This window comes from Apodemus sylvaticus, chromosome 6 (genome assembly GCF_947179515.1).
Source record: "Apodemus sylvaticus chromosome 6, mApoSyl1.1, whole genome shotgun sequence".
Classification (NCBI taxonomy): Eukaryota; Metazoa; Chordata; class Mammalia; order Rodentia; family Muridae; genus Apodemus; species Apodemus sylvaticus.
In genome coordinates this window covers 128,752,231-128,874,857 of record NC_067477.1, presented here as the reverse complement: position 1 = coordinate 128,874,857, position 122,627 = coordinate 128,752,231, and the positions used below count along the sequence as shown (strand labels likewise).

The following is a 122,627-nucleotide window of genomic DNA, read 5'->3' as shown; positions in this document are numbered from 1 at the left end:
TTAATTTCACTTCAAAAAACATAAAGATATATTTACAGGGTACTTAGGGTTTTTGCTGGATCTTTGTCCCTCTTCCCAGTGTGGCCACATTAAATAAATCTGTTTCTGCTTTCCAATACTAATTTGACTCATGTGCCTTATTGTGGAATGGTGGCTAAAACTGGCTTGGGCACCCCAAGTTCAACAACAAAGTGGTTGTGGAATAGGAAACTAGATTTTACTTTTTCTTCTCTCTCTCTCTCTTTTTGTTTTGTTTTGTTTTGTTTTGTTTTGTTTTGTTTTGTTTTGTTTTGTTTTGTTTTGTTGAGACAGGGTTTCTCTGTGTAGCCCTAGCTGTCCTAGAACTCACTCTGTAGACCAGGCTGGCCTCGAACGCAGAAATCTGCCTCCCAAGTGCTGGGATTAAAGGTGTGTGCCACCACCGCCGGCTTACTTTTTTTCTCATGCATAGTGTGTATGATGTGTGTGTATGTATGTATGTAGTGTATATATGTATGCGTGCATGTATGTATGTGTGTGTATGTGGGGGACTCATATGCCCATGTATGTAAAGGCCTAAGGTTGATATCCTAAATCACTCTCCATCTTTATTCTTTTTGAAGCAAGTTCTCTTGATCCACCCCAGATCTGAAGTTAAGGCTAGTCCACTGTTACCCCACTGGTCTAGAATAAGACCACTTCCACTATTTTGAAGCAAGCTGTGATGAAACACTGGCCAGGAGGATGGATCTTCGGCCAAGTCCACTCTGGATTTCCAGAAAATGGCCACAAGTCATGTTTTGCAAGAGCTTAAGAAGGTAACACAGGCAGTGCACCACATTTCCCTCCAGCTCCAATTAGGGGCAGGCATCCATCCTGAAACATTTCCCACCCATGCACCTCCTGCCCATGTGTGATTAAGACCACCTGGTGCAGATGGGTCAAACATAAGACAAACAGAAATGTATCCTTTTTTACATATTATTTTATTATTTGTGAATTTCACAGCATGAACCCCAATCATACTCACTTCCCAGTCTTCCCAGATCTGTTCCCCACCCACCCTTGAGAAGAAGGCGAGGAGCAGGAAGAGAAGAGAGGAGGAGGAAACGAAGGAAGAGGAAGAGGAGGAGGAGAGGAAGAAGAAAGAAGCAGCCCCCATTTATTCACTGGAGCAGTCAAACTCCCAATAGCCAGCCCTTCCGGGAGAACTGAGCAGGAACAGAGCTCTTAACCTACAAGGTGTATTGTTTTACAGTTTTGGCCAGCTTGCTCTGGGAATCCAGATCTGTGGTCTCTAGCTTCTGAAACTGGAATTATCTGCTGCCATTCCCACCCACCCAGCAGGGTGCTAGGGATCCAAACACCAGCCTTTTTGCTGTTGCTCTAAAGCAGCACCCCTAAATGGCCGTGCTGGTGACATAGTTCTAAACAGAAGGATTTGCAATGGGTTAACAGAAGGGTTGTTATCGGGTATATAAGCCTGAAGGTTTCCATTACTAGAAAAGCAGTCTTAAGGCAGCTTCTTTTGTCAGGAGCCTCCCTTAACCTTACCCCCAAAGGTCAGCCACCTCCAGAAAGGGCTCCTAATTCCCATTAATCCAACAACCAGTATCAGCTCACAGACTGATCAACCCTGTTGGCTCATAGAATCTGCTTGCTTTTTGGTCCGCAGTAAACCTTTCTACCATGGAGTAAGTAAGTGAGCACCCTTGCTTACACTTGCCTGTATGTCAAGTGCTTTAAGCACTGACCCTTCTCCCCAAGCCCTGTTCACATTTACATTTTAATTAGATCAGGTCTCACTAAGACTGTGAGATTTAAACAAATATGTAAAAGTGGCAGAGGAATGATCCAGGCAGAAGAAATAGGCACGGTCTCTGCAGGAGGCAGGAGAAGGACTGCGGAAGGAAGCAAGGATGCCTAGAACAGGGTGGAGACCGACAGATCGGGAAGCTTCAGGGATGTCATGCAGGCAGGCGAGCTCAGACAAGGACTGGAGACAGATCATAAAGGCTGCCTTTAACCCAAAAGCTAACAGAACAGCTGAATCTTGCATACCTGCATGGCAAGCTATACAAAGGAAGTGACAGAAGCAGGAAGTTGGCTGGGTCCTTGATTGTTTGTTTGCCCCTTGCCTCTGCCCCCAGAACATCGAGCTTCTTCACAAGCAGCATCATACCTGGCTAGCGAGGACCTGTTGCTGTTGTTGTGTTGTTGTTGTTGTTGTTGTTTGAGGGGGGGTTGGTTTGTTCCGCAGTAATACAGGCAAAAGAAAACTATGACATATTCCAAGATGGGAACAGCAGAGGAGGAGGTAATTTGGCCATATTCTAAAAGTAGAAGGAGCAGGTTCTGAGGCCTGTTTAATAGCAGTGTGATGGATGATAAGGTGACAAATGACTGTGCAACCTTTGGGCATGCTCCTAGAGCAAGGGAGTTTCTGTCAACAGTGATGGGAAAAGGCTGCAGAGACGGTAGGGCAGGGATAGGTTTGGGGGTATCAGAAGTTCAGATTTTAGACTTGCTAAGTCTAGACAGCCTAATCTTAACTTGTCTAGCCGAGACCGTCTTAAACTAACAAATCTAGTTTAGACTTGCTCGCCAGTTTTAGACTTTCTAATTTTGAAACATGCATTAAGCAAAGTGGAGATGTCAAATAGGCAACTGAATATTTGAACCTGCAGCCTAAGAAAAATAGAGCTGCATATTAGGAGAGCATGGGTCTGTGTTCACAGTGGCCTGAAGTTGGCGTCCTCTATGAACTAAGCATAAAAGGAAAGAGCTGTGAATTCCTGGATGGAAGCTCTGTCCACAGAGACTGATGGACTGATTAAACTTCAGGACTGTGGAGAGACTGGGATGTTGCAGGTCCAGAGGCCAATTACCTTATCTTAGGCTAATTTTAGACCTGGGGCATCCATCCCTTACCCACCTCTGTGTCAGAACTAACACCTATGATTAAGAAATAAAAACCTTTGGAATCTGTTACCTTAGCACTAGATTCTTACACCCACAAAACTAAGACGGTCATTGGTTAGCACTTTGGGCTTAGAGAAAAGTGTCCTCTGTCTTGCTGTTCCCGTCTCTGATGTACTTATCATTGTCCTTTAAACTTTGCTTAATTTATGAATTTCTTTGTTCTGTAAAAATATAAAACTTAGTGGAATTGCTCCCATGTTAGAGCATAGAATTTAAAGTAACTGGGGTAAGTCTGTGTTCCAGAGCCATGGTCACTCAAAATGGCTCCAAGATAAACTCTTTTGTTTCTTTTAAGATGAAGCGGAGAGTTTGGCATAAGCAGGGGCCATGGCTGGGCCCTGCACTCCTTTGGCACTAACAGAAGAGACAAAGATGGAGCTACCAAGCGGGAAACACCAGAGCATGGCTGGCTGGACACCGGCTGTGGAGAAGTCGGGAGCTACTCTGCCTGTGCAGCTCACTGGCCACATGGGAAAAGGGTGCAAATCAATTGCTCGATTTGCCAGCAAGGTCACTGGTAGCTTTAGCACCAGAAGTTTTGATGAGAGGAGGGAAATGGGGGCTCGAGAGAGGGCACGGTGCTGGTTACGAGCACCGACTGCTATGGTAGAACCTGGGTTCAGTTCCCAGTACCTACACAGTGGCTCATAACATCTAAAACTCCAGTTTCAGGGGATCTGACACCTTCTCCTGACCTTCCAGGTCACTGCGTATCTACAATGCACATACAAACATGGAGGTGACACATGCCACCCGTATACAAAAAAACAAATCTTTAAAAAATATTTTTAAAAGACGAGGGAACAAAACCAGACTGCTGTGGGATCAAGAGAAGACAAGAAAGGAGATGGAGTTGGTGAATACAGACAACAAAAGCAGCTAGGTTTTAATAATGGAAGCAAAGAAACGGCTTATAATGACTGCAGAATCAGAAAATACTTGTTTTAGCTGGGGAAAGTGGGAAGTGTATCTACACATATATGTGTACCTACATACATAGGTATATATTAAAACCTATATAACATTCTATATTTTATTACATATGTTTATAAGATGTTAGAGCATCCTAGGAGAGTTGAGAAATTAATGAGTGGGGAAATGCTGGAGCAGCATCTCTGAATAAGGGATGGAATGTTGACCGCAAGCAGTGGACTTAGTTTTGGGGAGCAGCATAAACAACTCACCCGCGGTTATGTGTGGAAAGGAAGGAGCACTTCACAGGTAGGTCTGCTATTACACAATAAATCCACTCTCGACAGTTTTTTAACTCTCCAAGTCAAGCCCTAAAAACAACAGAATTTCTTTTTAAAAATAATAAATTGGTTGGGCAGGCCATCCCAACCTTTATAGCCTTGCAACCTGGGTGCTAACAGAAACACCAGTCTTAGAAAACCTGCTAGTGCAAAACCAGGAGGAGGGGCAAGCTCACGTGGATTGTTTGAGCCTCATAGCTCAAAACCAGACTGGACAGCATAACAAGGCATTTTCCCCTAGACTTCCCTTTAAGACCTTGTACAATCAAAAGGGCCATTTGGCCAGAGAGATGACTCTGGGCAAAGCGCTACTGTAAGGACCAAACTTCAGATCTCACATAAGAACTGGGTGACTGTTGTGAGGGGCAGAGATAGAGACACCAGGGCAAGCTGGCTAGCCCAATTAGGAAGCTGAGAATAAATCTCTGCCTCAGGACACAGAGATTTCAGGAAGACACAATGTTGACCTCAGGCATCCACACGTGTGCATTCATGTATGTGCGCGCGCGCGCGCACACACACACACACGCGCACAAACACACATACATACATGAATATATGCATACATGCCCATACCATACATATTCAAGTAAAGATATTCACACTCTTAGTAAATAAAGGGCTTTCGTTTTCCAGGAAGGACAAAGTCACCATGACACATTGAGCCTGGGAGCCACTGAGCGGCACAGAGGAATGATGGCCAAGGCGATACTCTATTCTCCTGGAGCTTGCTGGGTCTCCTCATTGTGTTCTTGAGTTTGATATTCTGCTGTTCATAATTGATAACACAATGTTAATACACCCTAGGGGGAGATAACTTACTAGAAAGCACTGTAATGGCACCACTCCCTCCTTGGTAGTAAGCGAGTGCCCATTACAGAGGCATGCGACTGAGTCCATTGCAGTGTGGGGCAGACGCTCGCCGGTGAGTGGGCACAGCAACTGCGCGTGTGGAAATCCTCTCTGTCCGCTTCACTTTTCTCAGTGAATATAAAATGACAACTTACAAGAGGCATTCTCGGGACCCTTTCTCTGACCCGTGAAGGGAGGCTGCCGACTGATTAGAGGGCCAGGGTCGATTGCCTTCTGCTCTCGTTCCTACCAAAACGGCTAACCAGAAGTGAGGCCATTTCAGTGCAGAAACTGGAGGCATCTGTACACCAGAAAGGGAGGCACAGACGCTTGGCGCAGCTCTCTGGCATCTGAGACACCCCATGTCACCCCGGGGTTGCCGCTCTCATTTCCTGGAAACCTGGTAAGAGTCTCCAGCTGGTTCTGGCCTCAGTGTCAGCAGCTCCACATTAATGTCCTTATGACCCGAGCCATCTAACATGCCCAGGACGTCTGTGGCAGGTCCCAGTGGGAGAGAGCACAGCTGCAGCCTCTTAACTTCTGGATCAATGCCAAGCTCCCGTCTACGAGTAATCATCCTGCTTTTGGGAACAACTCCTTGTTTGCTGCTGGGTCTTGACTTCGGACATCATGTAACCATGTTACCTGCAATGCATGTCTTGAACTGGGAGTGATTTGTCTTAGCAAGTTCAGAGTCCTGAAGACCCAGCAAAGCGGCAGTACCTCATCAGGTAGAGGTGACATTTCTCGATGCAGAGCTCCAAGGGGCTGCAGGGGAAGAAAGTCTGCATCATGTCCTAGCTAGATGCCTCCCGCCACCTGCCATTCGCCAACTGATGCCCGCCACCCACCACCCACCACCCACCACCCTTTCGCTCATAGTATCCCAAGGAATTAGCAGCAGGAAGCTTATTATAAAACATCAGCAAGAGAAATCTGGTTTAAAGGTGACTCTGCAGGCTTCTCTGGTACCCGTGGAGGCATTTCAACCCCACTCCCAGTGAGGGGATGTGGGAAAAAAGTCTTTGTAGGGATCTGAACTTGGAGCTGGGAACTATGCGCTATCAGGTAGAGGTGACATTTCTCGGTATAGAGCTCCATGGGGCTGCAGGGGAAGAAAGTCTGCATCATGTCCTAGCTACCAAGGCAATCTTTGCTCAAAGTAGAGGTGTCCTGAAAGGCATGTTCTTGCCGTGTCACGGTGGAGACTACCTCTATAGACAGACACTCGGAGAAGAGGAATGTGGGTGAGCCTCTCACAACGCCACAGCAGGAGAACATCAGTACACCAGTGGAATGACCACAGAGGCCCCAACGTGGAGAGGGTTGGGTCAAGTAGGAGCTCTTCTTCCCTGTGCCCCCGAGATATCAGTCTGTTCCTTCCCTGTTGGGCCTTATTCAGCCAGATTCTGAGGCCTACTAAAGGAGTCTGAGCCTTTGCTCAAGTTTAGAGACCTGTCTCGGTCACTTCCATACTGAAGTGACTCAGCACGACCCGCTTAAGCCTGCATTTGCCTAGCTACCACTGATGTCGAATAACTTTATTGGCCCTGTTAGTTACCACATACCCCTCCCTTCCCAGCCTCCCACATCATCTCACCCCACCAGAAATCACCACCTCCTCCCTCAACCCTATATAAACAAGAAACTGATACAATAAAACCAGTTCCTGTTTTGACAGACTCCCACTTGGGTGGTTATTCTCCCTAACAGACAGCAGGAGATCTGCAGGAGATCTGATCTGAGACACTCACCATCCAGCTCAGCCCCTGAGAGACTCTCAGGGCTCTCTCCTCTCAGCCTGGACCTGCCTGCCAGCAGAGAGCCAGCTCTTCCCAGTCCACCTTGGACCTCATGGACAAATGGCAGGGATGGAGGCAATTCATTAGAGCAACGGTGACTTCTCACCAGACTGAAGTGGCTACTGCCAGTCCCAACTAAATTTTAGTAGTGGTGGCCATCTGTGAGACTTGTAACACAGTGAATGGGAAGTGGCTTCCATGAGGAACCCTGGGGCAATGCTTTGCTGGAAAAACCATTTCTTCTGCTTATAGATGCTCCATAGATTAACGACACATTCTGTGCACGCGTAGAATGACCTTACTCACAGTTGTGTGTTTCCATACACTATTGTGCTTCTCACCAGTCAGTTCAGGGCTGCAGCAGATGGTGATGAAATGACGGACACCCATACCATTCCTTGTTTGTGTCCTGTCACCTGAAGCAGATGTTGTCCCTTCACGAATCCTTTCAGAAGCTCTGCCAGGCAGAGACTATTCCAGGGCAGCTGAGAAGCAACCAGGGAGCATTGGCTTTGTTGTCTTCTGCTTTTCCTCTTGAAGCTCCCCCACACTGTACGTTCTCATCTTCTGGTGGAGCCGTGGGTGCTCACACCCAAGCCTTTCCTTTGTTTTTTCTCTTAGCTAAAACCAGCCCCTATCTTACATACATGTCATGTATGATAACATTCTACAAATAAAAGGAAGACCTCGTATCTTGAATAAAAGACTGTTTCCGATTTTAATTTCACCAGAGGTACTTTCCTTTCCTTAAAAAGGCCATTCATCAGCTGAAGAGAGCATTTGCCTAGCATGGTATATAATACCAGGCACATGGTAAAGTGATAGGGGGTTCGCTACTACTACACTGAAACCTTCTGTGGGAGGAGAGGCAAAGTTCAAGACAGGGTTTCTCCGTGTAGCCTTAGCTGTCCTAAAACTTAGTATGTAGACCAGGCTAGCTTTGAACTCACAGAGATCCGCCAGCCTTCGAGTGCTGGGATCAAAGGTGTGTGAAATCCTTGCCTAGCTACTCCAGTGAAACTTAAAAAGTAACTTGAAATGACATCTTCTGTCAAAAGAAAGCATGTAATTGCTACACAGATAAATATAGAAGCAAAAGAATGGGTCTCATTATGACACTTTCATACAAACTTATCATTGTACTTTATTCATACGCGTTCCTCCCTCCCCATCTCCAATCTTCCCTCCCCTCCTTCACCCATCTCCTCAGGAAGCACACACACATACACACACACACACACACACACACACACACCTTCCCTTGTGCTTTCAAGGCTTGGTCTGTTAAAACTCACGTTGTTCCCTCTGAAAAGCTGTGTAGTGAAGGGCTGTGGGACGCTGTGTGTGCAACCAATGACCAATAGAAGGCACTGCTTCTCCCACGGTCAGCATAAGGAGTCCAGAGCTGAAAGAGAGAAGTCTCCACCACAGCACTGCCAGTCACCCTACTGAAACATCTGTATCTCAACACTGGAGTGTCTGGTCTTCCTGGCTTTGTGGTCTGAAGACCTCTTCTTCCAGGACTGTCACCCATTCCATGAAGACTCAGGGCATATGCCATACAGTCTCTTGATCTCATCCTCTCATAGAAAGATCCATTACATCACAGCAAAAAACCGTCACCATCATCCCCACCCGGGGCCACCCCTGTCTGGGTCCTGCTTTCTTATCTGAAAACTATGATAAAGGAGGCTTTCCTGGGAAAATACACAAACTTCTCTGTGCCAGACATCTAAATTTAGTCTTCTATATTGTTTCAGAAATTGCCTGGAAAGCCAGTTTTTCTGTGTCTACAAATCTAGATCTACTGACCCTGAGGTCACATGGTATGTCACAGTCCCTTCCCAGGTAGGGATAAGAAGCAGAAAGAAAGCATTGGTTCTGTGGGAATCTGGGCTTAAATGAAGTGGTACCCTTCCTCAACTTCCCAGATACTCATAGTTCACTGTAAGCAGCCAGAGCCATTCACAGAATAGCCCTGTTCTTTACATGACTGTTCTGCAAGAGGGTTTCCCTGGCAGGAGACACAGCAGTGAAGCCACTGGCTAAGGAGGTATTGATTGTTTTGGATTCATCATTCCGATGGATAGAGAAACACAAAGGATGTTAGCTGTGTGGGCTGCAACGCTATCTCAGTGCTCAGTGACAGGTATGTCTGTCTAGAATGCAAGTGTCAGCCTCCGTTCCCAGCAAGAGCAGAGCTGAGATCGGAGACTGCCTTGAGGGTGATTTATTTGGGGGAATGGAAACCTAGAAGGAATGGAATGGGGGAAGGAAGTTGATCCAGTGGTACACTGTGGTACAGAAGCAACTATGATGAGTTCTTCCACACAACAGACAAAAGGAGAGGGCGCTTACCCACCAGCTCATACTGACCACTAGTTCAACAACACAACCATTCACTCCTTCCGCTGTTTTAAGATTTAAACGTCACAGTCTAATCCACTATCCCCAGGATGACATGTAGAGGGAAAACTGAAATCATGTTCTTGAAATGTGAGTGTCTGACCCTTGTCATAGGATGGAGGGTGGGGTGGGCACCAGTGTGGAGAAAGAGTAACTACATCGCATTATGTGGGAACAGTGGGTATTTGGGGAAATCTTAAGTATAAAGTAAGAATGGACGTCGATTCCAAAGAATGCACTGAATTAGTAAATCATCAAGTTTTCAGGTTACCAGGGCATTTTCCAGTACTGCGGGTATTTCCCACCCACAGAGGCAAAATGCTAGCTTTTCCAAGCTCTGTTCTAAAGAAGAGCCTTAGCAGTACAGATGTAGAAGCTTGGAGCCAACAGTCACTAAGCATGGGGTCCCCAGTGGAGGAGTTAGGGAAAGGACTGAAGAAGCTGAAGGGGTTTGCAACCCCATAGGAAGAACAACAGTATCAACCAACCAGATGCCCCAGAGCTCCCAGGGACTGAACACCAACCAAAGAGTTCACATGGCAGGACCCATGGCTCCAGGTGCACAGGTAGCAGAGGACGGCCTTATCTGGCATCAATGGGAGGGAGGCTCTTAGTCCTGTGAAGGTTCGATGCTCCAGCATGGGGGAATGCCAGGACAGGGAGGCAGGAGTGGATGTGGGGGGAGCACCCTCATAGAAGCCCAGGGAGGGGCATGGGATAGGGGATTTTTGGAGGGGAAACCGGGAAGGGAATAACATTTGAAATGTAAATACATAAAATAACCAATAAAAGATTTTTTAAAAAAGAAAAGAAAAAGAAAACACACACAACTCTGAAGTTTTCTGAAATTTTCCCCTCAAACCAATGAAGTCCTGTAGGTGTGATATTTTCTAGAGTTTTTTCCCCTTCTCCAGCACATGGCTCAGGGTTAGACCCACAGACACAAGAGCACCTACTGTTTCACATGCTAGATTCAGCTAGCTCTCATTGGAAGTAAACAAATGAATGCTTGTGGGTCTGAGAATGGAAAGAGATACTCAGAAAGTCACGCTGGAAACAGACAGCTGTCAGGGGAAACACGGACTTCCTGTGTAACCCAAAGCTCATTAAGGATTCCAAATACACTCTACTTCAAGAGCAACTCTTCGCCTCAGTATTAGATAAATATGACAGTTCAGGGAGCTATGCATGAACGGCTTTGGACTAATGTGTAAGATGCAGAGTCTTGACAGAGAGACCCTGCTAATTAAGACATATCAAGTGGGTGTTTTCATGCGTCCGAACATTTTGCTTTGTGAATGTGTATTGCTCTTTCAAATTTCTTATTTCTTTCTTCATTCATGAGCCAGCCACGAGGCGTTTATTGAGCACCAGCTTGGCCTCAGACCCTGGGTAAACTGGCCTTTCCTGAGTTGCTGCCATGATTGTTCAAAAGATAGCCAGGCTGATGGCTGGCTTAGGATGAAGAGGAATATTCATAACCAAGGGAGATGAAGGGCTGAAGCCTGTCCGTTAAACCTTGACACAGAGAGAAGGATGAACAGAGTCCAGGAAAACACAGAGGAAGCGATAGAGGCACAACCAGAAAGACTCCTGCATGCACGAAGAGCTCGGCCTCATCTTTTGGTTAAATCCCACACATTTATTGCGTTAAACAGAACAAAGCGATCTGAAGTATAATCTGCCCTCCGACTGCCACACTGATTTCAGTCAGTCTCCATCAGTTCACCTCAGTCACTCCCTTCTGCAGAATGAAGGGTGGAATACATGCAAAGGGCCTCTCCAGGCCACTCCCCCTGCCCCCACTTACCCTTCTACACCCTCCTAGTTGCCGTTTCAGGATTCCTTGCCCTCTGTTCTTCTCCACTGTCTGAGATGGATTTCTGCCTTGGAAGTGTTTGCCTATTCACCATGGATTCAGCCCAGTACTGGCTTACCTGGAGCAAGCGTGGAAACAAGAACTTAACTCCTGAGCCAGAGGCTCTGTCTTTGTTTTGCTGTAAGTCGGATTATATTACTTTTCTGCCCAACATCTTCCAGTGACTGTATTTCACTAAGAATGAAGCCCAGAGTCTTGAACTGGGCCTCCTGCACTTTTCTCGCTCCAAATAGCCTTCTGTTTATTCTGCCTCTGCCGGCCCTGGGTTCTCTGTCCTTACTTCTCCAGCTCCCTGCCTCGCTTGGACTCTCTCCCTAAGTGTCTCCTTCTAAGAGGAGCCATCTATAGCTTCCCTGTCCAAGTAGGCAGCCTTCCATCATTGATTCTCCTGGCCACCCTGAGCTCACAGCACACATCTCCGCTACGTAAGATGTGTGCTGGTCTGACTGCTGTCTGCCTTTACACTGTCACAGACTGAGCCCTGGCATGAGAACAGCAGCTTCGTTTGTTTGCCATTTGCACTGAAGTCAGTCTCTGGCACACACTGTGCACTTAAAATAGATTCGACGTGTGGATGACCCCACGAATTAAAGAGCATGTGCACAGCACCAGTCTTTCGTTCTAGGACCACTTGCATCTTTGTTCTATAACATGGAAGCAGCTTCCTCTAGACTCAGGCCCAGAGCCATTTTGTTGCTGTCTTCTCGCCCTTAAAGCAACCAGAGAAGTCGAGATTTCTGTGAGAAGTGGGCTTCTGAATAACTCAGGAGTGTAGGCTTGTGAAGCAAAGGCTATGCCCGGCACAGCATCTTCCTGGACCGTCTCCACAGTATTCTGCTCACACATTCCCTCGTGCTTTCTCCACACCCCACTGGCCCCTACCCACCCGATGGTGTCAAAGCAGACCTGGCCTCCAGACTCTGCAGCATCTTCCAGTCCCTACCTGTTACAGGGTGCAGCTGCCACACCCTGCCCTCCACCTTCAACCTTTCCAGCTCGGGGCTGGACTGCCCTTCCCCACAGAGGCTCTGTGTACATGGATTACTATGTAATCCAGACTTTAGTTAGCTCCTTTTGCTATATTGGCCTCCTGGCTGCTATATTTGGTTGCCCTCTATCCCTTTCCCTCCCCCATCTCCTCACATGACTCAGGGTCATGACCCCTCTGGACTCTCCCAGATGTGTCTGCCTCTGGCTGTGTTCTCCCACACTTCTCTAAGAAACTTCCTTCTCCGGCATACCTAGGATCAGTCAGGTCCTTTCCTTTCCTTTTTTATTTCTTTTTAAAATTCACCACCCACCACCTAGTTACTTCTCCTGCTCAGCTGCCAGAAAGACCCAAGGTTCTCAACCACGCCCCTCCCCCTTCGCTTTGAGCAAGTCCCTGAAAGTCACCAAGGGGAAACGAAAATCTTTCCCCGGGGGAAGCCCTCTAGTTTTCCTTTGTGACACTGAAGTGCATTGGAGCCATGCAGCAGAGAGCTCTTGAGGCAACACTGCTCCAGGCAGGCTTGCTGCCTCCCCGAGACACCCTTCTGGATGATGTATGTAAATCGCACATTCACAAGCTGATTAAATACAATGCTCCTGTCCTTCCTCTTAGCCTATCACATTCCTACTGGCTCCCCAAGGTAACTCATTTGTGTCTTATCTGCTTTGCTTTGTTGTTGCATTTTGGACAGGCTTGTGAGAAGAGGCGTTCACCCATCCCCTCTGTGGGCCCCATGTGGTCCTCCCTCTGGCTCTCCCTCCCCCACTGCTACAAACATTGTTTCAACCACTGCTTTATTTGGAGGATTCCTTATTTAAGAACTGGCTCATCCTCCCAGTGGATGCTACATTAATCACTGCATTATCTCCTCAGGTTACCTTTCTCAGCTGGTTTCATTTCAACTCCCAAGTCTGTTTTATCTGAGAACCATGTTGGTAGGACAGAGATTCACTGTAACCACAGCGAGACTCATAAAGCAGGGTGATACTTCACTGATGCATTTGCAGAAAGACAGACACTTCCTCAGACATGTCTACCTCACAGGCCAGCTCCTTCCTTTGTGGGTGTTTGGCTAATGCTTCTAGGTCTCTCTCTCTCTCTCTCTCTCTCTCTCTCTCTCTCTCTCTCTCTCTCTCTCTCTCTCTCTTCCTTCTAAGAACAAGAACAACAGTCAGTGCCTCTGTTTACCTCCAAGGCTGCTTCAGGGTTTGATTCGTGTTTGAGGTAGATTCTGTGCCACCACCACCACCAAATCACCGTGGCACAGTGCACCAATCCCAGAAAGGGACAATATAAAATGGACTGCTCTCCTTAAAATGTAATGAAAATTGCTGGATGGTATCCTCGTACTGACAAAATCAGATAGATTTATTTTATTGCTAATGTAGCTTAATATGTGATGTCTTGTTAATTAGTTCACATTCAACATGAATAAAGAAAATAACAGTTTATACTGTCTTCCCAGTGCTGGCAGGGAGGTGGGTGTGAGAGGTTCTTTCATGTGTGGCCGTTGCCGACATTCTGGAAAGCGCATCAGCTTGTGGACATCTCCTGAGAGGATCAACAGAGATGATTGACTTTCAAAGCCATGCAGCTGGGCAGCCATGAAGCAAGGACTGACGGCAACTCCTGAGCCTCTGAGTGACCAGTCTGCCTCTTACCACAGGGCTCTGTAGCCTCCTTTTTTCAAATAATTGCTTTCACTAAATAAAATTTTTAAAAAGCCATCAGGGATGCTTTCACAGGACAAAATAGGGAGGGTCCACCCACTTAGATATTAATCTTCAGTCAGTCCTGGTGACGTGAGAATTTCTCATAATGTGCTCTGGGGGGAGGGAGGGCGTGCCAAGAAGGTAATTAAAATTGTTGTCATACCTTTAGGCTTCTGCAGACTATGGGGTCCCTTGAAGGTCAGTCATGTAAAAAGAAGTCTGTGCTTATGAAAAATAAGCCTGGCATTCTTTGCAGAGTCACAAAGGGCAGTGTGTGTTCTGGTTTAGAAATACAGTCCCTTGATTAAAAACTATGGAGCAATTACTTCTGAGGGGAACCGTCGAAATCGTGAGGTGAGGAGAATCTACCTGGACGCATAAAATACTGAGGATGCCTCACAGCCTGACTAGGAATAGATGACTGGAGGTCTGCAGGGTCTGGGGGTGTTCACATGGAGGCCGCATCATGAGGAAGTCTGCGGGAGTGCACTGGAGAGCAAATCACAACCGGCTTTGCTACTTTTTTAGGACGTTGTGAGGCAAGTCTTCTCTCAAAGGCTCGCTCTTACTAATGCCCAGAGCCTGCGGCGGAGAGGACCCAGAGGACCTGTGCTTGCTCTACCTCTCGTATATGTCTAACCAGAATGAAGAAACACTAACAGTTAAAATGAATGTGACTCTAGGATGGGTCTCTTAAATGAAAGTGCTTTACAAAAGCAAAGCTTAATGCTGATTGTTTGTGCTTTTTGTTTGTTGTATTTCCTCAGCACCCCATGGAGTGTAGAACTAAGAAGTGGAAGACCAGGCTCAGGAGAGAAGTGACAGGACCTCAGCATGTCTTTGGGTGCATTTTAAATACCTGGGTTTAACGGACTGCAGCAAGACAAGCTGAGGTGTCTTGTGTTTGACTTGTAGGGAATGTGTTTGAAGCCCACTAAAGCCGTGTCTGACTAAAGCTCAGTTCAGGCATGGCCGAGCTTTTACAGCAGGTGTTTATGTGCTCATTGCAGTCAGCCAGACAGGCAGACAACGCCATAAAGTTCAGATAGCAGATATTCGGTGATTTAAGAGTGAACTCTCCTGAGCCAGGTGGTGGCAGCGCATGCCTTTAATCCCAGCATCCGGGAGGCAGACTCAGGCGGATTTCCAGTTCCAGGCCAAACCTGGTCTACAGAGCAAGGTCCAGAAAAACCCTCAAAAATAAATAAAGAAAGAAATAAGAAGGAAGGGAAGAAAGAAAGAAAGAAAGAAAGAAAGAAAGAAAGAAAGAGAGAGAGAGAGAGAGAGAGAGAGAGAGAGAGAGGGAGGGACGGAGGGAGGGAGAGAGAGAGAGAGAGAGAGAGAGAGAGAGAGAGAGAAAGAAAGAAAGAAAGAAAGAAAGAAAGAAAGAAAGAAAGAAAGAAAGAAAGAAAGGAAGAAAGAAAGAAAGAAAGAACTGTCCTGTGCTCACATCTGGCTATGATGATGTGGTACCTACTGTGTTTTAGGGACACAGTCAACAGAAAGAGCCCAGGCTCTCCTTGTCAGAGTCTAATGATGCTTCTAGGAATCTTGCAAGGTTCTGTGTACTTTCTAGAATCCCCAGAGGGTGTCACTCCACACATACACATGAACAGAGTACACAGAGGTCCTGTGTGGACCTAAAGATCCCTTTTGGAGAAACCTGAGCCTATAGGTTTCTCCCAACACACATGGAGGTCAGAGTCTTGGCTGTTTTAGGTAAAGGAATTATTTTCACAGTGACCTGAGCATTCGGAAATGTCAGTCCTAAGTCTCTCGGGAGCACATTCTCAGAATTTTAGTAAGCTTTGGAGGAAGGAAACACTTGGCCAAAGACTTAGAGCCTAGTAGGTGTAGCTGAGTGCAGAAGTCACCACTAAGGGACGCTTGCCTCTCCCAGTCATGAGCACTTACCCACAATCATTAGAAGTACTTCCCTTAAGCCTGGACTGTAAACTTGCCAGGCTCACGAGTTGAGTGGTGATTTGCAGCCCTGTAGTGCCAGCTTCCAGGAGCATCTAGTCATGAGAGCGGATGGGCTAGTACTTGGGGGTGTTGAATGAAGGAAGAGTGCTGGAACCAAGGCTCAGTCCCGATGCTCAGTTCCACCATTTATCAAGTTCAGGATGTATTCCATCCTTTGTAACTGTGATGGTGTATATATGCTCAGCCCAGGGAGTGGCCACTATTAGAAGGTGTGGTCCTGTCACAGTCAGTGTGTCACTTGGGCATAGGTTTTAAGTCGCTCATCCTAGCTGCCTGGAAGCCAGTATTCTGCCAGCAGCCTCTCAGCTCCTCCTGCACCATGCCTGCCTGGATGCTGCCATGCTCCTGCCTTGATGATAATAAACCAAGGAACCTCTGAACTTGTAAGCCAGCCCCAGCTAAATGTCCTTACAAGAGCAGCCTTGGTCATGGTGTCTGTTCACAGCGGTAAAACCCCAACTAAGGCAGTACCACAGACTTCACAATGAAACTGAGTATGTTTTCTTCTTTGCCTGTTCCCTTATTTTATCCTTTTCTTTTTTGGTATAAGAACCACAATATTCAGGCTAGGAACGTCGCTCAGTGGGTAGAGTGCTTGTTTAACACACAGAAAACCCTAGGTTCGATCACCAGTGTGTCACAAACCAGAGGTGGTGGCACGTGCCAGTCACCCTATCACTTAGGAGGTTGAAGTAGGAGGGTCAGATCTACAACAAAAGGGGGAAAATCAGTTAGTATTTTTTTGTTTGTTTAATTTATTTTTTGGAAACTGGGTCTCAGTCACCCAAGTTAATATCTCCAATATGCTATGTAGTCAAGGATGACTTTGATCTTCCCTCCTAATCGCTGGGGTTAGAGGTGTGTGCTTCCACAGCCAAGCGAAGAGGCTAGGTACCTAAGTAAACTATCTAGTTCTAAAAGCTTCCAAAGGCACCCTCCGTGATTATCCTTCTGTTACACTGAGTCCACTGTGCGCCAGGAGGACGGGGACTGTGGGCTCGTGAAACAGCAAACTCTTATTATTCCCACCACATAAGCAGAGTCGCTGATTGATCCAGGCAGCCAGACAGGGGCTTAGAAGCCTTGTTTCCTCTGGCAGCCCTGAGTGGGGGCTGAAAGAGGGTTTATAGGCGTAAAACCTACAAGCATCTGAGTCAAGCTACAGTTATAATTTTTACCAATCAGAACTCGTGGGATTAGGAACTTTCCCCAGAATTCTACCATTGTCAACTAGCATTGCAGTGCATTTACCCAAGCAACCAAATTCATTTTTTCTTTCTGTTGTTAGGAACAGGCATTATATCTTGGGTAACTATTGTTGAACAGGTATATTTTGGGTAACTATTGCTGCTTAGAGAGAGGGTTGGTCAGGTTAGGTAAAATGGAAGTCAAAATGGCGGTACTTGAGACATTTATCTGCCTCCAACACTTCCCATCCTTCCTCCTACATCCAGTTTACTAGCCAGTCTTGTTAATGCCGTCTCTGAAATATATCTTCCCACTCCTCTCCCAGTCCAGGCCATTATCAGCTCCTGTGAGGCCGGGGCTAGTCACTGTCTTTTCTGATTTCTTTTCTACCCGGCTGCAGTTCTAATATTCCTAAGTTGGAAATGAAAGCAAATAATTCTCTCTCTCTCTATTTAATGCCTCCCACTGCCAGAATAAAGTGCAACACCCTACTAAGGACAGCCAGGAAGGCTTTGCTGGTCTTGGGGCCTTGCCTCTACCACTGACCTTTTGTTCTCTCTACACCAGACCCTTGACCTTCGCAGTTTCCTACCAACAGCAAGTTCACTTAGAGATCCAAAGAGACCAATGGCAGTCCAAGCACGCAGGTGCTCTTTTAAAGATGAATGCTGAAGGAGAGAAGGACAAACACACGCACAGAGAGAGAGAGAGAGAGAGAGAGAGAGAGAGAGAGAGAGAGAGAGAAAGAAGAGGGGGAGAGAAATCTTAATTTATACCTAACCAATCAATTCATTTTCCTCTTATGTCTCTCCAGGCAGACAACCTCAAATATCAGAGTTTAGAACAATTAAAAAAGCTTGCTTTGAAGGTTTGCAAAACTATAGGTTGCAGACAAAGAGAAAATGTATTTTGTAGCCACATTCCCAGTGTGCAGCTGGGTGCCTTAGGCATCTTCAGCCATTTGTGGTTGTTTTGCAGAACAGAGAACTTCCACTCCTTCTGGTCAAAGGACAAAGCCCTGGAGAAATACAAATGCAATTTAAAAGAGTTCTTGGTCAGTGTAGCCATTTGCATTCAAAAGAAATTATTTCTGAAGCCTCCTTCTCAGAATTCCAATTAGAGAGGTAAAATTCCCACACATAAAGGAGAAGGCTTAAATTGAGGTGTAGAGTTATATTGAGGTTACTAACTTAATAATGTTTGAGCCATCAAATAAATGTCCCATAGTGCTTTGTTCATAACACATGCAAGTTCTATCTCGGTTAGTTTGGGTTGATAGTCCCTTTAATTATCCTAATGAGGCTTACCTGCTCATCAAGCTATATTCTCATACCACTTGGCTTCATCCTACTACTGTCTATTTTTAACAGCTTTCCTAAAATGGGTGTCAAGGGAGTCAGTGATGTCTGGGGGAGAAGAATTTATATCTGTGGCACTGAATTCATTCATTGATTCCACAGAGATTTAAGAGCACCTACTGCGAACCAGACATTGGGCACAGCAGTAGAGACATAGTAGGAACACAGCGGTTTGTGTCTTGAGAGAGTTGTGAGTCTGGTTAACGCTAGTTAGCATGTAATCTACACGGGAATAATAATTGGCGAGGACAGGGTTTTTGGCAGTGAAGCCTGTTCAAGGACAGTGTCTAGAAGGCTTGTGATTTGGTGGGTGTAAATTCAAACATATCAAGGCCAGAGCAAACCAGCCCGACTGGACCTAGAGGCGGCATTCAGGCACTGAGTACCCCAGATACTCAGCCCTTAACAGACAGTTTCCCTGAGACACACAGGCTTCCACTTTTTTATCCTAGGGACACCCCCCCCCCACAGGTGCCTCTCCATACCCCTAAATAGGAACCAGCACTTATCTCTGTTCCCAATGGGAACTCTTCAGAAAGCACCGTCCAGTCTTTGAAACAATTCATGTAAGCTGTATGAACAATGTGCAGGGAAAGGCACACAGCCCAAGGTTTGATCGTCACTCCAAAGCACCCTGTGGAAACCACTGTCGGATTTACTTCAGTTTTCTACTTATGAAATTTAGGACCAGAAATCATAGATTTACCTATCTGTGAGTCACTTCATTTTACTACAGCATGAGCCTCATGCCGGCAAGAGCCTTGCTTCAGCTGCAGTGTTTTCCAGGAGTCCAGCAGAGCACTTAGCTCACGATAGGCGTTCCGGAAATATTTGTTGAAATATATAATTAATTTTATGGGGGATATTATGATATGACAATCTCGACTCTGAAGAGCTCCTGGTGATCCAAAGAACAAGGCAGGGTTTCCTCAGAGTGGGTGGTCGAGGTTCTAACACTGCAGGGGAACTGCAGACAAGGTAGTTCAGGCGAGGGGCAGTGCGGACCCCGTGGCCTCTCATGGGGCTTCGGCTAAAGCCTTCTTTCCTAAATGGTATCTCTATGTGGCAGGTAGGTGTGATTCTTTTTTCTAGCCTGCAATCTCAGATGCTCTGTAAATCCACTCACGCATCATTCAGAACCTTACCTTGTAGGACTGAAACAACAACATTCTAAAGAGACATATGCACAGATGGGTCAATGTCCCTAGGCTTTTTCAAGGCCACTACTGCCACTTCTGAGAAGTCTTTGACCAAGGCTTGGTTCTTTACAACTTTTGAATCTGGTCTTTGGATATGGGTGGTTTTGGTTTTGTTTGTTTTGTTCTGCATGTGGTTTTTGAGACAGGGTTTCTCTGTGTAGCCCTAGCTGTACTGGAACTTACTCTGGCCAGGCTGGCCTTGAACTCAGAAATCAATCTGCCTCTGCCTCCCAAGTGCTGGGATTAAAGGGTGTGGCTGGCCATCAGCAGTTGTTAATGGACGCCCATGTATGGAAGTCAGAGGACTACAGTGCTTTGTAGTTTTCTGCCTACAAATCTTATACTGCTTAGATATGAGAGTTTTTATACCCAAAGCCCCAGCATCCCTGCAGGGAGGGGACAGCTAAGTCACCTCCCTCTTCCCTCTGCTGTCTCTGGGGTGCCCTTGGGCGATTCCAGCATAAGGAGTGCCTCCTGTGACTCTTCCACTCTGTCCCCACTTCAAAGGAGCTCAGCTACCTCTACTTACTGTCCATCAAAATCCTCTGAGGCAAAGAAATAGTCTTCCCACACACATGCGGTGAAAACCAGGGCAGCGAGCGAACAGAGAATAGCAAGAATGTTCCATCCCACACAGAGTCCCGCTCAGCCATGTCAACCAGTCTCACTCACCAGCTAACGAAAACACCCCTAGGGGGGCCCAAGATGGAGGCTAAATGCCCAATATTGACACCATTCCCTCATTGCCCGGACAATAAACAGAAATGGGGGGGGGCTCTTGGCCAGGCTCCTTCTGCATATTCCCAGCTCTTAGAGCCTGCAGGCTCTTGCCAGCCCCTGTTTGGATTCTCCGAACTCCCCAAGCTTCCCAGGCACCTGTCTGGTGTGTGACCCTTTCCACCTCCCGCCACAGCGAAGCTTTCTTCCATTCTCACCTCATACCACTAGGAAGAGTCTCGGAGACTTCAAAAGTAGCTTGCTCAGACACTGCTGTTGGTGGCTGGAATATAAATGTTCAAGAGTCCTGACATCTTCTATGGGGATCTTTCAAACAGACTTCAAAGAAAGCACTCTCCTGCTTTGAGAAATTTCCACATAAGTAATAAATGAAAATAATTGCCCCTTTCTAGATGCATTGATCTCATCTGGAGAGACCAGCTGGTTAAACAGGCTGGAGAGACCGTGAACGGGAAAGGGAACATCGCCTGGGGCCTCAACAATGAGTGGAATCCAGTGGGGAGCACTTGGTGAGGGCCTCTTGTTATCCCTACCTCTTCCCAGCAGCCCCCAGGATGAGGTGCGGGCACTGGGATATGGAAATAAACTTCATTCTCTCTTGGAGAAATTAATTATTTTTCTTTTTCTAAATACCGAACTTGTCAGGTGTGGTTGTTTGAGATGGTGTCAATGTAGCCCAGGCTGGCCTCAAATTCACTGTGTAGTAGTCAAATCCAACCCTGAACTTCTGATCCTCTGGCCTCTCCTCAAGTTCTGTGATTACAGGCATGTGTCACCATGCCCAGTCTATGAAGTGAAAGGGATTGAACCTCGGGCTTTGACATGCTAGGCAAAGGCTCTAGCAACTGAGGTACATCTTCAGCCACTAAGATGGGCTTTCAAAGAATGAAGTTTCTTCGGTGAAATTAAACTCTGAAACCGTCTTATTGAGGACGCGACATTTCCCCCTATTTGTAGAACCTTATCACACAGTGTCACATGAAAAGGAGCTGGTCTTGAACAGGAAGGAATAGCTTGGCGTCCAGCCCTCCACTGGAATATGAGAAAATACAGTGGGAAGATATTAAGTGGGAGATAAATGAAGCAAATGTTCTCATTCTTGGTCCTGAGCTTCCCTGAAATAGTCCCTGTCTGGCAGAGCTTTTGAAGGTAATGGATAAAGTAACATCTGGAAAAACTCCAAGCACGGAGCAGCTCAGGGGCTCAGGGTCAGTGCTTAGGAAATTAGCTAGCATAGTTGGTAGCTTTGGAAGTAAGTCACATTCTGACGCAAATGGTGGTTTTTCTCAGATGCACGCCAGGATTTCTGGGTGTTGGTTTGGTTTGGTTTGGTTTCGTTATTTCAAGCTAATGCTCACCTTTGAGTTTAGTGTCCTGCTGGAGAACTTTCCAGGTGATTCTGTTGTGCAGCTATGTGAAGTTGAAAAGCCCATAAGGCCAAATGAACACCAAATGAACACCAGACAGGCCGAAATGGGCGGCGACTTAAATATGATAATGAAATTTAAAGCCTGATATTTGAAATTTTTGAAAACAACATTTTCTATCAATAACAAACATACAATTGCTACAAAAAGATAAATACTAATGACCAGCTTAATCACATAAAGCAACTAGGCTTAGTATAATTTGGGCACGGTGGCTCATGCCTGTAATCCCAGCACTCAGAAAGTCCAGGCAGGAGGATCACCCCAAGTTCAAGGCCAGCCTGGGTTAGACAGTGAGTTGGAGGTCATACTACATACTTAGAAAGACCTGGCCTTGAAAAACCAAACCAACCAAGCAAACAAAAATAATAACTTAAAACAAAACATAGCTCCCAGAACAGTTCTCAGCTGGCCTATATCTAGGAAAGACTTGCTGACCCAGCCAAAAGACAGAAAGAAGGCACAGCTAAATTAACAAGGGGGCAGTCATTTAATGCAGAAATCCAGTGAACACAAAGAGACACAAGCCAAACAACAGAGAAGACTTCAGACAATGCTGCATAGTGGTACAGATCGGCTCTTACACGGTTGCTCTGCTATTCGTATGCGTTTGAACTCCAGTACAAAGACAGAGAGTGGACGTCAATTCATTAAAAGTAATAATAAGGCAACAGAAGGAGAATCCTCTTGTGACAAGGGACATTCACAAATAATGCACAAATATCAGGTGCTGACACAACAAGACACCGCCAGGACGAGTTCTGAAGACGCTGCATTAAAATCCAACAAGCCGGGCACAGTGACAAGAAAATTATACTCGTTTTGTTATGAATCCTCTCGCAAATAGAAACGACTCTCTGGTAACCGCTATATACAATCTTTCTGAAATAAATGGAAATCATACAAATTTTTCCATCGCCGTTCCTCTTTTCTGATGCCCACAAATGTCCTGCAGTGCACTTCCTGCCTTCGCACAATCAAAGCATAGTCATTAAAGCACTTGAACCCACAGTTGTCCTTAGAAAGGTTGGAAGTTCTGCACGATTTTCTGTCAGTCATCTGGAAAGGGCTGCAGGCAACAGGTTGGAATGTAAAAGACCTCTTTGTGCTTGGAACCCTGATGTGAACTCAGTTCTGCTCCTAATGGAACTCAGACTCATCTCCGCTCCGTGGCTGGGCGTTCTTCGGTGCAGTCAGTCATACTGTGGAGTCCCTGCCAGACTTTAGATGTGCAATCTTGGTCCGGCTAATAAACGGATAAGCAATGCACAAACCTCCAGCTGCCACAATAAAACCTAAACTGCACCAGGCACAAAAGATAGACCAGCTGTAGCCATGTTCCACATCATGAGGCAGGCTGTAAATTAGCTTCGGGACCCGGTTCAAGTCATAGGAGACACTGGCGGCGTACGTGCCGAGAGAGATGGTGCAAAATATCCCTGCACATAGAGAGAACAGAATGGTCAGTTGGGCTTTGCTGACCAGGCAAATGCCAGACAAGCCTTTATTCAACTCAGATCACTTCAAATCCAGGGACACCTGGAGTTCCTTTACTTGAAAGGATTCATTCTAGACGCTGCGGCAAAGACCTGATAACTTGAATCATTCAGACTTGTTTTGCCTAGTTTAAGTAACTATGCATGTTTCAATTTAGTTTTTAGTTTTTAAAAATAATTTAATAATGGGGGCTGGAGAGATGGCTCAGCAGTTAACAGCACTGACTGCTCTTCTAGAAGTCCTGAGTTCAATTCCCAGCAACCACGTGGTGGGTCACAACCATCTGTAATGGGATCTGATGCCCTCTTCTGGTGTATCTGAAAGCAACCTGTACTTGTATACATGAAATAATTAAAAATAATAAAAATAATAATTTAATAAGAAATCTGGTCTTTAGATTTCTCTCTCTCTCTCTCTCTCTCTCTCTCTCTCTCTCTCTCTCTCTCTCTGTGTGTGTGTGTGTGTGTGTGTGTGTACATGTATGAGTGCCTAGGTGCTAGGCACTTGTACATGGGCAGGGATGCATGAAGGGTAGAAGATGATCTCGCGTGACATCCTGAGATGCTCTCCCCTTTTCTTTTTGAGACAGGGTCTTTCACAGTCTGGTGTTTAGCCAAGTAGAGCAACCTGGTTGGGTAGTGAGCTCCAGACATCCATTTCTCTGCTTCCTGAGCACTGGGGATCAAACTCTGGTTCTCAAGAAAACCAGCATGCTACCAATGGTGCAGTCTCCCGGGCCACCGTTTTTGTTGTTGTTTGTTTGTTTTTCTGTGAAACCGTTTCTTTTAGCCCAAGCTGGCCTGGAACTCACACGTCGGGAGGATGACTTTGCATGTCTGACTGCTGGAGTGCTGGGACTAAAGGCCTGAGCCTCCACGCCTGGTTTCAGGTAATGCTGGGGACTGAACCCAGGGCTTCCGGCACACTAGGCAAGCACCTGACTTTTGGAGTTGTATTCCAGCCCTTAGCAATTCTGTTTTTAGTGAGAAAAAAAAATCTTACATCTCTCAGATCTAACATAAAGCTGCTATCATTTCCTTTGCTCTATACCAGACCTATGTTTTCATATCGTTGCAATCATTATACAAATATATCATCTTTTCTTTTTTAATGATGATTATTATATTCATCAGATTGCCTGTAAAGTTATTAAATGAATTATTAGAAGCGACCACTTTTTGGAGGATAGACCTTCAGCAATTTTTTTAAAAAATAAAATAATGAATATTTCCAAATACTATAAATTAAGTCTAGGAATTTGGGATTGATGTAAATATCTTCAAAAAGATACTGCTCACTTCAATCATGCAAATTGCAATTAATTTGAGTGGCAAGAAAAAATATATATACCACATATACATATAATGTGCATATATGCATTTATAATAATTTATAGTACATATGTGATATATATATATACACCAAAATTTACCTTATTATATCAATATTGTATAAACAATTGTTCTTCGAGAACATTAAATCAAGATTGGACAGACAAAACAAAGGTCATTTGGTAAAGTTCTTGCTTTGCAAGCATGAAGATCTTGGATTAATACCAACATAAAAAGCCAATTCTGTAGTACCTACTGATAATGACAGCCCTAAAAAGATAAACATAGGCAGAGAGATATCCTTCCAGATTGCTAGACAGCTAGCTTAGCTCACAGGGCCAGTAAGGAACACTGTCAAAATACAAAACACAAAGGTTTTGTATTTGTGTTACCTGAGGTTACCATCTGACTTCCAACATGTAAGTGTGCACATGTACAAGCACACTCATGTACATACACACACACACACACACACACATACCAGACATACACACACCACATAAATACTACACACATACACCACACCACACACATACACACACACACCACAAACCAGAACCTTGATAGAAGAGCTTCTTAGTACTAAAGGGATGATCTAAGGACACCCTTAGGGGCAATTTATTGGGGTGGGCATAGGATGAGAACAGGGTGTTTGTTGAGTTCCTGAAATAAAACAAATGAAAACAGAAACTGGCATTCAATCAGGTGTCAGGATGTCTAAACCCCATTGAGTGCCTCATCACACCCTGGATTATCCCTGTGGACAAAGGAAGTAGCATCTGTTTGCTGAAAAATGGCTTTCATGTCCTTGGGGATACACGAAACACAGATTTTAGAACTGAAAAGGCAGAGGCATAAAGAAGCAAGAGGCCAACCCGTTTTAATCTGCGGCTTTGAGATCAAAGCCAATAGTGAAGAAACAAACTGAGCACAGCAGCTGGGAGGATGAAGATCACTGGTGCCACTCTACAGGCTCTAGGCTCTGGCTTCATCCACATCACGCGAGGGAATATTACTTAAATCCTTTTCCAGATGTGCACTTGGAAAATAGTCCCTAGCCTTACAAATACGGAGGCTGATGCTCACAGCCAACCATTGGGCTGAACGTGGGGTCCCCAGTGGAGGAGTTAGAGGAATGACTGAAGGAGCTGAAGGGGTTTGCAACCTCATAGAAAGAACAACAATACCAATCAACCAGACCCCCCAGAGCTGCCATGGACTAAGCCATCAACCAAAGGGTACACATGGCTCCAGCTGCATATGTAGCAGAGGATGGCCTTGTCAGGCATCAATGGGAGGAGAGGTCCTTGGTCCTATGAAGGCTGGATAGATGCCCCAGTGTGAGGGAATTGAGGGCAGGGAGGTGGGAGTGGGTGGGTGGAGGAATACTCTCATAGAAGGAGGGGCAGGAAGGATTGGATAGGGGCTATCTGAGAGGGGGGAAAGGGGATAACTGGGAAAGGGAATAACATTTGAAATGGAAATAAAGGATATATCCAATAAAAAAAAGTGCTCTATCTGAGATAACTTGCTATTGCCTACTCTTCGTCTGGCTTTTTTTCTAATCTCTAAAATAAATGATTTTGTTTTTCTGAACTGGATAAAGTAATATCTATTGACTTCTTTCTGCTGTTTCTTTTTTTTTTTTCCTTAAACAGCAGATGTAGCACTCAAGTTATCCACAAGGGAAACTAGGATGGAAATCATTCTTTTATCAGGGACTAGAGCATTTAAAAGAATATGTCCCTGCTTTTAGCGAGCCTTGTGAAGAGCAAATGTCCTTACATCTGTGCACATGATTGCGCTGACAACGAAAGCCACGTTTGTGCACAGCAAGACCCTAAAGGAATGCTAGAACAATAAGGCTGTTGGGGCGGGAGGATTGATCTCTGGAGAATCAACAGGTAGACCATCAGGGTGCAACAATGACCCAGGAAAAACAGCTTCATCTCACTCTCCGATGTCTGTACACAGCTGACTGACTAAAAGCAAGCATTTTTGCACGCAGCGCAGTTTTCATGACCTCTGAAAGCTTCAGTTCAAACTTAGACTTCCCAAGCATGCTTTGATGTAAAACTCACGGGGCTGGGCTGCAAGAAACATCCGTTCCAGTCTCTCAGCTCTGTGTGACCCTGATATTGCCTAGCCTTCCCTAGAGTCTTAGTGTAGCACTGGACTTGGCAACACACAAGCCTCTTATGGTGTCAAACGCTCATAATTCTGCTAATCCAAAACAAGACCCAGAATAAGTTTATTTTCTAAGACATCTTTGTGACCACAGTACTGTTAGGAAACTAAGCTCCAAGAAAGAAAGAAAAAAAGCAACAGCTTGCATCTGTTGCTTTCTGAATAAATGTTGATTTTTATGAACACCCACTCCTTCCACCAACTCTATGAAACTGTTTTTGGTGTGATGGATTTTATTATTCCACCCCATGTTCACGCTGGATAGGAAAAGGCGGTGAGGACCCACTTGATCTAAAAGCATGACCAGAGCAAAGGTTTCTCTTTGCCTTGTGCCCTGAATGAGTGTGTCCTGGGCCCTTGGTGAGTGCAGACCTCAAGGGCACTGTATGAAGTGTCTCTAACTGGATTTCTTTCTTTCTCCACGATGTCAGGGTCTGAAGCTCCTTAAAGCTAAAATCTGTCCCCCACTCCCCCGGTCCAGTTTCCACCCGCACTGTTAGATCCAACTTGTACTGTTACAGTTTGTCCGTCAAAGGCCATGTTTGTAAAAGGCTTTGTTTACCTGCATGTGAGTGTTAAATATAATAATGATAACCGGATGTCAGTGGTGGGCCCAAGAAAGGAAGCTGACACATAATTATTCCATGAGCCAAAAAGTCAGGAGAAAAGGAAAGACAGTGGTGGGGGAGGGGAAGGGGAGGGGAGAGGGGAATTAACGTTAGCTTCCTTTTCCCGATCTCGAATCGCAGCACCAAATGTTAACTATAACAATAAAATGGAATAGTTGGCTGGAGAAAGGCAGTGGCTATGCACCAGCCTCCTTTCTGAGGCTGACCACTCTGTATGATATGTAACAATGAGCATGACTGGGAGACAGAGGAACCTTTGGCAGATGGGGACTGGTAGGAGAAAATTAGGTCACCAACGTGTACTCTTGAGGGGGTCATTGGAACTCCATGTGATCATTCTGTCTATGGGCCCAAAACAACGGGGCCAAGAAGTCATGAACTTAAAACTCTGAAACCATGAACCCAAGGGCAAAACAAAACTGTCATGGTTTGAATACGCTTGGCCCAGGGAGTGACCCTATTAGAAGGTGTGGCCCTGTTGGAGTATGTGTGTCACTGTGGACATGAGCTTTAAGACCCTCGTTCTAGCTGCCTGGAAGCCAGTCTTCTCCTAGCTGCCTTCAGGTGAAGATGGAAAACTCTCAGCTCCTCCTACCTCATGTCTATATGGATGCTGCCATGCTCCCACCTTGATGATAATGGACTGAACCTCTGAACCTGTAAGCCAGACTTGGTTAAATGTGTCCTTATAAGAGTTGTCTTGGTCATGGTGTCTGAAACAAAAACAAAACTTTTCTTCTTTTTCAAGTATTTTGTCATACTTACAGAAGAACACTAATACATTTTGCAAATCGAATTGTCTCTTTCTCTTGTTTTCTCTTTCTTACTTGTATTTATCATATCATAAAATATTATGTGCATGTTCCAGTCACTCGGGTCCTTTTATGAAGAGGTACACCTCAAACGGAGGCCTCTGGTGATGTGGTGTAAGGGAGAGCAGGCCAACTGGTCCATCCGTATGCCCCTGTCTGCCCTTCCTTCTTCTCACAAGCCCTCCAATCTTGTCCAAGGCAAGGTGGGTTCAGAGGCAAGCCATCGTGATGTTGCTACCCTCCAGCTGTGCCTTCCCTACTTCTAAAAGCTCCTCTGAGTTGTTCTGGGTACGAGGAAAACAAAAGAGAGATGAACAGGAAGAGCTGGTCCATCCATCCAGACCCTCACATCCTTGAGGACAGCTGCAAATGCCCAGTGGCTACGGCTGTTCTTGGTGTTATGAAAATGTACTAAGAAAGCACAAACTTTTACTACAAAATTGTAAAAAGAAGTTTGTACTAAAAGAAAAATCCCCCTGGAGATAGCGGCACATGCTTTTAATCCTAGCACATGGGAGGCAATGGAATGTCCCATGCCTCTGTGAGTTTAAGGCCAGCTTCGTGTATATACATATACGAGTTCCAGGACACACAAAGCTACCTAGTGAGACCTTGTCTGGAAACAACCAACCAACCAAACAAACAAACAAACAAATAAACAAACAAACAAATCCTAAATTTGATCACTCTAGGAAAAAATTTAAATAATAGAGACATGTCTACTGCAGCCAGATCCACAGTTTAGGTCAACTTTGATATAATGATATCTCTTTTAGGTCCCACACACATCTTAACGTGTTCATGTGCATGAGCTAGGTAAAGGTACTGTAATGTACTACAGACAGGGAGATTTAAAAAAAAAAAGAAAGAAAGAAAGAAAAGAAAAGAAAAGCTATTTTCTTAGAATCCCAGAGGCTGTGAATCGAAATTCAAGGCAACAACATGATGCTTTGCCTCTGAACCCACGGAGCCTTGGACGTGGCTGCCTTCACCTCCTGTCTGCACATGTAACTCTCCAAACCCCCTCCTCTGCCACCAACACTATCCATCCTGCCTTAAGACACAACATGTTGCCTCAGTGTACTGTGAGTTTTTCTTTACAAACCCCGTTTCCCAGTTAAGCCACGCTCTGAGATCCTGGGGACTGATAATTCAACACACAAGTTGTGAGAAACAAGACTTATCTCTTAGCATCTTCTGAGTCTGAGTCTGCTAACTGAATGGAGTACACTTCTATTATTTTATAGGCCTTAGCAAGTCTATACTATCGTAATAGAGTACATCACCAATTACTTATTGTCTTTTATGTCCTGGACCTAGTTTTGGTGAGATGAGAGATAGTCTCACATGATCTTGATCAGGAACCCAGTGTTCTGTCCACTCCCCAACATGAATTGCAAGCAGACATACTATATACTTTCTGGATTATCTGTAATTTCGACATATCGTCTAACAGACATAAGTTCATAGAGTCAAGAAAGCCTGCTAAACAAAACTGAAGACTACAATAAATTGATTAATAACCTCTTAAGAAGTAACTTGTAGGAGCTGGAGTGATGGCTCAGTAGTTAGGAGCTTTTGTTGCTTTTAGAGAACTGGGGTTTGATTCCCGGTTCCCATACAGTGGCTCTGTACCTCCAGTTCCAGGGGATCCAATGCCCCCTTCTGGTCTTCATGGGCACTGCATGCACATACTATGCAAATATACAGGCAGGCAAAACCACTCAGACACACAAAATAAAAACAAATCTTTAAAAATTCTTTTCTGTAAATAGTAGTTCATACCAAACTGTCCCATGAAGGACTCAACCTACTCAACATGTTACTTCCGGCAATATTGGATTTTTATCTGTAGCAACCTACTTCACACAAGGTACAAAGGAGGCATACAGTTATTCTTGCATTCAGGAAGTTCAAAAGCTACAGGCTATCTTGAGGCTCCATAGGGGGAGAGGTTAGTTTTCCAGTTTTTCCCGCTTTCTTCCCCTCCCATCTTCTCCCCAACAAGCTTATCCTTCTAGCCTAGCTGGTGGCCCCAGGAGAGAGAGGTTCCCCTGACCTGAGCTTGCTCCTGACAACCATTAGGAATCTCTTCAAAGAATGAATAATTACTGGTTTCCTGATAACCCCTGCATGTAGCTACTTCCCTTATAAAATATTAAAGGGTTTTTTGCCAATATTCTTAATTAGAGCACACCATGACATCACAGAAGAACAGGACTGGAGGGGATATTTTTAGTTCGGGACAGCAAATAAATTCATGCCACCATTCCAGATCATCAGTCTGATTTCCTGCCCTAAAACCTCTGAGGTGCCCATGGCCATCTAGGAAGATATAATTAGGGTAACCGAGGACCATTCTTTCTTGACCGCCTTCCTTTGATGTGCTTAAAAGGCTGAAGCGCATAAGTTGCTTCATTCTGCTTAGCTGGCTTGCTAAATAAGCAACTACAACACCCAAAGGCATAAAGATCGATTTTCTTTTCCCTGTGCCTTTAACAGATAGCTTGCCCATCATTCTGGTCTTCTTGCAGTTTCAGCAAAACAGACTTGCTCCTTTTCACACAGATTACTCAAAAAGCCTCCGTTGTCTTAACTTAATGGTGTGGCAGGCCTACTAGAGGCAGAGAAACCATATAAAAATAAGTAAACAAACAAGATGAAAAGATACACAATCTACAATTCCTTAACAAAAAAAAAATCTAATCTTTTTCTGCAATATTGCATCCATTTCCTTGAGAGGCAAAGTGTTCCCCTCCCAGAGGTAAGGTTATTACAGTCCCCACTGATTCAGCTTAGTGTGGGTATTCATGCATTTTGTTGCGGAAATGTTAATGCATTTGATTTTGCAACAATGCCCCAAACCTTGCCAACATCCTAGATAAAACAGAATACTTATGCCACATTCTCTTTCTAAAGTAAAATATTTAGGTCTTGAATTCCAAAACACATTTAGTCCCCAGGGTTTTAGATAATGTATTAAAGGCCCGTGGTTTAGGATTGTGGTTGATGGATAGCCTAGATCATTCCAGGATAAGAACTACTTCAGCAGGCTCCTGTTATTTAGATGCATTGAAGCAAAGGAAGGGTCGGGCCAGGTTGGATGCCAATGCTCCTGATGCTTTGACTGATGCCTGGACGCATGTCTGGCAGCATGGGGGTGCCACACGCTATCTGGGCTCTCCCAGAAGACTTCAGCCCGTGAAGAACAATGGATACAGTTGGTAGTGAGATTCTGCACCAACGGAGGAGAATTGAATACAAGCTTTATTCTATTTTTTTTTTTGAGATTTCTGGTGTATTAAAAAGCAGTTAAGTGCCAGAGAAAGGTTTCAGCAGATAAAGGCTCTTACGAAGCTTGAGTTTAATCCTGGGAAACCACAGGGTGGAAGGGAAAAACTGAATCGCACAACTTGTCCTCTGACCAACACACACACACACACACACACACACACACTGTAATAAAAGATAGATTAAAATTCTATAACAAATAAGATTATATTAAGACTGATAACGTTGCATAAATTAACCCTTTAATGATAACAACTGCAGCTATGTTACCATGGCCATCTAATAGAGTGTTTCACTTATGTGCTTTTGCATGTGTCTATGTGTATGTGCATGAACGTATGAATGTGCACATGTATGTGGAGGCTTCAGGACAACCCCAGTATCATCCTCAGGAACTTTGCTAGCCTTTTTTTGAGACCAGAGTTCTTATTGGCCTGGCACTCACCAAATAGGTATGGCTGGCTGGCCAGGAATCCCTAGAAAGCCTCTCTCCCCATCACTGAGATTATAAATACACAGCACTACACCCAGAATTCTATTATTATTATGTGAGTTCTGAGAATTAAACTGAGGCCCTTATGCTTTGGGGCAATCACCTTACTGAGTCACTGATCTCCCCAGTCCAAATGCTGTGAATACAATATTCACACTGCAGCGGAAATGGCACACTCTAGCAATGGATAGGAGCTTCAAGCTGGGAAGAGGAGACCTCACAGACTCAGTCTTTCCTGTGTGTCACTGTGCTTGCCTGTGTAGTCTCAGAGCATGTGACATCATGGGTCTAAGCCCCTGGGGGAGGCCTACCCTAGGTCCCTTTCCAGGAACCCTCGCAAGGCTGCAGAGTTGGGTCTTGGCACGTGGTGCTGTAGCCAAGCTGTCAGCTACACACTGACAGTCCAGAAGTGGTTGTCATCAATGCTGGCCCGTGTGCCACATGGCAGAAGGAAGAAGACTGTGTTCTACACTCTCCACTTTAACATCTCAACTGTCACATCGCTGGGGTTCTCCATTGAAGGGCTGGCTAATCAGTCCAGGCAGAGAATGAAGACACCAGGATATTAGAAAGGGCTACGCTTAGCTTCAAAAATCTGTGGGAGGGCTGCCGTCTGGAACTGGTGAAGGCAGCCTGCTTAATTAAAATCAATGCTTTTAACCCTCCAGCACTCTCGCTGTCTGCTGTCTGCTGTCACTGAGAAGGTGCTCCAGCTAACTCTCTCCTCCTGACCCTGTGGAATCTACAGGGTTAACCACTGTCTCAGGGTTCTGGAAGGAGTCTAAAGACATTGTTTGTAGTAACAAAACCAAAAGGTACCTCCCTATGCCCCACTTCAAGTAACAGATGAGTAGACCACCCTGAAAACTGTCAGCCCTTCTGTGTGACTAACAGACGCTGCACTGCCGCCTTCCTTTCTGCAAAACTCATCTCCTTGGCCTGTGCAGGCGAACTGGTAGAGCTCGAGTTTGTGTGACCTTGTGATTTATTTCAATAATAACGATGGTATCATATTCTCAACATCCTTAAGTACTCAAAAGGTGGCCTTCAAAAAAACCTTTCTGTGGTTTGGGGCCTCTCCAGAGTTTGGGGGGAGCAGCCAGGCATGATAGTGTACACATGGAGACCCCAGGACTCAGGACGCAGGGGCAGGAAACCTGCAAGTTCGAAGCCAGACTAGATTACATAGAAGTTCCAGGCTGTCCAGAGCTACACAGCAGGATTGCATCTAAAAAAGCAAACGGCAGCAAAACTAAAGCTGTGTGTGTGTGGTGGGGGGTACATTGGGCTAGAACTCAGAACTTGCGGTATAACTAACGAAGGGGAGAGAAAAGGAAGAAATTTTTACTGTGAGGCCCCAGGAGTCTTTGGGCTGGAATGGCCATCTGGGGTAGTGTTGGCTCTTCTCCTGGGACGACTACGACTCTGGGAAACTTAATTTGGCATTCTCTCATCAGTCACACTTTGACTTCTTGTGAAGGCTGAAATGGAAGCCATCTCTTCTCTGCAGCTGCCTTCAGCTAGCCATTGACCCAACTCCCAACTCTTTTACAGACAAAAAGGCCCTTTACTTGTTAACCAACCAAGCAAACTAAGCAACAACCAACCAAATGCAGCCACGTGTCCACACCCTGTGCTTTAAGTAACATCATCCTTCCACTAAACCTTCTAGCAGTTTCCAAGCACTTCCACTTTAACTTCTCTACATTCAGAGATCTCTGCAGATTTGGCCCTGACCATGGCTCCCGCTTTGTGTGGAGCCTTTCTGTCTCCTACCTCTCTTCCTTCTCAGAACGCACTCATCCAACTCCAGCTCAGGATTCAGGGCTGGTGGCATGTTCAGCCCACGGTTCTCTTCCAACTTCTGGCCGCTTCTCATGACTTAACTCAGAAATTGCTGCCTCAGCATCTCCCGACCCGACTGTGCCCTGATCTTCTTCAGTTTTTATTGCTATCACAAATCATTTCTTATGTCTCTCCACAACAAAAATGGACAGGGATGCAGCGTGCTCTCTTCTCTAGGTCTCCGAGACCAAGAGCAGCCCCCGACACAGGCCATTCTCCAACGATAAAGCCAAGGACACCATTCCCCGGTACATAGACTATGAGGGGACTTTCGGCTACTGACCTTTCTCTCTAAGACATAGAATTAAGCAATAAGGCAGAAAATGCCAGCATTGACTCCAATTGAGAATGAATACAGGACACTTTCCTCTGACCTACTGATGCTACTGTGGGAAAATTGGGCAATGCACTTTGTACACGGTTGCCTTTAAATTCTTTATTTTCTACCAAAGATGAATGAGTTTCTGCTTGTTCGCTTCTTACCACTGAAACCAAAATTAATAGTGATGACAATGCCGAATACTGTGCCACAGAGAGGAAGCTGATGGCGTGCAGTCTACCTGTCATGAGGAACAGGAGTCCAGCCACGTGCTGGGTCAGGCTCTCCTCCCAGAAGAAACTGACGGTGGCCACGATGCAGCCACACAGCAGGACAGCCACCGCCATGCCCAGGAAACCAGCTGTTATTCTTCTTAGATCTAATCTCAAAACAGAAACAGATTGTCAGAACCAGACGTAGGGTCAGGAAAGCGATTGAAAACTGCAGGACAATGAATACCATGTGCATTGTGTGAAGAGGCTACCCGGGCAGGCATGGGGCCTTCAGGGTGAAGGATTTAGGGACCTCTGCTCCCACGTATCTGTGAGTACATTAGCTACGGGTATCTGGGGTGAGTAACCTTTGCCAGGGTACCCCCCTGTGCCTGTGGAGTTGTTTAGACCTACAGAATAGATGAGGGGGCAACCCCAGCGTAAGCGTGAGTGGTCAACAGCACACACAGTGAATTAGGTGAGGAAGATTCGAGAAGCACATCCTCAGCTGTCCACGAGCAGCCCAGATGGAGGTCGGCACCACAGCGGCTGGTATTACCATGGCTTCTCCCCTTTGGAGGAAAGAGCCGGAAGGCAAGCTTGCTCGCAAGGCGGGGTTTGTCTGAGCATCGCGGATGCCAATTAGGTTTGTTCATGTCTAGCTATTCCTATGTTCAAGAAGTATTTAAGAAAAATGTGAGAAAGTGCAGCCACTACGGGGAAGGAAGCAGCCGGAAGTGCTCGAACCAGCACAGCTAGCTGCTCATAAACACCCTCTCCCCCCTCAAGTACAACTTTCACAGTGGAGTGCCGATTTACCCAGGCGACAGACAGACAGACAGACGAGGACTACTGCCATGGTGCATGTCCCTATCACAGGCCGAACCAGAACCGACAGTGTCTGTCTCGGCTGGTCCTGAATTGTGAGACAAGAACCCTTTGGGGGTCAAACGACGCTGTCCCAGGGGCTCGCATATCAGATACCCTGCATAGCATACAGTTACATTATGATTCATAACAGTGGCAAAATTACCACTGTGAAGCATCAGTGGGAATAATTTTATGGTTGGGAGGCGCCTTATGTCGCAACATTAAGACTGCTGAGAACCGCTGATATATACAGAAAGGTATCTCCACCTTAGCACACTTTGGCAATATCCAGGTTGCCTGTCTTCCGGTTATTTTACTTTTCATTGTCCTTCGTGCTTTTGCCTGTGGTTTTATTTGGAAACAACACATTCTTCTTCTTAAAGCCAGACACGCCCCACCCCACCCCCACCTGCACCGTCTAAGGCCAGGCAACAAGTCTGAGCAAAATACACACGTAAGCAGTGCTCAGCAGACCTCGGCCTTGGGAGATGGGCTCCTCCACTGCTGTACTTAGGGGGCCCTGGCGGGAAGATGGGCTTCAGTAGCTTCCAATATTGGCCATAGCAGCTTAGCCACAGGCGGCTTCTCCGAGTTCCTGATTTTTTTTTCATTAATTATAGGTTTTTATTCATGTTCTCCTATCTCTTTTTTTCTTTTAGTTTTTATTAGATATTTGCTTTATTTACATTTCAAATGTTATCCCCTTTCCTCTTTACCCCTCCCAAAACCTCCTATCCCATCCCCCCTGCTGCTTACCAACCTCCCCTTTCTGACAGGTTTTTTGTTGTTGTTTTGTGTGTGTGTGTGTGTGTGTGTGTGTGTGTGTGTGTGTGTGTGTGTGGCCTTGGCTGTCCAGAAACTCTGTACAAACAGGCTGGCCTGAGACTCACAGAATTCTGCCTGGCTCTGCCTCCTGTGTTCCGGGATTAAAGGCAGATGCTACCACCCAGCTTCGTTTCCCTCCTCCCTATAAGTAAATTCTCATTTCTAGCTCGGAGCTTTTAAATTCTTTTAATCTGAATTAAAATAGGGTTTTCCTTCCCTCTCAGAAGAGAAAATATACATCGCAAAATAAGAAGTTAGGGATAGTAACCATTTAAATATGTTGAATTAGTATTGGTACATGTTATAAATAATTTGGCATGGCCACATATGAGGAGTCATTTACTTCGACATCCCAATGCACTGTGATTCAGAAGTTCTATCGCCTGTTTGTACAGACATAACCCACAGGAGCTTGGCATCAGCTCCAGACATGTCTGACTGGCAAACGTGGTATAGACCATCAAGGGTGGCTCTCTTAGAAACAGGCATGCAAGTGTCAAAACCATGTTTCTATTAGAAACGCCCCACCCCAAGTTTAATGCTCAAATCATTGCCTAGCCAGGTAAAGAGTCTCAAACTTGTAGAGTTAAAGAGATGAGGTTCTTTGAATAACCCTGTGATTTTCTATCTGACCAAAGACAATAGTAATGAGACTGGTCTTCACAGACACTCAAGACAAAGAACTCCAAACACCCTCATTAGAAGAAGGAATGCCACTCAGATAAGACGCAGTGGATACTACTAAGAAGTGCTTGTTCAAATTTGTCATCAAGAAAGAACTTGGAAGAAGTTTATCATGTTTTCAGAAAATGAAGCACATTTTATCCATTCAATGACTTTTCTTTTTCTTTCGTTCTTTTGAAACAGAGTTTCTCTGTAGCTTTGCTGTCCAGGAGCTTGCTCTGCAGACCAGGCTGCCCTCCGACTTAAACAGAGATCCTTCTGCCTCCACTGGATTTAAAGGTGTGCACCATTACCATCCGGCACTTATCCAATGGCTTTCTATGTCCTAAAGTAGTCATTGAGATGCCATCTTGACGACGTATGAGCCTCCATGTTTGTGGGGAGACAGCCCTTTACTCTATGTGGCGGTTTACTCAAAGACCACGATGGCACCCACAGTGGCTTTCTCACCAAAAACCACGACCACAGCACTCTTTGCTACTTGCTCACTGGAACAGATGGCAATGCTGACTTCTGATTCTGGGACATACTGCAGAGAACTCGGTGTCTTGTTTCGCTATCACCTGCCACTTGCCACGAGACAGCTCGAATCAAGGGTGTCCAGGTAAAATACCTACCCTTTTTAGTTTTGAACTATGCAATTTTATCTAGACTCTCACGTTTCCTCGACAGAGAAAAGGAGCAGTTCTTTCCACGAAGATGCAGAGGTAAGAGACACTCTGAGCTAAACACGGTAGCTAAAATAAATGTTATATAAGCAAAGCAAAAATGAAGGCAACTAAGGGATAGTGTTCATGTCAAGTTCGTACACCTGCTAACTTTTGTTTTTACAAAGAAATTGAGAAAGGTTGAGAAGAGGAAAGTGGCTGGGTGGTTAAGGTGAAAATACTGCTCCTGATGATCTGAACTTGGTACCCAGGACCCAGGTTGGACGGCTCACAACCACCTGTAACTCCAGCTTCAGGGACATCTAGTGGCACCTCTGGCCTCCAGTGCATAGATTTCCCCCTCACAATACACATAATTAAAAATAAAACTTAAAAAAAAAAAAAACAACAACAACAAAGTCCAGTTACCTGAAGTTAGTTAGCGTTGCTACTTGGGTAGACAGCCACACAGCCAGGTCATGACCTTTACACCTGCCTTTTCTCACACTTGGATTATAAACACACGCTGCTTACAGAATAGCAAACGGATGTTTGGGGGTCTGACCCAGTGCAGTGAGCTCAGACAGTGCATAAGATAAACAGTTTTCTATCCAAACGTGAGAGAGTGGTGGGGAATCTTTGGGTTTTTTCTCCCCTTGTCTAATTCTTTCTCAGGAATACTTACGAAGCAGGTGCCATTCATCTTGCTGGATTGTCTTGGTTAAATTGAAAGGAATGTTTCTTAAGCGGATTGGCTGAGAAAAGTGGTACTTGATCGCTGTGCATCGCTGTGCAATACCTGGAAAGAAAGAAGAAATGCGATTTACTAGCCTTTTCATTTGTAATAGAATTCTGGAGCCCAGGGCAGAATAATTTATCCTAAAGCAGGCTGAATGGGAAAGGGGCAGGGAATCGCTTGATTACTGCCATTAACAGAGGCAACTCACAGCAGCGAAAACCAAAAGCTCGAAATAGAGTTTTAAAATCACATTCTATTTTAAATGCATTTTTATGAGTATACACACACACACACACACACACATACACATATACATTACCACTAAATGCTTTTCAACACTGAGTCCATATGACTTAAGCACAAAACTATTAGAGGGAAAAAAGTGTGCTCAAATGTACAAATGATTGAAGAAAACCAGACAAGAATAACCCTTGGAAGCCCTGTTTGAATTTAATCTAGTCTCAAACTCTCAATTAAGTTTTTCCCAAAAATTCATTGGTATATGTGTTATTTGGAAGCTAGAAGACATTTTTCCTTAGTCAACTTCTACATGGCAGTTTACGAAGTAATAATAACTGACAAACATAAGTTTACTTAGTCTTCCAGAGGCTGTGTCATCCCTTAAAATTACTGTCCTGAACTAGGAATCTCGAGAAAGCCATTAGTGGTGATGGAAAAGGAATTCTTTTCTTCCCCTCAGCTGGTGGCAGAGCTGGTCCCATATTTGATATCGACATGTGTAGCAGCCATGGGGTCGTGTCTGCCCCTCATCCTCATCCATATGCAGTGCTTGCACTGATTGGCTTTAGGTGTCTATTCTTCCCTTCCAGCCTTCTGAATTCTATGAACAGCATCCATCTTCTCTTAAAACTCAGTCACAAACAAAGCGTACTTCTCTCTGTCAGTCATCTTGGCCAGTTGTCTGGATAAATGTCATTAAACTAACCTTAAAAGCAGTCTCTCTCTCTCTCTCTCTCTCTCTCTCTCTCTCTCTCTCTCTCTCTCTCTCTCTGTGTGTGTGTGTGTGTGTGTGTGTGTCTCTGTGTGTGTCTCTGTGTCTGTCTGTGTGTCTGTGTGTGTGTGTGTGTGTGTGTGAGAGAGAGAGAGAGAGAGAGAGAGCTCTTTAACTGCAGCAGCTGTTAACTAGAGAATCCTCACAGATGACAATTAATTTCTAGTGAGTAGACAGACTCCCAAGAAGTAAAAAGACAAGTGAATTTTTAAAAAAAATCATAAAGTGAAGGGATATTAATCTTATAGAAAAAATACTGGGCAAAACCTGCCAAACACTAATATTTAATTGGACAGAAAAAAAATCATAGGAAGACACAAACTCAAAGGGTAAGTCAAGGCAAGAGGTGAGCTATTCTGACTATATCTATAACAAGAAAAGGGATGGAGTTAGCCGTTAGCTTAGTGAGACCAGCCCTGAGAGGTAAAGCCCAAGACTTGGCTGGTGAGTTTTACCAAATGTTTAAAAAGAATCAGCATTCCCTCAGATTCTACATAAACCAAACAGAAGTGGAGGAAACGCCTCCCAACTGGATCTGAAATCAAGACATCACAAGAAAGAAAATGATGTAACATCCTGTGTTTGTGTGTTTGCATACATGTGAGTGTACATGTGTGTATACGTATGTAAGACCAGGAAAGCCTTGGGTATCATTCCTCAGGTGCTCTCTGACATTTCTACCAGCCCAACTTCTTTCCTTCCTCCTACCCTTTTCCCTTCCTTCCTTCTTTCCTTCCTTCCTTCCTTCCTTCCTTCCTTCCATCCTTCCTTCCTTCCTTCCTTCTTTTCTTTCTTTCTCTGAAACAGGAGCTCCCACTGGCCTGGAACTCACTAACATTAGCTAGTCTGACCGGCTAGTAAGTCTTCAGGGGTGAACCTGTTTCCAGTTTCTAAGGCTAGGAGCACAGCCCTCACCATCCCACCCGGCCTGCCTTTCACTCTCTCTCCCCCACTTTTAAAAAACAAAAACCAAAAAAAAAAAAAAATATCACGGGTTCTGCAGATCAAAATGTGTCCTCTTACACAACTCCAGGAAAATGTGCCACATTCTTTGATATTTTCTATGCAAAAATCCTTCCCATACTAGCAATCTGAACTCAGCAACATTTTAAAAAGCCGTGCATCATGACCAGATGAGATGCATCTCAGGAATACAAATGGGCCCTCTACACAAAGTTCAGTTTATGCAGCATACCATATTTGGACCAGAAGACAGAGATGATCTGATCATCCCGGCCACACAAAGTATCTAACAAAATCTCCTTGAGGGTTGGGGAAATGGCTCAGCAGGCCCAGGGCTTGCCCCATCAGCATGAAGACTGGAGTTCAGATCCTCAACACCTACATAAATACTGGTTGGGCGTGGCAGCCCACCTTTAATCCCAGGGGAGGCAGAGAGAGAGGGGGGGTCCCCAGAGCAAGCTGACTAGCTGATCTGTTGCAATAGGCATGCTCTGGGTTCAGGTAAAGCACTCTGCCTCAGTGTCTCAGATGTGGAGTAATTTATGTAGGCCAACATCAAGCATCAAGCTTTGGTGTCTACACACATCCACATATACTTACACCTCCATAAGGTGTATATATATGCCACACACCACACACACACATATATATATGCCACACACCACACACATACACATACAAAAAGAATTGACACTCACCAATGACCCCAGGTATAATTATTTCCACTAAACAGAAAAGGTCTGCAATTAAGTAATTAGCCTAGGCCACAGTACAATGAAGTAAGCAAATCTTAATGTGCATGCGGTTAGACAAACTGAATTCTTTAACTTTTGGAAACTCAGTTGTTGCTATTCTAAAATAAAATGGTCAATTCAATATGAAAAATTGATTTTTCCAATTTAGCACCAACATGAGCGTTTTTAAAGACAAAGCTGCTTCCTGGCGGATGGCTTGTGTCTGTGTATTTTCCACACATGTTACTTGGAGATTAGACCAGCTACATGGCTGACTCCACGGCTTCCCCACCTGCATCTCTTAGAAGCTGCTTCGTGCTGCTGAAGAGGTGCGGAAGTGGGAAAACAAAACAAAAACCACTGCGCTTACAGAACCCTGTGCTCCCTTAACACCCCACCCCCCCCCCACACACACACACACAAACCTTCTCAGTACTGATTCTCTCCTCTGTGCCTTGACAGTACCACGAAGGATCCCAGGACGCAGGAAGAGGACAAGCCCCCGGCCCGCGCTCTGCTGGTGGGAGAACTGAGGCACATGCATCACGGAGCACGCTTCCTTCCCTGGGATCTTAGTCTATACTTAATTGCCAAGGATGCTGCCGTGAGCATCCGAAGGCGGAAAGAGGAGGGACCAGATCTAACAAGACCTCTAACACTCAGAGGTCTCAAAGACTAGAGGTTTGGTGGTGAAGCCCTAACATCCTAAGCTCAGTGTACAAGAAAATGTCCTATGTTCCCAGTGTTCTGCTCCTGGGAAAAAAATGATCAGAGAGACTCCGGACTTTGGCAGAATTAGAAGAGAAAGAGTATGTGAATAGTGGATCCTAGGCCAGCCACAAGACAAGAGTGGGTTTCCTACTCTTAAATACGTGTTCCACTGTCACAGCACAAAGGAGAAAGACAAGGGCGGTCTACGTGGATGAGAGTAAATGCCCGGTGGTGATGGTAAGGAGCGATACCGGCAAGATCCACTAGGGGGCGTTGGATCCCAGTGCTCTCAAAGCCACGCAAGCAAACTGAAATCAACCTTGCTTTCTGGGCTTAGAAAGGACGAATCTGGCGCTCTGCAAAGGAACACAGAAAGCATGAGCTCATAGCACCAGATGGCATCGCACAATGAGGGGAAGAAGCATGCAGGGGGCTGAAAAGAACAAGCCGTGGTCTATATTTGGTGAATAATTAACTTCTTACCGGGCCAAGTGAAGCCACTTTAAGGATGCTAAAAAACCACAGAAGAAGATATATAAATAAATACGTTCTACTGGCCGAGGAATGGAGCCTTTGGTCTGGTGAATTGTTGCTGCTTCTACTGCTGACAACAGTGAACCAGCCCCAAGCTCGTGAGTTGCAGAGACACACGCTGAGGTTAAGTAAGGGAGAAACACAGCACGTACAAGATGCTACAACACTCAGTGATTCAACACTGAGACGTTCTTCAGGCTTCGAACCTGGACAGACAGGACAGGGGTCTGAATTACCCATGAATTAGCTGTGTGAATGCGGCAAATCATTTAACCTGTGCCTGAGTTCCCTCTCTTGTAAAAGCAGAGGCCTGATGGCCTATACTCTGTAGGGTTATTGTGAGGCCTGGGCCTTCATAAACCTCAACGCCGGACCATGAGTCATCTCTTGGCATGTGATCACATTCATTAGACAGAACCGCTGCCCCATACCAGGAGGCTGCACCCTAAACGGCCATCGCAGATTAGCTCATGTGTGCAAAGGGATAGGCAGAGCCATGCAACAGTTGCCTGGGAAGAGATCCAACCACTGGCTCCCACTCTCCTGTCCACTCTTGCCTTCTGTGCAAGATTCCCAGCACAGAGCTCCCACAGAGATCGCCAGCTAACGTCAACATCACACTTCTCTCAGATATCAGGACACATATGTGCCACTGCTGCTCTAATCTGCTAGGTGAACACATATGGTGTCTGGGGCCTCAGTAGTCTATGAGAGGCCTGGAGAGAGAGGCTCAGAGAGAGGTTCACTGGCTAAAGACATGGGCTGCTTTTATGGACGACCTGGGTTTGATTCCAAGCACCCACATGGTACAGTAAACCCATCTGTAAACCCAGTTCCAAAAGATCTAGTACCCTGTTTTGGCCTCTGAGAGTAACAGGCACACACATGGTATACAGGGAGACATATAGGCAAAACATACACATACAAATGTTCCTTTAATAAAATAAGTTAACTGTGATTTGAAGGCATCTGAGATTTTTCTGCATCTTCCTGTATTTTACAGTATCATGTTATATTGCTTTTTAATTATTTTTAAAGGTTTGTGTGCATGTATGTATTGTGTATGATTGTTTTGCCTGCACAAATGTATGTGCACTGTATATCTATTGCCCATGAAGGCCAGAAGGGGGCACCAGATACCCTGGAACTTGAGTTACTGATGGTGGTGAGCCACAGCCTGGGTTCTGGGAATGGAACCGGATCCTCTGGAAGAGCCTTAAGGGACACGTCTCCTGCCCCTGCACTACATTTTTACAAGTCCCTTTTTGAGAGAGGGTCTCTTTACGTAGGCCTGGTTGGCCTGAAGCTTGCTATTAGACCAGGCTGGCCTCTGCCTTCCAAGTGCTAGGATTAGAGATATGTCACTACTCCCAGATTAGGTTGCTTTAAATTAGTGGCTGTGAGTGTTTTACTTGCTGTAATAGATGTATTTATTTACAAATAAAGTGCTTGGCACATATGGTGTTATATACTTATTTATTACATACCTTTAGTGTTCTGCCAATATGCCAACTTTCAAATTTTGACAACCCAGAGAGAGAGAGAGAGAGAGAGAGAGAGAGAGAGAGAGAGAGAGAGAGAGAGAGAGACACACACACACAGAGAGAGAGAGAGAGAGAGAGAGAGAGAGAGAGAGAGAGAGAGATCTCATACTCCCTCAGTGCATGATATTAGGGTTTCTGTGTATCACATCACACCCTGAGAATGTGTGAACGGCTTCCCACTGACTGAAATCTCTGCATCCCTACCTTACGCACACTGGGAATGATTCCCAGAGGCCACTTCTGTCCTTCTTAAAAGTATTCCATGGCAGTGCTGTGCCTGTTTCCGTGACCCTCCTATTCCTGCTCACCTGAAATTCTTCCTGAACACAGCTCTCTCTTCATGGGCTCGTGCCTTGTCTCTTGCCTTTGTTCTTTCCCAGTGGGTCACAAAGTCACTCTCTCTGCTCATGACTCAACTCTCTTATGAGCAGAAGCTGTGGCTTCCTTGTCAGAACGCGACATCTCTCGAATAAGTCTGAAAAGGGTATAATAATAGCGATCCCTCCAATCCTTGAGAGGCTCTAGATGACAGGTCACGACAGCGTCCACTGTTCCTAAAACACTTGAGGGCCACTCGGAACTCCATAAGTGGTCCATGGGCAGAAAGTCAAGAACTCTGTTTCTCGACAGCTCTGCCGACACACACCCCAGTTTAAAGGGGAGATCAATCCTAGGGTCACAGGCCCTATGTGACAGGGTAGCAGCTATGTTCTTGTCAGAGAGACTTCAACCCAGAGTGTTAACAGATGAAAGAAATGTCCTCCTCGCCACTCTCTTTATCAAGTACTGACTTGAATGGATAAGCCAATTGCAGTGAGTTCTGCACCGTCTGCTGACCAGAGAGCCTCAGCCGGCCGAAAGCACCGTCTGGAGGGCAAGTCCAGTCTATGTACTGAAAGATGTCAGGCAGAAGGGGTAAATATGAGTAGGATTGCCCAGAGGAACGAGAATCCACATGCTGGACAAGTCCAAATTTCCTAGTCGTCATATTAAAAAGTAAACAGACGAATTAACTTTATTATTATATATAAACATATAAATATACAATTTTGATTTGTGTATGTGTGTGTATGTGTAATTTATTTATTTTTATTTTATGTGAATTGGTGTTTTACCTGCATGTATGTCTGTCTGTGAGAGGGCATCAGATCCCCTGGAACTGGAGTTGCAGACAGCTCTGTGCTGCCACGTGGGTGCTGGGAACTGAGCAGGCAATGGTCTTAACTGCCAATCCATCTCTTCAGCTGCAATTTTGCCCTTTTGACTTTTAATACAGAGTCTCATATAGCCCAAGGTTGGACAGAACTTCTTATGTCTGAGGATGACTTTGAACTTCTGACCCTCCAGTTTCCTGGAGGATGACAGCCATACAAGACCATGCCTAGCTCTACCTCCTGGGGATTAAGCCCAGAGCATTGTGAATGTTAAGTAGATAACTATCAACTGAAGTGTATTCCCAGCCACACTTAATATGTTAAACATATAATCGATACTTTGAAACTGTTTCTTTGAGAATTCTAAAGGCTAATTTGACACATTCTTCCTAAAAGGCTAATTTGACACATTTTTCATCTCTCCCTCTATGTTTCCTTCTCCCGAGGCACAGCTCCTTTTTGAGGAGTTTCCTTTCAGGTGCTCAACGTCCTGGGTGACTGACAGTCATAGCTGTGGTGAAAGAAGAGAGGTACACAGTGCCAGACAATGTAGAAACTAATTAGGCAGGTCAAGTGCCCACACAAGAATAACCTTGTGCAAAATGGAGGGTGTCTTTCAGTTTTGGGAGGCAGTGGGTCATTGGCGTGGGGCATTCAGGTCTAATGCTTCTTTAGTGTTGCCATTGCATTGTGTCTACAGTAAACATAACAGAAGAGAGCTGGGTGTGGTGGCCTAGGCCTTTAATTCTAGAAGCTGAGTCTGGTCTACAGTTTATAGATTAGCCAGGGATGCATAGTGCGACCCTACCAAAACCAAACAAACAACAGCAATAAAAATACACCAGCAAGAAAAGAAAAAAAGGCAACGAAATGCCAGAAACTCCCAGTTTCTCAGAAGCATCACAGCATATAGTGAAAGGCTTGGTTGGCATATAGGATTTGAGGGTAAAGAGTCTGATTATGGAGATTTCAGTCCTAGCTAATATTCTCCCCAACCCTGGCTTCTCCTTATCCTCCTCTAGCAGGAGACAGGAGAACACAAACCAAGCCAGTTCTTTCCCTTCCCCCAAGCTCAGAGAAAGCAATGTGCGAAGGCAGAGCTGACCAGAACCCCCACCCCCACCCCCACCCTCCAGCTCCTCCCCGAGTCTCAGGAAGAACTGAATACAGCCATCAGCTCAGGAGATGGGCATCTTGCTTCCCTAGCGAACACCTCCCGTGCTAAGGACAGGCCAGGGGTCACTACTGGCTACTCTTGTTATGGTCATAACACACAGACCTCAGAGAGGTCACTAACATCAGAACAGAACCATCTGCACCGTGCTTGGGTTTAGCGGTGGTTCTGATGCCCACCTGAATGTACAACCTCCTGAACCAGCGGTTCTTAACCTGTAGGCTGCCACCCCGTTCGGGATTGTATATCAGATATTGACATAACAGTTCCTCACAGTAGCAAAATTACAGTTATGAAGTAGCTATGAAATGATTTTATGGTCACCACACCATGAGGGTCACAGCATTAGGAAGGTTGAAAACCGCTGTCCTGAACGGAGGAAGGCATCATGGTTTGAGCAAATCTGTGCTTTCTTTCCTATCCAGCATGGTTCTTTCACGTACTGTGAATATCATTGATTAAAAAAAACCCAAAACCTGCAAGGTTGTAACTTTATGCTCAAAAATACTGGAAAGAGCCTGTGAATGCATTCAATATGTGTGTGTAAGCCAAACATTAGCTTTGAACAACAAACCCAAACACTCAAGCATGTATTTCCCCATTAGTGAAACAGGTAATGTGTAAACAGTCCCAGGATTATCATTAGGACAGAATGAGCCAATAGCACATGTCTGGTAAAGGACCCACACCTATGGACTCTCTTTAGAAGTACCAGCAGGGTGTGAGCCAGAGACTGCAATAGTTCTAAAGATTTCATTCTCACCTCAGTGTTTAAGAGAAAGTAAGTGGCCAAGTAGTAATCGCTGGGTTCCCCCAACAGCTTTCTTATTTTCGTAAAATACTGTAGCATAAAATTCACTATCTTCATTGCTTCGCTGAACATATTTAAGATATATAACTTGATGTTTTGACATGCAAACACAATTGGGAAATTACCACAACCAAGCCATTTAACATATTCAGAAAACCCCACTGCTACCTGGAATAAGTAGGTGTGTTTGTGTACTTGTGTGTGTGTTGAAACATGTAGGATCCACCACCACACCAATGTACAACACAGTACTGTTTCCCAGTGCCCTGGGCTGTACACATCACAGAAACCTATTCACCGCACGTGGTGAGTAACTTATTCTTTTTTGATACAACTGTAAATAGGATTGCTTCCTGCCCTAGATGGTTTGTTGTTAGTATAGAGAAATGCAATTGATTTTTATATGTGGATTTTCTAGCTAAAACATTTTTGGCAAGTTTTCCATTTTCCTCCTGCTATTGATTTCTAACTTCATGTCATTGTAGTTATGAAAGACAATGAAATTTCATTTCCGCACTTTCTCCTGTCTATAGGTTACCCTGTGTTGCCTATTTTCCTTTGTCAATACAAGGTGTTTACTTTGCTTAGCTCCACTGGTTTTCATTTCTGCCCATGTGGCCTGTGGTTTTGGTCTTCCAAGCTAAGTCTTAATTTCGTTGAGACTCATTTTATGGCTGAACATGTCATCTATCCGATTTACACCACAACATTATGCCCTTCATCCCTTCCGTGTCATTTCGCCTGCTCCCAGCTCCCAGAGCCACGGTCTACTTTCTGTTTCCTCAAGTTTGATCATTTTGGGTCCCACTTAGAAGTGGGATCACGTGCCACACCGTTTGTCCTGTCCTGGCTTAGCATGTGACACAGATCCTTGGCATCCTTGAAAAACGGCAGGATTTCCTTCTCTTTTCAGGTTAAGTAAGGATACGTTCCTCATTCAGTCACTCGTCGGCAGATATTCACACTGCCTCTCTACCACTGCTATCCTGAGCGGCACTGTGATGACTGTGAGCAAGCGGTAATCACTTTGAAATCTCAAGGTCTTTTCGAGATCATAAAGCCGAGTGGCTTTCAATCTGTAGGAACCTCTGTTATTTCCCTCTGAGGGGTATCCACGTCCTTTCCCACTGAGTGTGCCCCAGTGTTCCCTTCCCAACAGATGTCTCCTGGTTTTAAATGCCACTCTAAGCAGCCCGTCTTGCTGCAACCTCTTGGTTTCGACTCCACCATTTGATTTCCCAGTGGTTGGTCAGCCATGTTAATCACATTGTTATACACACACTTACCTTTTATATACCATTGTCTGTCTGCTACTGAATCTCACACTTCCTTATACAGTTCCCATATTAACCTCTTCAGGCATCTTATCACCTGTAATTTCTGGCTTCATATCTGAAAAGATCATTGCACAGACTAACACTAAGAAGATTTTAATCCTTCCAGCATTGTGCAGTTCGAGATCTTTTCTTATTCTGTTTTAATTGTACGATTGTCTATCTGAATGTACGTATGTGCAAAATGTGCATGCAGTACCCACAGAGGCCTGAAGATGGTGACAGATCCCTTTGAACTGGAGTTAGAGAAGGTTGTTAGTTAGCATGTGTGTGCTGGGAACCAATCCCAGGTCCTCTGTAAGAACAATAAATGTGTTTAACCCCCAAAGCCAACTGTCCAGTCCCACAGTTTTGAGGTCCTAACTCTTTAAGCCACTTTGGGTTGATTATTTTAATACAGTAAAGGTATTTTTCTACTTTATTCTTTCATATACAGACATCCAGGTTTTCCACATTATTTATCCAAAAAAAGGGGGGCATCTTCCCCCCATTGACATTCTTGTCAGCCTGTGTAAGAGCAGTTGTAATACTATGTATATTTACATGTGGGCTCTTTATTCCGCTCCACTGATCTGTCAGCCTGTTTTTATTCTAGGACCACATTGTCTGTTTAATACAGCTTTATATAATTTGAAATCAAGAAGTGTAATGCAGTCCATCTTTGTCTTTCAGAGTCTTTTGTGGTTCCAAGTGATCGTAAGCTTTTTTCTAGTTCTGTAGGAACTGCTGGACTGTCAGCAGAATCTGATCAGGCCTCTCAAGGTCACTTATGGAGAATTTGTCAAACCTAATCTCCTAATCCACGAGTGTGGGACATGCTTCCATTTTATTGGTGTTTTCCAATTTTGTTGATGTTTTACAATTTTTAGTGTACAGATGTTTTAGTTCTCTGATGAAATTTATTATTTTATTCCTTTTAATGCAATTGTAAATTAGATAATTTCCCTTTGTTTTCTGTTGTACATGGTTGCATTGTAGTGTAAAGAAATGCAATTTGTTTTTCTATATTGATTTTCTACCCTAAACCATTTTGGGGGAATTTTTTTCTGCTTTTCCCCTACTATAAATGTCTCATTTCATAGTATTGTAGTTACAGAAGATGCTATCATCACAACCTTTTCTTAAGACGTGTTTTGTAGCTGATCATGTCATCTGGTTTGAAGCACGTCTCCCGGGGGATGGGAAGAATGCCTATTCTGCTACCCTAGGATTACAAGGTCCATATCTGTCTGTTAGGTCCATTTGGTCTATAGTGTTGTTCAAATCTGCTGCTTCTTCATTGATTTTCTGTCTGAATGATCTGCTCACTGTTGAAAGGGCTGTATGCAAGTCGCCTACTATTACTGAGTGGCTACCTATTTCTTCCTTCAGTGCTATTGACATTTGCTTTATATAGTCAGACACTCCAATATTAGGCACGTGTGTATGTGTGTATGTATGCATGTGTGCCTGTGTGTGTGTGTGTGTGTGTGTGTGTGTGTGTGAGAGAGAGAGAGAGAGAGAGAGAGAGAGAGAATATTTTTAATTGTTAGATCCTCTTGCTAAACTGAATCTTCTATCATCATACAGTAACCTTCTTATTTCTTATGATTCTTTTCAATAAAGATTATTTTATCTGATAGAAGTACAGCATGCACATTTGAATGTGAAATGAAGGTGCCCCTGTCTTGAATGCTGGGTATGGGTATACAACTTGGTCCTCTGTGCTCCTAACTACTCATCAATCCCCTGAGTCCCAATTTTGGGGAATCTCCCATCATTAATTCTTTTTAAACATTTTATTATTGTTACTTTATGTGGATGGCTGGCTTGCCTGCATGTGTGCCTGTATACCACTTGTGTGCCTGCTGCCTGCATAGGGGCCAGAAGAGGGCATCAGATCCCCTAGAACTAGAGTTACAGATAATTGTGAACCACCATATGGGTGCTGGGAATTGAACCTGGGTCCTCAGGAAGAGCAGCCAGTACTCTTAACTGCTGACCCTGCTCTCTAGACCCTCTCATAGTTTCTTGATGTCTCTTCCTTTCTGTTTGTTTGCTGTCCTGGGGTTTTGTGTTGCAAATATTGTTCTGTTTGGTGGAACCCCTTACACCACAATCATGCCCTTTACTTTCTGCCCTTCCCTTTTTCTTTACCCACGACTTCAAATGACATGAATTGGCCACATTCTTGTGAATGACCTGACTACAGTGGGTGCTGTCTATGGAACTTCCCTGTTGCTTTTAAACATTGTGTTGCTATTGTTATTTTTTTTGTGTGTGGCTGTCTTGCTTGCATGTACGCCTCTGTTGTGTTGTTGTGTTGTTCAGCTCCAGAGTCTGGCTCTTTTTTGTGCTCTGTGACCTTGTTAAGCTCATTTCTGGCCAGCCTTTGTCTTGTTGTGATTCATAGCGATGCTTTTGTGAATTCTCTGTCAGGTAACTCAGCAATCTCCATCCAACTGGGAGTAGCCTCTGAGTATTTATCTGTTTCCTTTTACAGCATTGCATTTACATTTTTTCATGTATATCTAGTGCCACCCCCTCCTCACCTTTACCTTCAGAGAATGGCTGTCACCACCAACAGACTCCAAAATCCTCCAGACCTTCCTGTGGAATCCTCTGAGCCTTCTGCCAATTTCCCCCTTAAAGATAAAGTCCAAGGACTGTTGACCATTTTCAAAGTCCACAAAATGGATTTTGCTAACAAACTCCAATTTATTTTCCCTAGAGACATGCCTTTTTCCTCCACACAAGATGCTGATCTTCTGGTTTACCACAAAGGTATTTGTGACCATGATTTCTGTGAGGCATGGGACTCTCTGACCCGGCCATCTCACTGACACAACTCTGCCGTGATGACTTTTGCATATACACTGCTCACTGGTGCTGAGAACATTCGCATTGCCCTGCAGCAGCCGTTCCCATAATAGCCTTCTCAGCTTGCAAACTGAAGTTCTCCTTATTCAACAAAACTTTCCTCCCCTCCCCTCTCGTATCCCCATGAGAATCGTCATCCTCCTTCCTGCTCCTACGTCAATCACAACCACTGGTATTCAGAAGTTAATCATTACACCGCTTTTTCTTCACTCTGTCACGTACTCATTAAGTCAACAAATATTTATTTTGCCAGTGCCCTTTACTTCCTGACTCTAGAATATGCTACCACAAAGACTAAAAGTTAATGAAGTGAAACTAAGCTAGAAGTGGGAAACAGGGATGGAGAGAAGGAGGCAATAGGAGAACAAGAATTCCTACCTCCCTCGTGGTGAGTGATAAACCTCATGACTTTAGTCATTTCCCACATATGCAAACAAGAACCATTTAGTAGAAAAGGCTACCTGTTTTAGACCTGTCGGCAGTGTTCTTCAGAAAGGTGTCCTGAGGCAGTGTGCTTCTGTTCTTCTGTGTCTAGATGGTATCTTTCTAATTGAGCAATATTTTTTGAAGTTTGCTTGCATTATAGAATAAACCCCTGGATCAAGATGAATTGACTAGTTAGTACTGTTTACGGAGGTCAGGAAAAGACATTCAGTATGGCTGACTTATGAAAATGCAGTCAAGGCAATTATAAATAGGACTGCTATGAACACAGTATAGCATGTATCCTTATTACATGGTGGGGAATCCTCTGGGTATATGCCCAGGAGTGGTATAGCAGGATCTTCTGGAAGTGAGGTGCCCAGTTTTCGGAGGAACCGCCAGACTGATTTCCAGAGTGGTTGTACCAATTTGCAACCCCACCAGCAGTGGAGGAGTGTTCCTCTTTCTCCACACCTTCTCCAACACCTGCTGTCTCCTGAATTTTTAATCTTAGCCATTCTGACTGGTGTAAGATGAAATCTTAAGGTTGTTTTGATTTGCATTTCCCTAATGACTAATGAAGTTGAGCATTTTTTAAGATGCTTCTCCGCCATCTGAAGTTCTTCAGGTGAGAATTCTTTGTTTAACTCTGTACCCCATTTTTAATAGGGTTGTTCGGTTTTCTGGAGTCTAACTTCTTGAGTTCTTTATATATATTGGATATTAGCCCTCTATCTGATGTAGGATTGGTGAAGATCTTTTCCCAATTTGTTGGTTGCCGATCTGTCCTCTTGATGGTGTCCTTTGCCTTACAGAAACTCTGTAACCTTATGAGGTCCCATTTGTCAATTCTTGCTCTTAGAGCATACGCTATTGGTGTTCTGTTCATAAACTTTCTCCCTGTACCGATGTCCTCAAGGGTCTTCCCCAGTTTCTTTTCTATTAGCTTCAGAGTGTCTGGCTTTATGTGGAGGTCCTTGATCCATTTGGAGTTGAGCTTAGTATAAGGAGACAAGGATGGATCAATTCCCATTCTTCTGCATGCTGACCTCCAGTTGAACTAGCACCATTTGTTGAAAAGGCTATCTTTTTTCCATTGGATGTTTTCAGCCTCTTTGTCAAGGATCAAGTGGCCATAGGTGTGTGGGTTCATTTCTGGATCTTCAATCCTGTTCCATTGATCCTCCTGCCTGTCACTGTACCAATACCATGCAGTTTTTAACACTATTGCTCTGTAGTATTGCTTGAGGTCAGGGATACTGATTCCCCCAGATTTTCTTTTGTTGCTGAGAATAGTTTTAGCTATCCTGGGTTTTTTGTTGTTCCAGATGAATTTGATAATTGCTCTTTCTAACTCTGTGAAGAATTGAGTTGGGATTTTGATGGGTATTGCATTGAATCTGTATAGTGCTTTAGGCAAAATGGCCATTTTAACTATATTGATTCTACCGATCCATGAGCATGGGAAGTTTTCCCATTTTTTGAGGTCTTCTTCCATTTCCTTCTTCAGAGTCTTGAAGTTCTTGTCATACAGATCTTTCACATGTTTGGTAAGAGTCACCCCAAGATACTTTATACTGTTTGTGGCTATTGTGAAGGGGGTCATTTCCCTAATTTCTTGGATGCAAAAAATGTGGTATATCTACACAATGGAGTACTATTCAGCCATTAGAAACAACGAATTCATGAAATTCTTAGGCAAATGGATGGAGCTAGAGAACATCATACTAAGTGAGGTAACCCAGGCTCAAAAGGTGAATCATGGTATGCACTCACTAATAAGTGGTTATTAACCTAGAAAACTGGAATACTCAAAACATAATCCACACATCAAATGAGATACAAGAAGAAAGGAGGAGTGGCCCCTGGTTCTGGAAAGACTCAGTGAAACAGTATTCGGCAAAACCAGAACGGGGAAGTGGGAAGGGGTGGGAGGGAGGACAGGGGAAGAGAAGGGGGCTTACGGGACTTTCGGGGAGTGGGGGGGGCTAGAAAAGGGGAAATCATTTGAAATGTAAATAAATTATATCGAATAAAAAAAATTAAAAAAAAAAGAAAATGCAGTCAAGGGCAATCACTCTTCTCACATAATAAAAATAATTTATGAAAATTTGCTACAGTGGACAATGTTCTCTTGTCCCTTTCACTACCACACTGACTACTAGATTTATGATGCTTGTGTCACAGACTCACCAAGATACACGGAATCTAGGAGTCCACTTGAAGCTGGCCTTTAAGATTTAAAGAAAGTCTATCAAACAGGGATAGGAGAGAGCTCAGTAGGTAAAGTACTGGCCAAGAAAGCATGAGGACCTGGGTCCAGTCCCCAGAACTCACATAAAACAAGCAGACAAACAAACAACAACAAAGGCAGCCTTGGCCATGCACACTGTCATCCCACAGCTGGGAGGCAGAGATGGGAGGCTCCCAGGGTCTGATGAGCTAGCCAGTCTAGCCAAACAGTATGCTCCAGGCGCAGTGAGAAACCCTATCACAAGGAACAAGAGCCCTGACATTGACCTCTGGTCTTCACATGTGCATGCATGTACTTGTGCACATGCACACAGTTATCTAAGGATGTGCAAGAGAATAAGGAGGAGCAAGCACAGCCCACAGTGCGGGGAGAAAGAATACCTTCAAATATTCTAGCTCGCAGTGGGATAACAATGGCTAACAACAATTAATTATTTTAAGGTAGCTAATGAAGAAGACGGCGAACATCCCCTAACACGAGGAAGTGATTGCTCAGAATTGATTACCACACATTGTATGCCTGTGCTGAAATGTCACACTGTGCCCTATAAATATGTATTAGGAGTCCATTAAACTATTTTTAAAAAGAGAGCTTATTGTATAGCTGGTTTTATAATCGACAGAAGTGTACTCTTGGGTTTTTATGGATTGTTGAAATCAATTTTTAAAAATCACATATAAATTGATTTTAAACAATATTTTCAGCTTTTTTCTAAGCAATAGTTAAGTATAAAACTAAGACCTGAATTTTTTTTTTATCTCTTCAGCCAACTCTCTAATAGGTAGATTGCTTTACAGATACCAGAGGAACAGAAGCAAAGAAATACTAATATCTTCCCAGGGGTCCTTCAGCATGAGGGAGGGAAGGAAGGCAGGATCCCTTACCTTAATGGCAAGAGCCTGGTGGACAGGAAGAAGCCAAACCCTGAAGCCATCAGTGGCAGCAGCAGGTAGTGACAATCAGAGCAGGACCCTCTGGCTTTGGTTGTCCTTGTCACTACTTCTTATGTGCTGTGTTTTTTCCAAACAGCTCCGCACACGTCTGGAAGCCACTACATCAGCCTGCAGCCAGAAAAGCACACTACTGTGCCCATCAGCACGCCGGTTGCAAGAGCATAGGGAAATGGCCACCTCGCTTTCACTAATTATAGAGCTGATATGCTCTGCTCAAAGCTCCTTCTCACCAGTCCTGTTACTTACCTGTAGCAGGCAGTCTCCCCCTCTCACAAATAAAGAGATAAAGTACGGGTCACTAAGGAAGGCTGCTCATGGCAGCAAAAGCAGTGATGGGTAACATTTTCTGGGGCTTCCTTTATGGTGAGCTGCATGCATAGAACTTGACTGCAATTTCTCTGTGGCTGGCTCTGTCATTACCTCTGCTTAAAGGAAGGCACAGAGGCTTGGAGAACTTAAACAACGACTCCCTAAAGTTAGCCTGGATCAAGTGAAGACAAGCGATCTCTCTCATCAGCTTCCTCTTAGCTATCCGAGCAGACCTGACCAGAAGGAATCACTGTGATCACACCTCATCTTGCCCAGCTAATTCTTCTAAGTGGACAAGGACAGAGCCAGCCAGCCCACACCGAGCTCGGCTTGGCTTTTATCGTGTCTGTCTACATTCCTGTCCCATTTTGCTCGCACACTGATGCGCTGGGCTGTCCTCTTCCATACTGAAGCAGGAAGGAAAAAGAGTTCATTGACACCACTGTGCAAAGACATCTTTCCCTGAAGGCAGAGCACATTTTCAAGTAGCAGGGCACCTGACTGGGCCTGAGACAAATGAAAAAATGAGAGATGCAGAAATGACCAGGAAGGGAAGAGATGTGGGAAGTGGATGGGGGGAAGGACTTCTAGGGAGGGAACTCCAGAGAGCCAGACACACACACACACACACACACACACACACACACACACACACACACACACGAACTCCTCATCGTAGTGAGGGCACAGGGTGGGAGAGCTATTGCAGTGTCAGTATGACAATAGCAAGGTGAAAGCTCTCAGTTTGACCAAGTGAAGCTGAAATTTCCCTATGGGAATCTCTATTTGCATGGGGACAGAAAACCTATCAGACAGCTTGCATACTCGCAAACTGGATCATTCTATAATCTCCTCACCTATCGACACAGTTCAAACAACCCAAATAGCCAAACGCTTGAGCCTAAACGGACTTTTGGCTCAGGTTCAATGCCAGCATGAAGGGGAACTGTAATTTCTTTGTGTTTACCACCTGTCCCTATCACATCTAGTTCTAACAAAGACATACACAAAGAGAGGACACAGGACAAGATTGCTGGGAAATAATGTGGACCGATACCTCACCCTACATCATCACATCTCATAGTCACATGCACACACACACACACACACACACACACACCACATCTCATCATAGCATGCCCACACAATGTTTCCAGCATTAATCTTCCGCCAAGCAGCATGATGTAGCCAATTAAGCAAGGGGAGAAAAAAATATACCAATAAGCAGATTTGCTTAGCATCCTTATATTAACCATTTGAAGGAAAGGGAATTAAGAACCTGCCAGGAAACACAGCTCATCAGGATCACAAAAGTCAAGAGGTTAGCGCCCAGACCCCATCTTCCCTGTCATCAACAGCGCTGCCCCCCCCAAAACACACACACACACACACACTCACACACATACTCACACACACACACACACACCCTCCACACAAACACACATTCACACACACACTCACACACACACACACACACACACACTCACACACTCCCCAGCCTGGGCACCAGCCCCATTAGCCCGACTCCCTGCCCCCAGGCGCCCTGCTCCTTGGCTCTCCACAGCAGCCAGTCTGCTCAGCACATCAGCATTCCTCTCAGCCCCTCAACCCAGGGGGAAACATTTCCAGCTGCCTCGGCTTCAGCATCACCCTCGGCACCATAAGCCTGAGCCTGTGCATAATTGACAAGGAATATGTTGATAAGGAATGGGAGCGATCCAAGTTTCTGAAGGATAAGTAGGTAATTAAAAGAAAAACCTAATTTAAGAAAATTCTAAGGACTTTTTTTCCCTTCAAATCTCTCTGGCAACATTCTTCATGGATTATTCTGTTACCAGATGATTTCTGATTTGAATCTGTTTGTTTTTCAAAGCCCGGGGCTAGATAGCCAATGTTCTAGGCTATCCCACAGGCCTCATGCCTCCTGTCGGAGAAGCGCAGGAGCCCAGGGCTGGGAGTGAAGCCCTTGCCTCTGTTTCTCCCTCAGGGCTCAGAAATAACTGAGTTTCCCAGTCTGAGTGTCAGGTGACTTCCTGCTGAGATTCAACACAGCACTCAGAGGCACTCTGGGAAGTGGCTGTGCATCTGTGTGGTATCCGCCCTGTTGTGCACAGAACTTTAGTTGATGCTATAGGTTTCTGAGAGCACAACCCATTGTCAAGATGCAAGGTGCAGAAGTGAAATTGTTTTCTGTGGGTCCTTCAAGCCCCTGGCTGCCGCTCTTGGTACCTAGCTCATTTAAGACCCACAGTGGGTCTGGCGATATAGCTCAAGTTGGTAGACTGCTTGTCTACCTTGCACAAGGCCCTGGGTTCAATCCCCAGCACTGCATAAATAGAATGAGGTAGTACTCATCTGTAATCCTAGCAGTTGGAGGTGGAGACTGGAGGATCAGAAGTTCAAGGTCTTCCTTGTTTACATAGAAAGTACAAGGCCAGCCTAGGCCACAAGCATTCTCAACTCAAAAAACAAAACAAAACAAAACAAAACAAAAACAACAAAAAAAACCAGGGAGCGGTGCAAAACTCAGTGAACTGGTCAGCTGCCAGGGTTTGCTCTAGGCAGACAAACCGACTTTGGCTTTACTGAGTGCATATCAGGAAGTCTGTCATTTCTCAAAGCAGAACCTGGACTTGTGTGCTCCATCCCACATTGTCCTGTTCTGGATGTCCCATGACATACAGCCTGAATGTGAGCAATCACGGGCTCTCCCTGAAGAGTTAGGGGCCCAATGAAAGGCGCTGGCAACCTTGAATGACAGGATGACGAGATGTAAAAGGGTGCCTCCAGCACAGTGGCATTTCAGATACTTACATTACAATCTATAACAGTAGCAATGTTGCAGTTATGACGTAGCAGTTCCTCAGCATAGCACAAGGAACTGTGGTAAAGGGTCACAGCGTTAGGAAGGCTGAGAACCACAGCTCTGGCAGAAAGGAGAAGTATGCAGAGCTCTGGGATCGGAGAACAGGGGACCTGAGTGGGGAGGGAACTGGAGAGGCAGTAGAGGAAGAGGAGGCTCCCAGGATGGTAGAGTTAACCTTGAAAAGCGGGAGCTCAAGGGCTGTGGGGCTTGGGACAGGAAGGCCTGCAGGCCTGGGGTGAAGAGAAAAAGGGGCATTGAGGTGGATGGAAGCAGGACTGAGCTGGGGAGAGCCTGATGTCCAGCCTGAGACTTTGTGACCTCAGACGGGAAGACATGATCAGAATTGATCTTTTTTTCACAAACCAGCCAAAGCCATTTCACTCTATCCTGGCATGGAAAATGGATTGGGGAAGGTCAGCAGTGACTTAAGTGATAGAGATACAAACAGGCCACCAGAGAACTGCCAGCAGAGGTTTCCAAGATGTGTGGGGGTGGAGTGGGGGTGCTGGATGTCACCGGGAGTCAGGCAGGTGGCAGAAGGAAGGGACATTCCAGACAGAGGAAAAACCACAAAGGTCAGAGGGAGGATGTGTTTATAGGGACCGCAGACGAGGCTCAGAACTGCCGGAGTGTGAGGGGGCAGTGACTGAAATAAAAAAGTAGGAGAGAATGTCAGTGGAGCCAGACTGAAGATTTTCCCCCACCACAGCCGGACCTCATCCAGGCTTAGCAGGAGCCACAAAGGAGTCAAGATCCAGAGTGATAGAAACATCGAATATATTTAAGAGAGCTGATTCTGTCAGTCGTGGAAAAGATACCAGGAGGAGATAGGGAGTCAGAAAGATGAGCTAACGGACTAGCTCTGCATCCACACACTAAAATACTACACAGATATAAAAAATGATTAAAACCATACAATCCTTGTGACTCACCGGTTGTGAGACAGTATATTTCCTATTATCTCAAATATGTGTCTATATCTTGCTCAAGAAGACTGGATTAAAACAAATCCTTTAACAGATTTGTATAACTAAGTTAGGGATTATAGATGATTTTTGTCTCCTTCTTTATAGTTTTTTTTTGCAATTTCTATGCTGAATATATATTTATGAATTTAAATAAGAAGAAAAACTCAAAGTACATGAAATCAGCCCAGATGATCCTATCAAACTGATAGCAACAGCTTGTTCTGCTAGCACCTGATATTTAATTACCCTAAATTGTAAGCTACAAGGTAAATACTACCCTCTTTCTTGCTCATAGAGAGAAAAATGAAAAGAAGGGAGCAAATGATTCATTGAACATGACACGAGGCTGGAGGCGAAGGCGGACAGGCACTAGGTAGACTCCCGAGCTCTGCAGCTGCTGCTTCAGGGTTTTTTTTTTTTTTTGGCTGAGAAATTATTTGAACAAAACAGATCATGCACAATCCAATAATTAAGACAGCCAAAATAATTAGAAGCAGCCCAATAGACTGCATGATTATCAGGCAAAATCAATACAGAAGGAGTCAATCCCGAGCCTCAGAATAAACAAGGCAGGCTACACTGCTACATGTACTACAATTCCAGAGTTTCCTGCTTAATTAAGGAGGTATTTATGCTTCCTTTTCTTTTCTTGTGTGTGTGTGTGTGTGTGTGTATGTGTGTGTGTGTGTATGTGTGTATGTGTGTATGTGTGTGTGTATGTGTGTGTGTATGTGTGTGTATGTATGTGTGTGTGTGTGTATGTGTGTGTGTGTATATGTGTGTGTGTATGTGTATATGTGTATGTGTGTGTGTATGTGTGTGAGTATGTGTGTGTGTATGTGTGTGTGTGTATATATGTGTGTGTATGTGTGTGTGTGTGTGTGTGTGTATGTGTGTGTGTGTGTGTGTGTGTGTATGCATGAGTCTGTGATGACCGGGAATATTTTCCTCAGCTACTCTTTTTGAGACAGTTTCTTTATTTTTTTTTAATTTTCTAATTTCTTTGTTCACATTCCAAATGCTTTCCCCTTTCCCGGTTCCCACTCCCCACATGTCCCATAAGCCCTCTTCTCTCCACCCATTCTCCAATCCCCCTCCTCCCTTTTCTCTGTCCTGGTACTCCCCTACAATGCTGGATCAAGCCTTTTGAGACAGTTTCTAACTGAGCCTGGAAATCACCAAGTTCTTGGCACGATCCTCCTGCCTCTGCCTCTCTGGCACTAGGAACACAAATGCATACTAACCAATGCAAGCTCCTTACCTACTGAGGCATTTCTCCAACCCAACACTATTATTTTTCCATTGGGAGGAGGTCAGCTTTAGAAGTTGCCTGTACCCTATGTTCACAATCATCCACATTGTCTGTCTTGAGAGAGAGGATGCCTGGCTCTAACATGCTTAGCTACAACACCAGCACCGGCAGCATGGAGGGTTCTAGCTCTCCAAAGGCTGGTCTCTTCACAGCTCTCCCAGACACTTCTCCATCACCCTCATGAGCTACAAAGAACACATGGTAGATGAAGCTACATCCACAGATACGCCTACAGCAGGGGCTCTTAACCTCCTAATGCTGTGACTCTTTATTACAGCTCCTTGTGTTGTGGTGGCCCCCACAACAGTAATATTATTTTCGTTGATACTTCATAACTCTAATTTTGCTATTGTTATGAATCATTATGTAAACATCTGCGTCTTCCAATGGTCTTAGATGACCCCTGTAAAAGGATCTTTTGACCCAAAACAGTCACAACCCACAGGTTAAGAACCACTGGCCTAGATGTCCCAGGATCCAATGCTCAACTCTTTTTTTTTTCCCAAGACAGGGTTTCTCTGTGTAGTCCTGGCTGTCTTGGAACTCACTCTGTAGACCAGGCTGGCCTCAAACTCAGAAATCTGCTGTTTCTGCCTCCCACATGCTGGGATTAAAGGCGTGTACCACTACTGCCCAGCCAATGCTCAGCTCTTAATGAGCTCTCTTCTCCTGGGAAAGTGTGTGGTCCCAGAAAGCATGATGTCTAAGTGAAAGGTATGTTTTTCCTCAAGCATGGACACCTATCAAATAGAAAGAAAACTCTACAGAAGTGTGAACCATTTTTTAAAAACTTTTAGAAAAGCTTACAGAAGCCCAATGATATGTTTAATGTGGCTTGCATATCCCCAAAATAATACTCTCGCCTTTGTTGTTGGATGGGTGAGATGAGACCATGAGAGAAAGAGAGAAGATGGAGGAGGTAGGAGGATTCCAAAAATTCCCAGCTCTGCAGATTAAACAACTGTAGATTAGTCAGCAACAAACTTTATTCTAAAATGGACAGACTGTAGTTTGCAGGCAAATAAAGAAGCTTTTATTTGTACATCCACAAAAAAGTGAATAACCAATTCAAATGTCCTTAATCGATTACGTGGCGCCCCGAAGATCAACAAAACAAGGATCTGGAAGAGCCACACCCTTGCAGGTTCCTCATCTAACCTCCGCAGCTACCCAGCCCCCTCTTCTATTTTACCTTAGCAATGTGGGGATGAAGAAGCACGGCTGTAACCATGGTGATTGCGTGGGAGGGCCCACAGATGAGATCCGGTCGTGCCTGTCAATCATCTGGACACTCTAACAGACCCTCTGGGTGTGCCCTTTGTATCCCTCAGCCCTCCCACAATCCCTCGGACTTGGCTTGCTCTCATCTTCACATTCTTGGAAGGAAAGCCACAAAGCTCACATCATTCTTAAACAGAAAGTAACATACACCTTGACACTGTACTTAATACTTGTTGTGACATATTAAAAATACCCCCAAAGCTTCAGGCAACGGTAAGGAGCTCTGTGAATCTTCACTCAAAGAAGTAGCTTCTGAACTGTCACCTGGGATCACATGGCCTAACCTCAGACCTAATGTCAACTGCTACTTCTATGGCTACTATTTCTTGACATTAGAAACAGTCATCTGGAGTATAAAGATGGATAGCCGGAAACAGACGATAGAAATCAGATTATATCGATCTAAGCAGCAAACAAAAAACATTAAAAAAATTCTGGAATAAGCACAATCTTTTTTTTTTTTTAAGCAGACTGTGGCACCAAGTCTGAAGGCGCATCCCTAAGTCTTAAGGCACATCACTCTTACACAGCCCCACATTCCTTTGGGGACACTTAGATTTAGTGCTCTCTGTTTCAGAAGGCAGGAACACGCACAACATCCTGAGTAGATTCATCCTTTCCGGTTAGATAAGATAAAACAAAACCTTGACTCACACAGAATGTACGGTTGAGGGACTTGGGAAACTCACCCTTGACTTCCTGGTGTCGTGAATAAATCATAGAATGTAAGAGTTTGAAAATGCTTGGAAAGTATGACGCCTGAGCCTTCAGTGTAAGGAGGAGGGACACTTTGAATTAGTCAATGTCCCAGGACCAGGGTGCAGTGCCTAGTCTCAGGGTCCCTGACTTACTAGAGATGAGCTCTCCATGGTACAGCAACAGGAACTGCCAGCAGCTCCCCAGGATTCTCCCAAGCACACATGCATAGTCCGAGAAAGTGTTCTTTTCCTCTCTTCATAAAACCCCTTGGAGTTATGTGGCAAGTAGGTGCTGTGTGGATCAGGGCAGCAATGTGCTCTGCATCTCCTGATCATTACAGGACTAAGTTACCTGCTTCATCATCTTTCATGGATTTTATAAGCTTCCTGCTTTCAAGAAAGCAAACCTCCCAGCAGAGTGAAAAAATCCTAAGGAACCTATTGAGAAATTTAGAACCAAAGTGAAAACCAAGATGCACGGCTCAAACCTTCATCCTTCCGTATGATCTCTGGATCTCCCCACCTTTTCTCCCCACCACCTTTTCTCCCCACCACCTTTTCTCCCCACCACCTTTTCTCCCCACCACCTTTTCTCCCCACCACCTTTTCTCCCCACCACCTTTTCTCCCCACCACCTTTTCTCCCCACCACCTTTTCTCCCCACCACCTTTTCTCCCCACCACCTTTACGTGCAGTTTGGTTAGCTTGTTTTGGAAAGATGAATCTGTCTTGACTTAAAGAATCCTGTGAGATTTTCAAATGAGCACAAACAAAGATGGCCCCAGGACAAAGGTAAGGCAGTATGCTGGCCACACACAGTGTGACTACTGGGGGTGGCCCTTACACAGTGTGTCTACTGGAAGTCTCACAGTGCCTCTCTCAATGGCAACCAGCCAGACCCCAATGCAGCTACTCTAAGATATTGATTTGTCCATCTTTTATCTGCTTGGTATGGAAAGATTTAAGAACAAACACAGACCATTCCTGACAAGGGTCAGAGTATTAACTGCAGCCCAGCAGTTTTACGGGCTGCCTATGCTAACTGAACTAGGCTGCTAGTGCTCAGTGTGCCTTCCCTCAGCACAGAGGAAGAAGCTCGACTCTGAGAAAAGGGATGTCTGTCCAAGTTCTCTAGGTAGGGCTTCCGGTGAGGTTAATGACTATGCCAATGCCAATAGTCAGCAAACTACCTAGAAATATCATTCAAAGGAGAAAGGAAGAGATTGAAATGAATAATCAAGATTCATAAATTAAAGTCTATCAAATATAACTTCCAGGTATTTAACATATTAACTATTAGATTCAGAAACTGTGTCAATAAAACTTTTGGGTGAAATGAGACATAATTATGGATTATGCAAATAAAATACCCTCACGAAGCACAGAAGGAAAGCAACCTAGAATCTTCCCTATAGTAATAATAATGATGATGATGATGATGATATAATAATAATAATAGTAATAAGAGACAGTAGATTTCTTTCTTTCATCAAAATCTTTTCAAAAATTTTTCAGAGACATTTAAAACAAACTGGCAAGGCAAAATTTAAATTGGACACACTATGAAAATTTCTAAAGTATATTCTCCATCAAATATGCACTCAAACTCCATCTCCTAAGAGGAGATCCATTTTACCGATACCATCCCCCGTGAACTCATCTATAGAGAAGAAAAGCAGATGACTGAATTCTTCCAATCCAGTGGCAAACACTATGTTCACAAAATACAAATGCTGAAACAGGACAGGGAAATCCTTATTTCTCTTTCAGTTCCATTGCAAAATGGAAAAGAAAATTAGCGAAAAGAAAGCATGTCACACTCAAAAGAGCAAAGCAAAGTGGTGTGGGTGAACGATTTGAGAAGCGGGAAAGGTCTTTCCACTGGCTGGTCCTAACCCCGCTCCAGGAGAGAACCGACCTTTCAAGGCCCAGCGCTTTGCTGAGGTAATTAAGCTGCTGGCATCTGGGCATCCTAGCAGGAAGTGGTAAACCCTGAAAGAGACCTGAAAGGGCTCTACTCACACCCAAGCTCTCTGTCTACAAATGAGCTGAGATCTGGAGGTGCGACGACTTGCTCAAGGTCACACAGCCAGTTAAGAACACAGCGAAATAAGACCCCAACTCTCCTGCCGCCTGTCACTTCAGTAACCTGTGAAGTAAGCTTACTGAAAGAAGGCCACCTCAGAATCCCAGCAAAGCCCCCTCGTCTCCTGAAGGGGCAGGAAAGAAGCCGTCCATCTCACGTGATTCTCCCTAGAAGCTTCCCTAGGAACAAGCCTAACAGCAGCAGACAGTCTGATGAAAGAGCTGTGAAGGACACCAACCAGGAGGCCTCCAGCAACGCTCTCCTTCCGTTCTGCTTTCTGGTGATGGGAAGCACATAATTGGACTTGCAATAGTTTTATTGAAAAGGGAACATTTAATAAGACCAATGTATGAGGACATGCACGGGATGAACTTGGTGAAACAATAGCACTATATTATATTCCTGTGATTCAAAATCCACCTGGTTTATCCTTTGAAAAGGACAAAGGACCAATTCCTGGAGGTAGGAACTTCCTGTGCAGATGTACAGCCAGACAGGAGAACCCAAAGAGTCTCACAGTCCTTCACCTAAGGATTGGGGGCATTTGGGGTAAGAGTCCATTAAGAAGCTCTCTGTTAATGGTAGGCCTATATTTTGAATGACGTAAGAAGGAAATAGTACCATGAATACTAGCTTTAGTGGTTTCTCTGTTTTCTACTATGAGGAATACTTTTAAAATGCCAAGTACTGCTTATTTATTAGTGTCTTAGTCTAATTAATCCCCAGTCTCTGAAAACAGAACAATTATTCCCTTTCTGTGCTTGAAATAAAACCGTAGGGAGCTGATGAGAGAACGGTCTGGCTGTGGTTTGAATCCACCCGACATGGTTGTTTTGAGCAGTCAATCAATGGAAAGACCTGATGGTCCAAATAATAGGCTAGTTGTCATCTCTCTTCATTTCAAAATATAGAGAAAGAATGGGCAAGGAAAGTCTATATAGTAGACATCACTATCATGAGGCATAAATAGCACAGGAGGGTCTTAGTAAATAGCTGTTCCTTTTTATTCAAGAATAGTATAGGCCCAAATCTCCAGTGGATACCAGACAATTGGAGTTAGAACCAAATTTCCTATATACATTATGAATTTTCTATACATAACTATGATAAGGTTTGATTTATGCATGGGATATAGTTAAAATTTATAATAACTCAAAAATAACCATTATATACCATAATAAAAGTACCAGTATCACCACTTCTGCTCTTTGGGGTATTATTGCATGAAATAAGGATCACCTGAATACAAGTACTGAGATATTATGACAGGCTTGATAACACAGTGGTTAGTTACTAGGTCACTGGCAGGCCAGGAGCAGATACTAACTAGGTGGTTACACTGATCAAGAGAAGATTTTCAATTCCTGGGCTTATTGAGCAGAAGGGTACAAGATTTCATCAGATCACTCAGAACACTGTATAATCTAAATTTATGAGCCATTTATTTCCAGGACTTTCCATTTAATAATTTTGGACCACAATTGACATTGGATAGCAAAATTGTGAATAAATGTGAAATACTTATTTTTTTAAAAAGTCATCCTGGTGTAAAAGTTCAAACAAGGAGAGGAATGTCAGGACAGGAAGATGGTGTGGTGGTGGTGGTGATCAAAATAAAGTGAGTATATAATAAATCACTCAGAAACCTACTGTATGGTAACCTATAGATACCCACAAGGCTAGACACTACTCGTCCTAGAAATAATGGGTAGCTAAATAAAGCCCCAGTGCCTGATATCAAGTAGCTCTATAGGAACTGTTTGTCAAGAAGAATTCAGAAGCCCCCAAACAGGTTAGATTCAAGGTATAGAAAAACCAAGCTGAAACTCAGTTGGAAGATTCCTCCCTAATAGCTAGTGTCCAGTGGTATTATGTAAGCTGCTGGGGGTTTAAGGCATCAACTATCTTATCCAGTTGTGAATTCTATGAACTACAGTTCCAACCTGCTAGTCAAATGTACCCATTAGTGCTATAATGGCACATCTGTTATGGAGGTAACCAAGTGTTCCTCGATTCAATTTTGTTGCCTGCTTCACAAAAGGACATCTTTAGCTACTATTGAAAATCCATGACTGAAAAGGCCCCTGAGAGGGGGGAACCTAATACGGCTGAATTTACATAGCATCAAACTACTTTCTACAGATGAAGTCTACTCTAAGCCATTCAGAGAAGCCTGTCATTGCAGTGAACAGAGTGCAAGTAGAGACCCCTGGATACAGAAGATTCTAAGAATAAAGGATGACTGAGGACATTTAATGACCCTCATAAGGCACATAAGGATCAACTGGGAGAAGTCTTGGAGAATGACCAACACAGCTATGGTACTCATAAACTCAGGGCAGCTGCTCCAGCGTCACTGGGCTCACACAAATCCTAACAGTCAGCGACAGACTGGGGAGAGGCTCATGGGTCCCTCCCACTTATTGCTGACCTACTGGGGAAGCATAGTATTCCGTGTGAGCCCACCAGACTGTAATAGATACTTACAAGCCCCTGGTCACATAGATGGCCCTAGTTAAACTCTGTGGGACACAAGGAGAAACAAAAAGTAGTGAACGAGGAAAACAAATTTGGAGGACAGTAACTAGCATTATCATATGCATGTAGGAAACTGTCAAAGAACAAAATTTATTAATAAAAGCTCAAACTTATTCCAACGGGAATGAAATTAGAGCTAAGGATAGAGCTGAAAAAAACAGAGAGAAAATATAATGACACTTGAATTTCAAGAAAAAGGCGGCCATGATCTAGATGCGAGAGAAAAAGTGGGGAACGGTCCTAAAGAGTGTGTGTGAGAGGGGTGAAGTGTAGCCCTGCCTGACCCCGGTTTTCACGGAGAAGTGCAGGGACTAAAGTCAGAAATGTGCCTGGAGCTTCATTGTTGAGAGCTTGTGAATGCCTGCTAGGTAGTTCAAACCTGAAGCTCTGGGCAACAGGAAATCACCAGTTTAGGAGCTCCTGATGCTGCTGTTCACCATTTAAAAAAATCGTGCACTTTACTGACAATATATCATGCAGTCTCCCGCTATTTCTAGGACATTTTCATAAACCCCAAAGAAGATCCCACACCTAGTAAGCAATCACTTTCCCACCCTGTTTTCTGTCTCTGTGGGTTTTCCTTCTTCGGTTATTTCATAAGGAACTGTGCAGTGCATGGCCCTGTGTGCTTGGCTTCGTCGTTCACTGAGCATAAAGTTGACAAAGTCCATCAGGTTGCAGCATGCGCCAGTATTTCATCCTCTTCCCTACTTTTAAGCTCTGAATAATGGTCCGATATATGGGCATATCACATTTCTTTATCTGCTGATGGGCATTTGAGTTGTTCTGACTCTTGGCTATAATGAAGAATGCTGCTCTAGATAGATACAAGTTATTGTTTGGGTATGTATCTATGATGGAATGGTGGGTTTCTTTGGAAATAATATGTTGAAACTTAGGGAGAACTAACTCATCAGAATCTTTTAGTGAAAAGATAAGACACAATGAGATTGCCTTTGAAAATGCTGACTGTTCTTAATGCATTGCTTGGGAAGGAAGATCCTAGAGATGGCTTCCCAGGGGTTCAGCAAACACTTGTTCCTCCTGGCTGCTCTCCTGATCTTCCCACAGCCTTCCATTTCTTTTCCCCTGTATGCATTCCCTCTCCTTCTCCGTCTCCCTCTCCGTCTCCCTCCCCCTCCCCCTGTCCCTCCCCCTGCCCCTCCCCCTTTTCTTCCCCCTCCCCCTCCCTCTCCCTCTCCCTCTCTCCCTCTCTCTGACCTACAAGTTGGCATGCATTCCAGTGGTCCAAATATGTGCCCACCCACACACCTTGTGGTTTTACAGCATCTCCTTGGGCTTCAGTGCTAAAAAATCCTGCTAGCTCAGCCCATCTGCAAGAGTTCATTTTTGCTTGTAATTCCTGCTCTGTGCTTAAATAAACAGACCTCTCAGAGCCCGGGGAGTGGCACAGAGGAGCGTGGCTATTCCATCAGGAGACACACGGTGTAGTGCAGTGATGTGTCTTGTCCTGCCCGTTCCTGCTGAGATGACAGGGGCCATCGTCCTATGCCTTCCCTCCATTCCCCTCCTCCAAACACAGCACCGCTAAGCAGTGGCTCCCTGGCTGCCCTCTAGATATGCTGCCTCAAAGGCAGCTAGCATTCCTTTGACTTGGAAGAGGTTAGCTCTTCAGATTTTGAGCGTGTGCCTCTTTGAACATGCAAGGATCCAAGCAATAGCAGAGAAGGCCTTGCTGATTCCCTCCTCGAGCCTACCATAGGCCTGTTTGAACGTTCACATGATGGTCACTCAGAACCAGTCCAGAGCCGGGAATGAAATACATTGGTGCATCACTGTGCTCAGAAGCGAGAAATTAAACTAAGCCATGGTGCGGTGTGAACAGGTCTGATAGAGGACCCGGCCTGTGGGAAAGCGCTTGTTCTAAGTAATGATGGCCACAACTCTCCCAGCAGCTGCTGAATATCCACTTACTGGGAAAGGTAGAGAGACAATGGCTACATATCTGAGGAGTGTTTTCATGTGGGCCACACCAATCTAACGTATATCGGATTTTAACAACTGCATCGCCTCATGCTGGAGCAATTTACATCTCCAAAAATGCATGATTTTGGACATTTTGTGTTGCATTTTTAAAGTGCAATTATAAACAAGCCTGTAAGAAACAACAGTGCAACCTGTGGGTCATTCTAGATTAAGGAAAATAATGGGGTTTCCAGAAAGAAAAATGCAGAGCCTTCCCAGGGGCAGGGTATGGAGGAAGCAATAAACTGAAGAGCTAGCAACAAAAATCCGAGTTCTAGGCTGGGGCTACCATCTCAATGCCCCGCTATGGCAGACTCCACATATGTGTACCTGTCCTAAGCTAATCGAAGCTAGATTCTGGGATAACCAGTTAGCCACCCCTCAACCCAAGTCATAGAGCTTGGTTACTCTACAAGAATTATCATTTGCCAGGAGTTAGCTTAAAAATGATCACAGGGCATAATTCTGACCAATGAGACTTGGGGAAAGCCTACTGATCATTTCGTAAGATGTGAGCCAAGCAGAGGGTTCTAAACCATCTAAAACCTGGCTTTTAAACCATCACAGTGTGAGGCGGTGACTGAGAGCAGCCTTGTCCAGGAAGAAAGCAGGCTTCAGGCAAAGCCGCCAGTGTTGGACCCGTGAAGCCTTCCTTCCGGCACCCAACCTCTGTGATTAACTAGCCAGGATGCAGACTTCCTCCAGACTGCTTATTATGCACAGTAATGCCTTTTCCTCCTGGGTTAAGCCATTTTTACTTGGATATTCTGTTATTTGACACTAAAAGATTCGTAACCAATAAACCTACCCAGAGGAGTGCATAAATGTTTATCAAGTACTTTATTAACTTCCTTTAAAAAAAATTACACCCACAATCCAAATTATGATGTGTCATACCCCATCAGAAATGCTGCTGTACCTGACCCTTTGGGAAATAAAAACAACTTTAGAAAGAAAAAAAAAACCACCTGAATATACTGAAGAATTCTGAGGGATGGGGGGGGGGCTGCCATTTTAACTTGCATATGAGAGAAGATGGGTGCTAACAGCAGAATCTTGTGATAATTTAGGAAGAAACACACCCTTGATAATGTACACCTGCCACAAACTTCCGAAATGAAACTCTGGTGCCTGTTGGTACAGAGCAGTCCATTTCCACCGCAGCATAATTAACATGCCATTGCACAAGCATCTGTCTGTGGGCATGCGGAAGAGGGTAGGGGAGGACTCCGCTCAGAACCCGGCAGACACGTTCATTTCAGTAACTGTCACATTTGGGGGACATGCACAGTTATTCCCTTCTAGGGCCCCTCCTGTCATTCCCTTTTGAAGTTCTCCAAATCAGGTGCTCTGGGACCTGTCCAGGGACCAACAGGTAATGAGTTATTTATACAGCTGCCACTTTCCTAAATCAGTGGTGGCACCAAAGGCTGACTTTTAAGGACTGAAACGCCCAGGCCACTGTACCCGTCAACTGCCCCCCCCTACAACCTCCACCCCAGAAAATAGAGTGCATTAAGTCTTCTACATGAAACCACAGGGCCTTCTCCTTCCAAATGAGGCCTGCTGCTTATAACTTAAAACCAATTCGAGTTTATGCTGACGACAACGTTCACCCAGTGCACAGACAGCTAACAAGCTTTGAGGACGGAAGGGGCGGGGGAGGGGAAGGAGGGATTGCAAGTGATGATGGGAGTCTGCAGCACAGAATCAGGTGGCCAGGAATCTTTGATTCCGCCTGTATTTTCCTACCTACCTCCTACTAATTTGGGTTTCTTTCAGAAGAGAGAGGAGGGGAGAAAGAGGGCGGGAGAAAGGGGAACAGGAAGGTTGGAGAAGGGGGACAGGGTAGGCAGGAGAGAGAGACAGAGAGAGAGAGAGACAAATGTAGACAGAGGAAGAGCTATCCAAGGCAAAGAGATGCATAGCCCTTGAGAAAGCAACACAACGCAGCTTCCCTGTCCTCTCACCAGACATCTGGCTAGATTTCTAACCAGTAAATGGTTACCCTCGTGTCGTTTGTTTGGAGCAGCTGAGGAAAAGTACTGCCCTTTACAGAGCCCGCCAGGCCAGTCATGGCTGCGGCTCTCCTGTTTGCTCTTTCATTTACCCATCTGCATTTGCCAGCTCTTGAGAGTCTGAACTCTCTTCTACCAATACTGTCAGTGTCTAACCCCCAGGCTAAACTTCCCCAGTATGGCAGATGCTCAGTACTAAACGAGCTGTAGCTGGCTGTTCTAGTCATCAGTGACCCAGCACAGATCCTGAGCTCTGAGAGGTACAGGCTCCAGTAGACCAGCATGACTTCTTCCTGCCCCCCCACCCCATCCCCCACCCTACCCCCCAGGAGACCATCACGACCCCCACCCCCAAGGAGACTGTCAGGACTCCCCCCCCAGTAGACCACAACTTCCCCCCCCATGCCCCCACCTCCACCCCTGGAAATTTATCTAGGGTCAAATTGTTGCCCTGATGACGTTCTCCATAACTTCCCCACCATACCCTAAGTGATAAACTTTGTGGCTTTTTTCCTCAATAACTTCATGAATAGCATTTCCACAATGCTCAGACTTAAAACCTCTATAATCAAAGTATCACTCTAAGTAGCTTTCTACAAAAAAATCAATCCCAACTCAGAAGCCCTTGTCCGTTTCTGTGGGTATGATGAAGATGGCAGCCCTGTTAACACGAAACTGCAGCACTTGGCATTCATTCATGACTAAGAAACTACTTTTTAAAATAGGTTTTTTCTAAGCGTAATATTTACTGACTGTTGAATGAGGCAAATACTTACATCTCCCACACTGAATTAAAAATTCCTTAAAATGTAGCAAAATGAGGTTCCAGCCAAATAAAGCACACCCCCCCCCCCCGACCCGTCCTGATTTCCCACTCAACTTGCTTCATGATTGCTATAGCTACATCCCAAGTACACAACGTAGACACAAGCACCGTTGCTGAGTCGCAGGTGAGTGTCGTGTGATACAGACAGCCAAGCCTTCTAGAATCATCTGAACAGACATAATTTGCCACTTCAAGAATTTCAGGAGTCTGTTTCTGGCTGAACTATGTCAGAAACCTTGCAGGAACCAAAAGGAACAGAAATCCTTCAGATTCTGAGGGGGGGGAAAGGGCGTTGATTGACTTCTTTTTTTTTCTTAACCTATGAACAAAAATTTTTTTAAAAAAAAAATTCAAGCTGGGGGTGGGGGTGGGGGTGGGAACAGCCAGTAAGTAATTCACTTTATCCTCTGTAATTTAAGAAAAGAGAAAGTAAATCACAGGGCCTATTCTTCTTCCTCTCCATTGCTCAGCTCCCTGATGGTGTCCCCTGGAGACATGATTGCTTGGTGTACAGTCAGCTGATCATATCCGAGTTGCAGGAAAGACAAATACAGCGTGAGCTTCCTCACACTGGACTGCAAGCAAACACTGTCTGCCACACCACCTCCAAAGCTCACACTCCAAGAAGCTCACTTCTATCCTTTTAGTTAAAATTTGCAACAAAGCAGATTAATTACCGCAATCACTTTTAACTACAGGGAAACCCCGTGAGCAAGCCAACAAACTAACGTTATCAATTCTAGCAGCTTTGGAAGATAAAGTCTGTTCTCTAGTCACGGAGGTGCCTTTATTTCGATTCCTGAAAACTCTTTACCAAAAGCTATGCACAGCTATAGATAATATCAATACCTGGTTTATTTGTTTCTTTTTTAAGATAATAACTCAGGCTACAGGGATGGCTCAGTGGCTAAAAGCATGTAAATGCTCTTGTAGAAGACCCAGGCTCAGTTGCCACAACCTCCTGTAATTCCAGTTTCAGGGGCTCCAACACCCTCTGGCCTCTGAAGGCACCTGTACTGTTACACATGATGTACATAAACACTTGGTGCACATACATACACACAACACACACACACACACACACACACACACCACACACAGGAATAAAACCAAATATCTTGAAGCCTAAGGCAGATCTACATGGTTAAAAATTATCTTTGTCATTAAAATAATGAGCTAATATTTTGCTTTGCAAGAGACATATTTGCTATTTGTATTATCTGCAAATCTTTCAGTTGGTTTGTTTTCAATTTTCCCCTCCCATCCCACCAGTTGCTGTTGTTGGCAGTGGGTGAGAGATGGAGAAGACAGTCCAACAAAGTCTGAATACTGTCATTCTTGGAAACCAGCAAAGTGTAGAAGAAAACAGACCACAGGTAGTCACATACTTTAGACTCACAGAAAGACAGTGGACTTTCTCTGGAAGATAAGACAGACAAAAGAAAGGTGGGCTGGGGGATCCAGGGCACGGATGATCTGAGGTGACAGCTCGCTTGGCAGAGGTCGCAGTATTAGCAATCTGCTATGAGAATCTGACGGTCAGTCATTACAGGCTGAGAAGCTGGAGTCTGGGGCACTGCGGGTGCTCACAATGATGGAATGAAGTCTGTTCTTGCTCCTGTTGGGGAAACCCTGAGACCTGCCTCCATCCCATCAATGGGACCTCATGATTAGCAGTGACACGGGGAGTCTTTGTGATCCCATAAGGTCCTCCAACAAAACTTTATGTTGTGCAGTAATCAAGAACACTGGCAATTATGATTAGTGTGCCTGATGGAGTTGGAGGACTTTTTTTGAGCTTTGAAGAAGAAATATCAATAGCTAAGGGGGGAGGAAACACACACACACACACACACACACACACACACACACACTCCGCAGCACTTGGGTGTAATTGAATGTGAACTTTCTATGACATGGCAAAAAAAAAAGTTTCCATTTTCCCCCTCAAGGCCATTGCTAAATGTTATCCACGGGACAGAGTAAATGAAAATGTCAGTGGTTCTGGAAAGTTTGATCACAAACCACTTAAAGCACCGGTGACTCTTGTGTTTCTAAACGACTTTTCAAAGATATTGCTGGTGTACAAACAGGCAAGAATGGAACAAATCCCTTCTTGTGATGACAGAGTAGCAAGAACTTAATTCCTGTTCCAGATAAGCTTCACGAGTGTTGGTGACAGAATGTGTTCAAACAGAAGATCACGCTCGGGCATGCTAGTCTCCACATGTCATGGGACAAGATGAAACTACAAATCTAGTTATTAAGAGTTGGGCAGGATGAAGTAGCAGTTGTTTAATCAAAAGGGCTCATTTAATACTGTGCCTAATGTCAGAATTGATGTGGAAATAAAATGCGTCTCCTCTCCTCTGCACAAGATAAATGTGTGTGCTATAGCAGAACGCTGGAGAGAGTGTGCATACATTTCAGCCACAGTAAGCAAGCCTCTGCTTCCTCTGCTCAGAAGAGAGGAGTTAGCCCTAACCAATGTGCATCAAGAGAAGCAGGGTTTAGTGTGTTTGTGGGAGGCATCATCAGGTGCTCAAGCAAAATGTCTACTTATACCATTTTAATACCATCCTCCCCTCAAAATTTGCTTTTGTCTTTGCTTTATGATGCACATACTAACTCAGCCCGTGCACACATTTTTAAATGAAGAAGAAAAATTATGTCTAGATGAGCATCAGAGTAGTACATTCTCAAGAACATCCCAGACATCACTTATCTGGAGACATAAAGGAAATCTTTTTAAGAGAGAGAGAGAGAGAGAGAGAGAGAGAGAGAGAGAGAGAGAGAGAGAGAGAGAGAGAGAGAGAGTTTATGTGTACCATGTACAATGAGTACAGGTGCCTTCAGAAGTCAGAGGGTGATGGGTTCCCTTAAACTGGAGTTTTATACACACACATGATATACAAGGCTTCATGCAACCTGACATGGGTGCCGGAACATGAACTTGAGTTCTCTGAAAGAGCAGCGGGTGCTCCTGACCACTCTTTTTTTTTTTTTTTTTTTAACATTTTTTTTTATTATTCGATATAATTTATTTACATTTCAAATGATTTCCCCTCTTCTAGCCCCCCCACTCCCCGAAAGTCCCGCAAGCCCCCTTCTCTTCCCCTGTCCTCCCACCCACCCCTTCCCACTTCCCCGTTCTGGTTTTGCCGAATACTGTTTCACTGAGTCTTTCCAGAACCAGGGGTCACTCCTCCTTTCTTCTTGTACCTCATTTGATGTGTGGATTATGTTTTGGGCCACTCTTAATCACAACCGTAGACTCCGTAAAACGGAGGCATCCCCGTGCCACCAGTGTGGAAGGCAAGGTCTGCGATAATCTGCGTCCTCCTGGGCCAAGGAGAAAGAATGCTGGCCTTTCAGCTTCCCTAGACAGACCTGCCCTTGGTAGACAATTATTCCCACACAGACGACACTTTGGTCTACAAATGAGCTGGAGAAAATCACCCATCTATTTCTGTGTCAGGTAGAACTTGGTGGGTCCTGTACAGACTATTAATTTTGTGGTGAATAAGCAACAGGAGGAGCAGATAAATCATTAGCACAAAGCAGAACAGGCCTAGTAAATTCCTCCCAGATCTTTCTCTCTCTCTTTCTCATACAGAGAGCAAAATGACAGAGTGTTTATGTACAGCTCACCGTCTTTGATATCTCTGTTTATCTCATTAGACTGCTTCAAAGACCATTCGGAGGTACTTCTACTTCAGATCTCAATTCAGCCTCCATTCATTTTCACAAGTTAATGTTACATACATAGAGTCATAATCATCACATCTCTGAAATCATGTCATTTTTAATTTCATAAAAGCAAACTACTACTTTAAATTTCATTTTGTTTATTGTAGGCAGAATACAAGGCTAAAATTTGATCTGCATGTTCAAAGTGCAGATAGTTGGAAAGTAATGTTAATTGTTCTTAATAAGAACTCGTAATTAAAACAATTTTACAACAAAGCTAATAAAATAGCTTGGACTTCCAATAGAGTCCCATGACTATTTGCAATTCATGCCCCATGTCTCCTAAGTTCTACGTAATACAGCCATAGGTCTAACCAATATTTATTTATTAAAGTAAATGTTCCTGGCTTTGAAAGAAAGCATGGGAAAACATTTCCGAAGAACCTGTCTTTCACTGCCCTTCTAGCATGCTGTGCTCTTGGACAGGATGTCACCAAGTCCCCACAGGGCTTGACACTCCATCACACCACACTATATTCTCTGTCATTTCCTCACTAGCACTATCAGCTCTCCCAAAGTGCTCTCCACTCTAGTCAGGTAATCTTCCCCCGCCTACTAAGAGTAGCTTCTGTGTAATCCACTAGAAAATACAAACTCTGCTCCTTGAAAGGTACCCTTAAGAAGGAAGGGATTTGTCCATTCTGTGCAGCTCTCAGTAATGTCTTCTACGTCAAGACGATGCCTGACACTTCACCATCTATTTCTTGAGTAAATAAATGGATAATGACTAAATGAATGTAGAATCTATCTTTAGGTCACTTGCTATTTTCTGAGACCTTACATAGACCATGCCAAGTCCACTGGCCTAACCTTTCCTTGATTTTTATACAGAAAGGCTTCTTTCAAACCTGCTCCACTCCCAGCAGCATGGAGAAGCCTGAAGCCCAGAGCATTAAGTCCATTCTGTTCAAGTGCCTACTCAGCTAGCTCAGCTAACCCACGCCTCTCGTTTGATTAGACAGAAGTGGCTTATTTGCATATTCTCAGAGCTAGTCCTTTGACCGGAAAGGCTTTCTTGGAGCCAAAAAAGCAGTGACCAGCTGGAGAGACAGCTCAGTAGTTGAAAGCACTGGCTGCTTTTCCAGAGAGCCAGGGTTCAAATTCCAAGGCCCTATATAATGGCTCACAGCATCAGTAACTCCAGTTCCAGGGGTTCTAATCCCTCTTCTGCCCCCTTCCCCACCACAGCTATGCACACCGTACACAGACATATATGCAGGCAAAACACCCATACACATAAAATCATCTTTTTGAAAAGCCAGAACCACAAGAACACACAGCAAAAATAACTTAGAATGAGACACAAAAGAACCCTCAATACGCTCCAAAGTCTTCTAATTTTACCTTCCACGTGTAAGCTTTTGTTTTTAATTGAACTGGAAAGTAAATTTAAAAAGTATAGTGTAGACCATTTTCAAAGTATTTGATATGATTTCCTGTTATATTGGAATTACATTTAAACATGAATCCTGCCCCTCCCAACCCCCACTAAAATACATGCATGTGCTTAATGCAATGTTCAGAGGTGCACATCTGAGGAACTGACTGGATCACTGATAGATTTAAAACTTGATGGTTTTAAATCTTTTCCAGGAAGTTGGAGGGATTTGGTCAACCAGGGTGTTCTGTTCTGCGCTTTGAAAGGCTGTACCCTTCCCCGAGTTCTCCTCTTGCTCTCAGCTTCCTGGCCTCCACCAGGTGAGCAGCTTTCTGCCATGGTGTTTCTGCTTTCCTGAGTTACTAAATGCAATAGAACTAGCCAGCTACGGGCAGAAAGTATGGGCCTAAAACAGGATCCAAAAATAAGTTGGTTTTCTTGGGGATTTCATCACAGCAAGAAAAGACTGATCAACACACCAAGTGACCAAGATGGTGAGACAGACTGTTCAGACAGGGGGAGCTGGATGCCAGAGAAACACTGTTCAAGTTGTTGGGGAGTAGTTCTTTGTGGGCCTGGAAAAGCAGCACAGGGCTATAGTCCTGAAGGCCTTGCCAATAACTTTACCTCAGGCTAGGGATGGAGTTCAGCTAGTAGAGCACTGGTCTAGCATGTCCTGGGTTTGATCCCCAGCACTGCATAAACCAGGTGCACGCATGTAATCCCAGCATCTGGGAGGTGAAGCCGGAAAGATTCAAGACATAGGTTCAAGGTCACTGTCTGCCACTTAGTGAGCTGGTGGCCAGTCTGGGATATATGAAACGTCATATCCAGAAGGAAGGGAGGGAGGGAGGGGAGAGGGAACGAAGAATAGAGGAAGAGAAATCAACCATTCTTGTTGAAGGTTCTACTTGGAGGTCCAGCCTAAGCTGTCTAGAGAATAAAGAAGATAAATCTGAACTTGAATCATAAAGGGGACAAAAAACCCAAAACAAACAAACAAACAAACAAAACACAATTTGACTTTTCTCCCAATCTTTGTGTCATTGAGATGGATGCCTTTCTGTTTGTGTAATTTCTCTTGGGATATATTAATAGTGTAGAGTCTACATATACCATTTCCAAACCAATCTGTCTTGTGTGGCTTTACCTTTTAATCACGAGCGTCTCCGGCTACCCTAACATTAGGTGGAAGGACATTTTCTGCGCCGCCCTCTCTGCAGCCTTCATCTGCATCCCACCTTCGCCCTCTGTGTCCACAGGTTGAAAAGCTTGACTTATTTTTGTCTCAAAGGTTCATTAAACGCGGGAAAAAAAAAGTTCACCGAGCATACCAGAAAGTTTGTAAGCCACATTCTGACCCCTGTCTAATCTCCCATCTGAGTCAACTTGTCAATAATTAAAATTTCTGAATGATTATAAAACTCATAAGGTGATTCCGGGAGGAGAGTAGGAAGCAGACCTTGAGCCCCTAGTTAAACAGATGTTTTAGGTGTGTGTGATGACAGTTTCTAGTGTTTTATGCTAGGAAAGTCAAATCACAGCTGTCAGATGTCAGGTGCCAAAACAACGCTAACATTGTTTCCTAATATAGATGCCTGAACCATATGCTGGACACAGGTAAATATGTATGGCTTTGCTTTTCCATAGTATTCACAGAATCAGAATTTTAATGAAATTTCCTGGGGAATGTCCCTGTATTTCCCAGAGGTGAAACAGACCCAGAAGAGTTACTCACCCATCCTAATGTGGGTTGGTAGCAGACTGCTGTGGTGGGCACCAGAGGCGCTTCTGGCCTTCTCCCCAACAACAATCATGATCCTGTAATGAAGGGTGTCACCCTTTGCTCTAAGCTCCTCATCTCCTAACAGTATCAGCTCATTAGCTTCCCAGGAATCTAAATCCACATTGTTGTTATTAAAACAAATACATCTCAGATCTAGCAAGTTCTCCAAAGAACAGTCAGCCCAGACAAAGACAACAAAACCAAAGGCCAAGTAAGTTTGAACAATTATGGGAGAAAACACACGCTGGGGCTTAGTAACAGACACAGCATGGGACCCCTATCTTCTGACAAGCCAGAAAGCCCCAGTGTTCTCCACAAAGGATGAGCTAGCACCTATCAATAGTATATATGTGAGGTAATTTTTTCCATCTAAAAGATGCACTCACAACCAGAACAATGTAATTCATCTAATTAGCATGAGTTCTGTTGTACAGGTACTGTATTGAGCGGCCATCTGTCAGAAACTGTAGCAGGGTTAGAACAGTGGGTTGATAGGCTGGATTCACTGACCTCTGAAAACATCCTTCATCTCCTAAGATCACTTGACTCTGGACGCCTCAGCTAGCCAGCACGTTTCCATAAGTATCCTGTAGTATCCTTGTGGGAGTTCTCCTGCTGTGGGCTAGACTCTGCTCTGCTGTTTCAGACACCACACTCTATCCAAATTGCATGCAGTGAAATACTTTAGGCGCAGAGGAATGTGTGTGTGTGTGTGTAAAATGCAATTCTGCCATTTCCAGAGACAGACTACACTGCTTACTTTCACAATTGCCTTGCCTAAATAAGCATTTCCATAACTGAGACTCCACAATCAGCCTTTACAGTTTGTTCGTGTATTACGCTACTATCAGGATTAATTATGCAGTGTCTTCATGAGGAGAAATCAGATTTGGATGCAAGTTGGAAGAGAAAAGAAAAATCTTTACTTCCCGGAGGAAGATTACTGTATCCGATTGCCCCCCAAATTGCTGGAGTCCTTCCATATACAGACAGATTTGGATGGCAGTCCCCAGCTGGGCTAGCCATGGGAAGGAGGAAATTGACATGTTTGAGAAATGAAGACTATGCCAACGAACAAGATGGGGAAGGCCAGCACAGTATTAACCCTCTCCTTTCTTGGTAGTTCCAAGGCTGTAATTCAACGTACTTCTGTTCTCTAGCTTCTAAATATTTTCAGATGGACTGACCTCTGACTTCCTTTTGGGAACAGTGAGTCTAAGGAAAAGAAGTTTCCCCCCCATCCCCCAGAGGACAAGAATTCTGTTAAGGTTTGCGCTTCAGAAGTTAAAGGAAGCTCTACAAAAGAGGACCACCTTATTGAATTTTTTACATGCATGGGATTACAAAAAAAATTCAAACTACCTGATTACATGTATAAGATAGGTGTTGCATAGATTCTAGAGGAGCAAAGTGATGCTATACCAATGCCAAGCCCAATTACAAAACAATGAAGACAGCCTACAAAGTGTCTCAACCATAAGAGAATCTCTGAGCCCGAGTCTACTTCCAAGGACTTGGCCCTTGGCTCTGCTCAGCTGCTACCTAGACCCTGAGGAGGGTGGTCATCAGGAAGGTTGAATAATGAACAATGAGTAAAGCAGATGTCTTAGCTCCCTTTAGCTGCCTTTACTAGTGAATTAGGGGATATGAAGTCCAGTTCAAACAGACCCTGAACTTGGAGTGTTTGGAGGACAGACCTTTGCTCCCCATGAACCCTCCAGGCTGGAATGCTCACCTCAGTTTAATGATATACCAACCAGCTCAATCCTTGAGAAAGCCCTCTTTCCCTGTTCTGAGGTTTACATCTTGTCTCTTCCAGAGGGCATGTCTCAAAGGAAAATGCAACTTGAGGGAAGGAACCTAGTTGAGAAAGATCAGTCTTTGTGGCTGTCACCCTTCCTGGGAACACTGTCAAGAAAACCCACATCTACATCCGAGTCAGCCAAGTGCAAAGGCAGAGAAGGACCAGAGTAGAGTCTTAGGGAAGAGAAAGAGACAGTGGTGAGGGGTAAAACAGAGTCCTGGAAAATGGTAAAAGGGTGGGTTGAAACAAGGAAACGGAGAAAGAAGAGTAGCTAGGGAAGGAAAGCAGGAAAGCAGTCTGGAAGGGTGAAAAATGCGCGGGGCACCGGAGCGCAGCTACTGGAGAGGTGACCGCGGGGACCCGCGCGCCCCTGGGATGCCCGGGCTGTGCTCCGCGCGCGGACGCAAGGACGCAGGGCGCGCCCGCCGCTCACCTTTCAGTATGAGGGTGTCGATGTCCCGATCGATGCCCAGGAAGTAGCACTTCCTCCAGAGGCCCGAGTAGGTGGCGAACAGTGGCCGGCCACACTCGGCGTCCAACCCGCCGAGCCCCAGAAGCGAGCGCCAGGACTCTGGGTCTGAGCGCCCCGGGCCGCCGGGGAGCAGCCGGCGCCCCAGGGGAGGTGAGTCCCGCAGCGGCAGGTGCGACAGCGGCATCAGGCGGTTCTTCTGATCCGGGGGGTCGGCGCCCGCGCGGCTGCGCTCGCAGCTCTCCTTGTGGCGCCGGGGGTCGGTCTCGTACCAGTGATCGGTGAAGATGGCCGTGACGAGCAGCCCCAGGGAGCAAAGGCTGAGGCCGAGGCTTAGCGCTGTGACTAGCGCCCGTGGCTCCATGGCTTCCGGGCCAGCAGCAGCAGCCGCCGGTGGGCTCGCCGCCGCCGCCAGACACAATGCACTTGGCCTCGGCGCTCCACTGAGCGCCCTCCCTCCCCGCCACCTGCCCCGCACTCTCCCTCCCACGGCCGCCCGCCCGCCTCACTCCCCCGCGGGAGCCTCCTCCCGCCGGCCCCGCGCCCTCCCGCGGCGCTCTCACTTTTCCGCGGCCCTCCCCTCCCCCTTAGCTAGCTCCCCGCACTCCACAACCCACCCCCTAGCCCGGCCGATCACGCCCCTCGTCCTTCTCCCTGCTTCCAGCTCCCGCGGTCAGTCCCCTCTCTCCAGCCCCCTCTCCCAGCCTTCACCTCTGCTCTCCATCCTCCCTTTGCTCTCTTCCTTCCTTTCTCCTCTTAACCCCGTCCCTACTTTCCCTTTACTTTTCTTCAACTCTTCCAGACGCTCTTTCCCCACTCCGCCTTTGTGTCCCTGGCTCCCTCTGCCTTTATATACCTGCCTGGATTCCAACCCTCTCTGCACTTACCCCTGCACACACCGCCTCCGGTCCTCTGTCCCTCCCACGACCTTACAAGACATTCACCAATATCAGGCTGGATCTTGCCTCTTGTCCAAATTGATTTTGATCACTGTCTCTGTTTTGGCCCCAGGAACAAATCCCCATCCTTGAAGGAGGGGGGTTTTGACTCTTTTGACTCTGATCTAGAGAGGCCAACCTCTTTTCTAGACTTCTGAAGGATCCGATCTCAGAGACCCTGACAGGTAGCACGGTAGACCTGCATACCCTCTCACTGGCCAGTGGCAGCCTGGAGCCTGTCTGTCTGCTCCAGCCCTTCTTCTGAAAGACGCCCAGTGTTCCAGGAGACACAGAACCACAGCCAGAGATAGTAACAGCCCACCTCATCTCTGCCTGCTCTGAGATAGACTTCTTTTCCTTGGGCTATCTCCTCGCCTGAGTGACTGAGGGCTTCCTGGATCAATAGGGCCCTACAGAGGCACCTGCTCTGCCAAGTGATTATTGCCTTTGAATAAAGCGAGCCCCCCAGTGATAAATCAAAGTAATGATTTTCTCCTGTGCTAGTTTTTCTTGTGGTCATCGAGGGTCAACAACAAACCAGTGCCCTACACCAGTCAACATCTGAGGCTTTCTGCTTTGCCCGGGCTTTCTGGAGTCACAGATGTTCACTCTAAAAATGGCAGGCAGGTTCTTCCTAAAAGAGGAATCCTTAGTACCAAGGGTACAGAATGAATAATGAACAAATATATTCTGCATAGCAAGGTGCAATACCCTTGTCTCACCTACACCCTTGGGGCCATGTCAGAAGCAGAAAGCCATGCTGTACCAGCCCAGGACAGCGATCCTTATGCTCTGACGCTATGAAATATTAATGATTCAAGAGATTATGAGACATTCATTAGATGCTAAATGTCACTACTCCGTGATTTAATGGGACTTATTAATTAGTGCCCCGCATCCATTGGTATCGAGGTGGTTGATCTGCCTCCTTTGGAATGGAATGGCATCTGTAACAGTGGCACGAGATGCTGCCGAGATCCATTTTCATTGCTGCTTGTGCTCAACATCTTCAGGGATATTTTTTCTGTGGAAAGGCACGTACCTCTTCGGAGCTATTCAATTCTCAGAAAGATCCCTTAAGCAAATCTTGGTCATATCAGACCCTCGTGTCCGTTTCTGCTGACCTGACAATGTGAATTATTGCTCGAGTGTTCTCGTAGCTTCAGCAAGAACTGTGGTGAGCTCTGGGTCTAATTAAGGAAGACAAAGAATTACAATTTTAGTGTTCTTCTCACAATCAGCTTTCCCTTAACAGGAAACACTACACCCGGCAGAGGCAGCTTTATCGGGATTTACACAGAAATGATGAGACTTAGAAGGTTTCCTTTATTTATATTCTATAATATGGGTAAGATTATAGATCTTTCCAGATACACAGAGCCCCTTTAACTGTGAGTGCAGCTGGCATCTGAAATTAACTTATGGTGCCCTGTGTCATACATATACATACATATACATATACATATACATATACATATACATATACATATACATATACATATGGCATTTCTCAAGATAGTTATTACAAACCTGGAGAGTCTCACAGATTGCCTCCTGATTAGCTGTCTTCATCCCTTTATCATGTCTTCACCTGATGTACTGCAAGACACAAATACTCAGCCACATTTCATAGTCACATGATTATCATCACAATAACCCTGTCCCCAAGTGAAAAAAGGCAGCATACCTTTTCAGTCACTGCTGTGTGACTTAAAAAGAACACAGTGTCCTACCTACAGAGCATGGTGTTCTGCCTGTGTGGAGCTTTGATCACACCCTCTTAGAAACCAGTATCATCCTTGGAGTTCATTTATGTCTCTGTTTAAAATCACCCTCAGCATATAATCTAAAGGTTATTCGATGATGGATTGCCTTTGACAGTATTTCATAAAAAATGTCACACATTACAAATATGGGCCAGCAGTGTGTAATGAGAGTGCTGCCTCTGCTGGTTCTGCATTATCGGCGTCGGAGAAAAGTGACATGTGATGTGTATACTGGCTTTGCTACAGAGACTGCACATCGCTTCGTCCACGTTTTCAGCATTCCTCTGTTGGAGATTTCCAGTGATGAATTGTCATCACCCACCAACCTCAGCTGCTCCGGAGCGAGGAACGCCGAGATGAGAAAACTGTTCCCATCTTCATGCTGTTCCCAGTCTGGTGGCAAGTGGGAAAAACATGCACAGAACCAGAGGCAAGGGCTGTGGTAGAAATATCAACAGAGTGTCGTGGGAAGGCAGACAGTAAATGACAGACTGCCTGGGGAGGGGGGAATCAGGTGGGCCATGGACAGGCATTTCACATAGTTCTCCAAGGATAGAGTCGGTTTTGTCAAGGGAAAATTATCGGCGATATTAGCACTTCATTCAGGTTAGGACTCTTTGACTTTAGGTCCGTCTAGTACATTTGGAAATTTCAGTGTTTATGGAAACTGGAAAACAGTATTTTCCACGTCTCTAAGTAACCCATCATCTAGTCGGGTTACTCCAATGGCTTCTTATGTGGCTGCCATTAGCAGGACTGGAACCCCGATATTTCCAAAAGCTGCTTCACTCCCCTAGAACATGTCTTTGCTATGTCCAGACCAAATCCCCTGTGCATCCACCCCCTCACTAAACAGCCCTGTCATGAGGGGACGGAGAAAGCTGGAGAATTTCCACCTGGGAACTTCACTGTATTGAACTCAACATGTCCAGACCTCCAGCTTGTCTTTCCCCACATTGCGTCTGCCCTGCCTCCAATCTCTTTTTCTCTCCTGTTGACAATCAGTACAAGCCACTGAAATTCGGTGTTGCAGAATTTCCCAAGTCATGCGTCTTTTCCCTTTGAAGTGCCGTTTACATCCATCTTCTGGGTCTTTCCCAGCAGTCACTGCTGCACATCAAGCACTCCACCTCCAGACTGGTGTGTCAGTGCTCTCCTTGGTCCCCAGGATTTCAGGACCACTCTTCCTGTAGTCACCACAGAGACTGTTGCCACTGCATCCTTCTTACCGTCCCTTTCCTCTCGGCACCTTATAAGTCCTACTCTTTACAATAAAGAAAATAACTCACTGTATTTCCCCAGAGTCCTTCTTTGTTACTGTTAAGGATTTCCATCGCCCTGATATATTGGCCGTTTTTAAATACTAGAAAACAGAATGCTTTTTTTTGCCTTCCTCAAACACATTTGCTATAATATCTGAGTGCCAAACTTTGATCATATTTATTGTTAGAGTCTTTGCATAAATATTTTCTTATAAAAAGGTCTACATAACACACACATACACACACACATACACACACACATCCATGTATCCCAGAGCTATGACGCTATGACAATGATTTATTGACACATCAATGCTAAGCTAACATTGCTGGTCATAAATATTCTAAGAGACCTTTGCCTTTCAGTAATAATGCCAAGATTCCAAGTTTTCCTTATTTTGAACACGTGGATTAGGCCCATGTTATTTAACCAAAACTAACTTATGAAACGTGAGGCTTTCTTTTTCCTGGTAATATCACACATTTTTTCCCCAGTACTTAATGTAAGGATGTAGTCAATTATGTTGTTGATCTACAATATGTCGTTTCTAAAAATACTTGAGGTATCTTCTCTAAGTTTTTCTCTGGAAGCAATGTTATTTTAACTCAAGATATATTAAGCTTTTCTAATGTAAGTCTTGGTGCTGTCTCACTGGATTCTGCCACCCCCACCCCCACCCCCCCAAACCCCACCCCACCCCCGAGAAGGAAACAGGGTCTTTGCTTGCCCCTAGGAAGCTTTAGGTTGCTAGAGGAGGAAAACAGAAATGTAAGAAGCAATGAAAAGCTTGGAGAAATGACGTCACACAGGCACAAACAATGTCCCAGAGGAAAAACGTGGCGTCAACACCATCTTAGGTCCTTGGAAGAAAAGAAGACATTTCTTCTGTCAGCTAAGTCCAGGGCAAACCCAAAGGTATATTTTTAGAAGCAGCGCCCACACCATAGTGCTCTTCTGGATCCCACACATGTGGAAAACCATCCTGACAGTGCCATTCTGTCACAGACTAGATGCCTGAAACCACGAAATACCACAAAATCCCTGAAATAGAGGTGCTTGATAAGTTTCTCATCTCACTGACACACCACAGAATGTCACCATTCTTTTACACATTCCTGGATTAAGCTGTTTCCTTTTTGGAGCCTTTAAGCACATATGGTAGGGGGACATGTTCGAGGAAATCCATACCATGTTAAGTCCCACTCAGAGTGCGAGGTGCAGCCAGATGGCAGCTTATTAATTGCCATACCTAACTTCACTGCCCCCGACCACCTTGTCTGTGTTTGCAGATACTAGGGTTCGATTCAATGCTCTTGGGTGATATTTGACAACCAAAGTAGAGAGAAATGTAGCTAAGATGTCCGTTGCCTCCGACTCACAACCTTCTGTGAGGCTTGCTGATGGACAAAAGAGCCAGGTTTGCCAAATACCTACCCATTTTCTCAGATTTAAACCTTCTGTCACAGCTGTATCTGTACAAAGAACCAGGACCTGGGAATGCACAAGGGTGTCCGGGTCAAAACAGCCCACCTTACTCGGTGCCCTCTAACTATGCCCTGCAAGGCAGGTGGTTACCCATCTTCTCAGATACATGGTTCTGAACAACTAGGCTGTAAATGTCTGCCTCACGCTGTCATCCTATCCTCCCTCCCCCTTCCTTCCCTGTGCCTATTATAGTAAGGACATCTAATGTAGATGTCATAGACGCAAATGGCTAAATAATTTATTAGTGACACATGCCCACACTGTTATTTACATTCAAATAAAAGAGGCAATTCATTATCTTCCCTTATTCAATACTATTTGTGGAGGCCGGGTGTGTGGTGGCGCATGCCTGTAATCCCAGCACTTGGGAGGCAGAGGTAGGCGGATTTCTGAGTTCGAGACCAGCCTGGTCTACAGAATGAGTTCCAGGACAGCCAGGGCTATACAGAGAAACCCTGTACTATTTGCAGGCTTCATATAGGCCGGGGAAAGAGTCTTCCAGGCAGAGAGCACGAAGGCCCTGAGGCAGGAAGGAACTTTGTATCATGAAGGAACTGAAAACTGAGTGCTGTGGCCGGGGAGAGTGATGAAGGACTCGGGGATGGGAAATGGCTAAAGTACGGACGAGATGGCTTCGCAGCACCGGCCAAGTTCAACCAGCCATACGTGGAGCTTGAACTGGAATCCTAAGAAAATCTCTAAGGAGTTGTAAGCAGAGAAAGGGCATGGATTCATTCAGGTTATAAATGCCGCTCAGACTGCTGCAAGAAGTTGGCTGGGGGCTGGGGGTGGCCAGTATCAGGCAGGACACAACCAGTCAGGGGCAAGGCTAGTCAAGGCAGGTGTCATTGGCACATGGGCCAAGGAGGCAGCAGCTGAAACAGGGAAACGGGTGAGATCTAACTCACAGACCAGCTGTGAGTGCAGCTGATGGAGACCAGAAACCAAGCCCCTGACAACATTTCCAGTGTGAGCCTCCCGGGGAAGGCTCTGAGGGGAAGACCGAAGGAGAAAAGCATTTAGAGGGAGAGGCAGAAGAATGTTTTGGACATGTTGACTTTGAGATGGCACTTAGCAAGCCCAGTGGAAAAGGCAGTTGGATGTGTCAATTTAAGACCAAGAGAAGCAGCCTGGCTGAGGGTGTTGCAAGATGGGAGAATGTTTTGGTGATGTGTGAAAGGCCCTGGTTATACTCCCAAGCATGGGGAGTAGGGGGAGTTCAGAGTAGAGATTTAAATCAGCACCATCAACATGCAGGTACACGTGGCATATTGACAGTTAAATTCATCAGACTAGATGAGATTGCTCAAGGGAAGTATGGCAGTAAAAAACTGAGTGGTTGGAGTCAAGGCTCTGAGACCCTGGACAACACAGAGCTTCCTTAGAAGAGAAGACTCCAAAAGTCTGTGAAGTGGGGGTAAGAATAGGACCCTCCTTCGGGATACTAGGAGAATCTACAGAAGACAAAGCGCTCAGAGACACAATGGTTGTGGAGCTGGTGCAGAGGAGTGCTCACAAAATCGACAGCTCCGGTCATGCTTATCAATTATGGTCGGCAGCCACACACCCTGCAGACTGCTCACTCACCTCTGCTGGCCGTAATCCTGTGGTCAGAACATTACCCTTCCAAGGACTGGGCCCTAATGAAAAGCACAAAGGCCTGGTTTAAAGCCCCCCCCAAACATAAACTGCCTGTCCTATCGGTGAGATGATGTGCATCCAGACTATGAGGAATCTTGATGCTCTTTCAGTGGCCTATTTGTTATGGGCCCATAAAGGGGGGTGAATGCAGCTTTGCGAGTGGCAGAGGTGAGCTGCCAGGGCCCCACAGGGTGTCCTCACCTTCCCAGGTCTGTCGCATGGAGGAGCTGGAAAGGCCTGTGTGTGAAACGACTGCCCACAGATGCCGCACCTTATAGGCACAAATCATGGGTAAGTGTAGCTGGACTATTTTTTTTTTAATAAGGGATAGAGAAGCTCTCAGAGACATTAAGGGCATCTGTATGAGAAGAGAGAGAGAAAAAAAACCTATGCTCCTCTTTATATATATATATATATTTATTTATTTATTCACTTTGCATCCCAATCACTGCCTGCCTCCCACAATCCTTCCTCCTTTTACCCCTCCCCTCCTCCTCTAATTGGGTGGGATATGTTCTCCACCCCCACCCCTTTTAAGAAGGGCATAAGAAAGGGCAGGGATTCAGATACAGTCTAAACTGAAGAATGCATCTCCCAGAAGACAGAAGGCACCGCTTCTCAAGTCACGAGGAACATAAACACGACCAGCATGGGCTGGGTCAACATTACTGATTCTTATGGCCAAGATCTGGAGATAAAGATTGAGTCAAATTCGAATCAACAGGATCACATAAGCATTTGTCCCCACCTATGAGAGCAAGGTCACACTCTGCACCACTGTGTTTTTCTCTTTAATTCTTGTTTTGGATGAATCTCTTGAAAAAATTGGGCGAGTCCAGGTATTTATTGGCTTGAATGTGAATAGCTATCAACAACTGGATGCTCGGAAGAATAGCTCAGGGTGTGATCTATTCAGCACAGCACTCGGTGGGCCAGGATTTCATCAGGCACTGAGTGTGAGCACCTGATGCACACAGTGCTTGGAGAGCCACGCTGTCCCCCCAGAAGGAGTCACCGGTTTGGCAGCCCTTGGCACACAATCCTCACGGTCACACCTGAGCCCCTGTAATAACTGGGCACCAAGTGGCATTGATGGTCACTCAAGGAGAGACTCGAATGAAAGCTTGGGGACAAATGACCACCTTACCTCCGACTACAGGATGGAGATGGGCAGGACCTTGTCAGGGTCAGATTTATGAGGCTGATTAAAGGAGAGAGGGGAACGCATCAGTGGCCAAAAAGGAATCCAAGTAGGTGGCATTGATGTATGAGCTCCATCTGCCTAATTTATTTGATGTCGGCAACCTACTTGTGATGGAGAGCCTTGGATGGTGTGACTGGCAAGTCAGAGAGAAGGCTGGCAGTGAGGGAGATGTCTCTTAGTGTTTTCCAGCCAAGGCACCTTGTGCTGCAGGAACCCTGTGAAATTCCAACACCACAGGAAGTGGTTCTCTCCTAGAAACCCCCACAGTCAGCCAAAAGAAATTCCTAAAGTTTCTACTGATGAAGTTTAGTCACAAATAGGAACTGTTACTTTTGGGTATTCAGGAAAATTATTTACTCTATTTTTTTTCCACCCAAGGAGGCCTGGCTGGCTAGCCCTACCTTGGAATTTGGGAGTAATTATTAGTTTTTCTGGTCTTACTTGTTGGCTTACAATTTTTTGTAGTGACCACTTTTCTCAAAAAGCCTGGGATTTCTTTTTCCCAATAAAATGAGAATTTAAAATGGTATTCATGGCTGCATGAGATTAGATTTATAGAGTTCATTTTAATGTAGCTTTAATTATATCTTATTATTTAAAATAATTTTAAAATTTCAATATATTTTGTCCATATTCTTCACTTCATCTGTCCTTCTAGGTCCTCTCTTTCTCTTTACCCACACAACTTTAAGTTCTTTCTCAAAAAAACAAGCATAAACTCAATATAACAGAGCCCCTCAAAACTAAGAAAACAAGGTAAAACCATACCACAAAAGAAACAAAAAAGACCGCCAAACCATAACCAAAAAAAGGACACATACAAAAAAATAATTGTGGAGTCCAATTATGTGTTGGTCAGCTGTCCCTGAACATGGGGCCTGTCCTGGAGTGGTTGATATACCCTGTGTCACTCTAAAGGAGAAAACTGATTTTTCTCTCCCCTACCCCCATCAGGTATAAGTGACAGTTGTTAACCTTTAAGCTAAGTTTTTGTTCATTCATTCATTCATTCATTCATTCATTTGCTTTTTAATATAACAAAATAAAATATAATAAGATAAAACAAAATTATACATTAAAGTTGGGCAAGACAAACCAACAGAAGGAAAAGAGGCCAAGAGAAGGCACAAGAGTCCGAGACCCGCTTGTTTGTACACGCAGGAATCCCATAAAAGACTAACCCGGATGCTCCAGTGTATGGGCAAAGGACCTGATGCAGAGTCACGCAGGCTGGACTCACTTTCAAATGTGATAATTGGTAGCAGCAGCGTAAACCAGATATGGAATCCTTAAAGACTTTGGGGGAATCGACCTAGAATAGAGACAGGATTGAGATTAAGGCCATCTGTGATTTCTGGGATCTAGAAGGAGATTTGGAGAAGAAATTGTCCTTAAAGCTGAGGAAAGCAACATGATAATACTAAGTATTCCAAGATCAAGGCATCTTAGCGATGGATTGTCTGTCTGTAAAACTGTAAGAGAGACAAACGCTGCTCCAAGATGCAATGGACCAAGCGGCAGGCACAGGTCAGAGTAGTTGGTGCAAGCATTATCCTGAGTCAGCATAGGTCTGGGTACTAATTAATTAATTTTTATTTATTTATACATATTTGGACTTTTGACATAGCATCTCATGCTGCCCAGGCTGGCCTTGAACTCACCATTATCTGACGATGGCCTTGAAATCCTGATCTTCTTGCCTCTGCCTCCAAAGCACTGAGATTGTCGACACACACCGCTGCACCTGGCTTAGGTTTGCGTATGTAAGGATCTTCTTGGTTTACGCTTAGCAGAATACTTATTTTCATGACTCCTCTGATTTTGCTGACCACCTTTCGTCTGTCGTCATGGAGGTTTTATAGGTTTATAGATGATACTTAGTATGTGTGCTCGCTTCGGCAGCACATATACTAAAATTGGAACGATACTTAGTATGTATTGGTCACATGTATTGGCCACATGTATTGGTCATGCTATTTGACATGTGTGGGTTTTTTCTTTAATCCTTTCCACACCTTCTAGTCATAGTAGCAGTATTGTTGTTAGGATCCCACTGTTCCCAGTAAGGAAACTGGAGAAGCAGAGTTGAGCACCCTGCTCAGGTTCTTGTTCACTTGTGGGACCATGAATCACAGCCTGTTTTCTGGCCAAGCTAGGTTTAAACCCCGGAGACCCCCAGATAATTCTAGAAGGGACAGAAGGCCATTTGCCATGCTCTCAGACTCTAGGCTCCTGACACGAGGCCCCAGCTCTGTAATTCTGTGGCCATTAGTCATGCAACATCCCAAGCTCCTGGTATTCTGTCTAGACTCCACCCCCACTGTTACCTGGCAACAGCCAGGTATGCTCCGCCCCACAGTTACCTGGCAACAGCAGGTAGGCCTGGCCCACTATAAAAGGGGCGGACAGCTTGCCTGGTCCCCTCTCTCTTACTCTCTTGCCTTTCTCTCTCTCCCTTGTCCTCTTGCTCCCCCCTCTCCCCATTCCCTTACCCCTCTATCCATGGGGCCATGGCCGGCCTCTACTTGTCACTCATCACAGCTCTCTGCCAACAATAAATACTTCAAAACCATGGACTGCCTCTTCTCACCTGGATCCTCTGTGCTGGAGCAATGGAACAGGTCTCCCTCCAAAGAACTAAGTCTAGACTCAGACAGGAAACCTCCCAGCATCTCCACCAAACAGAACAAACCAAGGACTCTAGTCCCCACAAGAACCAGCTGCCACTCCTCCTTTCCCTCTTTCCCCTTTGCCCCCAGGCTAGATCCAGCCCCCACCCCATGATCAGCTCTTCCACAGCATCCAGAGACATCTGCAGTGCCCAAGGCTGAGAATCCGTAGTCCTCAGCCTCCATGAGGCCTGGGGACTCCCAAGCCAACTCTTCTTCTTCTTCTTCTTCTTCTTCTTCTTCTTCTTCTTCTTCTTCTTCTTCTTCTTCTTCTTCTTCTTCTTCTTCTTCTTCTTCTTCTTCTTCTTCCTTCTTTTTTATCAGGTATATTCTTTATTCCTCCTCCCCCCCCAAAATCCCATAAGCCACCTCCTTTTCCCTAATCAACCCTCCCCCGCCTCCCTGTCCTAGTATTCCTCTACACTACAGCATCAAGTCTTTCCTGGACCAAGGGCCTCTCCTCCCTTTGGTGTCTAACAAGACCATCCTCTGCTGCTGATGTGTCTGGAGCCATGGGTAACTCCATGTGTACTCTTTGGTTGATGGTTTTGTCCCTGGGAGCTCTGGGAGGACTGGGTGACTCATATTGTTGTTCCTCCTGTGGCACTGCAAACCCCTTCAGCTCCTTGGGTCCTTTCTCTAGCTCCCCCATTGGGGACCCTGTGCCCAGATCAATGGCTGACTAAGAATACCCTCCCCACCCCCCGTATTTGTCAAGCACTAGGAGAGCCTCTCACCTCTCACATCTATATCCAGCTCTGGTCAGCCAGCACTTGTGGGCATCCACAATAGCGCCTGGATTTTGTAACTATATATAGGATGGATCCCTGGGCAAGGTAGTCTCTGGATGATCTTTCCCTTAGACTCTGCTCAAACTTTTGTCTTTGTATCTCTCTCTGTGGGTAATTTTCCCCCCTTTCTACAAAGGACACAAGGATCCATACTCAGTTCTTCCTCTTTCTTGGGCACCATTTTATGTGTGGATTATGTTTTGGGTATTCTAAGCTCCTAGGCTAATATCCACTTATCAGTGAATGCATGCCATGAGTCTTTTGTGATTGGGTTACCTCACTCAGGATGATATTCTCCAATTCCATCCTTTTGTCTAAGAATTTCATGAATTCATTGTTTTTAATGGTTGAATAGTATTCCATTGTGTATATATACCACATTTTCTGTATCCATTCCTCCATTGAGGGACATCTTGGTTCTTTCCAGCTTCTGGCTATTATAAATAAGGCTGATATGAACATAGTAGAGCATGTGTCCTTATTACATGCTGGAGAATCCTCTGGGTATATGCCCAGGAGTGGTAGCAGGGTCCTCTGGTAGTATTATGCCCAATTTTCTGAGGAACTGCCAAACTAATTTCCAGAGTGGTTGTATCAGCTCACAATTCTACCAGCAGTGGAGGAATGTTCCTCTTTCTCCACTTCCTCACCAACACCTGCTGTCTCCTGAGTTTTTCTTTTATCTTAGCCATTCTGACTGGTGTGAGGTGAAATCTCAGGGTTGTTTTTATTTGTATTTCCCTGATGACTAAGGATGTTGAACATTTCTTTAGGTGCTTCTCAGCCATTTGATATTCCTCAGGTGAAAATTCTTTTTTTTAGCTCTGTACCCCATTTTTTAATAGGGTTATTTGGTTCTCTGGAGTCTAACTTCTTGAGTTCTTTGTATATATTGGATATTAGCCCTCTGGTGGATGTAGGGTAGGTAAAGATCTTTTCCTAATTTGCTGGTTGCTGATTTGTCCTATTGACAAGATCCTTTGCCTTACAGAAACTTTGCAATTTCATGAGGTCCCATTTGCCAATTCTTGTTCTTATGGCGTAGGCTATTGGTGTTCTGCTCAGGAAATTTTCCCCTGTGCTCATGTGCTCAAGGCTCTTTCCCAGTTTCTTTTCTGGGGAAGTTTCAGTGAGTCTGGTTTTATGTGGAGGTCCTTGATCCACTTGGACTGGAGCTTAGGACAAGGAGATAAGAATAGATTGATTTGCATTCTCCTACATGCTATCCTCCAGTTGAGCCAGCACCATTTGTTGAAAAGGCTATCTTTTTTCCACTGGATGGATTTAGCTCCTTTGTCAAAGATCAAGTGATCATAGGTGCGTGGGTTCATTTCTGGGTCTTCAATCCTATTCCATTGATCTACATGCCTGGCACTGTACCAATACCATGCAGTTTTTATCATTATTGCTCTGTAGTACTGCTTTAGGTCTGGGATACTGATATCCCCCAGAAGTTCTTTTACTTTTGAGAATAGTTTTCACTATCCTGGGTTTTTTGTTACTACAGATGAATTTGAAAATTGCTCTTTCTAACTCTATAAAGAACTGAGTTGGGATTTTGATGGGGATTGCATTGAATCTGTATTCAATTCAAATCTGTATTGCTTTTGGCAAGATGGCCATTTTTACTATATTAATCCTGCCAATCGATGAGCATGGGAGATCTTTTCATCTTCTGAGATCTTCTCCGATTTCTTTCTTCAGAGACTTGAAGTTCTTGTCATACAGATCTTTCACTTGTTCCGGTTAGAGTCACCCCAAGATATTTTATTGGGGAAATGACTCCCTTCAAAATAGTCACAAACAATATAAAATATCTTGGTGCGGCACTCAGCACAAGTCCAGCAGTTCCACCGGGACCCCAGACTTCCCTTCCCCAACCCTGGAGCGGGTCCTGCAACTTTTCACAGCCCGATGCCACCCAGTGGTGGTGTGGGGTACATGCCCTTCAACTTTCCATGTCAGCCTTGCCCAGCATCCAGAGCCCTGGCTGGACTGGATGCAGGCCACCATTTTAACCCACATTCACTGGCAGAGCCACAGTTCCAGTCTGCATGGTGGGACTTCAGGGTCTGTACTTGTGTAGACTATTTGTTTAATTCATAGGCAGGTAACAGGTTTTAGACCATGATAGAGGTAGCCTGTCAGGTGGTGACAAGTGTCTAGTTTCTGGGGTGGTCTTGAAAGTGAAACCAAAAGGATTTCCAATGTGACAACAAAAGGGAAGGGTGGCAGTAGAGTCAGTAGAAAAAGCACAGGCTGTGGGAAGGATGTGGAAAGGTGTACCATGTTAGGAGCTCAGACGGAGTGCACTAAGGGTTGTATTAGCTATGAAGTACAAACAGTAAGCAAGCCATGGGATGTGCAAGCATAGAGTTAAAGGAAGAAGTCCAGGCTAAAGATAGAAACTTGGAACCAAGAGAATCCAAATATAGATGAGGCTTCAACCATGAGACTGCATGATGTCAGCCAGAGAGTAAGCCTTGACAGGAAAGGTCAACGGCTGAGACATGGAAAATCACCCCCTATCGGAGTCTAGGGAAGCACGAGGAGCCAAAAGGACATGGCCAAAAAGATGCAAGAGTTCAGAGTCCCAAGAGAAGCAAGTAAGTCAGACAGGAGGGGTTCATCAGTGCCCAAAGTCAGTGACTGTGACTACTCGCATAAGACAAGAGCGGGGATTTCAGTGTGGGGCTCGGCAATGAAGACATTACCAGAAACTTAACTGTAAGAGTTTGCACGGTGTTGGGGTGTGAGCTTCACTGGAGCAGATCAGGGGAAGAATAGGAGGAGGAAGAAAACATGGACAGTGTTCTCGTTCAGAAGGGTAGTAAGTGGGGAGAGGGTGACACGGAAATCAGGTCCAGTGTGTTTTGATGTGGCGTGGTCTGTGTTTGCTCACTAACAGGAATGATTAGTAAGGAAAATAAAACACAAAAGAAACAGAGGATTTTGTGATTTTTTTTTGTTTTGTTTTAAGTCTTTGCCTTTGCCTTGTTTTGTTTTTAATCTGGGCAAAGTTGGTATGTTGATACCAGTCAGAATCTGGACCAGGTGTTTCCAGGTTCTTGGCCTGAAATCAGAGTCCATACAGATTACAAAATAGCGAGGAGACTTCATTCCAGAGAAGCAACAGAACAGAATATACTGCAAAAGAACAGTGGGCCACAAGTATGAAGATGCTCAAGGCTCCCAGTACTGTTTGGGGCTTCTTTTTGTAGGACACACAAGAAGAGGGAGCGTTGGTGCTAGGGGTGTAAGCAAGTGATTCTCTATTTTGACTTAGTTTGGATCACATCAACATTTGCTCACTGGGAATTCTTTCCTTAATTCATCTGGTGTTAATTTGTACACGCCATTATTGGTATTAGATACCAGTAGGTATTAGATAGCTAATAGAAGATTTTCCTCAAAAGTTTACTGAAAGACACAATTTCACCTTGTACTCCAATCCAGTCTGTGCTGGATCTGCTTCCATACCCTGCATATTCAGAGGTATGTATACATAGTACTTACAGGTACCTAATACCTTATTAAAAGATGGGTGTGCATAGCCCAAACCAAATGGATCACTGGCCGCTGGCCTGTTCCCTAATCTCCCATCTCACGTATGCAAGCAAGAACGGAAAGGATGTGCTAGATAAACAGAAAGAATGTCATAGGTGTGGACAACATTGTCACCTGTAGGAATAGTCAAAGGGCTGAGGATACAGCAGAAGGAGCACGGAGGTGAGAGATTGTGATAATTTTGCATTGCAGAAGTTCTTGGCTGATCGGTATTTCTCAGACCATGATGATGTGTTAAGAGGATGGGGAAGCCATGAACAGAGGTGTCCATAGATGTGCTGGTGGGGCATAGGTGAAGGGGAGCACACTGATGCTGAGGAAAAAGTATTTCACTCATGGTCAGTGGGCAGCGTGGGCAGCAAGGATGGAGGACTTTTGGTGAAAATTCTTGGATTAAAAATGGTAGCAGATTGATTCAGAACTCAGAGGCTTTAAAACACCATTAAGATATTAAGCAATGGGGAAAAGAGCTGCAGCCCCATCCATGGAAAAAGAAAGATGATGATTACTGTAGCCGTGGTGACAAAGAAAATAGTAACAAAGGACCCAGAATCATTCAGGCATGAGTAAGAGAACTCATAAGGACAGCACAGAAGCGAAAAAAGAGGTGACACAGACATTGTGACTAAGGAAACAACCCTGGGTAAGTCAATCAAAGGGGAGGGAGTCAGGCAGATGATGAAGATCGGATGCTTACGCCACACTAGCTAAAGCAATGGCAGAGCTCTTGACTGAAAGATAGAGTTATGTAGATGGGTAGGCAAACAAGCCAGGCAGGAGAACAGCTTACAAGACTGAGGCCCTGGCCATTGAGACTGAGAGGGTAAAATGATGTCTATGCAGAAATGTTCACTGACTGGGGTCCTGAGAGACAGAGGGGCACTAGAAGAACCAGAAGTCGGATGTAAGAAGTCAGGAGAGCCACAGGAACATGGGTGTGGGACTTCAAGGTGAATGGAAGGAAGTGCAGGAATGCTCGCTTCATAGTCAGTGGAAAAGAGACTAAAACAGACATTAAGCCTTTGGATTCTGAAGGGTAAATAAAACATGAGGAAAAATATATAGGTAGCTAGTACTTGCTTATATTTTTTTTTCTTTATTAGGAACTCCAGCAATGAAGGAAGAGGAATCGTCCAGTTGCAAACAATAAGCTGTAAAGGCTATTTTGCAGGTTTTTCTGTTGTGTTGTTGGTTGGTTGGTTGGTTGGTTGGTTGGTTGGTTGGTTGGTTGGTTAGGTGGGTGGGTAGGTGAGTGGTTGGTTGGTTGGTTTTCTTCAATATGTAGGACCAAAGCCAGGCTCTCATGCTTTGTATATAAGCGTTTGACCACTGAGCTAAGTCCTAATCTCCTAAAGTAGAGGAAACCCATGTATGTTTGAAGAAGGCGCATATAGAAAAAGCTACCAAGCTTACGGTATAGCAAATTAAGCTTATAATTTTAATTAAAAAATTAAGGCATTGCTAGTATTATTACTGCTTGCCTATAAACTGATTTGATGTCCAATCAATCAGACAGCTTTAAAAAAATATCTATGGAGAGTTATTAGCTCCTAAGGAGATGGAAAAGTCAGGTCTAATTTAAAAACCTTGTGTCTCAGTGAAAATATCAACCATGTGACTGGGGTGGGATCCAGTAATTGCCAGCCTCCTCCACAACCCAAGAATACATTCCCTTACATGGCAATAACCTGGCCAGCAAAATGCTTGCTATCCAAGCATGAGGATCAGAGTTCGATCTTAGGACCACATTCAAATGCTGGGTGTGGTGGCACAGGTGTGCAATCTCAGTATTGGATAGGAGGAGGCAGGAGGATCCCTGGGGCTTGCTGGCCAGCTAACCTAGCTGCATTGGTGATCCCTAGACAGTGAAAAATCCTGTCTCAAAACACAGGGTGAGTATTGACTGAGAAACCACTGAAGTTGACAGCTGGGTATATCTCAACCCCAACCCTCAGCCCTCAACCCCCAACCCCCAACCCTGACACTGTGCAACCCACAAATGTACTCACATATTTGTGAACACATATACACACAAGCACACAATTTAAGCAGTAAAATTAACAGTTCAGGGTTTTGTTGAAACCTGAATTATGTACATATATCTGATGTATTCAATATGCAATCTTATAACCATAGAATTTTTCCCTGTCATAGTCTGGGAAAGGGAGCAGTGTGACAGTAGAGAAATGGACAGGGGGCACAGTGTTACTGGCCTTGAAGGAAGAAGCTAACATGAGCTACAGAATTCAGTCTAACCTCCAGAAAGCAGAAGGAGCATGGAACCCATTTTCCTCAGGTCCCCAGAAGGAACCCATCTGAAATCCCTTGCCTTCACTCCCAAAGGGCTTAATTTTGGACTTCTGATCTACAAAAGTATAATGTGATAACTTCTATTAAGTGGCTAAGCCACTAGAAATTGTTGTGGCAGCTTTAGAAACAAACCTAGCTATTAAGCTGCTTCTATTTTCAGACAGGACCACCCCACCCCACCCCAGCTCACCACGGCCTCCCCTCCTCCATGGCCCCAAGTACTGAATGAATTCCAAGAGATTCAAAAATTGAAATCCTTAACGCAAAGGATATGCACTGTGCCTCACAGCTGGGGAGCGGCTGAGAGGTCTCCCAAGCTTCGTGCCTCCCTTTTCTTCAGGCACTACTGTCTCTAACAGTCTTAGGCATGATCGCCTAAGGAGTTCTTGGTGTTCATCCAGAACCCTGAGGTGTTTCCAGGATCATACAGTAGTGAAGATGTTTTTCCCTTCCAACACTCGGAATGCTATCAGAATGGATTTTTACCTGACATTTACAGAATAAAGCATGTGGAAAGCAATTACCTCGGCTACCTGAACCCAAGTTGCCAAGACCACAGACAGTGCCTTTGGCTTTTTGCTTCTGGACGCCACAAAAGAACTCAAGTTTTTTGAGAGTTACAGGCAGATAGATCTACCCTCAGTGAGCAGCTGTGTTGGAGAGCGGAAAGATGTAGAGGTTAGCAGGTAAAAATAAAAGGGGAAAGCGAATAAATCCAGATGAATGTGGAGGGCTAGACAGAAAGACTTCATGGGGAAAAAAAGGATAGCAAACTACAAGGTTGGGGGCGGGATTTCAGCACAAGAATGAAAAGGGGGGTGATGTTACGAACACAGCAGGGGGCAGAAGCTTCCAGTGAAGTGTGTGTGCTACAGCAGGCCCTTTGCTCTGGAATCGGGGGCTTCTGTGTTTAATGATGTTATGACAAACAAAGGTCCACCCATCACCTATGGGAGGTTGTGCTACTGACCAGACACCACGTGGAGAGACCTGAGTAGGTCTGGTGGAAGAGCGTCGTCAGGAAGCAAGGAATGAGCCATGAACAAAGACGCCGGTTCTAGCTGAACACTTAGTGTGGGAGCCCACAAGAGGGCTCAGCAGAAGATGGTGAAGGTGCTTCCTGCCAAGCACGATGAGCCGAGTTCAGTCCCCAAGACCCGCAAGGTTGAAGAAAGTATTGACTCTTGAAAATCGTTCCCTCACTTCTATACACATATGCAGCCATACCTTAAAACACACACAGACACAACAGATAGATGATAGACAGATATACACACACACACACACACATACACACACACACACACACACACACACACACACACACGCACACACACATACATCTGTACATACACAATAGATGAAGACAGTTAAATAAATTGATGATGATGATAGATAGATAGATGGATAGATAGATGGATGGATGATAGATACATAGGTAAATAATAGATGATGATGAATAGGTAAATAGATGGTGATAATGAAGAAGAAAAGGAAGATAGACAGACAGATACATGGATTCATTGATAGATTTTTTTTAGAAAGGATTAACTTGGGCCCTGAGAGAGAGAGAGAGAGAGAGAGAGAGAGAGAGAGAGAGAGAGAGAGAGAGAGAGAAAACGTGCCCTGAGAGAGAGTGCTTCTTTGAACTGACAATATTCACTAAAGTTGGAACCTTCTAGAAGGTTCAAATGAGCTATGCCTAAGGCTGCTCACCTCATTTACCCATTCCTTTCTGAAGGAAAAATTCTTCCAAGAAAAACTCAGGCCTGTGTTTCCCATCGCTTCCACCTTCAGGTTCCCAGCTGGCGTGTAGGCTTCCCTGGAGTCCCCATAGGCTGTTCCCTCCTTCTCCTCTCAGGATCGGTGAGGTGTAAGTTTCCTTTCCAATGAAAGCCATCTTCTGGTTCATTTTCCAGTCTATCAGAATACTAACAAAAACTACACCTTAAAGCAGAGCTCTGTAGCCACAGGTGGATGAAAACCTCATTGATTACCAGGGATTCAGGTTCAGTTGCTGGGCAGATGCTATTAATAGTGTGGTAGTTGTGGGGGCTGGGAAGATGTGGATAAAGTACTCACCACACACGCATGAGCACCCAAGTTTGGATGCCCCAGAACACAATAGTGTCTGACTGTAGTCCTAGCACTTCTACAGTGAAGTGAGCAGAGACAGGAGATTCCCCAGCTCACAGACCAGCTAACTTAGCTCGCACGGTAGCAAATAGTAAGATGCCAGTCTCAAAGTAGATGGCAAAGACTGATACCCAAAGCTGTCCTCTGACCACATACTATCTGGGGCATACTCTTGCCCACACACCTTACTTACCCCCCACCCCCAATGTGTATACACATATCATATACTCACATAAAGATTTTTTTAAGGAATAATAAAAACAAGGTGGTGCCTGTGTCATGAGACAGGATGACTTGCTTTATTCTGACCCACTGCCAGCGACACAGCAAATCTGATCATTTAGCATGTTTATTTAGAGACACTATGCACCAGCCAGAACAGCGCAGAACCATCTTTTCACTCTGTGTTCAAGCCAAGCCCTTACATAAGAGGCTGGAAAGATTGAGGTAAAAAAAAGCAGTTCTCCTTCACCGTCCTGCACTTCAAGATTTCATGCTTGTACCATCCAAGGAGCAGGACCATATCAGGGATGATAGGATTGACCAGGGACAGCATGATGTATTCTCTCTGGCCCTTTCATTCTGCAAGAACAGAATCAGTCCCTTAAGTCACTTCCCAACCCAGAACCTTTTTCCCTTCCATGGAACCACAAACTTGTGTGTTCTGGAGGGTGGCAGCCACTGTTTCAAAGTTGGGAAAGGGGTGGGTAAGGTACACGTTCTTTAAATTCTAATCTCTCCTGACTAGGAAACTGCTGCAAGCCTGTTTTATAGCTGAAGAATCTGAGACCTAGAAAAGTAGTGATTTACCTGGGATTAATGACCTCACTGGGAATAGATTCCCTGTCTGAGTCCTTGCTCACTCCACACTAGCTGTGTGTCACTGGAGCATATAAACGAACTCCATTAGCTTCCCTGAAAATGGGAACAATAGGGCCACTTACAAGGTTCCTGTCTTGTTCAAGACTTGAAAAGTGCTTTGTAAACTCTGAAGAAGAAAAAGAGTGACTGTATATGGGTTGCAATCTCATTAAGCTGATGGAATGGGGCACTCAGGCCAGTGGGTCACAAACTGTGGGTCTTGACCCCTTCCGGGGTCAACCACGCAGCATTAGGAAGGTTGAGAACCACTGATGTAAACTCATGGTCCCACCCTGTCTGAGAAGCCAGTGCATGCTCTGGAAATACGTTCCAATGATATATTCTCCTGATAGCCTCAAGCTGCCATAAAACCTCCTTGGCAGCTGCAGATTTGTTCTTTTTGGCTACTGTGTAGTCCCCCAGGCTTACTCTGAGAAAGTTGGCTGAAACACTTTTAAATTATTTAAAGTTCTTTTTAAAAATATGTATATATTTAGAGCTATAGAGCTGTGTATATATTTATCTTTAGCTAATTACAATATTTGCATTAATACAGAAATATCCCAAGACCAAGGGATGGTGTGCACTCACCTTCCCCAGTGTTGGTCCCCATGGGTAGCATTGGTCCACACACACAGTTTCAAAATAGCATGTATGTGTACGTATTGGACCATACTCAAGGGCATGGCTGGCCTTAGGGATCTGTGGTGGGCATTTCCTGCGTACAAAGCTGCGAGCTGTTTTTCACAGTTACATAATACTCCACTGGAGAAATATGTCAACCTTTGTGCTTGCTCTCTTTTATTAGGTTATCTCCAATTTGTTCTTTGCATGAGGCAGAGTCTCGTTTATCTCAGGGTTGCCTTCATATTGGATGTAGCAGAGAATGGCTCTGTGAACAGATGACCTCCCTGCCTTCACCTTCAAGCACTGGCATCACTAGCTTGAGCCACAAATCCAGGTTAACGCTGTTGGTGGTAGGGATCCAACCTGAGGCATGCGAGGCAAGTACTCTACAAATGAACTATACTTCAGCCTTCCAACTTGTAATTCCTATATATGGTATCTATCATACGCAACCTCATTGTGTATGGACCTGTGCGGACACAGTTTATCTATGCAGAATTTATTCCTGGAATTCATTCAGTAGACCAGGTTGGCCTCAAACTCAGAGTTCCCCTGCCTCTGCCTCCAAAGTGCTGGAATTAAAGGTTTGTGCCACTACCACCCCGCTCCCTTTCCTTCACTATAAGGAGTGTTGATTTTTACGACTCTTTGGTCACCAAGCATGCCTCTACTGAGCTTTGCAGAGAGACTTGGCATTAACATCCTTCTCTTCTTACCTTGTCTAATCACACATTCCTGCTGACAAGCAGCATCTGCATGTGCAAAACAACCTCTAATAGCATCAGCCCCGACTGCTTTAAATATACCAAAGAGGTCATGTCACAGTTAGTGAGTTTCATAAATAACCTCCTAATGAATAAAAAGAAGAGGACGCCAAACTTCCACTCTGCCCAAAGATCAGACATGTCTTCATTGGAGACCGAAGACATTGATTCCTCACCAGCCAAGCAAGGCCCTGGCCCGCCCAAGGCAAGGTTCTACCCTGGAGGGCTGCTCACAGCTCCAGCCTCTGTCAGACCCCACAGCCCCAGTCCATGCATTTCAATTCCTACTCCTGGGAAAACGCTGAAGCAAATCCCAACTTCCAGAGTTGTCTGTAGTTTCAAGAACACACTGCTGGGGGCCCATTTGTACTTACCGAGCATTCATGCATCCGAGTTTCTAGACCAGCCATAATTCACCTGCTACGTTTGCACTTTTGGCTGAGCTATGGTTTTCCTAAATTGAAACATTTCTTAGGCTCAAAGATCTCCCTGGTGTTCAAAAGGAAAATTGGTTTCCTATAAAAGCTTGGCATCACTATCATTAATTAACAGAAAGCAGAATGCCTCTGTGTGTTTACCTTCACAAAGTGTATCGGTGCAAAGCACATCTTTCCCGGAGGCATAGTTTATTCCTATAGAGCAGAAATTATGAATGTATTTAAAAATAAATGCATGTCTTTTACCAGCAGGGAAGTTTTGAAGAGCAGACGACATACTTCATCAAAGGGCACCAGACATGGGGACTCGAAAATTAAACAGAGCCCTTTGGTAGGAGAAATGAAATGAGGTTAACCCTTTCAGTTAGTCTGAGGGCACTTTTCTATGGTTTGTGCCAACATTTCCAACCATCTATGGGTTAATCATCTAGCCAGACACTAGCTGTTTATTTGTTAGCTGTATATGACTAATCTGATTTGGTGGAGCACAAGCATGTGTGAAAGAGAAAAAAGGCAAGGTTTTATCACTAATTAGAATTGCAAAGATCCATAGAAAGTTAAAGTTCTAACTCTGTCTGTATTTGATTTTGTTTCCTTGAGTGAGAGTCTCAGCACTTGGGCCAGACTGACCTTGAACTCCTCCTCAGCCTTCTGAATGCTCACATCACAGGCGCGTGCTGCCATACCGACTTAAAGTTACAGTGTTTGTGAAATGTGGCAAAGGCGTGTGGGTATGGCTTACAGATAGCGTGCTTGTCTAGCATGCAAAGTTCCTTAGGTGATGTTTAAGAACACACACACACACACACACACACACACAGAGAGAGAGAGAGAGAGAGAGAGAGAGAGAGAGAGAGAGAAACAGACAGAGACAGACACAGAGACAGACACAGAGATAGAGGCTTTACACAAAAACACTGTGATATTGCCAAGCCTTTAAAAAGAAAGAAACCTTGCTATTTGTGACATCATGATATTTCAGAAAAACCTGGTCCTGGCAAGAACTGGCCAATGAAGGTAGAAGGTACCATGAAACCAAAAATAGACAAATGGTTTTAGGATGGCATGAAAAAAATGAATTGAGGATTTATGGACCAAAAAAAAAAAAATGTGTCTTAAGGGGCAGCAATATAGGTGGATCTCCATATGCCAATCCAGGAGGAAAGGGTTCATTGCTAAGCTGGAGAAAGAGGGAAGAGTTGGATGTACCTGATCTTCCCCAAAACTACAAACATGTCCAATATGAGTCCGGGTGTCATGGTTGGCCCATGGCTCTCCCGCTGTGTGTGACTGTGCTTCTTTTGGCCTGGTGAGCGACTGCTCTCAACAATATTGCATCATGGCCTTGAAATGTTCTCACTACAGGTAGAGTAGGGAATGGAAATCCTGCAAGGTGATGGCTATGTTAATAGTTTGACCGTGGCGATCACTTCATAATGTACACACATACCCAAACATCAGGTTGTACGCCTTAATGTCTTAAATATGCACAGTTCCAATTTGTCATACTTCAGCAAAGCTGAAAAATCAGAATCTGTTCAGATCCTGGAGTGCGACTGAAATAACCATTCTTTGTGTGGTTTGGGTTTAGCTGGCATCATCTGAGTCACGATATATGGAAATCTCTGAAATGATTTGTAATGTTAGCTACGTTACCATACGCCTTAGATGATTTCAAGCCATAATGTAACCTGGATTATACACAGTGGTAGAATGACTGCCTAGCATGCACCAATCCTTGGGTTCAATCTGTAGAAATGAGTATGTCGCTGGGCGGTGGTGGCACACCCCTGTAACCCCAGCACTTGGGAGGCAGAGGCAGGAGATTTCTGAGTTTGAGGCCAGCCTGGTCTACAGAGTGAGTTCCAGGACAGCCAGGGCTACACAAAGAAACGCTGTCTCGAAAAAAACCAAATCCAAAACCAAAAAAAAAAAAGAAAGAAAGAAAGAAAGAAAAAGTAAAAAAGAAAAGAAAAGAAATATGCCCTTGGACTCTGTAATCTTGCTGTATTTATTTATCATTATTATTAATTATTATTATTATTATTATTTTGTTTCTATGATTTTTATAACAAGGAGGTTGGGGGGTAAGCGATGCTGGTAAACACTGCGTTCAATAAACACTTGCTGACTTTAATTAGAGATGATCTCCTATGTTCCATGATAGAAAACATCAAACATTTTAATTTAAAAATCCCACTCAGAGTCCTTCAGGCTTGTCGCTCACAAGAAGCAGGAGGCGCAGCGGGGCCACAGCTGAAGGAAATAGCTTCTTGGCAGTTCTCTTTCTCTCCTCTTCCCCACCCCCTTCTGTTGAAGGCACTGCCAGTGCCAAACAGAGCAATGCCATGTGTCCTGGGAGCCCCGAGTAACATCAATTCTATTAAGCTGAAAATGGAACAGAGCACAAAGTCCAGCAGGCGGGTGGCTTGCTGAGAGTCTTGGCAGCAAAGGACAGGCAGAAACAGGCAAAGGAGGCAGAGTACAAGCCAGGCCAGCTGCAAACCTGAAGGTCTGTGTCCATGCTGACAGGTGCCGTGCCGGTCGCTGCTGGTTAAAGGATCACAGAACCTGCAGGATTCGTTCCCCAGCCTGCCCTGCACCGCCCCCAAATGCTCCACTCTGTTCTGCTTGCACTCCGAACTCCCTGCCCTTTCTTATGAGCCCCGCTTCAACCTGGCACCCCATCTACATTTTCTTTTTAACAACAACCTACCACTTCACATCTGGATCTGGCGTTTCTTCTTTATGTGGCAATGCTTAAACGGCTTCTCTTACATCAGCGAGTGTCACGGTTCCTTTAGGCTGCCTTGGGGACCCACTCCTGGGACGGTTTCTAATGGAGAGCCCAGGTACCCAGCCAGGCAGTCTCCCTTGGTCCTTAGACATAGGAAAGTCTTCAGACAATCCTCAAAAGACGTAGTGGTTTCAAGCATAGCCCAGTTTGTGAAAACAAAGAACTTCAGCTCAAAGGGAGGGACACGGGAGCAGAAGACGTATGGGGAAGTATGTTCATGGTACCAGGAATCAGGCAGTTGGTTAGCAGTGGCCGCTGCAGGCCTGTCAACCAGGAAGTAGTTAGGAACCACACCAGGCCGGTGTCACTGGGCCCAGACGAGCACTAATTCCAAAGGAGAGGCTGCTGTAGTTCCTACCAGGTTTGATCTCATAACTATGGTGGGCAAAGTGTCTAACTTTAAGAGATACAGGGTGCAGTCAAAAGCAAGGTGGGCAGAGACATGGTGATGAGGATACTTTGTGGAGGGGTGTGGACTTTGACTTTATTTTGATAAAAAAAAAAGTTGTTCTTTCTTTCCACTCTCATGATGTTTTAGAGAACTTTGGGGGGAAAAAGAAAGTTGGCATAGCTAGCAATTTTAGACTTTTTAAACTAAGCAGAAAATAGTTTTGATAGCATCGATATATCTCTTCACATACCAAGATCATTTATTTACAGTAGAAATACACCTGGTTAAAAGATAAGGAATAAACACACACACACACACACACACACACACACTCCTTTTGGAAGGTCCAAATCAGACAACACATCAGTGAGTTAAAAGAAACAGCCAGGCCAAAGAGGCCTGCTAGTTACCAGGTCACATTTGAACTTCTTCACCAAGATCAAAAGGTCTCCTCCCAAAAGTGTGTCAGTAATTTAATCTTCCCCGCCATGTAATCTGGTTTGCAATTGTAAATCAATGCAAAATCACGACAGCAAATACTTAAATATATGCTTCAAGCCTGGTCCATTGCCCAGAAGTAAAATGCATCCAAAGATCCAATATCCTGACATTTAATAAAAGTTTGAATTATATTTGCAGCCTGCTATGATTTAATTTTCCAGAGTTCAATATTTAATAAAACTATAAAAATCTATTACATGTATCTTGTGCCACTGAGCAAGTATAGCTGACCTGTCTTGTTCTGGTGCCACGCTGCAATAGATTAAATCCCAATCTCACTGTTAGCTAGTTGGGTAACAAATCATTCAATCTGTCTGTCCCTCGGTTTTCTCCCCAGTTAAACAGGGATTAAAAGAGAATCTATTTAAGGTGACTGTTGGGATGATTTAATGCTTGTACATAAGGACTGTGAGTCCCTGCTGGGCATGCTGGGAGGGCTCCGCCCATTTTAGTTAGGTTTAATATCTTTTCATGTGTAACTGGTACTCTCTTGTTCTTGTTTTGTTTCCTCACTGGTGTCAAATGGCTGCACACAAACTCTTTTACGAGAGAGAAGAATTTTCTTAATTTGTGAACAACAAGGTCACTCTGAGGTCGAGTGAGCCTGTATTAGCAGAGATCTATCTGAATCACACAGGAGTCCTATGAAGGTTGAAGTTAGGGCAAAGTTAGACATCACAGGCTCCTGAGCTCCAAAGCTGATAAAACGTTCACATAACACCAGAAATAGAGAGCTGGTAAGGAACATACTGTTTGTGCCTACTTTTGCTATTTCTACCCCAAGCCCTATATAACACTAGAAACATCCCAAGATGCCGAGGCCCCTCCAGAGCTAGAAGGCAGGCAGTGATGCCCCCTGTGACTGAATGAAATGATCTGTGAGCCTTGAGTGGACAAAGAGCTGATAGGACTTGTTTCTTCGTGGACGCTCGACCTGCATCAGAACAAGGTGCTTATGAGGCTGAGACAGCTGAATGCAAATATTTTACTTAACTGTCCTCTGTAAAGCTGTGAGGGACTTTGATTCCCTTCCTGGGTGTCTGATTATTTTGGAAGAATGTGCCTAACTACAACAGCTACTACTTATCGACAGTTCAAGTGCGTTTAACCTCCAGGACAGTCTGTGCGGGGAGTTATTACCCTTGGAGCAGTTTTAAGGGTGATAAAATAATGGAAAATGGAAAGATTGAATTTTTGTAAAATCGCACAGCTATTGACCTGAGCATATCGGCCTGAGACTAAGTCTTATCTAACTTCTGAAAACACTGCGTTTAACTACTGCACTGAAGTAAATGCTGGTTTCTATGGAGGCTGGGTGTATGCTTTATTCAGGCATGGTGATGTGGGTCCCAAGGCTGGGAGTGGAAAACAGGAGGATCCCATGAAAGCAGGCCAGCCAGGCAAGCCCTATGGCAAGCCCTGGGCTCAGGAAAAGACCTTGTCTCAAAAAAGGGGGAAGTAAATGCCGACCATGAAAGACAGTCTATGTTCTGGTTGAGCTAGGTTTGAACCCCTGCGGCCCAGTGGATTTAACCCATGAGGGACTGAAGGCTGTTTGCCCATGCTTCCAGACACCAGGCTGACACCACGAGGCCCTCAACTCTCTAATTCTGTGACCACCAGTCATGTAGGGCCATGCCCCAAGCCCCTAGTATTCTGACTGGACTCCACCTCCACAGTCACCTGGCTACACCCAGGTTTGCCCCGCCTCACAGTTGCCTGGCAACAGCCAGGTAGCCTGGCCCACTATAAAAGGAGCTGTTGGCCTCTCTTGTCCTCTTCTCTTTTCTTTTCTCTCCCTCTCCCTCTCTCTCTCTCACTCTCACCTCTTACCTTTCTCTTTCCCCATTCTTTTCCCCCTCTTTCCACATGGCCATGACCAGCTTTCTTCACTCTATCTCCCCCTCTCTCACTCTATTCTTCTACAATAAAGCTTTAAAATCATGGGCTGTCTCTTTTCATCTAAACCCACCATGCTGGAGCAATGGAACAGGCCTCTTAGCATTTCCAGCCGCCAGACCTGACCAAGGATTCACCCTCTCATTCCCCCAGTCTCTTCCACAGGTACCCAGCCCCGCAAGGAAATAGAGGAAGACAGTTGACATTGACCTCTAACCTATGGGTACTACATGTACATGACACTCACACACACTATCTAGTACTCACACATACAACACGCAATTGCAAACACACAAAAGAACTCACAAAGTTGCTGATAGAATCTTGCCTCCCACACTATCAAGAAAGTTGACATGAAAGCTAGGCGTGGTGACACACCCCTTTAATCCCAGCACTCAAGAGGCAGATCTACAAGTAGTTCGAGGTCACCCTGATCTATAAAGTGAGTTTTGGGTTACACAGAGAAACCTGTCTTGAGAAAAATCATTCCTCCCTTATAAAACAACAACAACAACAACTGAAAATCAGAGATATGAGGTACTTACCCAAATACTTTGGCAAAGGAAATTTTGGGACATGAACTCAGGACTCCTGTCTAACAACCCAAGACCTTTTCTCTGGAACCTGGTTGCCACCTTTTACCAAAAGCGACAGTTTTCTAACTTTGGTAAACCAGATCCTCCTGTCAGAATGCTAAAAATGACTTCCTCTTCAGACATGACTCACTCTTGTTTCACAAGCTCTATCAATTCTTTTGTAATCCAGAAAATGTTGACACAAATTAAATTCTGCAGGTTTTCAGTCAAAATGTCCATGTTGTAGATTTCATTTTGTCTTTTCATTTTCCTGCATTTGAAATTTCCAGTTAGGTCATAATTTGTAGGTTTAGATTTTTCAAAACCTACTTTAATAAGAGTTCTTAAACCCTTTAACCTGCCTTCTACCCCATCTACCAGAGGTAAGGGAAAAGAGAGGTTAATAGACAATGGGGAGTGCAGTTCTATCTAGAAGTAGTTCTTTGGATAGATTACAATATTTTTTGTCAGAATATAAGCAGTCCAGTCCAAAACACCAAACACAAATCAGTAGCAGTAGCTTGATCCAGAAGAAACTGTGAGGTTCCTCTGAATCGGCATGAGTCTGCCAAACCAACAAGAAGCCCTGGAATACCACGAGAAGTTATTTGGCACTTTTCTCTTTATGAAATCATGACAAGCAAAGATCAGCAAAGATCCGCGAAGACCAATGAAGTGTTGCAAGGTGAACCAATGCAAGAGCGTCCTTTCACTCTCTGCAGGGTTGTGTTTATATTCTTTCTAAACATTACACAACTTCTCAAGCCTCCACTCCAGCAAAACACCACCGCCCTTTCATAGAACAACTTCCAGGAAAACACCACGTGTCTGTTCCCAGCAAACATCCTCTCATAAGACAGCTTCCAGAAAACCATCATATGACACAACTGACTCTCCAAAGAAACCAGAAATTTCCACTTCAATAATTCCTGGAAAGAAAAAAGAGAAAGAAGGATGGAGAGAGAGAAAGAGAGAGAGAGAGAGAGAGAGAGAGAGAGAGAGAGAGAGAGAGAGAGAGAGTTCACACCACTCATGCCTGCCATTTATCTACCAGATAGCCAGCACATGACCGAAGTAGTGGATATGTTCCTTGGTGACAGGTTCAGCATCTTGACTATTGTGCCTGGTCCACTTGCTGAGGATGCCCACAGTATGCCATCCATGTGATCACTATTCCTCAAAGGAAGCATATAGAGAATGCAAATCTGATTGCTGTGACAATAGAGCTTTTCTGTAGTTTAAAGGGAAGGCTGGTTTTTTTCTCCCCAAAAGTTTTACTACAGCCCTGAGAGGGGCTGGGACATGAGTCTCCCACCCAACCGTGAGGAGCATATTTGAAGTTGCAGATGAGGGTTTAGTTGTTAAAGATATTACTCCCAAAAGAAAGAAGCCATGTGCTTTGGCCTGGAACAACAGGAAGGATTCCACAAGTATGTCTCCAGAATTAATCCATATTAATTATATTAGATTATAATGTAACACACTAATTATGTTAGATGTGTAGAGACTCTAGAGTTGCATTTCTAAAGAATGTTGGAAATGTTAAGATTATGGGTATTCGAAAATGAACTCAATATATTTTGCATTGAAATACGGCCATGAAGCTTTTGGGGACAAGGGCAGAATATCATGGAGTAATAGAGTTAATTCTAGGCTTCACTCATTTTTTGATGATATCAAAAAATATAAAGGTTGTAACTCATTTGAAATATTTTGCTTTGAGGGAAGAGCTCATGAGTACCATGTACATACAGTGATAACTAGAGAAGTGTGTGTTCCTGGCTCAGCCACTCAGTGACTGCTACCACCATGGTCTAAGGAGCCCGTTTCTGCTCAAGCTGATGGCCAACCTTGTCTTCATCCATGTGGCCTTGCTTTTGTAGTCACACAGAGTGCAAAGGTTACAGAGTCATATAGGCTTCCAAACAGATATCAAAGGACAGCTAGGGAGGCTAATCAATGTGTGGTAAGTTTGGAACTCCTGTAGGGGTTTCCAGAGCAGGCAGTGCATTAAGATTCTGAGAAAAAACTAATCTTCCAGGGGAGACTCTAGGATACCAGAGATGTCAGGACTGTCGGTTATATGCCAAGGAAAATTGCAGGTAATGAGTATAGCTAGCTCAAGAGAAGAGGCCATGTGGTCTACAAAAGTCCATGTGGAGGGGATACCCAAACCCTTTGGAGCTGAGGTGATGCCACCATGGCTTTGGATGCCAGACACAGAGCCACAGGGCTTATTGCTTTCCCTGTTGGGCTTTGTTCTTGATTTGGTTCCATTCCTCTCTCTAAGCCCAGTTTCTCCCTTTGGAAAAAAAAAGAATGTATATATTGAAGTGACTTTTTTAAAATTTTAATTTTACAGAGGTCATAGCTAAAAGATTGCATTGAGTCTTGGTAGAGACTCTAGTGTTGTATTTCTAAAGGATGTTGGAAATGTTAAGATTATGTGTATTTGAATATGGACTAAATATAGTTTGCATTGAAATCTGGCCATGAGGCTTTTAGGGACAAGGGTAGAATATTATGGATTAATATGAAATGTCCTTCCACGGGCTCACATGTTGAGAATGGTGATAACTAGTTGGAAGCAGTATTTGGAAGTTGAAGGACTTTTAGAAGGTGGAGCCTCATTAGATGAAATAGATCACTAGAGGGTGTGTCTTAAAAGCTTGGTTCTCTGTGGTCCCAAGTACGTGTCTTGCTCTCTGCTTTTTACCTAGCAAGAGATGAATGGCCTACTGTGAAGATCTCCACAGCTCAGGATCAATGGCAACAAGGACTATAAGATGAAATCTATGAAAGAGGAAGCCAAAACAATTCCTTCTTTGCATGGGTTATTCCTCTTGGGTATTTTGTCACAGCAAGGAGGAAAAGAGGTATGGGAGTCAGTCAAACAAGCTTATGGAAGTGTCTGTGCAGGTTATTCCTGAAAAAGACTCAGATGCAGAAGAGCATTTGAAAGGGAAGAGCCTACTCTGGATGTGAGCAGTACCAACAGGATGTAGTAGTTCTGGGTGAAGTAAGATTGTAAGGGAAAAGCCAGCCAGTACACACAAGCTCCATTCTTCCTACAGTCTCTGCTTATGATCATAGACTCCATTCTATTTAGGCTTTCAATGCACACACACACACCGTACCACCACCACCACACACACACACACACACAGACCAGTGAGTCTCCAAGGAGCTTCTAGGCTTTTGACCTTAGACTGGGCATGTACCCTTGAATCCCCTGTTTCCAGGCTGCTAGGTCCCTGGACAGACAGGTACCAGGTCCTCTCCCACTCCAGCTTATAGGCAGCCACTGTCTGAAATCAACCTTCATTAATGTAAGTCAATCTAAGCAAAATAATATTTATAATTATTTATTTCCTTATTCCAGGCACTGCAATCTCAATTTAATTCCTGAGTGGACAGAAAGAAATAAGGAACAATAAAGAATATTGTTTTCCAGAGTGGTTGTATCAGCTTGCAATCCCACCAGCAGTAGAGGAATGTTCCTCTTTCTCCACATCCTCACCAACACCTGCTGTCTCCTAAGTTTTTAATCTTAGCCATTCTGACTGGTATGAGGTGAAATCTCAGGGTTGTTTTGATTTGCATTTCCCTAATGACTAATCTGGTGGGATTGCAAGCTGGTACAACTACTCTGGAAATCAGTCTAGCGGTTCCTCAGAAAACTGGGTATGACACTTCCAGAGGACCCTGTTATACCATTCCTGGGCATATACCCAGAGAATTCACCAGCATGCAATAAGGACACATGCTCCACTATGTTCATAGCAGCCTTATTTATAATAGCTAGACGCTGGAAAGAACCCAGATGTCCCTCAGTGGAGGAATGGATACAGAAAATGTGGTATATTTACACAATGGAATACTATTCAGCAATTAAAAACAATGAATTCATGAAATTTGTAGGCAAATGGTTGGAACTGGAAAATATCATCCTAAGTGAGGTAAGTCATTCACAAAAGAATACACATGGAATGCAGTCACTGATAAGTGGATATTAATTAGCCCAGAAGCTCTGAATACTCAAGACACAATTAACATATCAAATGATTCCCAAGAACAAGGAAGGAGAGGGCCCTAGTCCTGGAAAGGCTTGATCCAGCATTGTAGGGGAGTACCAGGACAGAGAAATGGGAGGGGGTTGATTGGGGAATGGGCAGAGGGAAGAGGGCTTATGGGACTTTTGCGGAGGGGGGGGGGGGACTGGGAAAGGGGAAATCATTTGGAATGTAAACAAAGAATATAGAAAAAAAGAATATTGTTGGCTTGTGTGGTTGAAAAACGCAGATTTTTTGAATCTTCAGTTCTGTCTTTCTGTGTGTATGCATGCGTATATATGTATTTATTCTGTTTCTCCAGAAAATACTACCTAATAAACTGCAGTATTCATTCACTATTACTTCTCACCTATATTACAGTCTGAGAGATACTCCGACCGTTCCCAGTCCCAACATGACTAAGTAGAAGAACGTGAACCTAAGATCCTCCATCTCCAGAGTGCACGCCTGGAGCCTTACATCACACTGCTTTCTCCAGCATCACAGACAACTGGAACATACGTCAATCTGCCGGAGAGCCTAAGCAGAGCCCAGAGCTTTAACCTAGGCCCCTGAGCTCTTCTTCTGGCTTGGAGAAGGCATCCTGCACTCACCCCAGGTTTCCTGGTCCCAGTTCAATACCTCAGTGGACGAGAAGAAACAAAGAACTATCTTGTTTGCTTGTGTGGTTGAAATAAACATTGGATTTTCCCCAAGTTTACAGTTTTCTCCCCAAATATACATTACTGTTGGTATGCTTTCTTAATACTGCACTGCCTCTGTAGTGAGTTTAATTGTGATTATAGTAAATCAAGTGGGTGTTGCTAGCCTAGTGGCAAGGGTTTGGATGGCAAATGTGAACAGAACGTTTAAGTGAACCCACTTTATTTTCCTTTGTTTACATTTGTCTTCCTCCTTTTCCCCAGTAAGCCATGGACAGTAGTTGCCTTGGCAGATGGTGTGTGCAGTAGGCTGACTAGGCAGGTGACATCAGGGACAATTGGATTGTTGCTCTTACGTTGTGGTCTTAGGCAAGCCGTGTGTGTACACCTCTCTTGTTTGTGTGTGGGAAGGCATGCATGTACATAAGCAAGCATATATGCATATGCTAGTGAGTGGGTGCATACATGCATGCATGGAGGTCATGGGCCACATCTGATGTCTTCTGGTGTCTGTCTGCCATGTTTTTTGAGGCAGGATCTCTCACTGAATGTAAGCTTACTAGTTCCTCTACATTAGCTGGCTATCAAGCCCCCAGGATTCTCCTATTTCTCTCTCTACCATTTTATGACTATAGTTACATGCTGTCACACCCAGGTATTTTCATAATTGCTGGTGATCTGAGCTCATGTCTTCATGACTGTGTACTCAGCATCTTAACAACAGAAGTATCTCCTCATACCTCCATACACTTATCTTTGAGCAACCATAAATAAATTATGCACATACATAGCAAGAAATGAGACTTTACACTGTCCAAAACACCCTGAAAATCTTAAAAATAATAAAAAGGGGTACTTCAAAGTGACAACTACTACATGATATTATACTGAATGTTAAGAAAGCACAGACTTGGGCTAGAGAGGTGGATCAGTGGTGAAAAGCACTTATGCTCTTGCAGAGGACCCATGACTGATTGCAGCTATCCATATGGTAGTTTACAACCATCCTTAATTCATCCTTAACCAACCCTCTTCTGACTTCCATGGACATGAGGCAAACACGTGGCACACATACATGAATGTCGGAAAAACATTCTTACACGTAAAATAAAACCATCTAAAATTAAAGAAAGTGCAGACTTTGCAAGTACTATTTTTATGAGACTTCTCAGCCCACAGACAGCCCAGAAGGTCTTGGTCCATCAGTCTCAGGTCAAATGTAGCTTTGGGGTCCATTTAACTTAAGAGACGAGATACTGTCTTCCTGTACTTTTTCCTCCTGTGAGTTCAGCAAGCTTCTAGGGTTGGACTTCTAGGACCAGCCCTCAGACATCCCTTTTCTAAATGTATCATCAAGATATAAACTTAATTATATCAAACAACCTACACTAATCTTTTACTACTTAAACTATACCTTTAGCCTTTAACCTTACTGTCAATCTGAAGTTATCCCCCCAGCAGTAAAGGGTCAAAGGTTGGTATTCGGAGGGTCCAAAAAGGTCTGCCACCTCTTCAACTTTCTCTGGCTTTACCACTTCACTAGGGTAGACTTCCTTTAAAGAGGAATCATATAAGAATATTAAAGAGGCATGAGACAGTCCCTTCTTGAACACAAGACTTCCTAGGGTTTGAAATCCACACCCCCCAAACACACATATACTACTTGACACACTTAATGAACAGTGAACAGTAAGAAAGGCTGGAGCTTGTGTTTTAAAAGAGGACTGGGGAATCCTCTGGGTATATTGCCAGGAGTGGTATAGCAGGATCTTCCGGAAGTGAGGTGCCCAGTTTTCTGAGGAACCGCCAGACTGATTTCCAGAGTGGTTGTACCGATTTTCACTTTCACCACATCCTCACCAACACTGAATTTTTAATCTTAGCCATTCTGACTGGTGTAAGGTGAAATCTCAGGGTTGTTTTGATTTGCATTTCCCAATGGAGTAATATTCAGCCATTAGAAACAATGAATTCATGAAATTCATAAGCGAATGGATGGAGCTGGAGAACATCATACTAAGTGAGGTAACCCAGTCTCAAAGGTTCAATCATGGTATGCACTCACTAATAAGTGGATATTAACCTAGAAAACTGGAATACCCAAAACATAATCCACACATCAAATGAGGTACAAGAAGAACGGAAGAGTGGCCCCTTGTTCTGGAAAGACTCAGGGTAGCAGTATAGAGCAAAACCAGAACAGAGAAGTGGGAAGGGGTGGGTGGGAGGACAGGGGGAGGGAAGGAGGCTTATGGGACTTTCGGGGAGTGGGGGGCCAGAAAAGGGAATATCATTTGAAATGTAAATAAAAATATATCAAAATAAAATAAAAAAAGAAAAGAAAAAAAGAGGACTGGGAAGGCAATCCCTCATTTTGTGTTCAGAAAGCAAAAGACGTTTCAGGTACTTTCTAATTAGTTTTCAAGAACCTAATAATTTCATTTAAGAATCTAGAGACAGTGGTTATAGTGAAACACTGAGATACACTGAAAGCCCTTGAAATGTGTGCACAACAAGAAAACCACACATACTGCCCAACCAGTAGTTCAAAATAGGCCGGCCAATACCTTTTATTTTTATTAGATACTTTCTTCATGTACATTTCAAATGCTATCCCCTTTCTTCATTTCCCCTCCGAAAACCCCCTATCCCATCTCTCCTACTCCCTGCTCACACACCCACTCCAGCTTCCCTGTCCTAGGATTATCCTACACTGGGGCATCGAGCCTTTACAGGACCAAGGGCCTCTCCTCTCATTGATGTCTGACAAGGCCATCCTCTGCTACATATGCAGCTGGAGCCATGGGTCCCTCCACATGTACTCCTTAGTTGGTGATTTAGTCCCTGGGAGCTCTAGGAGTTCTGATTGGTTCATATTGTTGTTCCTCCTATGGGGCTGCAAACCCCTTCAGCTCCTTGGGTCCTTTCTCTAGCTCCTCCATTGGGGACCCTGAGTTTAGTCCATTGGTTTGGATGTGAGCTTCCACTTCTTTATTTGTCATGCACTGGCAGAGCCTCTCAGGGGCCAGCTACATCAGGCTCCTGTCAGCAAGCACTTGTTGGCATCCACAATAGTGTCTGGGTTTGGTCACTGTATATGGGATGGATCCCCAGAGGGGCAGTCTCTGGATGGCCATTCCTTTAGTCACTGCTCCACACTTTGTCTCTGTATTTCCTTCCATGGATATTTTGCTCCCCCTTCTAAGAAGGACAGAAGTATCCACACTTTGATCTTCCTTCTTCCTGAGCTTGTTGTCATCTGTGAATTGTGTCTTGGGTATTCCAAGCTTCTGGGCTAATATCCACTTATCAGTAAGTGCATACCATGTGTGTTCTTTTGTGATTGGGTTACCTCACTCAGAATGATATTTTCTAGTTCCATTCATTTGCCTAAGTATTTCATGAATTCATTGCTTTTAACAGCTGAGTGTGTAAATGTACCACATTTTCTGCACCCATTCCTCTGTTGAGGGACATCTGAGTTCTTTCCAGCTTCTGGCTATTATAAATAAGGATGCTATGAGAATCCTCTGGGTATATGCCCAGGAGTGGTATAGCTGGGTCCTCAGGTAGTACTTTGTCAAATTTTCTGAGGAACTGCCAAACTGATTTCCAGAGTGGTTGTACCAGTTTGCAATCCCACCAGCAGTGGAGGAGTGTTCCTCTTTCTCCACATCCTCGCTAGCACCTGCTGTCACCTGAGTTTTTGATCTTAGCCATTCTGACTGGTGTGAAGTAGAATCTCAGGGTTGTTTTGATTTGCATTTCCCTGATGATTAAGGATGTTGAATATTTCTTTAGGTGTAGAACAGCCATCCGGTATTCCTCAGTTGAGAATTCTTTGTTTAGCCCTGTACCCAATTTTTTAATAGAACCCTATTTGGTTCTCTGGAGTCTAACTTCTTGAGTTCTTTGTAACAGCTGAGTTGTACTCCATTGTGTAAATGTACCACATTTTCTGCACCCATTCCTCTGTTGAGGGACATCTGAGTATATTGGCCCTCCATTAGACATAGGTTAGGTAAAGATCATTTCCCAATCTGTTGGTTGCTGTTTTGTCCCATTCACAGTGTCCTTTGCCTTACAGAAGCTTTGCAATTTTATGAGGTCCCATTTGTCAATTCTTGATCTTAGATATCCAGAACAAGCATACATTCAGCCCTGAGAATTAGGCAACCATCGCCTGATCTCCATTGAGAAAGAACCTGTTTCACCCTTGTATGAGGAGTAAAGATAACCAGGGGTAGTACTGCAGTGGATAGACTAGCTGAGCAAACCTCAACCCAAATGGCTGAACACACATGAATATTAAACAACCCATTCATGTTTTAAAGCTTTATCTACCATCCCAATCAGATATTATTTTATATGTGAAATGCCATCTGACATCCATGCTACATCACAGACAAAGAACAGATTGAGAAAATACTCAAACTCGTCCTACTATAATAGGAAATGATGTACTTAGCAGAACCCATCTAGGGTGCCCTGCATCCTCTGGTAGTGTTGTTGCAACTCCCCGCCCAGCCTTGCCTGCCCCACATCACCTCCATCACCCATCCCTAACCCTTTGACAAATAGCACTCTGTTCCCCCAGCTAAAGTAGGGTATATTAAATTACAAATGCTTGATAACCTTTCCAGAAGAATCAGTATGTTAAGCTAGAGGACTTATTGTCCTCAATTCAACTCCAGCTTGAAAATGCACTGTGTGTGTTTAAGTATTTATAAGTGACTTTTTAAAGTCTCATGATCTTTGGTTTCAAGATCATGTTATTGAAATCAGATGAGATCAGGCATGTTCAGGGTGGGCTGACTGTAAACTAGTTATTAAAACCAAATCAAACTACTTTAAAACATGAGAGTCACACAGCATGGCTTTATGACCAGGGACATAGAGATGACAACTTAAGTATCAATGTTGGATTCCTACCTGTGAGTTGGAGGTATAGCTGGAGAACCGTTTATAGGCTAAGTGGACATCCTGAGAGCTATTTGCTACAAGAGGCTAATCATCCCTTGTCCCTTAAAGATCATCATCTTTAAATTTGTGCTTCATCAGACCCTCATCTAAAGGGCAAATTGGTGAAGAAGCCTGGGAATTTTAAGTAGGAGTACCCAGTAAATTTTATCATGAAGGTACTTGGGGACAGTCACGATCCACCATCTCACACTTCTGTTTCTAAAGGCCTTTGCCTTCAATCTTCTGTGAGCTGGCTCATACCCTCGCAATTCTCTATCCTGAGTCATTTCAAGGTCTTGGGGAGGAATTGTGAAAAAGTCCAAGACTGCCCACTCTTCAACAGGAATGATGTTCTGCCCTTTCAGTGCAGGATGTAAAGTGAGAGTTTCAGAGAACTAGTCAGCATCCAACACGCTTTCTCCTCTTCTTTCTCAGAGATCGAGATGGTAAGAACAACTCTCTTCTAAATTCCACCACCATCCGAGCAGATGCCTTCAGGGTCTCTCACATCATCCCTTTGTCCCCAGCTTACCACCCTAAGTCATCTGGGCATTCTAGTTTCATACATCTGATCACATCAGCTAGCAGATCAGCTCACATTTCCTAGAATATCCCCAGAAGGGTTCAGTAGGACAGTGATGTAAAATACATCAAAGACTTGGTTTTACATACTGTCTTATGACTCCAATATTCCCCTAGGGAAGGCATGTGATGCAGGTTTATTTTAACACAGAGACATTGAACTGAAAGAAGGCACAACATACAATTAGGGCTGGGATCAAACAGACACCTCACAACAGCTGCTAAAGCCATCCCTCCTTGTAAAGTATAGTTGAGTTTTAAATATAAGTATGCTGCAAAATAAATACTAAAAACCAATGCACATATAAGAGATTTCCCCAGTCCTGTCAATGCAAAAGACCAATGTGTTCATCCTTTGGCGTTAAATTGGCAAAGTGAGCCATAAAAATGTATGTTTGTATATAACCATGCACATATGTGTGATATATGAATGTATCTGTTTCTCTGTAGGTATGCACCTTTCTGTGTATATATACAAATACATATGTGTATTGCATGAATGTGTATGTGGTTGTGTAGGTATACACTTCTGTGTATGTGTGTTAGGTGTGTGTGTGTGTGTTTATTTAAAGGATGGAAGTCAGCATTAGGGTATCTTTCTCCATAGTTCTCACCCTATTTTTGATAGTCCCTCACTGATTTGCAAAACTAGCTGGCTAGCAAACTTCTGATAGGAAGCTCCTCCTTTGTCCTTTCTGAGACCTTGGATTAGAGCTACAAGGCACAGAACTCAGCACTTTACGTGAGTGCTGGCCTCTGAATTTGAGTCCTCATGCTCTTGTGGCAAGTACTTCTGGGATACAGACATTTGTCGGCCTGTTTTTGAATATAAAACAAAGCAGCTTTGTTAACAGTAGCTTAACCTAGAAAAATTAACTTAAAATATTTAAAACTTGGCATAAAAAGTTTGGGATGGCTGTTCATAGCAACACTGAATTTATTGACATCTGCTTGGAAGAGCATCCAGCATCAGCAATTAGTTGAGCAAACTGAGGTAGGTGCTCGAGTACAGACTACACTGTTACTAAAATGAGGAGCAAGGGGCCGGTGAGATGGCTCAGTGGACAAAGCCACTTGTCACCTGAGTTCAAGCCCCTTGGGACCACAGGATGGAAGGAGAGAATAAACTACTTCATGCTGTCCTCTGACCTCCATTTACGCACTGTAGTACACCACACACACACACACACACACACACACACACACACACACACACACACACACACACAAATAAATAAATAAGCAAATAAAATAAATGAATAAATGTAATAACTTTTCAAATAAGTATGATAGCAAAGTCCTCTGTAGGATATAGATACTGAAGGTATGACACAAGGTATGACACTATGCTTTGTATTGAGTAAGCTACAGTAGCCGTGTGTCAGAGTGGCAGCCTTACCTGCAACCTGTCACTGCTGGCTCTGTATCCACGAAGTTAGTGAGCCATATAGGAAGGAAGCTTTAGAATTGAGTTTGCTTTGTTTTTTGTGAGACAGGAATCCACGTAGTCCAGGCTGGTCTCAGACTCACTGTGTAGTTGAGGATGACCTTCTGCTCCTTGCCCAGCCCCTGCAACCTGAGTGTAGGGTTACGGGTGTGCCACCACATCTGGCTGACTCATTTTGTTTTATGGGTTAGGCATAGAACCTCGGTCTTTCATGTGCCAGATAACAACTACAGACTGAGCTATACCCCAGTCCTGAAAAAAAACATTAAGTTGCACCTGCAATGAACATGTATAGACTCCCTTTTTATTATTTCCCAAACAAAACAGCAACTACAATTTACATAACACACTGTAATAGTGTTATCAGTGCTCCGTGGGTGTGTTGTGTGTAAATATTCAGTCATTTCATATAAAGAATTTAACATCCACTTATTGTGGTATGTGAGTAGGAAATCCTGGAATCAACCCCCAGATTCAAGGAAAGACTACATAGGTTATCACTCCCAACCCACAACTCACAGTTTTGAGATAGGGTCTCTCTTAAGACCTGGATGTCCTGGAATTCCCTATGCAGACCAGGCTGTATGTATGTATGTATGTATGTATGTATGTATGTATGTATGTATGCATGTATGTATGCATGCATGTAAATGAAGACCTCAAATCCACATTCATTTGTCTCTGCCTCCTGAGTGCTGGGATTAAATGTGTGTGCCATCATGGAAAGTAGCTGCTGTTTTTTTTTTTTCTTCTTCTTCTTCTTCTTCTTCTTCTTCTTCTTCTTCTTCTTCTTCTTCTTCTTCTTCTTCTTCTTCTTCTTCTTCTTCTTTTTCTCCTCTTCCTCCTCCTCCCCTTCTTCCTCCTCCTCCTCTTCTTCCTCCTCCTCCCTCTTCTCTCTCTCCCTCTCCCCTTCTTCTTCTCCCCTCCTTTCTCCCTATTTCTTTTTTCTCTTTTCCTTTATTGGGTATTTTCTTTATTTATATTTCAAATGTTATCCCCTTTCCTGGTTTCCCCTCTGGAACCCCCCTCCTCTCCCTGCTTCTATGAGGTGCTTCCCTAACCACCCACCCACCCCCACTTCCCCACCTTGGCATTCCTTTTCTCTTTCCTTCCTTCTTCCTTTCTTTGTTCCTCTCCTTCTCTAACCCACAATTCCACTTAAAAAGGAGAGCTTCGTGACTCTTTTTCCTAAACCTTAACTTTGGTGCATTGCTGCAAGGAACTGACAAATCACTTGAGCTTCCTTTTCTGTGAAATAGACAGAGACCAGGTCATGAAGTTATTGACGTGTTCACTGAAAGGCATTGTCAAATTGGGATTAGAGTGGCCATTATCATTCACCTGTGATCACAGGAGAGCGCAGAAGACACTTGTCAGCAAAAAGGACAAGGGCACAGCAAACAAGCAAATGGAGTAAGAGTTTCAGGGGTCTTTGATATCTGTCTACTGTCAAAGAAGTCTCCTTGACTCAAGGTGCGTTGAGCCACAGAGAATAAATCTTCAGGTATAATTCTAAGTATTGAATGTTCAGCATGGTTACTATGATTAAGAAGATTGTATGGTATGCTTTTTATAATATACATACACAGACACACAGACACACTCAAGATGTGCATGAGGTGACACATGCAT

General features: G+C 44.5%; 1 protein-coding gene and 1 long non-coding RNA gene across 2 annotated transcripts; both read right to left on the bottom strand.

Moving 5' to 3' along the window:
* Positions 1-22,261: 22,261 nt before the first annotated feature.
* On the bottom strand, positions 22,262-81,074 carry Tmem178a (transmembrane protein 178A). Its single transcript, XM_052184797.1, has 4 exons — positions 80,633-81,074; positions 38,080-38,193; positions 34,398-34,535; positions 22,262-23,191 (listed from the first exon to the last, which is right to left on the bottom strand). The coding sequence occupies exons 1-4, from the start codon at positions 81,030-81,032 to the stop codon at positions 22,950-22,952; spliced, it is 894 nt and encodes a 297-aa protein (XP_052040757.1). The 5' UTR covers positions 81,033-81,074; the 3' UTR covers positions 22,262-22,949.
* Positions 81,075-82,518: 1,444 nt separating this feature from the next.
* LOC127686752 (uncharacterized) lies at positions 82,519-106,057 on the bottom strand. Its single transcript, XR_007978237.1, has 3 exons — positions 105,844-106,057; positions 83,137-83,205; positions 82,519-82,796 (listed from the first exon to the last, which is right to left on the bottom strand). It is a non-coding gene; the product is annotated as an uncharacterized LOC127686752 (long non-coding RNA).
* Positions 106,058-122,627: the final 16,570 nt, after the last annotated feature.

Bases quoted from the DNA above. Each gene is read 5' to 3' on its own strand.
- Tmem178a (XM_052184797.1), bottom strand. From the start codon at position 81,032: ATGGAGCCACGGGCGCTAGTCACAGCGCTAAGCCTCGGCCTCAGCCTT. The intron at 34,536-38,079 runs GTAAGTATTCCT...TTTTGAGATTAG, and splicing joins AGATGAATGGCACCTGCTTC to ATCTAAGAAGAATAACAGCT. The intron at 23,192-34,397 runs GTAGACTGCACG...CTCTATGTGCAG, and splicing joins ACTCCTGTTCCTCATGACAG to GGATATTTTGCACCATCTCT.